We start from the raw sequence: 144,179 nt of genomic DNA on the forward strand, positions 1-144,179 counted from the left end.
TAAACTCACAGACTAACACTGTGCCTGGCATATAGCAGATGTTTAAGAAATACTTGATTGATTTAGGAGAAAAAAAGAATCTTTCCTAACTAAGAAAAATTGCTTTCTTGAGAAAGAAAATCTCCCAAATGGAATGCAACTTAAAGCTAAAGGAAAAGTTTCTCACTTAAGCCCTTCCAGTCCTTTTCTGGAAAAACAAAAACAAAAATAAAAACTGTCAAAGACCTGAGATTTTAAAATTATTTTAATAAACAGTACACAAGGCTTAGTCCATTGGGTGAAGAAAGCATCTTCCCTCCATCGATTCCTCACACACTTCTAAGAACTTAAGACAGTCTGTTAAGAGTTTATATTCTGAGAGAGTCACTGCTTAAGTCCAGCCTGGGGATTTTTACTGCCTTCACTTCAAAGGAAGCACACAACTCTGGATTCTTCACTAGCAAAGTGTGGATTCCTTTTCTCACTCAGACAGTGGCTTTCTGCTTCATTAACCCTTTCTTTGCTCCTTGATGGATCTTGGAATCCAGTTTCCCTGTAAAAAAGAATAAAGAAATCTCATTATTTTTAAACTATATTTGCAATGCAAATCCATTGGAGACCCACAGGTCTCCTAGTTACCCTGTTCCTGTCACATTCAATTATTTTGCTTCAGGAGTTAGACACTTACTTCCAAACTCCAGAATTCCATTATATTGGAATGAAGGAGCTAGAGGCAATGCATAGGACATGTACCAAAAAATAAATAAATAAATGAATAATCCAGTGGGTATATGCCAAAGGAGATAAGAGGTGAAGTCTCTCATTTCATAGCTACTAAAAAAGAGCCTATCACTTCTTGAGGGCGTCTTATGTGAGCACAACACACATATGTAATAAAGAAAAGACCCTTCACACAGTGAAACGACCATGGCTGAACCTGCTAACTGGCTAGGCGTGCTGCATGAATGTCCCCCACAGGGAGAGGAGCAGTTCTTCTCACCCCCAGAGCAGCCTCTGAGCTCAATAGGGGGAGTGACCTCAAACAGTAGAGCAGAAACCGCATGAATGCTCTAATGACAAAGGACCCCTATCACTGGCTAAGAAGGGCAGAGTTCACAGGCTCTGAGACTCTAAGTTTAAAATTCAGAAAACAAACCACCTTCTTGTCCCAGGTAACCCTAATGAAAAATATGTCACTGATGTAGCTAACCTCTGTCTTCCCAACAATTCTTGGGAAACAACTCTTAGGAAAAAACATAGGCTCTAATTCAGCATCACAAAGTCTTAGGGATCACCTTGTGATAAATATCTTAACAAGATTTCTGTCTTTCTGCCCTGAAAATAGTGTCTTGCTTTCTCTTATATAAAGTCATATCTAGTTAAATGATAAATTTTAATTTAATAAACAGGTTAAAAAAAAAAAAACTCAGTAGTATTTGACTAAAGGAGAAATCAAAGGAACTTCTTTGCAAAAGCTAAGAGGTGTATTAAAATCCCAGAGGCACACATATATGTTCATTACTCAACAAAACAATAGTCTATGTTAGGGGCTAAAAAGTGCACTGGATTAAAATCAGAAAAACTTTTAATCTATCTAGTTCTACTTCTGCCACTTAGTTATGTGACTTCATTTAACTTTTATACAGTTTCATCATCTGTTAAATAAGGATAATAGTATAGACTCCACATACTTGAAATGTTTGTTGTGAGATATGTGTGAATGTGAATTTGCAAAATATAAAATACAGTACAAACTTGAGATATTAAGTTTGATAGGAAAGTTGAGATATTAAGTTCCTACATACAATAAACTTCGCTATTTTAAGATGACTCTTCTAGATTCACTTTTTTTTTTCCCCCATCATCTTTTCTAAGACAGAACTAGGAACTAAGGAATTATTATATCCCAGGATATCCAGGCCAAAATCCAAAACATTAAAAAAAAAAAAACAACCCAGAAACTTAGTGTGGAGGGGAAGAAATGACACCAGGTACAAAATTTGTATTTTTTAAAACTCATATAAATAAGTAAAGAATAAGCAATTATCTTGATTACTGAGGATGCTGTTTTCCATGAGAGTCTGTCAAAAATTAAGTTTTCCTCAATTTGTAGATGGGGGAAAAAAAAAAGCAAAAGAAGGTATCTATGACCCAGCCAAAATTTGGAATTCAGTGGAGAGCTCTTCTGACAAAAATAACCAAAAACCTTGAATGCCTCTTTTAACCTGCTGAAGCCTGGGAATTTTACCCCTAGAGCTTAACCTCTAATTTTTTACCACATCAACATGGTTACATCATTTAACTGATTTTTAATGGAACTCCATATCTTAGTAGAACTGTCCTTAAAGCTTAGCTGCCTTTAAGCACTTACCCCAAAAGGCTATTACAAAGTTCCAAATACTAGTTTCAGTAAATTTCATACAGTTTATGAAAACCCAAAGTTGTGGACTAGTTTATTCACAGTAGAATTAAAGCACCAAAAAGGTGAAAAATTAGCAATTGTCAATAAAATCATTAGATTTGGTATTGGGTCATAAAAATGAAGGAAAGTTCTTAAAAGAGAAATTCTGGGGGCAGCTAAGTGGCACAGTGGATAGAGCACCAAATCTGAAATCAGGAGGACCTGAGTTCAAATATGACCTCAGACACTTAATACTTCTTAACTGTGTGACCCTGTTAACTCCAATTGCCTCAGGGAAAAAAAATTTAAAAAAAAAAGAGAAATTCTTAGAAAAATTTAAGGATTGGTAAATTGTGGAGGAAGTGAAGGATATAAATATGAATGAGTTTTTTTTGTTTCTGTTTTTTTTTTAATAATAACTTTATATTGACAGAATCCATGCCAGGGTAATTTTTTTTACAACATTATCCCTTGCACTCGCTTCTGTTCCGATTTTTCCCTCCCTCCCTCCACCCCCTCCCCTAGATGGCAAGCAGTCCTAGATGGCAAGTAATATATGTTAAATATGTTACAGTATATCCTAGATACAATATATGTGTGCAGAACTGAGCAGTTCTCTTGTTGCACAGGGAGAATTGGATTCAGAAGGTAAAAACAACTCGGAAAGAAAAACAAAAATGCAAATAGTTCACATTCATTTCCCAGTGTTCTTTCTTTGGGTGTAGCTGCTTCTGTCCATCTTTTATCAATTGAAACTGAGTCTTTGTCAAAGAAATCCACTTCCATCAGAATACATCCTCATACAGTATCGTTGTCGAAGTGTAAAGTGATCTCCTGGTTCTGCTCATTTCACTTAGCATCAGTTCATGTAAGTCTCTCCAAGCCTCTCTGTATTCATCCTGCTGGTCATTTCTTACAGAACAATAATATTCCATAACATTCATATACCACAATTTGCCCAGCCATTCTCCAATTAATGGGCATCCATTCAATTTCCAGTTTCTAGCCACTACAAACAGGGCTGCCACAAACATTAATTTAGCACATACAGGTCCCTTTCCCTTCTTTAGTATTTCTTTGGGATATAAGCCCAACAGAAATACTGCTGGATCAAAGGGTATGCACAGTTTGATAACTTTTTTTTTTAATTTTTATTTAATAATTACTTTATATTGACACTCGTTTCTGTTCCGATTTTTTTTTTCCCTCCCTCCCTCCACCCCCTCCCCTAGATGGCAAGCAGTCCTTTATATGTTGGATATGTTGCAGTATATCCTAGATACAATATATGTTTGCAGAACCAAACAGTTCTCTTGTTGCATAGGGAGAATTGGATTCAGAAGGTAAAAATAACCCGGGAAGAAAAACAAAAATGCAGATAGTTCACATTCGTTTCCCAGTGTTCTTTCTTTGGGTGTAGCTGCTTTTGTCCATCATTTATCAATTGAAACTCAGGTCTCTTTGTCAAAGAAATCCACTTCCATCAAAATATGTCCTCATACAATATCGTTGTCGAAGTGTATAATGATCTCCTGGTTCTGCTCATTTCACTTAGCATCAGTTCATGTAAGTCTCGCCAGTCCTCTCTGTATTCATCCTGCTGGTCATTTCTTACAGAATAATAATATTCCATAACATTCATATACCACAATTTGCCCAGCCATTCTCCAATTGATGGGCATCCATTCATTTTCCAGTTTCTAGCCACTACAAATAGGGCTGCTACAAACATTTTGGCACATACAGGTCCCTTTCCCTTCTTTAGTATTTCTTTGGGATATAAGCCCAATAGAAACACTGCTGGATCAAAGGGTATGCACAATTTGATAATTTTTGGGGCATAATTCCAGATTGCTCTCCAGAATGGTTGGATTCGTTCACAACTCCACCAACAGTGCATTAGTGTCCCATTTTTCCCGCATCCCCTCCAACATTCATCATTATTTTTTCCTGTCATCTTAGCCAATCTGACAGGTGTGTAGTGGTATCTCAGAGTTGTCTTAATTTGCATTTCTCTGATCAATAATGATTTGGAACACTCTTTCATATGAGTGGTAATAGTTTCAATTTCATCCTCTGAAAATTGTCTGTTCATATCCTTTGACCATTTATCAATTGGAGAATGGCTTGATTTCTTATAAATTTGAGTCAGTTTTCTATATATTTTAGAAATGAGGCCTTTATCAGAACCTTTAACTGTGAAGATGTTTTCCCAGTTTGTTGCTTCCCTTCTAATCTTGTTTGCATTAGTTTTGTTTGTACAAAGGCTTTTTAATTTGATGTAATCAAAATTTTCTATTTTGTGATCAGTAATGGTCTCTAGTTCATCTTTGGTCACAAATTTCTTTCTCCTCCACAAGTCTGAGAGATAAACTATTCTATGGTCCTCTGATTTATTTATAATCTCGTTCTTTATGCCTAGGTCATGGACCCATTTCGATCTTATCTTGGTATATGGTGTTAAGTGTGGGTCCATGCCTAATTTCTGCCATACTAATTTCCAGTTATCCCAGCAGTTTTTATCGAATAATGAATTCTTATCCCAAAAGTTAGGATCTTTGGGTTTGTCAAACACTAGATGGCTATAGTTGACTATTCTGTCTTGTGAACCTAACCTTTTCCACTGATCAACTAATCTATTTCTTAGCCAATACCAAATGGTTTTGGTGACTGCTGCTTTATAATATAATTTTAGATCAGGTACAGCTAGGCCACCATGAATGAGGTTCTTTATTAAAAAACCATTATGGATTCTCCTCTGTACTTGAAGATGACTTTATCACCAGCAGAAGATGAACTTGGAGATTTTTTTCTAATACCAGAAATCTTGATTCTTTGAAGCTTCAGATATTGATGTTATACTGGCTCAGCTGCAGTCCCTGGACACTTTATATTTCAGTATTGGATATAACTTTAATAGCTAAATGTAGAGCAGCAAATGGGGCAGATGTCTTTACTATCAATGAAAAGCAGTACCAAGTGCTCCCAACATGAGAACCACTAAGTAAATTAAATGTTTATAACTCAAAACATTTTCCTAGAGAAATAATGCTATAAAGAGGAGCTGCCTCTCACACCTATTAGATTGGCTAAGATGGCAGAAAAAAAATGATGCTATGGGAAAACTGGGATACTGATGCCCTGTTAGTGGAGTTGTGAACTAATCCAATCACACTGAAGAGTAATTTGGAACTTTGCCCAAAGGACTATGAAACTGTGTACACCCTTTGATCCAGCAATATCACTACTAGGTCTGTATCCCAAAGAGATCATAAAGGGAAAAGGACGCACATGTACAAAAATATTTATAGCAGTTCTTTTTGTGGTGGCAAGGAATTGGAAATTGAGGGGATGACTATCAGTTTGGGAATGATTGAACAAATTGTGGTATATTAATGTAATGAAATAAAGAAATTATGAGCAGGCATATATCAGAAAAGCCTGGAAAGATGTAAATGAACTGATGCTGAGTGAAGTGAGCATAACTAGAAAAACATTGTATACAGTCACAGCAACACTGTGTGATGATCAACTATGATAGACTTATCTCTTCTCAGCAATACAGTGGTCCAGACTTGTGATAGAAAATGCCATTCACATCTAGAAAAAGAACTATGGACACTGAATGCAGATCAAAGCGTATTATTTTCACTTTTTTTTTTTTTGGTGATTTTTGCTTTCACATAGTTTTTCCCTTTTGTTCTGATTCTTCTTTCACAACATAACTAATATGGGAATATGTTTTAACATTATTGTATATAAATCACCTATACCAGACTACTTTGTTGGGGTAGGGTGAAGGAAAGAAGAAAGAGAAAAATTTGGAACTGAAAATCTTACAAAAATAAATGTTGAAATGATATGATTCAGACTAGTTCCAATGATCTTGTGATGAAGAGAGCCATCTACACTTAGAAAGATAACAGTGAGGACTGAGTGTGGTTCACAACATAGCATTTTTCACTCTTTTTGTTGTTGTTTGCTTATATTTTATTTTCTTTCTCATTGTTTTCCCTCTTTGATCTGACTTTTTTTGTGCAGCAAGATAAGTGTATAAATATGTATGCATATATTGGATTTAACATATATTTTTACTATGTTTAACATATATTGGATTACTTGCTATCTAGGGGAGTAGGTGAGGGAAGGGGGAAAATTGGAATACAAGGTTTTGCAAAGGTCAATGTTGAAAAATTGTCCATGCATATGTTTTGAAAATAAAAAGCTTTAATAAAAAAATTTAAAAATGAATGTTGAAAACTATATGTTTTCATGTAATTTATATGTAATTTATATGTAATTGGAAAAAAAAAACTGCTATTAAGTGGGGGAAAAAAGAAAAGGTAGTAACCAAACTATGCTCAAAGGACTAGTGGTACTCAATGTAAAGTCTATAAAGTTTCCTTAAAAAATGTAAACTAATAATATTTTCTCTTTTAACATATATATCACATACCACATTTTTGAATAAGTCACAATTTCCTCTATTTCTCCCCCCCATTAACCTATATCCACCTGCTGGCCATTCCAAATTCTTCAACCTTAAGGGATCACCAACAGGGGGAAACAAAGAAGAAGCTGGTGGATAAAGTTTCCTTAAGAGGTATTCTCCTTCCCCACCTCTCACCAGTCCTGCTACTATATATTCAGAGGCTCATAACAAGGACTGGCATTGAGTTCAGTGAGGTTAAGAAGTGGAAATGGGCAGAGGATGGGAAATCTCAAAAAACAACGAGGTCTTAAGCAGGGAAGAGAAGGTATAGAAAACATCAAGCTTAAGCAGTGTAGAGAAAAGCAGCCCTTTTAGCCACCTCCTCCTTAGGTAGCTGTCTAGAAGGGCAGTTCCCTTGTAAGAGAAGTATATGAGTAGGAACTGTTTTTCTAAAGATCTTTAAGATACATGCCCTTTGAATGATAGTCTGAATTCTGTGAATTAATTCACTATTAATTAATTATATGAATTAATTCATTCACATACTCCAAACAGTTCATTTGGATTGAAACACACTTATGGCTCAGTTCTTGAATACAGTTTGTAATGATGAATACAGCTTAGTTAATTAACTGGTATAGCAGGAACCCCTGATTCATCAGAGCTACTTTCTAACCAAGTGAGAAAGCAGTAACATGGCAATGTTACTTGATGGCAATGATACCTGGAATTTATATAATGCTTTAAGTTTCACAAAGTATTTTATATATGTCATCTCAGTTGATCAATAAATTAGTGGGAAACCACTAGAAACCATTAGTGGGAAATCAGTGAATCACTCTATAACCTCATATAGGGTTTCTTGGCAATGGCACTTGAGGGATTTGCCATTTCCTTCTCAAACGGAGTAAGGCTAATAGATAATAGAGGTGGAGTGACTTGCCCAGAGTCACACAGCTAATAAGGCCAGATTTGAAGTCAGGTCTTCCTGAGTCCAGGTCTGGCCCTCTATTCACTGACTAATAAATTGAATTAAGAAGATCATCAGAGAAATTAACAGCCAAATCTTTATCATATATTGGGCTTATAGGTGAAATTTATGATGAAATGCAGAGGATGCTGAAGTGCTGAATCAAGAAGAAAAGGTTGAGAGCTGAAGAAGTTGAAAATATAAAGAATAAATTAACAAGAATGTGTTGTGTTTAGGGGAATGCAATCACAAAAGACAAAGAGATCCCCCAGAGTGGGAAAAGAGTAAGAACAAAGGCCCAAGAAATGGCCTCAAGAAAAACAGTGGAAGTGAAAAATGTGGTAAAGATATGATGCTTGAGTTCTGAAAGAGTAATTAAATTGGTTGTACAAGATCTTCATAAGTTAAAGTTAGAGAAAACACTGAAGAAAAAAAAGTAAATTATTGAAACTGCTAGAATTCTTAATGTTTTATGTAGGCAAATTTACTTGCTTCTACATGTTGGAAGAGTCATAAATATTAATGTCTCTAGGAAAAGTAAATTTTTGACACTAGAATGATCTTCTCTGTCAGATATGCCAAATAAGAAAAGCTACATTGCACTGAACTTAATATTAAGACACCTAGATAATAATAGGTATGATTTTATTAATTCACTAAGTAATCACCAAACAGCACTAGGATAGGACATGTTAAAACAGTCATAATGTAAAAGTTTAGCAATGAAATGATATTGGAACTTATACAGCAAAAACTGGAAAATGAGTAGATGCCCATCAACTGGGGAATGGCTGAACAAGTGGGTGGTATATGAAAGTAATGGAATATTATTGTTCTACAAAAAAATGATGAACAAGCTGTCTCTAGAAAGATCTGGAAAAATAAACTGATGCTGAGCAAAACAAGCAGAATCAAGAATATGTTGTACACAGTAACAAACAGCAAGAATGTACGATGATCGACTATGAAAGACTTGGTTGTTCTCAATGGGTCAGTGATCTAAAACAATCCCAATAAACTTTGGATAGAAAATGGCATCTGCATCCAGAAAAATAACATAGGAGGCTGAATGTAAATCAACACATGCTATATTCACTTCTTTTTTCTCTCTTTTTTTTATGTCTCCCATAGCTTTTCCATTTTGCTCTAATTTTTCTCTCCCAACATGATTCATAAAGCAATATATATTATAAATAAATAAATAAGTTTAAAGGGAAAAAAAAGAAAATATACTTACAGATTTTGTGTTTTCCTTTGATAGGAAACTTCAAGATCATTTCTTGGGGATTTGTGCAGATGAAAACAAATGGAGAATCAGATTCTTGACTGAGGTCTGGGTACTGAAAAATATAAAACATAAAAATCCAGGGCGTTGGGCTAGATGGGACAATATTTAAAGTGTTCTAAGATTCTCTTCAAGAAACTCAAAATGTTCCACACACCTTACCACACCAAATTCTGATAACATGCTTCAAGATAAGCAGGTGACAGGTAATAAATCATCTTTCCATTTCACAGATAGGCAAGCAAAGAAAAAGAAGAACACAAGCAAGACAAAAATGGGAATTGAACCTGAATCTCTGCCAATGTAATGCTATCCTTAGAGAGTATAAAGCCTTTCATACTTGAATTCCAATCTATCACAGGAAATGTACAAAACAATTTCAACAAAAAGACATTTGGCCTTCTCCCAGAAGACAAATCAGAATTTACTCTTGTGAAAAAATAAGCAATCCAAAGTTGGGAATCTTTGTTGTTATTCAGTCATTTTAGTCATATTCCCATTTTGGAATAATGGAGTGCTTTACTATTTCCTTCTCCAGCTCATTTTACAGATGAGAAAATAGAGGCAAACAGGGTTAAGTGACTTGTCCAGGATCACGTAGCTAGTAAGGGGCTGAGGCTGGATCAAGTCTTCCTGATTCCAAGTCCATTGCTCAGTTCACTGAACTACCTACCTGCCCTTGGGAATGGTTTCCAACTATGTATTTCAGAAACCTGAATATCCAAGATTCAGTAGACATAAAACACTGGAAAGATTTAAGAAAATGAAAACACTTTAAGGAAATTTTACTAAAAAAAAGTAAACTTAACAGAAAAAAGATAATTCATTCTAAAAAGTATGAACATGTAAAAATTTGTCACTTTGGATGTAATCAAATCTTGGTAAGGGCGAAAAGGTGAGCTGAAAAAAAAACCAGTGAAAACTACTTTACATCACCGATCAGAACTAGATCTGTGTACACAACCATGGTTCTTACTCTTTCTACTCTGCGAGTCACCGACACTATAATAAAACTACAATGATCACACAATCACATTTCAAGGCAACAGCTGGAGTCGAAACATTTCTCATTTCATGATTGCCCATCTATCCACATGTTCTTCTTGACAAACTCAACCAGTAAAACTTATAAGTATTTAGAGAAGACTCCATGAGCAAGAAAGCCAATCCTTTAGTTGCCACCATCAGGATTTCTATTTCTATAAATTAAAATTTGGTCATTTGAAATAAAATTCTACTTTTACTCACCTGCCAGAATGTTTCCACAGAAATGTCACTGAATTCATAGATAACCATATCTAGTACTGCCTCTTATTACTTCATTTATGCCTCACAGCAGCTTTGTAAGCTAGGTATTTCAGACCTTGTTATTTTCATTTTTAAAGATAAGAAAACTAAGACTTAGAGATCAATAATTATGCAGATAGTACTAAAGGGAAGATTTGAATCCAAGTTTTTCTTGACTCCAAATTCCACACTTTATGTACTATACCAGAAGAGTCAAACTCAAAGCCCACAATATTCCAGAAAGCAAACAAGATTAAAATGTAATTCAGAAGACATATTTAATAAAATAAAACATGTATTATAGATAATGTTAATCCATGTCTTAAGTTAACAAGCCGTCCATAAGAATCTGTTTCATCTCTGATACCACTACACTACCCCCCATGCTGTCTCTCTGAAAGCAGCATAAACTGCAAGTCAGAATTTTACAATCTTCTTTAGTTACTCTACTGCGAGTTATAGATAAGCAATGCACTGTAGAAGGTAGGAGGTGCTTTTGGTTACAGTGGGTTCTGCCCACATTTTATAGCTCTCAGCTCAGAATGCTGCAGATCTTGTTCTGATAAGACTACAGTTTTCATTTAGCACAGCCATATTACTGAATGGATCAGATGTTAAGCTGCGTGCAACTTGTTTATGTGCATGAAGCCCCTTTACCCTTACAGAGCTCAGGATGAAGAAGCTCTAACATGAACTAAGAAAAAGTGAACTCTGCATGAGGCTTGCTCTGAGAACCACTCTCAGCTGATTTGGCAAAATCATGAGCAGAGGTTCTCCCTGACATCTTTAAACTTAACACACCAGGAACTGAAATCCCAGCGGCTTGCAGCTTTCTCTCCTTCAATTATCCTGCCCTCTCTCCTCTGTGGCCTGGAGAGCATCAAGGCCAGGAACAGGACAGCCAGCATTTCACAGTTCTGCTGTTCCAAAACTCGGAGCCAGGCAGGACAAGAGGTTCAGGCTGAGTTAGTAGGAAGCTATGTAAATTATGTTCAGTGTTTGCCAAGGGAAATGGCTGGCTGCAAGGCCATTTCCTTCAGCAGCTTATGAAAGCTGTGAATCCTCTTACCTACTGGGAAGGGTAAAACTGTCCTTCTAAATCCTTCGGATATGCAAAGGCACTTTTAATATTCTGAGTACTTCCAAATATGGCTGTGGCTTTACAATTACCTACATTAAAGCCTGCTCAATCAAACCGAACAACAGAATTCAGCGTGGCAAGCTGAAGCCCAAAGAGTACGTATTAAGAATCAGAATCTTTTGAGACAACACTCATATATGAAAGAAGAGTCCATTCTATAGTATACTGCTTTCTTCAAAATAGATGTAAACCTTTGTCTCTTGAAAAGAAGTCAATATGAACCTATATTAGATGAGCTTAGAATATTGTCCCATTGTATACTAAAATAAGAGAATGACAAAAAATTTGCTAAATTGAGACTCTGGTATGAAATAATAAGAAAAATGGCATGATAAGAGATTTACTAGACATTTTTATGCCTTAAAGTGAAAATAAATATAGAACTCAACTTTCCCATTGCCCCCTTAAAGTAAGATGTATGTATATGTGTGTGTATGTGTGTGTGTGTGTGTGTGTGTGTGTGTGTGTGTGTGTATTTTTTTGGCCTGGCTCTACTGCATACCTCCATGAGGATTTAGAAGAGAAGAAATTAGGATGCAAAGTAATATCAGGGATAAAGAAAATAGGATATATATGCTGACAAGGTTACATGGATTATTCTTCATCATGAAATGCATTGAAGGAAAGTTATCGTGTCAGAATTTTATTAGTCTTTTAAAAAGAATACATTTTGTCTAACTGGGATCTATAGACAGGAAAAAAAATCAACCATAACACCAGGGAATAGAAGCGCCAAACTTCATGTTAACCTGTCAAGAGGCACACAAGAAGCTGCTCTTTGCTAGTGGAGTCATTAGATTGAAAAAAAAAAAAAAAAAAGCAAGATGTTTAGAGAACAGACAGCAGCACCTGTGTAGGAGGAATACAGAACACTATCTAATGTTATGGACCAAAACAGGTCCAGGAGCAACAGACTAAAGAAAGCAACAGGCTGTTTAAGTGAGAGAGGTTTAGGAATTAAACAACAAAAAACAACAAAGAAATTCAAGTAAAGGCACACTAAAAAGTTGCTCTTGCTTGCACTATGTTGTGACTCCTATCACCTGGTTCCCAACCTGATGACTGAGGAAAGGGGACCTTTTCTTCTTTCATGCCTCATAAGTTTCATAGATGTCTAACATAACAGGTAATTAAGTGCTAAACAGGCATTTTCTCCTCTTCTCCAGAGGAAGATTGCTCACCAGTCAGCTAAAAAATATTTCTTTTGCTGTATCCATAAGAAAGAAGAAATTCAGCAGTTTTGGCAACTGGTGCTGACTCATAGCCAAATTAGTATTTACACCAATTCTGGAAGCCTGGGAATTAGGTTAAGCCTCCTTGTACCACAGTAATCAATAATGCCAAGATACTATGGTGTGATCCATCAGAACTAATTCCCAAGTGCTCTGGAAGTATTTCCATTTATCAAAGGGATAAGAACATCTTAAAAAATTACTCAAAAGAAATGCCATATAAAGGATATGTATTTATTGGGAGTTTTCTTGACTTGAACTATATGATTAATAATCATACTATGAAATCTAGTTCACTAAAAGCCAACTTCAATAAGGCTAAGATGGTAAAATTCAAAAAGAGAATGAAGTCATTTTAATAAAGTGGCCACAAGCACAACAAAACTAAAAAAGAATAATCTCAACATGACTCTTTTCTATTTAATAATTCTCATTTCCATTATTCTTCAAAGAGCTCAGGACATTTGTGGCATACATAATATAATCAGGATTCAATATCCTCCCTGGAGGGCAAAATTGTCTTTTCCTTACTTCAGAGTAGGACCCTTTTCTTCAGGACAAAATGATTGTCATGTTATGACTAAACTATCAAGTGACTTGGATGGATAAAGATAAACTAAAGATAAGCTGGAGCAGAGCCCAGCAGCGACCTGGGTAAATCTCTTGCTCAAGATTATTCATAAGAGCTGCCAGTTCAATATGGCAACAAATATGTCACAAAGGAAAGCAATTTAGGAGCAAATAATCAATGTATATCTGCTGTTCATGGGCACAGTGGCCATTTTTGGAAGGAACCAAGGACTAAAGCAGACCATTCTGCTCTATCCTCCCTTACTCCCTATCTAATTAATCTCCTCTGAGTCCTTAACCTGTCAAAAGCAATCACATGTTATAGGAAGCATCAAGTACAGAAAATACATCTTGGTAACTTCCACAGAGCAGTGTCTATTTATCCTAGACACTTAGTTATAGTGGAAACCTGGACAAGTCACTTACCCCTGCTGCCTTAGTTTCCTCAACTGAAAAATGGGAATAATCATAGCAACCACCATCCAAGGTTGCTGAGATATTTGTAAAGTGTTTCGTTAGTACAACGTATAGTACAAAGCCAGAAGTAAATTGTTCTAATCAAGGACTCTATACTAAAATGTCCTTAATAATGGACATAAGAACTATCTGAAAATAAAAGCCCAAGGCTTTTCCCATTTTTAGATTAAGAAATATAAGATGGACAAGGCTCTTTTCAACAATAAGATCATCAGATCAATTCCAATGGTCTTGTGATAAAACGAGTTATCTGCACCCAAAGAGAGGATTATGGGAACTGAGTGTAGATCACAAAATAGTATTTTCACTCTTTTTGCTGCTGTTGTTTGCATTTTGTTTTCTTTCTCATTTTTTATTTTTTGATTTGATTTTTCTTGTGCAGCATTATAATTGTGGAAATACAGAAGAATTGCACATTGACTAGTTAGTTAGTAGTTAACACCTACAGTTAGTAGATGGAGCCTAAGGATTGTCCAGAGCTTTCTTTTCTCTTTCCACTGACTCTCTTGATGATTCTAATCAGCTCCATGGGTTCAATTGTGGAAACACAGAAGAATTGCACATGTTTATCATATATTGGATTACTTGCTATCTAGGAGAGGAGGTAGGGAGAAGGGAAAAATTTTAGACTACAAGGTTTTGCAAGGGTGAATTTTGAAAATTGTCCATCCATATGTTTTGAAAATAAAAAGCTTTAATAAATAAAAAAGAATTAAAGACTACAACAAAACAAAGAAATATCAGAACCTACTTCTTCTACCTCAAGTAGCTACAGATATAGAGCAGAGCTCAGAGAATTCATTAATCTCATTTTGTGTGTAAGTACAAGCAAATCTTCACCATTGGTTATTTATTATCAAGTAACATTTGTTAAGCACACTGAGGAGTCAAGGCACTGTGTAATTATCTACTTTCTCAGGAATCTTACAAAAATCTTGTGGATAGAACTGTTCATATAAAAACTACTAAAAGTTCTATCAATGGTAAGCAATAAATAAACACACAGAAGATTTCTTTTCTGAACCTATTTCACATTCATATCGTAAACCAAATCATGAGAGTAATTACATAATACACCTGGGTCATTGGTTCTCCTGTATAAAACAGTTCAATACCTGGCTCAGTCTCTTCCTCTCCACTTCAATTCTTGCTCTTATAGTAGGCAATATGAACCTGAACTAGGGAAGCCTCTCAAACCTTATCTTCAGTAAAACCTTTCAACAAAAGATTTTGTGTCATCCTTTACAAGAAAATAGAGACCATTCTCTATGAGCTCCTTCTTTCTACATCTCAAAACCTCTTGAAATCATCTACATTCTCCCCTCTATTACTCCACTTTATGAAGAAGAGGTGGCCTTTCTCAATGAAAAGACTAATCTCTCTATGTGTATCCTTGATCTTATATTCTCATATCCTCTGGCAAAATATCCTATAATCATTCACTGTCCTCTGATATTAAATTTCCCTTCAAGGGACTCCTTCCTTCCTAGCTGCCTACAAATATGGCTAGGTCTCCCCCATTCTTAAAATCCTTCACTTGACCCTGACATGTCCTCAAGCTATCATCCTTTTTTTTTTTTTTTTTAAATAGCTAAATTCTGAGAAAAAGCTAACTATTCTCATAGGCTCTATTTTCTCTTCTCTTACTTACTCCTCAATCCTTTGTGATCAGACTTCTGACCTTATCACTTTACTGAAACTTTTCCCTCCAGAGTTTCCAATTATTTTTTAATTGTTAAATGCAGTAGACTTCTCTCAATGCTCTTCCTTCTTTAACCTCTCTGCATTTTTTGACATTGATGGCTACTTTCTTCTGCATATTCTGTTCCTCCTTTCTTCTTAGTTTCTTTTGCTGGATCTCTTGAATACTGACTGGTAAGTTAATAGTTAACACCTAGTTAGTAATAGTTAGTAGGTGTAAGGATTGTCCAGAACTTTCTTTTCTCTTTTTACTGACTCTCTTGATGATCCTCATCAACTCCATGGGTTCAATGATCATACCTATGAAGATGACTCCCACATCTATATAGCCAGCCTAGTCTTTCTCCTGAACTCCAGTTAAACATTACTGACAGCCAACTGGGATATCTTGAATTGTATGTACCCATGGCATTTCAAATTTATATTCTAAAAGCAAATAGTTATCTTCCCTTCAGAAAAATTCAAATAGCAAAATAATATGAAAAACTAATAATATTTCATTCTCCTTAAGAAAAAAACAATAAAAAAAATCAGGCTCTTCTGATACTTAAAAAATGTAGATGGCTTATTCCTTAAGCCATATTCAAATGGACTTCTGATAAAAAGACTAAAGATAATTCTAAAGATAGGCAGATACTCTGATAAACGCTCATGCCTTCATGAGAATTCTGAAAATAACTTAATCTCAAAGAAATATGCTGGGATTTTAAGAAAATTGCATAGAGTACCAATGGTTTTCTATTACATTTAAGTTCCCAAAGAATTGTGAAAGATCCTCATACAATGAGGGCTTTGCTGACATACATTGTCTTTACCTCCTTTGGATTTCTAGGCCTAAATCCTAAGAAGTCTTTTCACAGTAGGAGACTAGGAGAAACATTTTCACATTTTTAGACAAAAAGAAATCTAGTACCTAATTTTGCTAGGTTAAAATATTGTTTCCTTTTTTAATTTCTTTTTCAGTCTCACACTAATATCCTGATTTTTAAAAAACTCTTTTTTTTATTATTATAGCTTTTTATTTGCAAGATATATGCATGGGTAATTTTTCATCACTGACTCTTGCAAAACCTGTTCCAACTTTTCCCCTCCTTCCCCCAACCCCTTCCCCCAAATGGTAGGTAGACCAATACATGCATGGAAAACTCACTTTTATAAAAACTTTTGACTCTAATTTTAGAAAGTTAAATTCTTTGAGCTTGAACACAATCACACAGAAAGGAATCCAAATAATAATCTTTTTCCTCACTGGACAACTGCCCTTCTACTGATATCACAGCAACAGCACAAAAGTATTTAGTACTAGAATCACCTTAGCATGGATTTGAAGTCTTGATTATTATGCTAGTCAGAAGAAAGAATGAACTAAGGTCAGCAGCAAACAAAAGGATGATGGCTTCAGTTCAGGAAAAAAAATCAGTGATACTTGAAATTTCAGATAGATCAGATTGGTCGATGACTGAATGTAGCAATAAAAATAGCACACAGAAATTTACACGTAGAAACAAAAGTCAAAAACCCAACTTTTTGTTTGAAAGCCTGTTAGGTCTAGACTATACCGTGTGAGGAAAAAGCTCTGCTCACAACCACAGCTGCTAATGGTTATGGATTTGGCAATCAAAATGTCTTTTGTTAAAAAAAAAAAAAGTTAACTGCCTTACTCTTGAGGTTACAAACCAAAGCCTTGATGCATTGTTACAGTCAACATCCTCCCTGCTGTTTTTGAGAGCTTACATCTGCTGTTGGCAGATAAAATGCTGGCAAACAGCATGGGTTTCTTCCAGGGGAATGCAAGAAAAGCTTTATTAGATAGCCATCCTTTCCCTTTCTCTCCACAGTTGAGCTCTTAAGGTCTCTCAGTTTCACTCCTACTCTTGTGAGGGTTGAGCACTTGCCACTGTTGAGAAACCCAGAGGGATTCCTTTTGGCATGGAATAACCATGCCAGCCACACTACCTATGGGGGATGAAAGGCATATATGTTCTCAGCCTGGGGAAAAACATTTTATACACACATTTTAAAAGCCACTTACCCAGTATAGCCACACTCGACTTTAAAACTTCCACTAATAAAACCTCTCCTTGGATTTCAGGAACTCAGATGATCATATTATACCAAAGAACAGTTAATATGTATGATATTTTAACTTATCTAGGAAAGGCCAAGGCCACAAGACAGGGAAATAAATAACAGTGCTGGGCTAAGGAAAGGGAAACTTAAGCAATAAAACAGAGACGAGAACTGACCAAAGTTATATAAAAGATTAAGTTTAAAACCCCTGCCTTGGTATTCATATTCTAATAAGAGAAAATGTTTACATAGTACTCTAAGGTTTGCAAATCACTTTACATAAATTATTTCATTTGATCCTTACAATAACTCAGTGAGGTAGTCTTTATAAGGATAATTAAATCCAGATAATAAGGAGGAAATGATAACAAATGAAAGAACCAAGGCACAGAGAGGGTAAGAGCTTTGCTCACATTCACAGAGCTGTGTGAGATAGAATTTGAATCCAGATATGTACCTAATATTAATCTGACTGTACCATGCTGCTTCCCAGAAATGTCTAAGACATCATACAATATGTGGACCTTTTAAGGCTGTAGGAAACAGCAAATTTATGAAATAAATTAGGAAGTGTTGCTTTCACAGTTACAAAAATAAAAGGGGTAGCATAACAGGCTTGGACTAGTCATCTTTCCTACCTGACACCCCTACTTTTTCAGAAGAGAGAAATAATACTACTCCCATACCTTAAGGAACATTACTCCAAACAGACCCAGGTTTGGCCATCTGGATGATCTTAGCAGTTCACAAGTCAGATCTTTAAAAATTAGTTAACATGAGGAAATCCAGAATAAGACTGTATAAGGTTCAGATATATATTCAAGTATTGTGCTCAATTACAAAGGAAAAAAGTGAAAAGGTTGACACTAGCGGAATTGGGTACTTCTGATGATGAAAAAAACTATAAGCTTCTGGCAATTTGGTATAACGCTAAAAATCAAGGGAATTCATAAAGTGAGTTGCCAATTTCTACAGCTGGGAACAGATGGGAGAATTGCTACAGATCCAGAGGTGACTCATACCAGGAAAGAAAATATTATAGAACCTAAAGATGATGAAAAGTGCTGACCTCATTGGACACTTCTGAGGAGCCAAGTGGTCTGTTATTATTGAATATTTCCATTATTCCAAAAGTACTTTATACTACTGAATGCAAGTCTTCCACCTCTTTCTTGCTAATTTAGGCTAGAAAAGAAAAAAGACAAAACAAAACTGGTAGATATGATCCTGTGCCTGTTACCTAAAGAGTAATTGGAGGGGAAGAAAGCATCAACTCCAAAAATATAAATCTACTAATTTTCTCTCTCACAGACACAAAAATAAGGTAGCGTCAGAAATCTGATGAGATTCTCTTGAAATGTAAATTAATTGGGATTGTATACTATTAAAATAATTCACACAAAGATGCTAGTGACTTTTCTCTATACTTGAGAGAATGAGAACAATTTAAAAAATTGAAAAAAAATTATAGAAAAGAAAATTGAAACAGGGATGGTGAATAGGGGAAGATATGAAGACAAGATTGTTTTTACTTCATAATTTTGCCTAGGTCTGGGTCCCAGTGTTTAATGGAAAGAATACAGACAAGATAGAGAATAAATAATTGGGTCTGTATATGTATACTGTAAACATGAATATAACACTGTTTACACACAAAAAGGGCACAGGAAATAGGATTAAAGAGATGTTATCATCAAACAAAAATAAGAGCAAGTAGACCTTAGAAGAAATGTTATTTGGAGCACATAAAGAAAATAGCTTTTATCTTTTAAAACTCTCTATAGACAGGAGAAACAGGGAAGAAATACAAAAAGGAAGATAATAAGATAAAAACAAAAAAAGACAAAAAAGCTGTAAAGGAAAAAAGTTCCACTGAGAATTATTCAGCTAAAGAACATTTCCTTTCTAGTAACAAACAAGCTATACAGCTATACAGAAAGCTAGACTGTTAGGAAAGCAATTAAAGCATGATCCAGGGATGAACTTCCCCACTTTGGATTTCTTCCAGAATGTCATGTTATAAACCCTGAGACATTAGATATTAAGACTTTATCCCAAAGGCCTTCAGCTCCCTCTGCTGTTCAAAACATTCTAAATTAATTAGGCCAAATTTAATAAAGACAAAAGACAAAATTAAAGTCAAGGTTGATCCTTAAAATATATTAGCCATAAGCATAAGTCTCTAGCTTGGACTGTTTGCCCCAAGAGCATCATAAATTACATTCTATTATCCAATTTAATCAGTTTGATAATCAGATCCTTCTTTTCAACAGAAAGAAAAATAATTGATGGGGAAGGAAAGAAAATTTTGTCACATTTGTTGCTAAGATTTTGGTAACAAGGTTTTAGTTTCTTTTCCTATTGTGGGAAAGCCAGAAACAGATTAATAATTTTCTTTTTTCCCCACAATGTAGAACTGCTGCATAACAATAATTATTTAAGTTTTCTCAGTTGTTGCTTTGTTTTTTTCATTCCCCAGCACTAACTTTGCATAAGCCTCTTCACATTTTCTAAATCCACTTAATATTATCTAGAATATAAGACTATGAGCAAGAAAAGAACTTAGATTACTTGTACTACTCACAACCATCCCTTCCATTTTCCTCTTCTCATTTTTCAGATGAAATAAAAATAAGCAGTGAAATATAAATGATTTGTCAAGGAAACAGGTAAGTAAAAGATTCAGGATCTAAACTAGGTTAATCTGACCTCAAATTTGGGTTCTTTCATTTTTCACTACACCAAATTGTGTTTTTACATTTCAATAATGAAGCATTTATTTGCAGGTTAATTCCATCAGTACATTTTAAAGGAAACAAACCAAACATCTTCCTACATAAGTATCATCCACTCACCTGTTCTTTAAATTGTTCCTGAGGCAAACAATCATTCAAATCCACACAACCGAGAAGACATCCTGATGGATAATCACTGGGAAATTCCAAATCTGAATCAAGAATATTTTTAAAAAATTATATAAATGTTTTCTCTGATAGTGCACTTTAGAAACCTGTTTTAAATTATAAGCAGATAACTTTTCTTTGGGCAGCAAAATGGCACTGTGGATAGAGTGCCAGATCTAGAGTGAGGAAGACGTCAATTCAAATCCGGCATCAGGCATTTATTGGCTTTATGATCCTAGACAAGTCACTTCACTGTTTTCCTCAGTTTCCTCATCTGCAAAATAAGCTGGAGAAGGAAATGACTAATCACTCTAATATCTGTTTACCATGAAAATTCAAAACCTGGTCATGAAGAGTCAGAACTAAAATGACCAAACAAGAAATTTTCTCATTGATATAAGGATAGTTAAGGAATTTGAAGAGGTGTTTATTTGACAATTCTTTTTTTTTTTTTTTCATTTTAAGAAAAATCTGATGAGTTCCTGATTTTATCTACCAAAAGATATATAGAGCTGATAATATTTTTCCTTTAAAAAAGGTTTTATTTATATCTTGTGATTTCATTTTACTTACATTTTCTAATATTTCCTCCCCTTTCCTCTCCCCAAAAAAGCTATCCCTTATGACAAAAAAACAAAAAAGAGAAAAAAAGTTTCAGTAAAACCAATCAACACAGAAAAAAACTAATATTATATTACACCCTTATAGTCTCCCACATCTCTACAAAGAAGCAGGGTAAGTGGCTTCTCACAAATCTTTGGGAGAGCCGTGGTCATTATAATTTCATAGCATATATTTCTTAATTGTTTCATTGTTGTTCTATTTTCATTGTTGTGGTCATTGTGCACACTGTTTTGCTGAATCTTCTTATGATACTTTGTATTAGTTCAGTTTCAAATCTTTGGTTTCCTCTTCTACAAAATGATGGGAGGTTGAATTTAATGGCTTCTAAGGTCACTTTCAGCTCTAAATGGATGGATCTGTTATTCTAATATAAATGTCTCAATATTTCTTTGTATTTCTTATATTCACTGCTTTCCTCTATCTACAATACAGTACTATTCCATTTCATACACACACCACAGATTCCTTAGCTATTCTTCAACTGTCCAATTCTTTATTGCTATAAAAAAAAAATACTACCATAAGTATATATTCTTATATATGGGGCCTTTCTGCTTATCATTGACCTTTCTGGAGTATATGACTAAGGCAGCAGAACACTGGGTCAAAGAATATAATCAATTTAGTCACTTTCTTAGCATAATCTCAAACTGCTTTTCAGAATAATTGGATCAATTTACAGCTCCACAAAGAGTACATTGGTATGTTTGTCTTTCCATATGAATATTTTTTCCTTATAATTCTAATGTCTCACATACTATTACTTTCACATTCCAGTAGTTCTAGACCTTGCTGACTCTCCACTGACAAAAAAAAATTAATAATTAACTTATTATAAAGATAAGAGTCCTCAGCCTCAAGCAAGTTATATTTCATTGTCCCTCAGTCTCATCTTTAGCATTTCAAATTTGCTCAATTTCACTGAACAGAGGTATCCAAATTTTTTTAGTAATGAGCTACATGATTAGAAATCCATTTGTGCACTCATGTTAAATTTTTTATTGATATCAATAGTAAAATACATAGTTGGTGAGCAAAGCAAAAAAAAATCAAAGTTTTAGCAATAACATAAAAGCAGTCCAAACATTTTTCAACTTTATTCATATAAAAGTTTATACCTAAAAAACAAAAAAAGAAAAGTCTTGGAAACATCTAGATGGCACACCAGCCCTGAAGTCAGGAGGACCTGAGTTCAAAATCCCTATTCAGACACTTAACACTAACAGCATGACCTTAGACAAGTCACTTGATCCCAAGTGCCTTGACCAAAAAATAAATACATGAGTGAACAAAAGTTTGCAGCTAATGCTAATTATTGACTAGTCTTGATCAACTCAATGATCAAATTTAATAGGTTAAACTACTTTTGAGCACTGCCAGGTGTACTGAGTCAAAGTACATGTAAATTTTGACTCTAGGCTTATTGATGGCTCTTTATAATATTGATTTTAACAATTCTGTGAAAGAAAATGTACTTTCTGAGACAAAGAAGCTCAAATATTGGACACAGAATTTGGACATAGAGTCAGACATTGCAGGTAGTTAAGAACTACTAATCTACTGATGAGTTCATGCTAGCTAAGTAGAAAAATATTCTCAGGCAGGCTGCATTTGCCCTGTGGATAACGTTGGGTATATAATTCTTAAGACAAGCACAGATTTGGCAATAAAGGCAGCTGCCATAGATATCAAGAGAAAAATTATTTTCCTGGCAAAAAGAAATCATAAAAAGCCAAACTACTACCTTTTAAAGGAAATATATGCTTATTATTGATTTTTGATGAGGCCTGAAGTATAGAAATATTATTACAGCATAATTTTAACTCTGCCTCAACTTAATCCTGAATGTCTTTCTACTTCTTCAACAATAAGGACGCCCAAAGAGATATTAAAAAAAGGAAAGGGACCTGTATGTGCCAAAATGTTTGTAGCAGCCCTGTTTGTAGTGGCTAGAAACTGGAAAATGAATGGATGCCCATCAATTGGAGAATGGCTGGGTAAATTGTGGTATATGAATGTTATGGAATATTATTGCTCTGTAAGGAATGACCAGCAGGATGAATACAGAGAGGCTTGGAGAGACCTACATGGACTGATGCTAAGTGAGATGAGCAGAACCAGGAGATCATTATACACTTCGACAACGATATTGTATGAGGATGTATTCTGATGGAAGTTGATTTCTATGACAAAGAGACCTAACTGAGTTTCAATGGATAAATGATGGACAGAAACAGCTACACCCAAAGAAGGAACACTGGGAAACGAATGTGAACTATTTGCATTTTTGATTTTCTTCCCGAGTTATTTTTACCTTCTGAATTCAATTTTCCCTGTGCAACAGGAGAACTGTTCGGATCTACAAATATGTATTGTATCTAGGATATACTGCAACGTATTTAACATATATAGGACTGCTTGCCATCTTGGGGGGGGGGAGGGATGGAGGGAGGGAGGGAGGGGAAAAATCGAAACATAAGTGAGTGCAAGGGATAATGTTGTAAAAAATTACCCTGGCATGGATTCTGTCAATACAAAGTTATTATTAAATAAAATAAAATTAAAATTAAAAAAAAAAAAAAACAATAAGGGTGGAATGGGAGCAGAATGGGCAGAGAATACTAATATTCCCATCAGACCTTCTACAAATAATGTAACTACTGATAATTTAAATAAGAAAACTTTTTCAAATACCCAATGAGTAGATACATTATAAAAGGATGGAATCATATCAATCATGACATTTTCACTAGAAATAAAACCAGAAGACAAAAGAAAGTTGCAATTATATGGAAAGATAGATTAGAGGTTCATCTTGGGAGAATCAAGTAGTCTTTTTTGTCTTTTTTGTGTATCCTAGAGCAACAAAAAGTATCATTTCCTGGGTTATTTAAGTGAGTGTTTTTTGATCTTCCTTGTTACTTTAGTAACTTTCTATGGTCAGAAACTTTTTCTGCTGCCTGCTCATTTTCCTAGCCTATTACTTGACATTTCACTCTTTGTTAAAGTAGGGCTATGTTTCCAGGGTGGAGGGTGTACTGTTCCAAGCTTCAGAAAGGTTGTGCAGCTGTCCTCTAAGATGCTTCTAGTGACCAGACCACAAGTCCTCTTTTCTGCCCTGGAGCTGTTAGCAGTGTCCCCACCCCACTGTAGCTGTAAGATCTAGTGTGCTGAAGCAGCAGGGTCCTGCTCTGCTGATGCTGGAACTGGTGCTGGGCTCCCATCCTGGCTCCATAGACCTTTTCTGCTGACCTTCAAGTTTTGGTGTCTCTGGGTTGTAAGGTCTAGAAACCGCCAGTACTGAAGCTGATTTAGAGGTCCCTAGTCCTGCTCTGCTGGCGTGGGGTGGGGGTAGGGGTCAAGGCTGAGGTGAGGGCTGGGACCAGGGATGCACTCTGGACTCACAGTCTGAAGTCACAGATCTTTGCTGCTTACTTTCTAAAGTTGCCTTCAGCCAGAAAATGTTCTACTCTGTCTTTCTGGGTATTCTAGTGCTCTAAAATTTGTTTGGAGTCATTTTTTAAAAAGAATTTAGAGTGGTTTGGGGGAGAGGTTGAGCCTTTACTCCACCATCTTGGCTCTACATCCTCTCCTGAGTCAATGAAATCATATGATAGTGCTCATGAGAAGAATCAGCAAGATGATCACCATGAAAATAAATGCAATTATCTGCATGAATGTCTGTTGCAAAGTATGAAGAGCAATTCTAAAATTATCAGTAAGCCCCTTCAAATTAAGTCAGTATAAATCTATCTTATACTCCATTACTTTAAAGCAAAGGTGCCTATAGTAGAAGGTAAAAAACATAGTCCAGGAGCAAAAAATAAAGGCAAAAGTTGACCTATAATTATGCTCATAGATTAGACAGAAGTCTCATTATGTTCTTTCAGAGGAAATGGGGCATAAGATGTAGTGAACATCAATTAATATAATTAAAAATGAAGTTAATTACATTTTAATGGAGAAGAAATGACTGGTTGGCATTTAGAAGAAATTTTCAAATCAGCTCTCTTGTGTACAAAAAGGCCATTGACTTATGAAAGTAAAGGCCAAAATAAATACCAGTTGAATAATACAAATAAGAAACTATGGCATGCAACTGACTTGTTTAAATAAGCTGCTACTGCCAAAAAAAGGGAACTAGATGAAAGAACAAATATCGACATAGGCTAGTACCCTTCCCAAAGGACATTTAATTGATTTAAATCAATCATCACAAGGCCAAAAAAGAACAGAAATGGCCTCAGCTAGCAAACCCTTCTGTCTCCCAGCAACCAGATCAATGTAGAATATGAACTCATGTGTAAACTCTTATAGAGAAAAATGATAGATTAAAAACTCATAAAACAGCATTATAGGGAAAAACAAGTTTTCAGAAAGCTTGGTGAGAGATTTGATTAATTATGTCCATCGAAAAGGCATTTAAGGTTGAAATTTGAAGGATAGCAGAAAGAAAAATAAACTTAAAAGAGTCTTATGGGCAAACATCAGAGTACCTGATATGTTAAATGAGGAAACAGAAATATCACTAAAGAAAAAAAAAAAAAAAGATGAGTAGAGTGATTGAAGGTTTGCCTATGAGGGGATGCAATTAGTCCTGAAAAAAATCATGGACCTGTAAAACAAAAAAAGATGTCTGAGAAAAAATAAATATCAATTCAAATGCTCACTTATTCATTATCTACAAAATTTTAATAAAAATAAGTCATATATGCATCAAGGGTATCATTGATAAAGGTAAAAAAAAGGAAAATGTTGTTATATTGTCAACTATATCTTTACAGTAACACTGTAAATATAAAAGATATAAAGGAACAAGATTCCACAATGCTTACTTTTTAGTGATAATATAGTTGCATTTGATTAAGCACAGCAATCTACTATTTAAAGGCTCCCATCTAAAAAAATAGAAGAGATCCAAAATATACTAATAACGATAGGTAACTTTTATATAGTGCTTAGAATGACAAGTGCTTTACAATTATGTCATTTGATCCTCACAACAATTCAGGAAAGATATTATTATTCCGATCTTACAGTTGGGAAAATAAGGCAAACAAGTTAAAATGATTTGCCCACATGGCATTTTAATTTTAACTAAGGTCTTCCTAATTCTAGGTCCAACATTCTATCCACCATATCACCTAGCTTTCCTTGTTATTTTTTGATATTTGTTTTTTGCTGGGGTTCAGTGACTTGCTCAGGGTCACCTAGTCTGAGGCCACATTTAAACTCAGGTCCTCTTGATCCTAGAACTGATGCTCTATCCACTGTGCAACTCAGCTGCTCCTATGTTAAAATGAAACAAAATGTAAAAAATGCCATCAAAGAAAAGATCAATCAGACACGAATTCCATCAGAATGAACAGTTCTTATTCTTAATTATCAAGAGAACTCAAAAGCTAACAGCACGCTGTGTGGATCTCTTTTGAAGAATGATATAATCAAGATTCATACAGGATGAGAGGGCATGAATAGATTGTTCCATATCTCACTTCAGAAGGTATGCACATTGATGAGTTCACAGAAATATGAAAATACTACAGTTCTTACCTCATTTTTCCCCCTATGATGACCATATTAAGTAAGAAGTATGAAGAAAAAAAGAGTTCAAGAGAATGGAAGGGCATTTTCCAGAACCCAAAGCTACATGTTTGGAAATCTTCACTTGCTTTCTACTACATATGCCAACCAACTCTACTTACGGAGGAAGATCTTCCTAATCCAAAGGATTGTAGAGTTCCCAACAAACATTTTCCTTTTACATTCAAATGTCAGGATTATCAGCTTTCTCACACACCAAAAAGATACTCATAGAGAACCAAGACTAACATTTCTTTCTTTTTTTCTAACATTTCAGGTTCCCAAAAGAAATACTTTAAAGTATGTTGTTTGATAGTCTAAGTTATAAAACAGTTGATCCTGATAGGCTGTAAAGAAAAAATTGTGTGCAGATAAACTTTCCTTCCATCCAGAAAGAACTGGAAACAAATAAGAGTACATTGAAAATAAAGTGAAACAGCTAACTCAATTTTAGCTAATAATATCCATCTTTATGACAATCACACAAAAGGAAGAAGTTACCTTTTCCAAGAAGAAGGCGATATGTATCCTGTAGTTCTGAGATTTCTTGAGAAGAAGGTCTTTTGGCAGCTGCAGCTATCCATAGTCTTCCTCTGTGAGATGTGTACCAGGTTCTGCCCTCCACTCTAAAAGGGATAAAATTTGAGCAGAAAGAAAACTAATTATCAGTTTTAGGAGGATTCCATAAGTCTTGAGTAAAGCTTATCTAGTTTGAGTAAGATTTGTTCAACTGGAAGCTTTTACAGTCTTGAATTAAGATAAAAATCTTGTCATACAAATCTCATCATAAGAAATAGCTTGTGAATACATTCTTATTCACAATTCACTTATGTTCTCATGGTTTCTCCTATCACCCATAAAAAAGATCTTGTTCTCAAGTAATCTTATTTCTCCATCCAGTCACAAATTAGAGTCTTCAAGATAACTTTAATCCCAACCGAAAAACTTCTCCTGTGAACAAAGACAGATCTTCTTCTTGCTTATTGCATCCTTCCTCTCTTTTGTGTTTTTCTGTCCTTTAAGGTTTTATATAGCCATATTTCCTAAAATATCTTTCTTCCTCCTCCCTCTCCCAGAGGGCCATTCCACATAACAATTCATATTTTTAAAGATTTTTTTTTACTTTTTTTTTTAATTTTAATATCTTTTTATTGATAGAACACATGCCAGGGTAATTTTTTACAGCATTATCCCTTGCATTCACTTCTGTTCCGATTTTTCCCTTCCCTCCCTCCACCCCTTCCCCCAGATGGCAAGCAGTCCTTTACATGTTGAATAGGTTACAGTATATCCTGGATACAATATATGTGTGCAGAACCGAACAGTTTTCTTGTTGCACAGGGAGAATTGAATTCAGAAGGTAGAAATAACCCGGGAAGAAAAACAAAAATGCAAGCAGTTTATATTCATTTCCCAGTGTTCTTTCTCTGGGTGTAGCTGCTTCTGTCCATCTTTGATCAATTAAGGCTCTCTTTATCGAAGAGATCCACTTCCATCAGAATACATCCTAAAACAGTATCGTTGTTGAGGTATTTAATGATCTCCTGGTCCTGCTCATTTCACTCAGCATCAGTTCGTGTAAGTCTCGCCAGTCCCCTCTGTATTCATCCTGCTGGTCATTCCTTACAGAACAATAATATTCCATAACATTCATATACCACAATTTACTCAACCATTCTCCAATTGATGGACATGCTTTCATTTTCCAGCTTCTAGCCACTACAAACAGGGCTGCCACAAACATTTTGGCACATACAGGTCCCTTTCCTTTCTTTAGTATGTCTTTGGGGTATAAGCCCAGTAGAAACACTACTGGATCAAAAGGTATGCACCGTTTGATAACTTTTTGAGCATAGTTCCAAATTGCTCTCCAAAATGGCTGGATGTGTTCACAATTCCACCAACAATATATCAGTGTCCCTGTTTTTCCATATCCTATCCAACATTCCGCATTATCTTTCCCTGTCATTCTAGCCAATCTGACAGGTGTGTCATATTTTTAAAGATTAAAAAAATGAAAAACAGGGGGAAAAAAACATAACCATAACTAATCAATACATCAAAAATGTATGAAAATATGTGCACTGTGCCATACTATTGACTCTTGAACCTCTGTAATGGAGTATGGTGAGAGTTGGGGTTCATATCTCTTATTTCAAGACAGGCTTTTTTTTTTTTTTTTTGCTAATGATTTTTTGTTTGATTACTTTTGTTGGCGTTCTTTCCATAAGACAATTTACACTACTGTAGTCATGATGTATAATGTTTTCTTGGCTCAGCTTACTTTGCTCTGCATCAGTTCATATAGATCTTTCCATGCTTATTTACATTTATCACACACATTTCTTTTAACACAAAAATATTTCATTACATTCGAGTACCAGTTTATTTAGCCATTTTCCAACTGATGAGCATCTACCTTGTTTTTAATTCTTTACTAACACAAGAAGTGTTGACATAAATATTTTGTTGTATATGGTGATTTACTTTTTACTCAGGGGCCTCTTGGGGAATAAGCCTACTACCAAAATCTCTAAATAAAAGTGGATGGATGTTTTATTTACATTGGTCCAAACTGCTTCCCAAAATGGTTGTAGTGATTCATCGTCCTACTGATAATGTACTAGAATGCATATCTTCCTAAGACACCTCCAATAGTGACCATTTTCATCTTTCATCACATTTGCCAATTTTCAGATTGTGAAATATAATCTCAGGGATTTTAATTTGTATTTCCCTTATTATTAGAGATTTGAAACATTCTTTTATGTGATTATTAACAATTTGCATTTTTTTTGAAAGCCATTTCTTCAAATCCTTTGACCACCTACCTTTTGGGGAAGAGCTTTTGTCCTTATATACTTACACATATATATCTGTGTGTGTGTATTTTAGATCCGAGCTCTTAAAACTATGGTTTATGACTCCATATAGGATATCATCAATGAACATGGGGGTCATGAAATTATGCTTTATTATCAGTAAATGTTTGATTTCTATACCTATTTTATTTATATAACTCAATATTTATATATCAATATACTAAGAAAAGAAAACTAAGAAAAATTTTTTGGTTGAAAAGGAGTAGAAAAACTTTAAGAAGCTGTGTTTTAGAAGACAAAATTTTACAAGAAAAATTTTTATCATTTTATTTAGATTTTTTTCTCATTTGCTCTTTTAAAATGTAACCATAAATATGTTTATTTTAGTGCTACAATTTTTGTGGACATTCAAAAAATGTTGATTAATATGAACATATTCTCCTTTTAGCAGAGAAAAAAGAATGTATTCGTTTCCTATTCCATTCATATTAAAACATTTTACTAGTATGAAGAAATCACAAGGATATGTTTCTCCTTCACTTTAATCAAATGGGATATAATATTTCTTTAAGTACTATCTAAACTATTATTTGATACTGTCATTTGAGATTAGGCTATGTATAATGTTTTTGGTTTTCTGTTGTTAATAAAGTTTCTTACCTAGAAAAAAGAACAACTAAGTTCATATGGAAAAACAAAAGGTCAAGAATTTCAAGGGAATTAATGAAAAAAAATCAAATGAAGGTGGCCTAGCTGTACCAGATCTAAAATTATATTATAAAGCAGCAGTTACTAAAACCTATTGGTTAAGAAATAGACTAGTTGATCAATGGAATAGGTTAGATTCAAAGGACAAAATCTAGTGTTTGACAAACCCAAACACCCCAGTTTTTGGGATAAGAATACATTATTTGACAAAAATTGCTGGGAAAATTGGAAATTAGTATGGCAGAAACTAGGCCTTGACCCACACTCAAAACCATCTGGTATTGGCTAAGAAATAGACTAGGTTGATCAATGGAATAGGTTAGGTTCAAAGGACAAAACAGCCAATAACTTTAATAATCTAATGTTTGACAAACCCAAAGACCCCAGTTTTGGGGGAACTCATTATTTGACAAAAATTGCTAGGAATTAGTATGGCAGAAACTAGGCAATGACCCACACTTAACACCGTACACCAAAATAAGGTCAAAATGGGCTCATGACCTAGGCATTAAGAATGAAATTATAAATGAATTGGAAGAACATAGGATAATTTACCTCTCAGACCTGTGGAAGAGGGAGGAATTTATGACCAAAGAAGAACTAGAGATCACTATTGACCACAAAATAGAAAATTTTGATTATATCAAATTGAAAAGTTTTTGTACAAACAAAACAAATGCACAAAATTAGAAGGGAAACAATAAACTAGGAAAACATTTTTACAGTCAAAAATTCTGATAAAGACCTCATTTCCAAAATATATAAAGAATTGACTCTAATTTATAAGAAATCAAGCCATTCTCCAATTGATAAATGGTCAAAGGATATGAACAGACAATTCTCAGACGAAGAAATTGGAACTATTTATAGACATATGAAAATATGCTCCAAATCATTATTAATCAGAGAAATGCAAATTAAGACAACTCTGAGATACCACTACACACCTGTCAGATTGGCTAGAATGACAGGGAAAGATAATGTGGAATGCTGGAAGGGATGTGGGAAAAGAGGGACACTGATACATTGTTGGTGGACTTGTGAACACATTCTGGAGAGTGATTTGGAATTATACTCAAAAAGTTATCAAACTGTGCATACCCTTTGATCCAGCAGTGTTACTTCTGGGCTTATATCCCAAAGAAATACTAAAGAAGGGAAAGGGACTTGTATGTGCCAAAATGTTTGTGGCAGCCCTGTTTGTAGTGGCTAGAAAGTGGAAATTGAATGGATGCCCATCAATTGGAGAATGGCTGGGTAAATTGTGGTATATGGATGTTATGGAATATTATTGTTCTGTAAGAAATGACCAGCAGGGGATAATTGGAAATTAGTATGGCAGAAACTAGGCATGGACCCACACTTAACACCATATACCAAGATAAGATCAAAATGTGTCTATGACCTAGGCATAAAGAACGAGATTATAAATAAATTAGAGGAACATAGAATAGTTTATCTCTCAGACTTGTGGAGGAGAAAGAAATTTGTGACCAAAGATGAACTAGAGACCATTACTGATCACAGAATAGAAAATTTCGATTACATCAAATTAAAAAGCCTTTGTACAAATAAAACTAATGCAAACAAGATTAGAAGAGAAGCAACAAACTGGGAAAACATTTTCACAGTTAAAGGTTCTGATAAAGGCCTCATTTCCAAAATATATAGAGAACTGACTCAAATTTATAAGAAATCAAGCCATTCTCCAATTGATAAATGGTCAAAGGATATGAACAGACAATTTTCAGAGAATGAGATTGAAACTATTACCACTCATATGAAAGAGTGTTCCAAATCATTATTGATCAGAGAAATGCAAATTAAGACAACTCTGAGATACCACTACACACCTGTCAGATTGGCTAAGATGACAGGAAAAAATAATGATGAATGTTGGAGGGGATGCGGGAAAACTGGGACACTAATGCATTGTTGGTGGAGTTGTGAACGAATCCAACCATTCTGGAGAGCAATCTGGAATTATGCCCAAAAAATTATCAAATTGTGCATACCCTTTGATCCAGCAGTGTTTCTATTGGGCTTATATCCCAAAGAAATACTAAAGAAGGGAAAGGGACCTGTATGTGCCAAAATGTTTGTAGCAGCCCTGTTTGTAGTGGCTAGAAACTGGAAAATGAATGGATGCCCATCAATTGGAGAATGGCTGGGTAAATTGTGGTATATGAATGTTATGGAATATTATTGTTCTGTAAGAAATGACCAGCAGGATGAATACAGAGAGGACTGGCGAGACTTACATGAACTGATGCTAAGTGAAATGAGCAGAACCAGGAGATCATTATACACTTCGACAACGATGTTGTATGAGGACATATTTTGATGGAAGTGGATTTCTTTGACAAAGAGACCTGAGTTTCAATTGATAAATGACGGACAAAAGCAGCTACACCCAAAGAAAGAACACTGGGAAACGAATGTAAACTATCTGCATTTTTGTTTTTCTTCCCGGGTTATTTATACCTTCTGAATCCAATTCTCCCTAAGCAACAAGAGAACCGTTCGGTTCTGCAAACATATATTATATCTAGGATATACTGCAACATATCCAACATATAAAGGACTGCTTGCCATCTAGGGGAGGGGGTGGAGGGAGGGAGGGGAAAAAAAAATCGGAACAGAAACGAGTGTCAATATAAAGTAATTATTAAATAAAAAATTTAAAAAAAAAAAAAAAAAAAAAGAAATGACCAGCAGGATGAATACAGAGAGGCTTGGAGAGACTTACATGAACTGATGCTAAGTGAAATGGGCAGAACCAGAAGATCATTATACACTTCAATAACGATATTGTATGAGGATGTATTCTGATGGAAGTGGATTTCTTTGACAAAGAGACCTAACTCAGTTTCAATTGATTAATGATGGACAAAAGCAGCTACATCCAAAGAAAGAACACTGGGAAATGAATGTGAACTATTTGCATTTTTGTTTTTCTTCCCGGGTTATTTTTACCTTCTGAATCCAATTCTCTCTGTGCCACAAGAGAACTGTTTGGTGCTGCAAACATATATTGTATCTAGGATATACTGCAACATATTTATTATATATAGGACTGCTTGCCATATAGGGGAGAGGGTAGAGGGAAGAAGGGGGAAAAATCGGAACAGAAACGAGTACAAGGGATAATGTTGTAAAAAAATTACCCTGGCATGGATTCTGTCAATAAAAAGTTATTATAAAATAAAAAAAATTGTTTATTAAAATTTTAATTTATAGAATAAAATAAGCATTTCAAAAAAAAATTTCTCTCTTGATTGAATTTTCAAGCTTGACTGAGCCTAAGTTCAATGACTACCAGTCATACTTTTTTCTAATAAATTTGACTTTTGATTTAAAAAAAAAAAGTTATCAAACTGTGCATACCCTTTGATCCAGCAGTGTTACTACTGGGCTTATACCCCAAAGAGATACTAAAGAAGGGAAAGGGACCTGGATGTGCCAAAATGTTTGTGGCAGCCCTGTTTGTAGTGGCTAGAAGCTAGAAAATGAATGGATGCCCATCAATTGGAGAATGGTTGAGTAAATTGTGGTATATGAACGTTATGGAATATTATTGTTCTGTAAGAAATGACCAGCAGGATGAATACAGAGAGGACTGGCGAGACTTACATGAACTGATGCTAAATGAAATGAGCAGAACCAGGAGATCATTACATACCTCAACAACGATACTGTTTGAGGATGTATTCTGATGGAAGTGAATCTCTTCGATAAAGAGAGCTAATTCAGTTTCAATTGATCAAGGATGGACAGAAGCAGCTACACCCAAAGAAAGAACACTGGGAAATGAATATAAACTGCTTGCATTTTTGTTTTTCTTCCCAGGTTATTTATACCTTCTGAATCCAATTCTCCCTGTGCAACAAGAGAACTGTTCAGTTCTGCACACATATATTGTATCTAGGGTATATTGTAACCTATTTACCATGTAAAGGACTGCTTGCCATCTGGGGGAAGGAGTGGAGGGAGGGAGGGAAAAAATCAGAACAGAAGTGAGTGCAAGGGATAATGCTATAAAAAATTACCCTGGCATGGGTTCTGTCAATAAAAAGTTATTTTAAAAAATAATAATAAATAATAAATAAATAAAATAAAGTTTCTTGGTTTCTGCTGTGAATACCAAATAAGATCAAAAGTTGTCTTTTCCAGGCCTGAAAGTTCTCAAGAACTATACTCCTCTCCACAAACATGACCAGAGTCAAATTTTATTTTTGTGGTATTAGTAATTGTGCCATTGGGTTCTGCTTGTTCTGTTCTTTTCAGTTGTAAAAAGTAGCTGAATTAGATCCAAAACAGAATGAAACGTAAACATTCTGCCTTCCTCAGCAAAGAACAAGCTGTTCCGTTATTTACACTGGGAAAGGAAGACACCCACGTTCCAGAGAATGAAATGTGTAAAACAGACTTCTGAGAGCCTCGTCAGTCTGGAAAACAGATGCAGACCTGCTAGTCCCTAGTACGATGCAAAGGAAAGATGAAATTTTTAGTCAAAGGCATCTCCAGATACCAGAAATCTACAGGACTGAGGTTAATCGTGACAGGCATTAACTTGGGAAGGAAATCATAACCATTATGTTTTACTCTTATCTTATGACCAATCAAACAAAAACTTATCACTCTCACTTTCTGGGAGAGTGCATTCTGCTGCAGCAGAATGGAAAAGGAAATATACTGAATTATGAATTGGGAACAAAGCTCCAGTACCAGTAATTAGCAGTGTCATCTGGTCTATGTAATTCCTTTTCTGCATCTCTGCTTTTTCAACTGTCAAATGAAGATAATAAAAACCTGCCTAAACAATTCCCAAGGGTCCTTGCAAGAATGGGATCCAGAGCATCACTAATGAAATATGACCAAAAGATAATTCCAATATTAGGGTAAAGAAAGTTATAACAAATATCAATTTTTCACAAGGTCTACTAGAAATCAGGTGAAAAAAGATAAAACAACAATATCAAGGGAAATCTGTAGGCAAGTCACCTAATCCAAGCCCAGTAAAATGAAGGCATTAAACTAGATGACCTTTTATGATCATTCCAGTTCTGAATTCTATGATCATAATGATCTTATCCTAAAATATCTCCCCCAAATCACAGGGTTTTGGTTTTTTTTAAGAAAAGATATTCCAGAGCTGAACATTTTTTCTTTTCATTAAAGCAAAAAATAGAAAAATGCACAAAATTGGGTCAATTTCCCAAGAGGAAAAAAAAAAACAACCTGAAAGCAGAAATGAAAAGAACAAGTGCATAGGGTACTGTATTATGTGCTATAAAAGCAAAGTCAATAAAAAATAAAATCGTTGATCAGTAGAACAGGTTAAGTTCACAAGATACAAGTCATTGACTATAGTAATCTAGTATTTGGCAAACCCAAACACTCCAGCTTTTGAGATAAGAACTCATTATTTGACAAAAATTGTTGGGAAAATTGGAAATCATTGGAAAAAATTGGGTCTGCATTGACCCACACCTAACACTCTATACCAAGAAAAGGTTGAAATGGGTTCACGATTTGGACATAGAGTGATATTATAAGCAAATTAGAAGAACAAAGGATATAGTCTATCTCTCAGATCTGTGGAGAAGGAAGGAATTTGTGGCCAAAGAAGAACTAGAGTACATTACTGAATATAAAATGGATAATATTGATTATATCAAATTAAAAAGATTTTGTACAAACAAAACCAATTCAGACGAGATTAGAAGGGAAGCAATAAACTGGGGGAAATTTTTACATTCAAGGGTTCCAATAAAGGCCTTATTTCTAAAATATATAGAGAACTGACATAAATTTATAAGAAGCCATTCTCCAATTGATAAATGGTCAAAGGATATGAACAGATAATTTTCAGATGAAGAAATTAAAACCATTTCTAGTAAGTTGAAAAGGTGTTCTAAATCACTACTGATCTGAGAAATGCAAATTAAGACAACTCTGAGGTACACACACCTCTCAGATTAGCTAAATGACAGAAAAAGATAATGAGAAATGTTGGAGATGATGTGGGAAAACTGGGACACTGATACATTGTTGGTGGAATTGTGAATACATCCAGCCATTCTGGAGAGCAATTTGGAACTATGCTCCAAGGGCTATCAAATTGTGCATACCCTTTGACTAGCAGTGTTTCTACTGAACTTATATTCTAAAAAGATCTTAAATGAGAGAAAGGGACCTGTATGTGCAAAAATGTTTGTGGCAGCCCTTTTCATAGTAACAAGAAATTAGAAACCGAATGGATGCCCATCAATTGAAGAATGGCTAGGTAAATTGTAGTATATGAATATTATTGTTCTCTGTAAGAAATGAGCAGCAGGATGACTTCAGAAAGGCCTGGAGAGACTTACATGAACTGATGCCGAGTGAAATGAGCAGAACCAAGAGATCATTATACACTTCAACAACAATACTATATGAGGATCAATTCTGATGGATGTGGCTCTCTTCAACAATGAGATGATTCAAACCAGTTCCAATTATTCAATAATGAAGAGAGCCATCTATACCCAGAGAGAGGAGTATGGGAACTGAGTGTGGATCACAACATAGCATTTTCACTCTTTTTTGTGGTTGTTTGCTTGCATTTTGTTTTCCTATTTTTTTTCCTTTTTGATCTGATTTTTCTTGTGCAGAATGATAATTGTGGAAATATGTATAGAAGAACTGCACATGTTTAACATATATTGGATTATATGCTGTCTAGGGGAGGGGATGAGGATAAAGGAGGGATAAAATTTGGAATACAAGGTTTTGCAAGGGTGAATGTTAAAAACTATGCATATGTTTTGAAAATAAAAAGCTTTTTTTAAAGAGATGCCTTTTATTCATTCATTTATTTATTATTTTTATTAAAGCTTTTTATATTCAAAACATATGCAAGGATAATTTTTCACCACTGACCCTTGCAAAAAAACACTTGTGTTCCAATATCCCATTCCCTCCCCTAGATGGCAAGCAATTTAACACAATATGTTAAATATGATGAAAATATATGTAAATCCAACATAGGCATACATATTTATACAATTATCTTGCTGAGTAAGAAAAATCAGATCAAAAAGGAAAAAAATAAGAAAAAAAATAAAATTCAGCATTATTTGACAAAAATTGCTGGGAAAATTGGAAATCAGTATGGCAGAAACTAGGCATTGACCCACACTTAACACCGTATACCAAGATAAGATCAAAATGGGTTCATGACCTAGGCATAAAGAATGAGATTATAAATAAGTTGTAAGAGCATAGGATAGTTTACCTCACAGACCTGTGGAAGAGGGAGGAATTTATGACCAAAGAAGAACTAGAGATCACTATTGACCACAAAATAGAAAATTTTGATTATATCAAATTGAAAAGTTTTTGTACAAACAAAACAAATGCAGACAAGATTAGAAGGGAAACAATAAACTGGGAAAACATTTTTACAATCAAAGGTTCTGATAAAGGCCTCATTTCCAAAATATATAGAGAATTGACTCTAATCTATAAGAAATCAAACCATTCTCTAATTGATAAATGGTCAAAGGATATGAACAGACGATTCTCAGACGAAGAAATTGAAACTATTTATAGCTATATGAAAATATGCTCCAAATCATTATTAATCAGAGAAATGCAAATTAAGACAACTCTGAGATACCACTACACACCTGTCAGATTGGCTAGAATGACAGGGAAAGATAATGTGGAATGTTGGAGGGGATGTGGGAAAACAGGGACACTGATACATTGTTGATGGAATTGTGAACACATCCACCCATTCTGGAGAGCAATTTGGAACTATGCTCAAAAAGTTATCAAAATGTGCATACTCTTTGATCCAGCAGTGTTTCTACTGGGCTTATACCCCAAAGAGATACTAAAGAAAGGAAAGGGACCTGTATGTGCCAAAATGTTTGTAGCAGCCCTGTTTGTAGTGGCTAGAAACTGGAAAATGAATGGATGCCCATCAATTGGAGAATGATTGAGTAAATTGTGGTATATGAATGTTATGGAATATTATTGCTCTGTAAGGAATGACCAGCAGGATGAATACAGAAAAGACTGGCGAGACTTACATGAACTGATGCTAAGTGAAATGAGCAGAACCAGGAGATCATTATATACCTCAATAACGATACTGTTTGAGGATGTATTTTGATGGAATTGGATCTCTTCGATAAAGAGAGAGCTTTAATTGATCAAAGATGAACAGAAGCAGCTACACCCAAAGAAAGAACACTGGGAAATGAATATAAACTGCTTGCATTTTTGTTTTTCTTCCCGGGTTATTTCTACCTTCTGAATTCAATTCTCCCTGTGCAACAAGAAAACTGTTCAGTTCTGCACATATATATTGTATCTAGGATATACTGTAACCTATTCAACATGTAAAGGACTGCTTGCCATCTGGGGGAGGGGGTGGAGGGAGGGAAGGGAAAAATCGGAACAGAAGTGAATGCAAGGGATAATGCTGTAAAAAATTACCCTGGCATGTGTTCTATCAATAAAAAGTTATAAAAATAATAATAATAATAAAATTCAATCAAACAACAACAAAAGAAGTAGAAATGCTATATTGTAATCCACACTCAGTTCCCACAGTCCTTCCTCTGTTTGTAGATGGCTCTTTTCATCACAAGATCATTGGAACTGGCCTGGATCATCTCATTGTTGAAAAGAACCACAACTATCAGAATTGATCATCATATAATCTTGTTGCCATGTACAATGATTTCCTAGTTCTTCTAATTTCACTCAGCATCAGTTCATGTAAGTCTCTCCAGGCCTCTCCGAAATCATCTTCCTGATCGTTTCTTATAGAACAATTATGTTCTATAACATTCATATACCATAACGTGTTCAGCCATTCTCCAACTGATGGGCATCCATTCAGTTTCCAGTTTTTTGCCACTACAGAAAGGATTGCCACACACAGAAAATAAAAAGCTTTAATAAAATAAATTTAAAAATCAAATAAAAAAGCAAAGCCAAGAAAAATAAGATTTTTATGCCAGGATAGAAAGCAGTTGTACTCCACATCCTTTCCTTGGCAGAATTTGCCTCTGTGGGTCTCAGTATTTCTGCCTGAAAAATGCCAAAAGTGGTGCCTAGAAATCACCTCATAGTATTTAATATAATCATTACAGGAATTGGAGCTCCTTCAAAAAATTATGTGACAAACACTACCGGGATTCATGAATGGTCTAACAGTAGAAAGTTAGCTCTCAACCAAGCTCAGCACCACAACTATTTACTCCTGGATATCATCTTACCTTTTAATGCCCCTGATAAGCAGAGAGGCCCAGGGCTGGTGCATGCTAAGGCACCAGCCATCATCAGAAATTTCCTGAAATTCTCGGTCCTGAATTCGAAGACGACTCCTCTCTGAGCTGAGCTCCAGATTAGAACCTGCTGAGAGAAGAGACTTCCTCTGTGGGGCTGAGTTTGTCTGGTCTACCCACTATTTAAAAAAAAAAAAAAAAAAGTGAAAGTGTAAGGTTTACTAGAGTAATCTAGTAGCTTTTAATGATCTTAATAAAAGGACAAAAAGTTAATAAAAAACTAGATACATACCATGGAAATTCCCAATAAAGTCTCAAATTTAATAAAAAAAGGGATCATACTGAGAACGGTTATCTAGAAATTTCTATCTATTCTTGCCTAATGATGGAAATGGACATATCCAATGAAAGTATAAGAGTCTGATATAAAAGTTTATCATTCCCTTTTCATTTTTAAGAGCAATATATTTTATGCAAATGTCTGTGTCAGTGACTATTATATGAATTAATGCAATCCTCTCAGAAAGCAATATGGCAGTACAAATCTGATTACACCTTTTGACCCAATGATGGCACAACTAGGAGAATGGATGAATAAACAGTGATATAATTAAGATGATATAATATTATATAATTAAAAAAGACAACTATTAATAAAATAGTCAAAATGCAAGGAAAATGCAAAGAATTCAGAAAGAGACAAATTTTAACAAAATAATTTTATAAAATTGTCCATAGTTTTAAGTTTATAGCTTTATGTATAATTTAAAATTTTTGGTTGTCTGAATGCTTACATTTGCTAGTGGTTATTAAGTTCAGAATTTTTAAAGTATCTCTCCAAAAATTCCTGCCTCACCTTTAAAGAATAATTGCACATCTATATGAAGATCAGGATTGTTAGAACCATTTTCATTTCCTATATATCAAAACAACAAAACTGTTGGATTCTGAGCAATTTCCCCAAAAAGCTAAACCATCTAAATAAAGATTCAATATTCTGGTCCACATGTCTCTCTTCCCATACAAAATAGTAGAGCCATACACTTACATTATAAGTGCTAAAACCAGAAAAAAACAGAGTAGTTTAATTATCTTGTCTCATAGATAACAAGTTACTTTAAAAAAAAAAAATCTCCCCATACACTGCCAGACATGTGCTGAGGCCAACAGTAAGTCTAAATAGAAAATAGATCTAGAATTGACTGATAAAGCAAAGGGAATTCAGTGTAAGTGAGTGCCTTCCTTCTCTACATCTTAGAATCTGAGATACTGAGAAGTTACATGATTAGCCCAAAGTGATGCAATCAATACCTATCAGTGGTAAGCCAGTATTTTTGATTTCCAGGCCAGCTCTCTATTGATCAAGCAGTCAATAAGTATTTGATATGCCCTTCCTATGTGCCAGGAATAGTGCTAGGCACAGGGGATGCAAGCCAAAAAATAAAACAATTGCTGCATTCAAGGAGTTAACATTCTAATGAAGGAAACATCAAGTACATATAAAAGTACATATAAAAATATATAACTCATAAATATAAAGTGAATACAAAAATATATAAAGATTTAAAGTACTTTTAAAGTAGGCCAAGCTAACATAATAAAAACGACAATTCTACCTAAATTAATCTACTTATTCATTGCCATTTAATCAAACTGCCAAGAAATTACTTTATACAGCTAGAAAAAACAATAAAAAATTCAAGAATTTCAAGGGAATTAATAAAGAAAATGCAAAGGAAGGTGACCTAGCTATATTACCTAAAATTATATTATAAAGCAGTAATCATCAAAAACATTTGATGATACTAGTTAAGAAACAGAGTAGTGGATCAGTGGAATAGGTTAGATTCACAAGACACAATAGTCAACAACTATAGTAATCTACTTTCTGATAAACCCAAAAGACTCCAGCTTCTGGTTTAAGAACTATCTGAAAAAAAATTACTGGGAAAACTGGAAAATAGTATGGCAGAAATAAGGCATTGACCAACATCTAACATCCTACACCAAGATAAGGTCCAAATGGCTTTATGATTAAAACATAAAGAGTGATATTATAAACAAATTAGGAAAATGAGGGATAGTCTAACTCTCAGATCTATGGAGAAGATTAGAATTTATGGCCAAAGAAGAATTAGAAAACGTTATGAAATGCAAAATGTATCGTTTTTACTACATTAAATCAAAAAGGTTTTGTACAAACAAAATCAATACAGTCAAAATTAGAAGGGAAGCAGAAAGTTAGGAAAAAAATGTTTATAGTCACTGTTTCTGATAAAGGCCTCATTTCTAAAATATATGGAGAACTGATTTAAATTTATAGGAAAACAAACCATTCCCCAAATGATAAATGGCCCAAAGATATGTACAAACAATTTTCAGATGAAGCCATTGAAGTCATTTCTAGTCATATGAAAAACTGCTCTAAATCACTTATTAATTAGAAAAATACAAATTAAAACAACTTTGAGGTACCACTTCACACCTCTCAGATTGGATAAGATGACAGGAAATGACAATGATGAATGTTGGAAGGGATGTAGGAAAACTAGGACACTAATATATTGTTGCTGGAGGTATAGAATAATCTAACCATTCTGTGTGAAATGATCCAACCATTCTGGAGAGCAATTTGGAACTATGTACATATAGCTATCAAACTGTGCAAACCCTTTGATCAATTTCTACTAGGCCTCATAAATACAGAGAAAAAGGACCCACATGTGCAAAAATGTTTGTAGCAGCCCTTTTTATAGTGGCAAGGAAATGGAAATTGAGTGAGATGCCTATCAACTGAGGAATGATTGAAGAAGTTATGGCATATGAATATAATGGAATATTATTGTTCTATGAGAAATGATGAGCAGGCTGATTTCAGAAAAGCCTGGAAACACTTACATGAATTGATGCTAAATGAAGTGAACAGAACCAAGAAAACAAAGTACACAGTAATAAGAATATGTGATGATGAACTATGATGGACTTGGCTTTTTTCAACAATGAGGTGATTCGAGGCAATTCCAATAAACTTGTGATAGAAAGTGCCATTCATTTTCACAGAGAGAGATACAGAATCTGAAGGTAGAACAAAGCATAATATTTTCACCTTTTTGTTGTTGTTATTTGTTTGGTTTTTTTTTTTTCCTTTCTCGTGTTTTTTCCCTTTTGAGCTTTTTTTTTTTTTTTTTTTTGCACAGCATGCTAAATATGGAAATATGTTTAGAAGAACTGCAAATGTTTAATCTATAATGGATTGCTTGCTGTTGCAAGGAGGAAGGAAAGGGGAAAAGAGAGAGGAAAATTTGAAAAACAAGATTTTACAAAGTAGAATATTGAAAACTACCTTTGCATGTATTTGGAAAAGTAAAATGCTATTAAATTTTTTAAAAAGAAAAGAAAATATTCATGCTGATGCTTATAACTTAAAAAAATATTTAGACAAAAGATGGTTTAGGAAAAAGGGCAGTTAGAGTAGCAGTTGGAGGAATTCAGGAAGAATTTCATACAGAAATATCAAAGGCATACAAAATGCAGTTATTCATATTTCTACTGAGAGAAATATATCCCACCTCTTCTCAGAGAAACTGAGATGATGATATAATAGAGATAGAGAACCACAAGACAAGCCCAGAGGAGGATGAACAAGAAAAGAAAGTCATATGCAAACAATGAGAGTAACGCACCTGACATCAAAAGTATAAGGAGACATTTGAGCCCAACCCTTGGTCATTAGAAGCCAAATAAAACGTGTACCCACCAAGGGTGCAGGCTGGAATAGGTGTGGATTCACTAGAACTCCCAAAGGCTCTTCAGATGATCCTTCTAATTTTGTTAGGGATTTACTCAAGGCTCCTGAGTTAATAGCCTGTATTGTCTCATCCAATCTGTAATAACAAACCAAAAGAATGAAGTAATTACTAACTGTATGTGCTATCCATAATTCTTCAATTCTATTCTCAGACTCTCCTACTAATTTAGTCATGAACTATCATTTATAACCTTTCAACAGTGAAATCTAAACTTCTAGGAACCATTTATCTTCTTTTCTTCCACTTTTCAACTAATATCTCCACAATCCCTAATTAAAATGTAATGTAAAAAAATGTTATGTAAAAATCTAGGCAGTTTTTTTTTTTTTTTAAAAAGGGCATTCCACAAATGTTCATTTGAATGTGTAGAAGGGTAATTATTCTCAAAAGTAAAATGAGTATCTGGATTCCAAAGAATATGCCACTCTAAACAAATTGGTTTATTTGTGCCAAGAATGCCTCATGTTTTTTCACTCAACTTCCCCTTCTGAGAAAAATCATCCCACTACTTCAGATATTTGCATCCAAAACTCATTGACTTCAAATCCCATTTTCTCTATGAAGACTTTCCAGATATTCTCAGCCCACAACTATTTCTCCTCTCTACTTATATTTCTAAAGTTATATTTATACTTTGTACTGTTAGATTCTATACTTATATCTATATCTACATATAGACATATGTAAGTCATACACACATATGTAGTCATCTATATAAATCTTTTATATATATGAAAATGATTGAAAAGTAATAACCAAATATTATATGTATATGTGCATTAATACATATACGCATATATACATTATATATATAAAGATGTGATTATAAAATAATGAAACATGCAGAAGAATGTGGCTTGTACAACTATTCTTATTGTTTTGTCATCAAATAACTTAGACTCTATCTTTCCAAATAGTCTATAGACTCTATCTTTCCAAATAGTCTATAAAAAGAAACCACATTCTTCTTTGTACTCTAGTAAGTGCTTAAAAACATGTTCTGACTGTCAAAAAGCTTTAGGCTATAATAAAATATGACTCATCAAGTTGCTCATTTCTCTCAGTCCTTTCTTTGAGCTACCCACTCACTTATTGTGGTACTCTGTTAAGGGGTTTTGCTCTTCTAGAATCTGCCTTCCTGCAAAGTCAATGGTAATCTTCTTAGAGAGGCGGGAAGCATGGCGTAGCTCTCGGAGTTCCTGCTCCTTCTTCTGCAGAGCTTCCCGCTCTACCTTGGATAACCATTGGTTGGAATCTGTGGCAAAGTAGTCGGATTCATCATCAATGACTTGGGTCCTTCGAACACTAAGGCAAGAGAGAGAGCATACATGGCATCAGGAGCATCTGTTATTAAAAATGAAATGATTTTCTAGTAACTGTGCAAAGGAACTCATTGATTACCATTACTCATAATACATTATGTGTGGTTGCCTAAAATTCTAAAACGAAAACAAAAGTCAGACCCTGTTTTAAGGTGTTGGTATCAGAAATTTCTGAAATTAGAAAGGATCTTATGGAACATTTACTCTAACCCTTACATTTTATGGATGAAAAAACTGAGATCTAAAGACATAAAGTGACTTGGCTGATGTCAGAGAATTAGCTACAGTAGAATTATGACTTAATTATATATACATGAACTTAGCAGAAATAATATCACTATAAAACTGGAAGCCTGAAAAATTTAACTCTTAAGGCAGTACTTCACAAACTGAGTATGTTATATTATAGGGGAAGGCCCATGTTATATTTTCTATTCTCCTTCTCAGATTTAAAATCTGGAAATGAATTTTCAGAAGTTGTCAGAAGAACACCTGTAATTCTAGAAAACCTTTGCCACTTAGTTCCTTTGATTTTAACTCATTCTCAATTTCTTAATTTCCCTTTAAAAATAAAAATTAAAGTCAACCAGGGCACCTTTCCAGTAAAGTTGCAAAGCTTCTTTGCACAGGAGAGTAGGACAGCAATATCAGTAGGAAGAAATTTTTCTTGGTCTCTACTTCTCAGAAAATACATACCTCATACACAGTCCTAAATTATACTGTCAATATATAGGGAATAGTGTTCACTCATTTTATAATAAAGATGTTTTTCTCAGGAATTTTTAATAGCTTTTTATTTTCAAAATATATGCAAAGATAATTTTCAACATTCACCCTTGCAAAACCTTGTGTTCCAAATTTTTTCTCCTTCCCTTCTCTCCACTCCCTCTCCTAGATGGCAAGTAATCCAATATGTTAAATATATACAATTCTTCTATGCATATTTCTATAATTATCATGTTGCACAAGAAAAATCAAATCAAAAAGGGGGAAAAATGAGAAAGAAAATAAAAATCAAGAAAACAACAACAAAAAAAGGTGAAAATACTATGTTATAATCCACACTCAGTCCCCATAATTCTCTTTCTGAATGCAAATGGTTCTATCACAAGTCTATTGGAAATGTCCTGAATCACCTCATTGTTGAAAAGAGCCACATTCAGGTTTTTGTTTTGGTTTGGTTTGGTTTTTTGAGACAACTGGGATTAAGTAACTTGCTCAGCCAGAAGTGCTAAGAAGTGTTGAGTGCAGAGACTAGATTTGAACTCAGGTCCTCCTGACTTTACAGCCAGTGATCTATCCATTACACCCATAATACTGCCCCTCTTTCACAAATATTTCTGACAAATGGCTTTGAATCTTCACATGGTCAATGCTGCATTACAAAAAAAATGGCAAGAGACAAGTAAGGCAGGTATGATCAGGAAGAGACCCAAGGAAGAATTTGTTCAGGGAATGGTTCAAGTGGTTCAAGAACAGATAGGTTCTAAGTGGGTTGACTGCCTGAAGGGGGTAGGATACATTGTGAAGAATTCTCTACTATCAACTACGTTTATTTTTTTTTTCCTAATACCAAAGTAGGAATTGACAAAATATCCCAAAGACAATGTGGTCTTTTTTTTAATGCTTATGTGAAGCTAGAATAAAGTACTGTTCTAGGTAGAGAGATATACTCTTTGATAAGAAGATAGAGTTAGAAAGGAATCTTAGTTTGCTTAATAAGAATGGATTAGAGTCAAGGATCATTAATGAAATGGTACTAAAATAGTACTTAATTCAGGAAAATTAGCTCAATGGACTATCTTAAGAACTTAGGTGATGATAATTTTTTATTTCTTTGTTTAATTTACATAATATGTTTTCCCCAATAACATTCAAAACTAGAAAATTCAAAAATCTGTCTCTAAGGAGAAATAATGAGAATTTTCAGTGGGCTAAATAACAGCATAGGAATCAAAAAGGCAATCTTTATATAATTTGATCTTTTTTATTTTGAATCAGAGACCAAGATTCCACACCAAGGCTTCACAGGGCATTACTTTTATTCAATATCCCACTTAAGGTCTCACAAAATTTAGTCATTCAGGGCTTCTGTGGAAGTTTAGATGGGAAACAATTTAGGAAGTTCTGTTTGTTTCACTAGGATGAAATGTAATAAACTCAAAATTATTAATATAATCTGCTTTCTTTCTAGAACTGATATTTGTGAATAATAAAAGACAAAAGTGCAGAAGAGTCTCCTTTATCTAGTTGAAGGCCTATGCTACACCAATGAGTCAGAAACAAAACATCAACCATCTATGCCATATATCAAACTCCATTCTCCATGAAAACTGTTTCATGATTTATAGCCGATCATTTGCCAAGCAATTTCTATGAGATGTCCACATCAAAGATAACTAGCATCAGTTTGCTTCTGTTTATTCACCACTATCAGCAGTTGCACCAAAATTATACCTGGTTCGGTCAAACTCCAGCAACTTGTCTTTATGCTTCACAGCCTTCTCTAGACCACCCTTAATCCGAGATTCCTGATGAGGAAGCAAATCCTTGTTGAACAAATCGACCTTACCAGAATTCTCTGTTCCTGTAAGGTAACAAGGCAGGCAATGGTGTCAATCATCAACACAAACTTAATGACAATCCTCCCAGTTCTCCCCAGAGTGGGACACCAAGAGATCCTGATCTCCTCTTAATCCCCAAATCAAGTTTTATGTAAATTTCTCTTAAAGGCATAAAGATCAAGAAGATATTAAACAGTTTAATAACATAAAAATGCAAAGTTTTACTGAGTTATCAGTTGAATAGCATATAATTATGTTAAAATTTTGTTAAATATTTTACTTTTGTTTTTTGAAAAGAATAAAAAATAACAAAAGAAAGAGGTACTAGTCAGTGTCAGAATATCATAAATATTCACTTCCCCAAAGAAGAGCATATGTTTCAATAAGGATAAAATCCAAAAAAGATATTTGCTCCAATGAAAACCAACTCTTTTCCTTCTCTTTATAGTTTAAGCTTACACAAATCCTCTAAAAGGATTTTTCATCTTTGAGAATGCCATTGTAATTTGGGTAGAAATAAATAGGCTAGAAAAGTATAAAGACAATATAGTGTGCTCATAGTGCTGGCTTTCCAAAGTAGCTGTTCAATAAAATATGTTGAATGAATGAGTACATGAACAACTTGTGAATCACAAAAATAGCTTAGTTCCATCCTGCACACCTGGATGCATCAAATGGACAATGATATAAGATTCATCCTTCACCAGAGCTATCATAAGATCACTGCAAACCTGCCATGAGCTTCTTCAGAAGCTTCTGGCTCTTGTTTGAATCACGTTGCAGAATGTCCTGTTCTTCTCGAGTACACACCTACAGCATAAGAACATGGTAACAAAAATTAACTATTTAATTAGCTTTTGCTATGTTCCTGATATACCAAACAACTAGCCTTTAATTACACAGAGGATGGTAATTAAAATATACATTCCACAATTTATACCTCCAAATGACTTTTGCCCCTTTAAAGTAGTAACGTTGGGAGACTATATGCTTATATCATTAATGTTTACACTGCTCAAAGCAACTTTTAAACTCCATTCTGAGAACTGTTTTTTACAGACAGTGTATGAACTATGAAAGAAAATAAATCTCACAGCCATATAGTCACACCTCATTTGAGATAAAAATAGTACTATCCAACTTGATCATCAAACTTACTCAACAGATTTAAGGGTGATTTTTAATTTTAAAGAAATGTTCTGAGCAAAGGCAATAATACTACAAGTAGGTTCTACCAAGATAGCTTATTTTAAGGAAACTTAACATCAATTTGTTTATATAAGCTTTGGTTTTTTTCTTTAAAACATGACTTTACCATATGCAACACATCTATACAAACTTTGAAAGCTTCTAAGTTTTAAAATTGGCTTTTAAATCAATCCTTCAAAGGAAGCGGAGGAGGTACTGACATTTTACCAGAAGAAACCAACAGAATAAACTAACAGGAATTAGTAATAAAAATTTTATTAATAAAAATTTATACAGTACTCTAAAATTTAGAAGGTACTTTATGTGTTATCTCATTTGAACCCTTCAACAGCTCTGTGATGTAAGTACTACAGAGTAGCATCCTCATTTTATATATTTCCTTTTATATATTCAGGGAGTTTAATAACTAGACCATGGTCACATAGGAAGCAGCAGAGGCAAGCGTCAGAGCAAGATACCTCCTAATTCTAAGTCCAGTTCTTTTTCTATTATACTGTTTAGGGAAAAAAAAAAAATCATGCTAGATTCTACCAATGAGGGAAAAAAAAACTAGATTCTTTGACTTCAGGCATCCTACTTTTAAAACTATCTGAACTGATCAAGCCAAATGAAAAGCTGGGTTGTTACAAAAATACTATAATTGTAATAAGAAAGGCTAAGAAAAGTTTAGTTAAAAAACAAAATTCTATGTTAAGCTTTTAAAAAGCTGCAAGGAATCAGGCAAATCTGCTTAATATTAGCCTGCTTCCTGAACTAGGAGATCCATAAGACTTATCAGTAAACAATACACTTCCTACAAGCTGCCTTCTCTGCACATAAAACCTCCTGCCAGAAGCCACAGGGTGTTCCTCTACAGAGAGAAGTCCATATAAGAAGAGTCTTAATAACATTTCAGAAAGAATTTTATTGGTAGACATTACATTTTTCCAATGAATGGCTGAATATAGGTTCATTCTCCAGGAAATAGGGGAAAATAGGAAGAAAGGAAAAGAAAGCTAACTTAACACATGTCCTCCTCAATAATGCCATATGCCACAGCTGCCACTAACCAGCAGGGATAGTAGATCAATAGGCATTGCCCTTTAGTTCCTTGTTAAAAGTCTTTGAAGAAAGCCATTAGTTCCACGTTCCTGAGGTCATTCTCCCAGAAAGAGCTGACAAACATTTCAAATCTGTACTAGTGAAATTCCCAAGAAGACAGTGGCTGTAGTACTCTTAAGACTACATCATTATGGCACCAGTGTAACTGCTACTTTAGAAAGAAAAATGGTTAATAATAGAACTGCAATAAACAATGCTCCAACTTCTATTGCTGTAAAGTTCTCCAACTGTAAAAGAATCTGATGCAGACTCTGATCATGAATGATCTCCTGCTTGAAAAGTTTATAACTGACCAGTATCAGCATTAGAATAAAAAGCTAGGGGAACTGGGCCAATCAAGTCTTTGTTATATTCTAAAACATTTTAGAATTGATTGGATAGAGAAGCAAAGAAGTGCACATAGAAAGAAGGGGGAAAAGAGACAGACTCTCTAGGTCAAATTAGCTATAAAAACATACATGTTACTCAAGGAAACAAGAGTTGAAAGGAAATACTTACCAGAGATCCACAGAATAAACAGGGTCCAGAACCTTCCTGTTCACAGACAATTCGCCCGCAGATCAGACAGTTGTTGATGAGTTTGTGCTTCTGAGCCAAACAATCACAAGGATGTCGTCCTGGAAGGAGGACAGCAAGCCTGTCCTGTCCCTCTGTTGTGTACAAGTTAACATACTTTGTCTTCTTCTTTGAGGAATTGGTGACCTCCTGTGCCTGATTTTCAAACAATAAAAAACAGCTTTTAATATCTAACCAAAGGCCATAATAGAAGTCAGGCTAAAAAAGAAACCTCTGTCCAGTACACTATTTTTGAACCCCACCTCCCATACATTTCTCAGAAACTGAAAGTTACTTTCTTCCAAATTCAAGAAGAAATAATTATCAAGTAGATAAGCTTTTTAAAACCACAGATTTGGGGAAGGATTAATTCTTACAGAAATTAGTTGATAAGTGCCCTTCATTGACACTGACATCAACAATAGGTTTATTGATGGATGGTAACCTGAGAGTCAAAGTTCTAAGCATTATCTCTTCATGCACAGAAGACTTAGATTCTCTTTAACTAGCTAAAGAGGTGATCATTGAAAATGAGTTCCTTTAAAAGCAGATGATATTCATGGATATGAGAGACAAGCATACAAATTAAAGATAATGATGAACTCTGAAACATCTCTTCAAATCTGTTACATAGAGCTCTGTGCAAGGCTCCACTATCATTATGCCATTATCCTTTTCATTTCTTTTCCTTTTAAGCCAGGAGTTTTGAAATCAAAATCTCAACTTTTAAGGGCCCTTAATGATAAAACCTAAATTCCTTCTGGCATTTGGGAATGTTATTACTTTGGAGACTCTAATGAGACGTGACACTTCCCACTTTGCAAAGTAGAAAGACAGGTTTGGGAAGATGGTTTCCTCCCTATTAAAACATTAGGTGTAAGACATCCTCCAGAAGACAATTGTATTTTCAAATAGGTAAGACTGAAAATAATGTTTTAAACAAATTAATAGTTACCCATATTCACAATATAAGGAGCAATATTTTACAAAGGACAGTAACATACATTAATAATATATTTACTTCTTAGGGATTTGCAAATGTCCTCCAAACACACTGAAAAGTAAGCTTATGTTTTCATATATATAGGCAAAAATCCATGTTTTTGCCTTCATAAAAAGATCAAGCAATTCAAGAAATATTTATAAGTAACTACTACATAGTGGTCATTGCATTACTACTAGGAACACAAAAACACAAAAACAAAAACAAAAAAAGGAAAGGAAAATTCCTGTCTGTAAGGAATTTATTTCATTTCCATATAATCAAATTCTGCTTTGAGGGGGGAGAAGACAGTTTTCTGTGAACTTCTGAATGGAGCAAGTACTCAATTATTTGTTAAACCAGTAAACAAAAGTGAAGCAAGTTGTTTTCATAGCTTGTCTCTATGGATTTTCATATTCCTTTATATGCACTTCATAGACCTGACAAAGAATCAAGCAGGCATAAATTCCCAGCAAAAAATACAGTTTTACTACCATTAGCATTTCTAAAAGCTATCAAATTATCTATATTCAAACACATTCTTAACCAAGAATCCTCATTACTACCTCCTAATAAGCTCTATCTAATTTCTTGTTTAGTTATTTTTGGCCTAATTTCTCTTCACATAAATTTAACCCAGGTTTGTTTGTTTTTTTCTACACTTACGTGAAGTACCATGTAATTATGAATTCTAAAACTAACAAATATGCCTATCTCTCATTAACATCTTTTCATATTTCCCAAAAGGTAACAAAAGTATATTTTATTAATTCATTATGAACTCTAAACAACAAAACCTATTTGAAACTATTTGTATTTTAAAAATCAATTTCAGGGTAAAATATCTTTAACAACTTATTATGGCATCATAGATTTGGAGATGGTAAGGACCTTAGAGGATATTTTGTCCAACCCTCTCATTTGACAGATGAAGAAATGGAAATCCAGTTAAATTAAAATGACTAGCCCAAGATCTTATTGGTGGCTTTCAGAGGAAGTACTTTAACCCAAGTTTTTTCATTTCCCTTATTTTCTTTATGCATTTACTCTGTATATATATTTACCCTTTTATACAATTATAGTTAATATAAACAAACACACATAGAGTTTTACTGTTTCTATTTCCTGCACTATTTAATATATGTTCTTTCCTATAGTACATTTTGAAAATGCAACTTGAAGATATAAAAGCTTTAAGGAATTTTAAATTTAGTCTAGAAGGAATGATTTCTAAAACTATGTGGTATCCCCAAGGCAATTCACTGTCCTTTTTTTCTTTCTTACATTGCTTTTAGACAAATTTGTCTACAGATTACAAAAATACAGACAAAGATAGAAATGTAGTGCTTTTTTTTTTTTTTTCCTGAGGCAGTTGGGGTTAAGTGACTTGCCCAGGATCACACAGCTAAGAAGTATCAAGTGCCTGAGACCATAGTTGAACTCAGGTCGTCTTGACTTCAGGGTTGGTGCTCTATCCACTGAGCCACCTAGCTGCCCCTAATGTAGTGCTTTCTTAAAAACACTATATGAAATCTATATTCTCTAGCCATCTAACTTTCACTTGAAGAGCTCGAGCTCATTTGTTCCCCAGGCAGTCCAAAGACTGCTTCTGTTAAGAAGGTTTTTTTAATATCAAGTCAAAATTTGCCTGTTTGAAACTTTTATGAATTGTTCCTAGTTCTGTACTCTTGGACTAATACAGTATAAATCTAACCAATTTCTTTAGGATAACCCTTTCAATTATGAAGGCAGGTATCATGTGTCCTACTGTATTCTCTTCTCCAGGATAAACATGCCTTATTCTTTTAAACTTACAGCATAGGAGTAACCCATTACCTTACCATATAAGTTGGTTACCCTCTTCAGGATAATAACTAGATTGTCAATGTTCTTCCTAAAATGTGACAACCAAAAACTAATACATACTCCAGCTATGCAGTGAGGACCATCAACTCTGTCCTTACATATGAACAACATGCCCCTTTAAAATAAGCCCAGCCTATATTAGATTTTTTGATTATCATATCACATTGTTTATTTATACTAAATAATCCATGAAAACCTCCTATGCATTTTTTAGACAAACTGTAATCTAGCCATACTTTCCCCAACTTGTTCTTGTGAAATTGATATTTTTAAAACTCAGTTGTAAGATTTCACATTTTTTGCTACTAAATTTCATCTTATTTATATTCAGATCAGCAATTCTATATTTTTTTGGATATCTATTTTGTAATCTACAAATTTATGATAGTGTATTAAGTTATTAAGTATATATCATCTTTGCTTTCATCCAGATAAATAACAAAAATATTGAACAACACATAGTAAGGTCAGATACCTGAAATTCTCAATTGGAGAACTCGTGTTAAAGTGACATCAAGCTATTAATGCTTGTGGTCCAGTCATTTAACAAATACCAAATTCTTTTATCTGATCATTTAACTCACATTTTTTTATCTTGTTCAGTGGTTTCACAAATGCTTTATTGAAATCTAGATAAACTATATCTAGAACATTCTCCTGACAGCCTAATGACCTTGTCAAAAAAAAAAAAGGAAATGAGGTTAGTTTGGAATGACTAAGTATCAATAAAGCCATGGTGAACCATAATAATTACTGCTTTTTTTAGATGTTCACAAGAGATGAAGAGATGCCTCTTCAGTGTGTACTGGTAAATGAATTTATTAGTAAATGGTAAATAAGTGATATCACTCAGCAGGTTAAGGCAAAATAGGAGAAAGTCAAACAAAAGGTTAGGGAATTACAATAAACTGAAAAATATGAATAGGTTGACATATATGAACCTTAGTTTTCATAGCTCATCTCTAATTAAATACCCATACCTTAATATCATGGTTGAGTCTAGTGTTCAGTGCTAATTTGGGGAGAAATAATAATAAATCATCATTTCAGAATAAAAAGAGACCCCAACTCACTAGTCTAATACCTCTTACTTTATAAATAAAAAACCTGGGGCCCAAAAAAGTTAAATGATTTTCTCAAGGTCACACAGCTAGCAACTTCTGAAAGGTAATTAATAACTAAATATATATTGAACATGTTCTCATAAATATTAATACTGTTTCCTTGAAAGCATTTAAAGTTCCTTTCCTTCAAGTCTCTCATCCATAAAATGATCTACTCTCAAATCTCTAAATCTGTGTTTCTACATGATGCCCATTTTAAGTATTTATTAAGTGCTTGCTTTGTGTCAGGCATTCTGCAAGGTGCTGGGGATATAAAGATAAAAGTAAAAGGATCTGTCCTAGAGCTAATAATGTAGTAATCATTTTAATCAGTACAATCAAGTAGCTTGCCCATAGAAAGTTCTATAATTTTGGGTAGTTTTCCGTCGTCTTACCCACCCCCCACTAATATATATGGACCTTTTTCATTGAACAAGTAACATTTTAGAATAGGGCTTCTTTTTTCTATCTCAAATTCTACTAGCCATTGCCTCTACTTCTCTCTACTGTAGAGCTCAGTGTAGATTTCTTACAATAAGTACTCACCTTGGCTAAATCAAGTGGTGTTTTGACTTCCTCTATGGTTGATTCAGGTTCAGCAAATGCAGGAACCTCCTGCTTGTTTCTCCCCTTGCGCCTGCCCTTCTTCAATTGGTCCCCAAGTCTCTGGCCATCTGAAATATCTATACAAACAATGCAAAAATTATTTAGCAACTTTTTATGGACAATGAAGAAGGGAGGCAATGAGGGTATAGTATAAAGAGCACTGAATTTGGGAACACTACAATTGAAGACTAGAGTACCTAAATCCAAATTCCAATGCTTCCCCTTACTACTCATGCAAGTCACTTAACTACTTCCTCACTTGCAAAAAGAGAGGGTTGAACTAGATAGCCTTTAAGGTCCCTTCCAGCTCTAAATCTATTATCCTATTATTCTAGAGTATAAGAGAAAATAATGCTCATCTATTTGGTTAAGGAAGTTAAAACAACCAAAAACCACTTTCTTTTTTGTTTCTTTCAAGACCTTCAACTCAGTACTAGACTTAAACAATTCATTTCATGATGTATATTTACTGGGGCAGGTAGGTGGTACAGTGGATAAAGTACCAGTCCCTGAGTCAGGAGAACCCAAGTTCAAATCCAACCTCAGACACTTAGTAGTTTACTAGCTGCACAAATTACATAACTCCAATTGTCTCCATTCCATCCTCATAAAAAAGATGTATAAATATATAGCAATACCAATTTACAAAATTCTCAAAGGAAATACTTCTAGTTATAGATTTATAATTAAAAAGTTTAGTAAAAATTTAACAGATACTATATAATAACAGCTTGCACTATTAATCACCATTCACATTTTTTACTTTGTAACTAAATGTTTGCTTCTACATGCCATTCACATTTCAAAGGATTAATCATTTAACCTTTACATAGGTGTACATGTTAGTTTTATCCTATATTTCATATATAATGTAATGCAAGGATAGCCATTTTTAGTGTTCTTTAAAAAGGGTTTAGGGTTGGTTTTTGTTTTGAGTTTTGGCTTTTTTTTTTTTTAAACATATTTCAAATGTGTCATTTATATAGGTCACTCTAAACATCAAAAGCACATGAAACATAGCTGTGTGATCTTGGGCAAGTCACTTAATCCCAATTGTCCCAGCCAAAAAAAAAAAAGTTCATGAAACAGAATTAGACTAAAATGTAGTTTTGGTGTTATTCTTTAGATAACCTTTTTAAAGCCTTTTTAAAGGCTTGATGGATGGAAATATAGAGGTAACAAGAATATTCTATCTATACTTAGGAAACCTGTTTCATAATTATGTTGTTTAATCTCAGTTTTCCTGCTCTACCACCCTTTTAACTCACCATCTCTTTTTCTGTATATCTGTAGAGGATCAGAAACTGAGTCTTGATAATTCTTCTGCCACTTGGTTATAAGATCTTCTATGAACTGTCCTTTTTTGCCCTCATTTCCCTGGAGAAGGTCTGTAACATATTCTCGTATCTCTTCAGGGTCTTCAATTGACATAACATACCTTAAAAATCAAAGAGAACAATCAACAAAACAAGAGTTTGTAGATTTTAAAATCCTGTGTTACTCTTATAAGAAATTCTTTAATAAACTTTCTACAGAAGGTCTATCAATATGCTGGAGTATATCTTTTAGGTCTCTTGGCATTACACAAACACTAGTAGAATACACAGACTATCCATTTTGTTATCTCTCACCCTTAGTTCATGCTTATCCAATCTCCTCTTCCATAAACATAAATATAAAATTTTTTGTTAAGATCTCTTAAACTGTTTTTTGCACAAAATTTATCAGTGGTCATATTCAGCATACACTTCTTTATTGCCAGATGCACAATTTGCAATTTTTATTCTTTGGAGATTTTGGTTAAGTTGTCCATGAATCATATAGCATAGAAAGGAGTAAAATGATGTTAAAAATATGGATTTTTATTTTAAGGAAAAGCTTGAGTTCATTGAATATGAATGTTGAAAATTATCTTGGCATATATTTGAAATCATTGAAAATATTGTGGAATTTCCCAAAAGCATTCCAGTCTACTCTCTTCCTCCAATCCAATTGTGGATCTCGCTATCTCCACTATCTGTCTAGGACATATATTCTAATATGCCATGTATCCAATTGTATCGCATGTCAGAATCTGGAAATTTGGCATTCTTCATCTACTCATATTTTTCCTCAATGACTTTTTTAGGCCAAATTCTTTTAAATAACCCCATTCAAGAGGTCTTGCAACACACTGGTCCTTGATTCAACTAATACATCATCTTCAAATGAAGACATTTAGCAGATGGCAACACCTATACCACCTCTTTCACTTGGGCTATGAGCTACTTCTAGTATATCAGCAAACACTTTTGTTGAGCCCCAAACTCCCTGTTTTATGTCATGTTTAATACTAATAAGCAGAAAAATGAACAAAAATCTCTATTGTCATGTCTATCAAGGAATCTTGTATAATTTTAACACAGATCTATGAGGTACTGCTAATATTATTATCCCCATTTTATAGATAAGGAAACTGAAGTTCACAGAGATTAAACTACTTGTTCAAGGTCATAAAGCTAATGAGTGGCAGATCTTCTGACTTCAAGTCTGGAATACTCCACTTTTGTTCACTCAACATATATGTATGTGTATATAAATATTTATATCTCTCTCTATATATATTTTAAAAATTAAAATCAAGGTTAGCATCTCACCAGGAAGCAGAAAGAAAACGATTTTGAAGAAAGATTACAGAAATTTTAAGATTGACATGGAATATCACAAAAATCAGACACTAACCCCCTGATATCATCCCCATCCTTCTGTAGAAATATGTATAGAAAAATTGCACATGTATAGCATATATTAGATTACTTGCTATCTAGAAGAGGGGTAGTTGGAAGAGAGGGAGAAAAGTTTGGAACAGGAGGTTTTGCAAGAGTGAATGTTGAAAATTATCTTGGCATATACTTGAAAATAAAAAGCTATTGTTAAAAAATAAATAAATATAAAATAAAGTAAGACGCCACTCCTTTAATACCACAATAGAATGGTAGTGAAATAGTGGAAAGAAGGCTGAACTCTGATCTGCCACTTTCTAGCAGGGTGACCTTGGACAAATCACTTCAGTTTATCTCAGTTATAAAATGGTGACAATAATATTTGCACCACCTACCTCATAGGATTGTTGTGAAGATGCCATAAAGGATGTAAAGCACTTTGTAACTGTAAAATGACACACAAATTCAAGCTATTATATTACATATCACTGAAGACAGCTGTCTACGCTGTTTCCCAGGTATCTCCTCCAGTATTTAAGACCAACTTGCTGTCCTTTAATCTTTCTTGCAACCTTTGCTAACTTTCTTTTCTAGCACTTCTAGTCTTTTTGCTCTTGATTTCCCGCAAGGAAGACAGAGAGCACCTGAGACCTTGAAGTCTTGTCCTTCCAAACACTCAAAATTGTTTCCCCTCTTCTAAGTTATGTAATCAGGTTTCAAAAGCCAAGCCTACCTCCCACCACACACGCACCCTCACAAATAGGGGAAATCCTAAAGGAAGAACTAAAGGGCTTCAAGACGGGTCACTAGCTAGATCCCCGCCCTCCTCGCTCGTAAAGGACCGGAGAAGGCGAGCTAGCCAGGCTCCCATTAGGACCAGCTGTCAGTAACAGCCACCCGGCAAGAGCGGGTTCTGGAGCCTGCGACCACTCTGCCTGGGACTAAAAACTTGGGGAGCGGAGATGGGGGAAGGGCCCGAGTGTGACACCGAGGGCCCAGCCCCGCTCCAGTCACCCCACGTCTCCCCATTCCCTCCCCCTTCCCCCCTCCGGGGCCACGTTCTCTTCTTCCCTCTCCGCCCACCACCCGGAGCCTCCTTCCCTCCTGCGCTCAGGACCCGCTCTCACTGCACGACATCTTCGTTGACATCCAGCCGGAAAGTGTCCCGCAGCTGGCGAATGCACCAGTCCACCAGCTGGGCCCCAGACGACGGGACGGCCGCCGCCGCCATCTTCCCCGCCCCACCACCAGCGCAGTGCCCGGTCGAGCCGCGTCCGTGGTCTGCTCCTCCGCGTCCTCCGGCAACAGGAACGCCACCCACCAAAGTTCCGCGGGCCACAAAGGTTCCGCCCAGCCTGTCCTGCAGGCTCTGAAAACACGCTGTCCCGCCGTCCTGCCCAACTGGGGACCCAAGAAAAAGGAGCGGGAGAAGGTAAAGCAACCAAGGTCGGGCCAAGAAGTCACCTGTCAGAGGGGAACGTTGTGCTTTGTCCCATGCCAGAGTCTGTACTCGAACGCTGCGGCCGCGAGGTCCAGAAGTCTGTTAGGGGCTTGTATTCTTATCAACAGTCTCTAGGCCCAAGCGAGGCACTTTGGGCAAGACTTCTCAGACACCCCTGTAAACTCGGTAAAATGAGGGCTGCTTCCAGCTCTGACATTACATGTTCCTGTTGTTCTGCCTCTTGGAAAAGAGCGGGGAAGAGGAAAAGCCAAACCAACAAACACTTTTCAATAAAATAACTCAATCCTAGAGAGATATTGCATCATAAAACCTTTCTAATGATTTATTTTTTCTTCCCCCAATAAAGCAGAATGTGTTATTCCTGTAAACTCCCAGAAAGCAGAGACTTTTAATATTGTACTTGTATGTCCAATGCATAGTGCAGTGGACTCTTACGGACTCTTAATCTGTCCTTATTTATTTATTTATTGTGTACTGACCTGTGATATTCCTATGTAGGAAATTCTATCAAAGCATATCAACAATCATTAAGTGCCTACTTGTACCAGATTAGAATTTGTGAATACAAAGACAAAAATGAAATCACTTGTACTTTCAAGGAGTTTATATTATTAATTCAGATAGCAAAATATGCAAGGGTTTTGTGAAGCTCAAATGAGATAATGGACATAAAGTAATTTGTAAACCTCAAAATTTTATATACCAGCCAAGTAGTATTAATAGTCTACAATCACTAGGCCTTGAGTTTAGTGATGATTTTATTCCCTCAGCTTTCTACAAGATTCCTTCTGAGTTCAAGGAATGCTTTAAAAATTATGCAGTATTTTTGTTTTTCTTTCCAGGTTATTTTTACCTTCTGAACCCAATTTTTCTTGTGCAAAAAGAGAACTTCAGTTCTGCACACATATATTGTATTTAGGCTATACTATAACATGTTTAACATGTATAAGACTGCCTGCCATCTAGGGGAGGGGGTAAAGGGAGGGAGGGGAAAAGTCGGAACAGGAAGTGAGTCAAGGGATAATGTTGTAAAAAATTACCCAGGCATGGATTCTGTCAATAAATATAATAAAAACAAATAAATATAAATTATGCAGGAGTAAATGTTTAATCAAGGGATAGCAAAGTAATGCTTTTAAATTTAATCCAATTGTTGCTAAGTGAAATGAGTAGAACCAGGAGAACACTGTACACAGCAATAAGATTATACAAGGATCAATTCTGATGGACATGGTTCTTTTCAACAGGTAGTTGATTTGAGGCAATTCCATAGACTGATGAAGGAAAGAGTCATCTATACTCAGAGAAAGGAATGTGGAAACTGAGTGTGATTCACAACATAGCATGCTCACTCTTTTTGTTGTTTGCTTGCATTTTGTTTTCTTTCTCATTTTTTTTCCTTTTGATCGGATTTTTCTTGTGCAGCATGATAATTATGGAAATATGTATAGAAGAATTGCATATGTTTAACATATATTACTTTCCAGTTAAGGGAGAGAGTGGGGAAAGGGGGAGAAATTTGGAACACAAAGTTTTGCAAAGGTCAATGTAGAAAAACTATCCATATGTTTTGTAAATGAAAAGCTTTAATTAAAAAAGAAAAAAGAAAAGAAACAAGGCATTTTCCAATTGATAAATGATCAAAGGATATGAACAGGCAATTTTCAGACAAAGTAATTAGTCATTTCTAGTCATATGAAAAAATGCTTTAAATAAATACACTATTGATTAGAGAAATGTAAATTAATACAACTCAGTAGTACCAGATGAAGAAATTAAAGTCATTTCTAGTCATATGAAAAACTGCTCTAAATCACTTATTAGAGAAATGCAAATTAAGATAACTTTGGGGTACTACTTCACACTTCTCAGATTGGCTAAAATGACAGGAAAAGATAATGATAAATGCTGAAGGGGATGTGGGAAAACTAGGGCACTAATATATTGTTGATGGAATTATGAAATGATCCAACCATTCTGGAGAGCAATTTGGAACTATGCCCAGAGGGCTATCAAACTGCATGCATCTTTAATCCAACAATGTCTTTATTAGATCTGTATACCAAAGAGATCATTAAAAAAGAGAGATCCATATGTGCAAACATATTTATAGGCAAGAAACTGGAGACTGAGTGGACATCTATCAATTGGAGAATGATTGAATAAATTATGGTATATGAATGGTATGGAATATTATTGTTCTATAAGAAACAATTGACTGGATGATTGCAGAAAGGCCTGGAGAGACTTACATAAACTGATATTAAGTGAAGAGAGCAAAACCAAGAGATGATTGTACACAGCAACAACAAAATCATGTGATGATCAACTGTGATGAACTTGGCTTTTTTCCACAATGAGGTGATTTAGACCAATTCCAATAGACTTGTGAGGGAGACAACCATATGCATTCAGAGAGAGGTCTATGGGGAAGAGGGAATGTGATCATTCAGAGAGAGGACTTGTGATGGAGAGAATTCTCTGCATCCAGAAAAAAAATTGTCAGAACTGAGAGTGGATCACAACATAGTATTTTCACCTTTTTGTTATTGTTGTTTGCTTGCATTTTGTTTCCTTTCTCATTTTTTTCTTTTTGATATGATTTTCCTTATGCAGAATGATAAATGTGGAAATATGTTTAGAAGACATACACATATTTAACCTATATTTTGGGTTACTTGCTGTCTAGAGAAAGGGGAAAGAAGGGAGGGAAGGAGAACAATTTGGAACACAGTGTTTTGCAAGGGTGAATGTTGAAAACTATTGTTGGATGTGTTTTGAAAAACAAAAAGCTATTATTTTTAAAAATTTAAAGAATTCATTTTTCCTAATTTTAATAGATTCAAAGAGAGAGGAATGTGCTGGGGAAAAGGGAAAGGGAGAAGTGGAATAGTACAAATTGTCTGCCATTAAAAAAAAAAAAAAGGAAAAAAAAAGCTTTTACAGTGGAGGGGAAGATGGGGAAAAGAGAAAGAGGGAATGAACTTTATTCTCTTTCCTTTTTTTTAATTAAAGTTTTTTTATTTTCAAAACATATGCATAGATAATTTCCAATAGTACCCTTTCAAAACCTTTTGTTCCAATTTTTCCCCTCCCTTGCCTCTACTCCTTTCCCCCAGACAGCAAGTAATCTAATATATGTTAAATATGTGCAATTCTTCTACATATATTTCCACAATCCTCATGCTGCATAAAAAAAGTCAGATCAAAAAGGAAAAAAATAAGAAAGAAAATAAAAAGCAAACAAATAACAACAAAAAAGGTAAAAATTCTATGCTGTGATCCACTCTCAGTTCTGACAATTTTTTTTCTGGATGCAGATGACTCTCTCCATCACAAGACCACTGGAATTGGCCTGAATTATCTCTATTGAAAAAAGCCACCTCCATCAGAATTGATCATTGTATAATCTTGTTGTTGATATATATATGATCTCCTAGTTCTACTCACCTCATTTAGCATCAGTTCATGTAAGTCTCTCCAGGCCTCTCTGAAATCATCCTGCTGGTCATTTCTTATAGAACAATAATATTCTATACCATTCATATATCATAATTTATTCAATCATTCTCCAATTGATAGATGTCCACTCAGTCTCCAGTTTCTTGCCACTACAAAAAGGGCTGCTACATTTTTTTTTTTTTTTTTTGGCACATACAAGTCCCTTTCCCTCCTTTATGATCTCTTTGGGACACAAGCCCAATAGAAACACTGCTGGATCAAAGAGCACGCACAATTTGATAGCCCTAGAGGCATAGTTCCATATTGTTCTCCAGAATGTTTGGATCAGAATGTGTGATGACCCCGTATTTAAAATCAGCCGGAGTCAGGAATTCAGGTTAAGGGGAAAATCTTCAATCTTTATTCTCAGTAGAGAGAATTCTCAGTAGAGGTGAAGAAGGATTGCAATAGCAATGTGGGCAGCTGTGACAGGAAGCCAGCTAGCAGAGGGGGATCAGAGGTGAAGAGCATTCGTGATAGCAATGCGAGCAGCTGTGACAAGACACCAGACAGCAGTCTCTCCTTCTGCTTCCCTTTTCATTCCCCTGCCTCCACCCACCAAAATCGTCATTTCCTATACAACACATCAGGACTTGCACAAAGAGTGGGCGGGGCCATTCTTTCTCCAAGCTTATATATTAATATAGTCCAATTACTATTTAGCCTCACGTGCTTGGGACCTCAGTGCATCAACTCGAGCCTCAGCCCATTACAAGAGTGAACCTTATTTTCATCAGAATTGTCTCAAAGAGGAAATAACATTCATATTCAATATGGTATAGAAATCTATCTTACCCTGCAGGAAAATAGGAGGGGAATGGCATATGGGAAAGGGGAAGGATGATAAAAAGAATTTTGAAGCAAGTTTCTCTTTTAAAAAAAGTTCATTTCTCAAACACAGAGGGAAATGAATCAAATTTATTAAAAAAAAAAAAAAAAAAAGTCATGCCCCAGTTGATAAATGATCAAGATATTATCTGTGCTCAAAAAGCCATAAATTCTTGCATATCATTGATCTAACAATAGCACAACTAGGCATGAATACCAAAAGAGACTCCCCCCCCCCCAAAAAAAAAAAAAGGAAAGTGACCTATGTGTACAAAACATGAGGGCTCTCTTCTGGGGTAAAAAAAAAAAATGGAAATTGAGGGGATGTCCATTAATTAGGGAATGACTCAATAAACTTTGGTATGTGTTTATGATAAAATATTGTTCTTCTATAGGAAATGATGAGCATGATGCTCTCAGGGGAAAAAAAAAAAAAAAAACAAGTTCTCCATGAATTCAACGTGAAATGTACTGTAGTACTGTATACAAAGTAATAGCAATGTTCTGAGATGTTATTCTCATTAGTACAATCATCCATCCACAACTACTCTGAAGAACTTTTGATAAAAAATCCTATCCATAACCAGAGAACTTGATTGTATATGAAAATAGATTGAAACATTCTCTTTCTATTCTCTCTCTTTTTTTAAACTTAATTTTTGTTGAAGGTTTTTATTTTCTTTAGAATGGAAGATCTATGTTTTCTTTCAGAACTTGATTTTTATAGAAATGTTTTGCATAATTTCACATGTGGTTTCTTAATTGTAGATGGGAATACCTAGAACTCAAAATTTTTTTAAAGAAATGTAAAAAAAAAACCTGTACTGGGGAAAATATTAATTAAATCAAATTTTTTTAAAATTTAAATTTAATAGATTCAAGAAAGTTATACAACACGATATAAAAGATATTATCTTTCATAGTAGGTATACAAATCCACTGTAATTTAATGCAATATTTATTAACCAATGACACAAAATGGAACCTTTTCTAACTCTTGCTAAAAATCTAAAGAAATAATGTCTACAAAATTTTTCTGATCAAGTAACCATGCCAAACAGACAATTCTGGTATCACCTGTTCTTTTAATGATACCTTGCTGGCTTACAGAAAAGCTTATATATTCACTAACTATGCCTTTAATAGTAATTTTAGAATTTTACCAGGAATCGAAATCAAGCTTTCTGACTTATAGTTAACCTATAATGAACTGAAATATATTCAGAGGAAATTGAGCTTATTAAACTTAGGAAACATTCCTGGATTGTCAATTACAATACATTTAAATTATGAGTTTTTAAATGTCCCTTCCTCTTTACTCCATTTTTCTTCAACCAAAATCGGTATCTTTCATCATTATTGTTTTGTTTTGTTTTGTTTTTTTAATTAGCAACTCTTTAGGCTCTTTACTCATCCCACATCCTTTATCCCTTTCCCTCCCTTCTCAGACCACCTTGTTTAAAAGATCTTTGGATAATTCTTCCTAGATATACTTGACTTTTAACATTTCTGTTAGATTTATAAATAAGGAAAAAAGCACACAGTGACAGGGATACTCCCTAACTTAATTTTTATCCCAAACTTAGTACTCACTTGAAAGCCTTCTTGAAGAATGATTTTTTTCGTATAACTAAAGTCTCAGGGGTATAATAATTGAAGGCATGAATGATGAATAATAAAATGGAATTCATGAATAATGAAATTATATTCTTTAATGTGTGATTAATTTTACATTTACCAGAGGCTTGGAATTAGAAGAAGCTCTAAAGAAATACTTTAAGCTTTAGGGTTTTTTTTTTTTTTTTTTTTTTTCAGATTCTAGGGATAGCCTTCCTAATTTTGTATCACAAAGAATTGTTAATTCCTTGATTGTGTTCAGTAGTCTAACTTTTACTATCCTAAAGACAATCTGTTAAAGATCCTCTGAATCCACATATCTTAAGGTCCTGGAAGAGCCTCTTAACTACTATTTGCTATTTAACTAGAATCGTCTTTCAGATGAGAAGGAAGGATTCATTTCTGCCCAAAGCCTTTAAACCTGCCAAAGTTTATGGTCTAGGACATCAACCTAGAGAACCAAGGGTCATTTTCACACCAAAATGAGATATCAAATGTTGAGTTAAGCAAGCAGAACCAGGAAAACATTGTACACAACCAACTGCAAGATTGTGTGATGAACAACTATTTAGCTCTTCTCAGCAATTCCAATACATGCAGAGAGAGAACTATGGAAATTGAATGCAGATTGAAGCTAACAATTTTTGTCTGTCTTCTTTTTTTTTTTTCTTATGGTTTTCCCACTTTGTTCTGATTTTTCTCTTGCAATATGACTCATATAGAAATATGTAAAAAGAAAAAGTACATGTATAACCTAAAAATAATTAAAATAATTTTAAGTGAGATATCACTTATATTAAATAGTATTTAAACTAAAAACTTCATAAAAATTATTCCAAGTGGGCAAAGATGAGTGGTAGTTATCAATAAAAAAAAAAGGTAGAGGGAAAGGTGTCCCTGCCTAAAAATTCCTGAGACAATAGTGTTAAAAGTTCCAGAGTAAGATTTTTGGATAAGGCTGATGAGAAAATGATAGGTGAACAGGGAATAATTTTTGACCTCACGTTAGTGAGGAGGAATGAAAGGTCCAGAAATTTCTCTGAATTTAAAGTCAGGGTACTTGAGTCCAAATTTTGAACTTACATCTTCTTGCCTTTGAGATTTTGGAGAAAAGTTCCTTCCCCTCTCTGGGCCTCAGTTTCCTCACGTTGAAAATAGAGAGATGACTCCTAAAATAAATACCTTCCAATTCCCAAACTCATTCAATTGTATTTAGTCACTTTCCCCAACTTTGTGGAGAGCCTAATTTCATTGAACAGCAATCTTTTTTTTTTTTTTAATCTAGCTCAATCATAAGAAATACCCTTCTTTCTTTTTTTCTTTCTTTTTTATTAATCAGTTTGGAGATTTAAAAAAACACTCAATTAAATTGGATTTGTGTAATCTATAAAACAAAATAAATGGGCCGTGCTCATTTTAGGGTGTTTTTAAAACTAAAGTAATTAGTTTTTTAAAATCTTGATTGAACTAAATTTGTGTAATCTTTAAATAAAAATAAATGTCTTGCACATCCGGCTTTTTTTTAAATTAAGAAAAAATAATGAAATTGTGAACTCATTCGAATTGGATATATGTAATTTGTAAATGTTATTTACAAATAATAAATTTAATTGTAATTTGTAATTTAATTATAATTGTTTAAATTTATAAAATATTTAAAAAATAAACTCACACTTCAGCTTTTTAATAACTTTTTAAAAATAACTTTCATCAAATTTTTCGTATGTATGTATGTATGTGTGTATGTGTGTATTTGAGTATGTATGTTACAGACAAAATTACGCGGCTCTTAGGAAAAGCCGCGCCCATCCAGAAGCAAGGACCAATTACAAGTCTCTCTGCTTTGATGGATGGTTCTATTCTTCATCCTGTCTTATTTCCCACATCGCTGGACGCTGTTGATTAGCTCATGAACCGGAGAATGAGCCAACGGGAAAGTGGGAGGTGTCGAGACCAGCCAGGGCGCGGGAAACCGGCTGGTTTAAATGGCGGAGCCGGGCGCGCGGGAGTCTAGTTTTCCAGCTGCGCAACTTTTGGCAATCTCTGAACTCCGTCCGCTGATTTTGTTCCTGTCCCCGTAGTTTCTCCATCCCCTCCAGCTTTGGTCATGGTGCGGACTAAGGCCGACTGCGTTCCAGGCTCCTACCGAAAAGGTAATTCCGCTGGCCTGGGCTGGCTGCAGGTTACTCGGGCTACTCCGTTGAGCCTGCGCGCCAAAAACCTGTCCCGGAGGCTGGAGGCCCAGAGTTTCCTCCTGCAGGACACTCTGCAGGGTCGGGTCCCCTTCTTCCTACCCCGTTCTTTCTCCTCCTCTTATGTCTTCTCCTTCTTCAACTTTGTCATCTCCTTGTTTCTCTGTCCCCTCAGTGGTAGCGGCTCGAGCACCCCGGAAGGCGCTGGGTCACTCCAGCCTTGCCAACGCCTCGCCTTCGCCCCCGTCCCGGAAAGGTAAGGACCTCCTCTGCTGTCCCCCGAAGGACTGCAGACTTGTGGGGATTGGGATTTAAGCCGGGGCAGGTTGGCCGAGCCAAGCTTGTGGCTTGGTGGCCAGAGCTCCCTTTTTTTGTTTGTTTATGTCAATAAGCATTGTTAATGATCCGAATTTTTAATTTTGTGGGGATTTTTATGGAAGTATTTTGTGGGGATAATAATTTTTAAATCCAGCCTATCTTTGCAAGTGAGATAACCTAATGGCTTTGCAAAACTCTGTCGCTAATGTTTTTGTCTGTATGGCGTTATAGAAACGCCATCTATTTAAGTTCACGATCTATTCCACTCCTGGAATGTGGTTTTTACTCATCTCAGATCTCAGTCAAGCCCCAGCTCAAATTCTCTTTTCTGCAGAAAACTTTTCTTGGTTCCCTTAATACTAGTACCTTCCCTCTGAGATTATCTCTAGTTTGATCCATTTATATGGTTTGCTTGCACAATTATTAGTTGTTTTATCTCTCCTATTAGATTGTAAACTTGTCAAAAGTGGAAATTGGTTTTTTGTTTAGTTTTGTTTTTGCTTTTCTCTGTATTCCTTGTTTCTAACTAGTGATTGGCGAAGTAGATGCTTAAATACTTGCTGACTTGACTTATAGTGATTTGTGTCCTTTGTTTTCGATTGACCAAGGTATGATCACATACCTTCAAATATGACATTCATATTTCACCTCCTGTCCATGAAGATAAAAAGGAAATGCTAACTGGTTTTTGCCTTCCTTGAGCAGGAAGTTGCACAGGGGAGGAAAGTATTTCAGGATCTTTCAGAAGGTGAAAAGAGGATAGAAAAGGAAACTAAAAGAATAACATTGACTTTAATATAAAAGGAAAAGTTGTTAATTATCCGAGTCTGGGAAAAAGATATTGAGTCAGTCTTTTTCAGATGGAGATCTGGTTGGAGATGTCCAGTAGGCAGTTGATGATGTGGAATCAGCAATTAAGGAAGGACCCCCTTTGGAAGAGAAAGAATAAAGAGACCCAAGAGCAATTCAGAGTGTAATCTTTGGAACTGATTTTTAAGTGAATGGAAGAATGAATGATTGAAAAACACTTAAATGTGTAGTATATACCAACTATTATGTCTTTACGCATTGGGGATATAAATAGACAGCTTAAATATAGCAAGACAGTTTCTGCTCTCAAGGAGCTTCATCCATATCTAATGAGAAGAGACAACATATAAATGAAAGTTTAGCTTCAGGGATGAAGACCAGAAATCTGAAGGACAGATGGCAATCCTGAGGGTTCTTAGGATCAGAGGATAATTGACTTGAACCATCAAGGTAATCTAGCCTCCTTTAACTGGAGGGTACTGAAGCCCCCGGGGAATATAAGTGAATTAGCCTTTGTTGTGGTCACATGGATTGAAATAGTCGGGATTTGAATCCACTTTTCTTTGACTCCAGGTCCTGTACTCTTCTACTAGACCAAGTAGCTTCCCAAACATCAAAATTGTTGAAACTTTTGATCATGGAAGCATTCTTGACTTTTCCTAAATTAACTCTTAAGCTGAAAAAATATATCACTATTATATAGATGCAAGGGAGCAACTAGTGGAAACATTTCTTTTTCTTTTCTTTTCTTTTTTTTTTTTTTTTGGTACCAATGGCAATTCCTGTGGTTTGCAGAATAATTAAGATCAGTGTCCTAAGTTTAGCTTAGGAAATGGGAAAATAGAATTTTGGAGCTGAAAGGGACTGGAAGAAACCTAAGACTTAATGACTTAAATTATTCAGCTATCTGTGGCTGAGCTGCAACTAAAATGTATTTATTTTATTATTCTTATTAACTTTATTTAGGGAAATGGAGTTCCTCAAAAACTGTTTAAGCCTTATTACTTTTTTTATTATCTCCACTTTTACTTTTTTTTATCGCAAATTAAATTTGTTTTTATAGAGTGGGTAAAGCTAAAATTTTTGAAAAAGTTGGAAGGGAATCCATATCTAGCTCTATTTCAAATGTCTCCTGATTCTAAAACCAGCATTTCTTCTACCATTACTCTTTGCTATCCAACTGTATGACTTTGCTAAATTTATTAGTTTAGTTCTTGTTAGAAATAAGATCTTTGCATTTGTTTTTAAATTAAATAACAAAAAATTGTTTTTTAAGTTTAAATTTAAATTAAATTAAAAAGTATTATTTGAATAACATTTCATAACTGAAATATTTTTCCATTCAATGACTAGCACTTTAAACTTAATTGACGCATTGAGTATTCATTTTTGCATGTCTTTTGTTCCAGGACATTTTAAATTGGGATTAATATTATTTCTCAAAGACTTTGAAAAATAGATGTTACTAAAAGTACTTTGGGATTTTTTAGGTAAGCAGGAAATTAAGTACATGTTTATGTAAAGGTGATATTCATAAGTCTAATGTATCATTTTTCTTTTCCAGTTGAAAGTAAGTATGCAGGTGGGAACCCAGTATGTGTACGTCCAACACCCACGTGGCAGAAAGGAATTGGAGAATTCTTTGGGATGTCATCTAGACACTCAGAAAAAGAGAATCAGATTCCTGATGAAGCAGAGGCAGGAAGTAGTGGCCTAGAAAAATCTAAAAGAAAGTAAGTTTTAATTTAATAAATAGGTTGAAAACATTTTAAGCATTTTAAAAATTTGCATTAAAGCTAATGAGATAAATTATTTGATCCCAAATATTTTCACTCACTTGCTTAAACTAATTCTAAAATGTAAATCTTAATAGTCTTAGAAACAACTCAAAATATATCATTGCAATTTGATTTGTCAACTATTAGCAAATTGCCCCCTTTTTTTAATCTTTTAAAGAAAATTGTTGTTTAGTCCTTTTTTGGTCATGTCTGACTCTTCATGACCCGATATGAGATTTTCTTGATAAAAATATTGGAACGCTTTGCCATTTCCTTTTCCAGCTCATTTTGTAAATGAGGAAACTGAGGTAAACAGAATCATATAGCTAGCAAATGTCTGTGGTCATATTGGAACTTGGGAAGATGAGATTCCCTGACTGCAGATCCAGCATTCCATCTATTGTCACAACTAGCTGCCTCTAAGAACTGGAGCCTAGCATTGTTTTGGTAATAGGGTTGTCTCAGATCTTACTATGATCCTATAAGTCTCAATGTGCATTATTTCCTTTGATCTTTAATTTCCATTTAGTACTTTTTAAGCTACTTTGAAAGAGATTTTGATTTTGTTGTTGTTCTGAACTTAACATCAAATAAGATGAGCATTTCACAAACTATAGACAGAGTAGAACAAGAAAGAAGGTTTTATGTGAAGCTGCAAATCTGAATTAAGAGCTCGCTTTTCTTTTAAAATATATAATATATTCAATATTTTATTTTTAAAGTTCTTCTACTTATCTATATTTTCTTCTGACCAGTTCTTTTCTATACATTTTCAAAAATGCTTCACTGACCCTTTTTCTTACTTTTAAAAAAATTCTTGATATCTCCATCTCTACTTTCAACTCTTTACTCCAAAATGAAAAAAATCTAAAACTTTCATATCAGACATACACTGTTAACCAAAACAAATCTCCACATGACAAGTCTAGAAACATGTTTCATTGAGTACTTTGAGGTAATCACGTTTTTGTCAGAAGATAAATAGCACATTCATCACTGTATTTTGGAATTGTATGTCATGGCATTGATTTAAACTTTCAAAGTCTTTCATTATTATTTTGTGTTTACAGTGTTATTCTCTGGGGTCTGCTTACTTTACTTTGCATCACTTCGTATAACTCTTCCTAGATTTGTCTAAGTTATTTAAAATTTATGAAGAAATAATTTTAAAATGCTATCTCATGAAACTGTAAACATTTTTTTGAATGAAAATAAAAGGTTTGGACAAAGAAATGCTACTTTTACATATGTTCTTTGCTTACTTACATCTTATGATTTATCTATCTCTACATATGAATTGGAGGTAGAGGTTATAATTTAGAAGAGTAATGGCATGATTTTTGACCTGTAGTTCCTAAATAAGTTTTTTGTTCTTTTCACTGTTCCAAGAAAAGCTAGAGGGTAAAGATAAATTGTGACCTAATAATTGGCTTAGGCCCAGACTGCTTATTTGTCATCCCATTGATCATTCCTTGCTTGCCATTATTGTCTTACAAATTTATGGGATTTATGGGACTGAATAAGATATTCTGGTTAACTTTTGTTCTAATGTCATCAATCCTTTTTTCTTCTATTATTTGTGACTTCTATCTTATTAGAAAAAGACATGTAGCTCAAAAGACAATATTCTTAATTATTGTAAAGCTAAAATATTTTATAGGCTTTCCATGGTCTGGAAAGATACCATTGTTACACTTAGTTGCCAAATCTTGTTAGTTGTATTTACATGAGCGGGCTTAGCCATCAGGATCAGCTCCCCACCCATGGATACCCTGTGATATTAAAAGTAACATACGTGACTCACTCTATTTTGTTTTTTAACCACCACTTAAGTGAAGCTAAATTTCAGTTGCTTATATGTAATCTGATAGTGGAGAAGTTACAAAATTATTCCCCTCCCAAGAGCACTTAATTTTAAAAATGTCCATAACGCTCCCTTTTTCTTTCTTTCCTCAGTGCCTCCTGATTGCCTTCCACTCCCCTTCAGTCAACCCTCACCCTCACCTCATTGTCTCCCAATCCCCTCTTCCAATAAGAAATCCGGTATCTTGAAACTTTCATCCCATTTTTCATCCCTCCAAACTAACTATTAACTGGGTCAAGGCTTAAGTTATGGGTTCTTGATTATTGAGAACCTTGAACCAGGTTTGTTTTACAAACAACATGCCCTACTAAATAAATTGTTTTTCTAGATGAAACTTGTTGTTATTGTTGTTGGTTTGGTTTATTTTTACTCTAACAACCCCCACCCCATGACAGTTAGTTTTATAATTTCTCTACTTTGAAAAAATTATAATAAACATGAAGTAGATTTGCTTGAGTCTGGTAATTAGTTTCCAGAACCCAGCCAAGCCATATCATCAACTTTATAGCTCTGCTTTTTGCAACTGGATTACTTTTGTTGTCTAACATATATTAGATAGACAATAATAAATTGCTAAAGTAGAAAGCTGCATATCACTCATGTACCAATATGCTTGGCTACATGTCCAATAAGAATATAGATGATAATAATGAATTATAGTAACTATTGAAGAGGAAATACTGAATGAAAAAAATTAAAACTTGACATTTTTGCCGGTTACTGAATATTTAGGTACCTGTCATTTTTTGTGCAGCTTTTGATGATGTAGTATTTATTTTTCCTTTCTGTCTAGCCACTAAAACCAACAGTGCAACAGTTGGCTTCATTTCCCTTTAGGGATAGCATTATAATTGTTATTTTTAAGTATTTGATTCTTGAGTAACTTCTAAAATTCTTTGTATTCTTTCCATAGATCTTGTCCTTTGCAACCTGATCCCACAGAAGATGGTGGATGTTCAGATGAAGAATAGAATATTCTCATTTACCTTCACTTTCATCAGAATTCTAGGATGTACATTTGTGTAAATATGTTTATTTACTGTGGTTAGGTCTAATTTTGTTGTACAGAAATTTAATTAAAAATACTAAAAAAATATGCTTAAATTCAGTCAGTAATAAGTAGTTCTGGATGGGAGACTATTAGATTATTATATGCATATATAAATAATTAGCATTGCCATCAATATTAAGCAGTATTCTTATTCTTAATGCTATAACTTTCTTGTATCAGAAAACTACGTGGTATTATATCTAATTTGTGACATTGGAGATTGGTTTGAGTCTTTGTGCCACTGCCTTTTTTTTTTTTTTTTTTTTGGCATCTTTTTTGAAAATAGTGCCATATTTTTATTCTTCATTTGCTTGAAAAGCAGTTAGACTTTGCACATTTAAAATTTTTCTTCCCAGTATTAACAAAACTGAAAGGATATACTTCTAGTGACAACTTTCTTCAAAAAGAGGTAAAATGCAATTTTGAAAGCATTTAGAGAGATATCCTCCAGTTAGGAAAAGGTTGTTTTTCTATTTGTCTTAAATATTTAATGAGTAGAAGCTCATAATGCATTTTTATGTGTTAAGTTTACTTTTAGGATAAAATATTCAATTTCTGGCAGTTCTTTTCATAGTGGCAAAAAATTGGAAATTGCAGGAACATCCATCAATTAGGGAATGAACAAGTTGTGGATTAGAATACTATTGTGCACTAAGAAATGATTTGTAGGAAGCTTTCTGAAAAAACCAGCAAAACTTGCATGAACTGTTGCAGAAGTGAAGTGAGCAGAACCAGAAGAACAGTGTATATAGTAATAGCAATACTGCATGATTGTCAACTATGAATGATTTAGATATTCTCAGCAATACAGTGATCTATTAGAATTCCAAAGGATCTACTATGAAAAATACATATGTACTTTCAGTGAAAGTACTAATGGAATCCAAGTGCACTTTGAAACATACTTTTTTTGTTCTGCATTTCCTTTTGTAACATGACTAATAGGGAAATATTTTGCATGATTGCACATGAATAATCTATATCACATTGTTTTCTGAAGGAGGGGAGAGGGAAGGAAGAGAATTTGGAATTCAAAATTTTAAATGAATGCTTTTTATTTTTTACATGTAATTGAGAAAAAAAATTAAGACAAAACATTTATATTAATCAAGAATTGTTATTTTAATAGCTTTACAGCTTACAAAATGCTTTCCTGACAGGTACTTTGTTGTAGATAGTGTGGAAGTAATAATACCAATTTCCATTTCCATACAGAATTTATCCTTAAAGCATTTCAATGTTGGTAGTATTAGTTGTTATGGGCCAGAACGCTGAACTTGAAACAAAAGATTCTTACAAGGTACTAAGTCAGTGGAATTAATAGAGACAATAGTTATCTAATTTATCATGGTTCATTATGATTGATTTAAATCTTAAGAGGAGATGTTATAGGCCAGAACTTGAAACAAAGCACTAAGTGAAATTGAGGAGGCAATGGTTAAATCTAGTTTAGCATTGATTTAATCCTGCAACAAATAATGGTTTCCTAGCGATATAATGATTGATGTATACTCAGTGTGGAGCATATAAACTAGAAGCTCTTAGGGCCAAAAAAGACAAGCGCACTAGAAGCTCTTGGATCCTGAGACAGATTCATTTCATTGTCCACCTTTGTTGTGACTGGAGGCTGAAGTACAAACCTTTGAATCTGGAGAGATTCAGAGAGCAAAGAAGGAGGCAGGAGCTCAAGCTCTTGAAATCAAGGAGAGAGGTAGTGCTCTGAGAAAGCTAACTGGGCCCCAGGAAAGGAGACAAGATTTTGAAGGAGACAATAAAGGATTTAGATTTTAACACCTGGCTGCACTTGTGGTAATTACTGAACTGAAATGAAAGCTGCTCCCAGAGACCCCAAGAAAACCTTAACAGAGAACATTACATTTTAGAGAGAACATTACAATTAGTATTCCCATTTTCTTTCTTTTTTTAAAATAGTATTTTATTTTTCCAAAAACATGTAAAAATAGTTTTCAACATTCATTTTTGTAAAATTTTGTGTTCCAAATTTTTCTCCCTCCCCAAGACAGCAAGCAATCTGATATAGGTTAAATATGTACAAGAAAAATCAGAACAAAAGGGGAAAAAGCCATGAAAAAGACAAAAAGATGAAAATACCATGTTTCAATCCACAATTTCCATAGTTCTCTCTCTCTCTGGATGTGGATGACTCTTTTCATCACAGGTCTATTGGCACTGCCTTCAATCACCGCATTATTGAAAAGAGCCAAGTATATCACAGTTGATCATCATCTTGTTACTGTGTACAGTGTTTTCTTGTTTCTACTCAATTCACTCAGCATCAGTTCATGAAGATCTTTCCAGGCTTTTCTGAAAAAAGCCTGCTCATCATTTCTTATAAAACAATTATGTTACATTGCATTCATACACCACAACTTATTCAGCCATTTCCTAACTGCTATCTCCATTTTCTGGATGGGAAAGCTGAAGCTCAGAATAGGAAAGTAATATGCTAAAACTTTAATGCTGGTCTTTTGATTTTAAGTCTTGAGCGCTTTTTCTCTTCTGCTTTGAGGAAAATTATTTGTCTTAAGTACTAAGTGACTGAACCTTAAAGGTGAGAGAAAGTATGCATTTATTGCTGATTTGTGATTTTCCTTACTTTCAGAGGCTCTTAATATTTTAAATAAACATCTCTTGGAATTTTCCTCCCACTTGTTTATAAGATTTTAAGCACTGATTCGAATTTTTATCAAAATTACTGTAATTCCACCAAGCAAAAAACATGTCCCTGCAGATAAACTGGGAAAACTAATCTCAAGGAAAAAAAATTATATGATGCTTGGCATATAATAGGCACTTAAGAAATGGTTGGTTGTTGATTTCATCAATGAATATTGGTATCCTGATTCTTAATTGGCAATTTTAAAAGTAATTAACATAGAAATATGTTGTTCTGTTGTCATGTTTCCTAAGCATAAAATTTGAGTCTACTTTTAGAATGAAAAGTAAAGACTCAACTAGATCAGAAAAGGCCTAGCCTTTGTGGGTATGGAAAGGATATGGGACTTCCCTGATATTTTTCATGAGGTAACTAGGGATATAATTGAAGGAGTAGATTGATAATACTGTCTCACTTTTGTAATCAAACTCACTGAGATATTAAATAAAAAATTAATTTTAATTTGAACATTTTTTGGTATGAATACACTTTGAAAAAAAAAACCTATTTTATAATATATAGCACTATCTGAGTGTTAGCCGGTGCTGTTCTGCTATCTATTCTACCTTTTTGCTTCTAGATAATTTTTGGTATGGGCTTTATAGAATTCTAAATTATTTTTTGTGTCCTTGTTCCCATTCAGGATGCAAAGGCTTTTTCTCTGCTTTCACAAAAAAAATTTCTAAAACTGGATCACCAGGACCATTTGTTTTCTAGAGACTAGAGTCTGAGCCCATGAATTTTTTAGACAAGTTTTGGATGGGACTCACTTGTTTTGCTACCTTTAGGAGTAAGATTTTAAAAGTCACTAATGAACTGTCTCATTCCATAATGAATTTTCAGTTGATATGGTCCAGAATTAGTCATTTATTTTATTTTTTTTTAATGTAATTTTATTTAATAATAACTTTGTATTGACAGAATCCATGCCAGGATAATTTTTACACAGCATTATCCCTTGCAATCACTTATGTTTTGTTTTTTCCCCTCCCTCCCTCCTCCCCCCCCCCCAAGATGGCAAGCAGTCCTATATATGTTAAATATGTAGCAGTATATCCTAGATACAATACATATTTGCAGAACTGAACAGTTCTCCCACTGCACAGGGAGAGTTGGATTCAGAAGGTAAAAATAACTCGGGAAGAAAATCAAAAATGCAAATAGTTCACATTCATTTCCCAGTATTCCTTCTTTGGGTGTAGCTGTTTCTGTCCATCATTTCTCCAATGAAACTCAGTTAAGTCTCTTTGTCAGAGAAATCCACTTCCATCAGAATACATCCTCATACAATATCGTTGTCGAAGTGTATAATGATCTCCTGGTTCTGCTCATCTCACTTAGCATCACTCCAAGCCTCTCTGTATTCATCCTTCTGGTCATTCCTTACAGAGCAATAATATTCCATAACATTCATATACCACAATTTACCCAGCCATTCTCCAATTGATGGGCATCCATTCATTTTCCAGTTTCTAGCCACTACAAACAGGGCTGCTACAAACATTTTGGCACATACCGGTCCCTTTCCCTTTTTTAGTATCTCTTTGGGGTATAAGCCCAATAGAAACACTGCTGGATCAAAGGGTATGCACATTTTGATAACTTTTTGGGCATAATTCCAGATTGCTCTCCAGAATGGCTGGATTCGTTCACAACTCCACCAACAATGCATCAGTGTCCCTGTTTTCCCGCATCCCCTCCAACATTCATCATTATTTTTTCCTGCCATCTTAGCCAATCTGACAGGTGTGTAGTGATATCTCAGAGTTGTCTTAATTTGCATTTCTCTGATCAATAGTGATTTGGAACACTCTTTCATGTGAGTGGTAATAGTTTCAATTTCTTCATCTGAAAATTGTCTGTTCATATCCTTTGACCATTTATCAATTGGAGAATGGCTTGATTTTTTATAAATTTGAGTCAGTTCTCTATATATTTTGGAAATGAGGCCTTTATCAGAACCTTTAATTGTAAAGATGTTTTCCCAGTTTGTTGCTTCCCTACTAATCTTGTTTGCATTCGTTCTGTTTGTACAAAGGCTTTTTAATTTGATATAATCAAAATTTTCTATTTTGTGATTGGTAATGGTCTCTAGTTCATCTTTGGTATTAGTCATTTATTTTTTTGGTTTCTTTTTGATAATTGTTATTTCTTTAGGGGTCACCTTATTGGAAAGAAATAGAAGTAATCCTAGGAGACTCATTTTGTTAGTCTTTTTTTTTTTTTTTTGGCTGAGGCAATTGGAGTTAAGTAACTTGCCCAGGGTCAATCAACCAGGAAGTGTTAAGTGTCTGAGGTTAGAACTGAACTCAGGTCCTCCTGACTTCAGGGCTGTGCTCTATCCACTGGGCCACCTAGCTGCCCCCATTCATCATTTTCTTTTTTCTTTTTTTTTTTTTTTAAATTTAAATTTTATTTTATTTAATAATAACTTTATATTGACAGAATCCATGCCAGGGTAATTTTTTACAACATTATCCCTTGCACTCACTTATGTTTCGATTTTTCCCCTCCCTCCCTCCACCTCCTCCCCTAGATGGCAAGCAGTCCTATATATGTTAGATATGTTGCAGTATATCCTAGATACAATACATATTTACAGAACCGAACAGTTCTCTTGTTGCACAGGGAGAATTGGATTCAGAAGGTAAAAATAACTCGGGAAGAAAATCAAAAATGCAAATAGTTCACATTCGTTTCCCATTGTTCCTTCTTTGGGTGTAGCTGTTTCTGTCTATCATTTATCCATTGAAACTCAGTTAGGTCTCTTTGTCATAGAAATCCACTTCCATCAGAATACATCCTCATACAATATCGTTGTCGAAGTATATAATGATCTCTTGGTTCTGCTCATCTCACTTAGCATCAGTTCATGTATCATTTCCTCTCTGTATTCATCCTGCTGGTCATTCCTTACAGAACAATAATATTCCATAACGTTCATATACCACAATTTACCCAGCCATTCTCCAATTGATGGGCATCCATTCAATTTCCAGTTTCTAGCCACTACAAACAAGGCTGCCACAAACATTTTGTCACATACAGGTCCCTTTCCCTTCTTTAGTATCTCTTTGGGATATAAGCCCAATAGAAACACTGCTGGATCAAAGGGTATGCACGTTTTGATAATTTTTTGGGCATAATTCCAGATTGTTCTCCAGAATGGTTGGGTTCGTTCACAACTCCACCAACAATGCATCAGTGTCCCAGTTTTCCCGCATCCCCTCCAACATTCATCATTATTTTTTCCTGTCATCTTAGCCAATCTGACAGGTGTGTAGTGGTATCTCAGAGTTGTCTTAATTTGCATTTCTATGATCAATAGTGCCCATTCATCATTTTCAAAGAGGAGTAGTGACATCATGGGTGATATCTTGACTTGTATATGAGCTGGATTTAAGTGAAACAGCTGTACAAAGTCTGCAGCCTTACTCCCTGAAGATGGCCCAGAGACAGCAGATGCCTGGGATCTTTAAGTGCTCCCTAGCAGCTGTCTCAGCCAGCTTCATGGAAGTTGAAAAAAGTTGTTCTCATCTGTCCATTCCACCAGAGGAAGACTTCCCATATTTGGGATAGATATCATCCTACCTCACCCTCAGCTTGGAGGGTACGGAGTGTTTGGGGGAACAAGCAGCTCTGGTGTAAGAGCCTGCTGAGCTCTTTGCAGGGTTGCTTCTCCACCTCTGGTGTTCATCTGCCCCCCAACTCTGACTTAGGACTCCCAGAAGTTTGATCATGTGCAAGCAGCCATACCCTAGTAAAACCTCTAAAAGGAGGATTTAAAGCTAAATCAGGTTGAGGAATTCAATGGTAATTGACTAACTATTGATAAGTTGATGACTATCAAGTGGCAAAAGACAGAACTAGCATACCAAAGCACATCCATCAGGATCATAAGACTTTTTAATAAATGCAAGTGATGAACAGGAACTAATTATAATATGTGAAATTGACAATCAGTGAACCCAGAATTTTATACTTAACAAAGCCTACTACATGCTATGTGAAAACATTTAAAATTTTGCTTTTAATAAAACTGACAATATTAAGAAATAATATATGGATTGTTTTTTGTCTAGGCAAGGGAGGAGATGGGAAGGGAAGGAGAAATTTGTAACACAAGGTTTTATAGGAGTCAATGTTGAAAACTTTTTCATTGGGATATATCCTTAGCTTAATCCAACCCAGTTAATCTCTGGAAAGTAACCAATCAAAGGCTTTTAAAATTCTGGGCCAGGTTGTATGGCTTTAATGCTTCCTGTAAAATCTTGAATTATCTCTAGCAAATTAATATGCCTAGTAATAATTTCTCTATTATCAGCAATATTATCTCTATTATCAGCAAATATTTACTAAAGGCCTACTGTAGTCATGTAGTGCCTACCACTGCTAGATATTTGATGAGATTTGAGTATTAAATAAAATATATTATGGTTCCTGTCCTAATGGAGTGGAAATGTACAAGGAAATAGTGAGCTGGTTGAATTAGAAAAACATAGAAAGGTTTGGACCTATGAAAGATGATATCTACCTCCAGAGAATAAGGAAAAATATGCCTAGTATAGTTTTACATATATATATATGTGTATGTGTGAGTATTTGTATATATGTGTATATGTATACACACACACACACACATATACATAATCATGTTTAATTGTAGCCTTCTTTGGGAGTGCTGAATAAGGTAAGAAATACACAGCAGAGAACAAAAGAAAATAAGAAAAAGCAAAGAAAACACAGGGTAGCTTTGAAAACAATGTGTAATATTTATATAGGTGTTCTTGAAATGAAAATCTATTGTTTTATATTGAGTACTCTTTTATGTTCTTTTGTGTACATAGAATTTTTTTCCTTCTTTTGTATTTAAATTTAAAATAAATAGAAAATTAAAATAAAATAAAAAAAAGAAACAAATACAGGCAAACTAACTTGATCCAGGATGGACAGAAGCAGCTACCCCCAAAGAAAGAACACTGGGAAATGAATGTAAACTGTTTGCATTTTTGTTTTTCTTCCCAGGTTATTTTTTGCCTTCTGAATCCAATTCTTCCTGTGCAACAATAAAACTGTTCGGTTCTGCACACATATATTGTATTTAGGCTATATGATGACATATTCAATATGTATAGGACTGCTTGCCATCTTGGGGAGGGGGTGAAGGGAGGGAGGGGAAAAGTCGGAACAGAAGTGAGTGCAAGGGATAATGTTGTAAAAAAAATTACCCAGGCATGGGTTCTGTCAATAAAAAGTTATAATAATAAAAAAAAAGAAAAAGAAAAGAAAGCCACTACCAACTGAAAAAGGAGATCTAGAAACTTAAGAAAATGACTCTTAGAAAAATAGGACTGGGCAAGGGGAAGCCTGTGAAGTTATAAGAGACCAAGAAATAATAAAATACAATGTAAAGTGTGGGGAAAAATAGAAGAGAATATGAGATATAAGAAAAACAACAGGTCTGGAGAATAAATCAAGAAGAGAAACGATAAGAATAATTGGACTGCCTGAAAGTTATTCTCAATGAAAGAATTTTGATACATCAATACAAGAATTACAGAAAATTGTCCTGAAGTATTAGAACAAGAGGGGAAACTAGAAATAGAAAAAGTGTACAGATCACCACTTGAAAGAGATGCTATTAGAAAAACCTACAAATTGTCAAATTCTAAAACCTCCAAATGAAGGAGAAAACTTTATGAACAACAAGGAAAGAACAATTTGAATACATCAGAGCCACAACTAGAATTACACAAGACGTAGCAGCAGCTACATTAAAAGACCACAGGTCTTGGAATACTGTACATAGAAACACAAAAGAACTAAGATTGGGACTTAAAATGCCATAACCAGCAAAGTTAAGCATAATCTTGAATTTAAAAAAATGGATATTCAACAAATTGAAAGACTTTCAAGAATTTGATGCAAAAAAACCTGAACTAATAGAAAATTCAACATATAATATCCAAGAAAAATATACCTCAAAGACTAATTTCAAAGGATTCAATAAAGACAAACTATTATACATGGAAATGTAAAACCATAAATCTTACTAGTAATTAGGTAGTTTCCAAAGAAGGATTGGGATAGAGATGAGTATGATGTGATTCTAAAAAGCAAAAATATGTAGCAAAAGATAAAAACAGTAATTATATGAATAATGTGTGAGAGCAAGAATTGACATAAAGGAATTAGATGGAGAAAAGAGGGCTGGTAGTTCTGGAATCCTACTCACATTAGGAAAGGGACAAAAAGGGAACAATACCTATATATATTTAGACGAGTATTGCATCCTCCAAAGTCTATAAAAAAAATAAGATGGGGAGGGAATAGGATAAGGGGAGTTTATATGACTGATAGAATACTCTTATGCTATAAAAATAGTGAAGGGGAATGTTTCAGAAAAACCTGGGAAGACAACAAAAAGTGAAAGTGAAAAGCAAAGTGAAGTGAACAGAATCATGAGAACATTGTACATACAGCTATTGGTGTGATCAACTGTGAAAGACTTAGCTACTCTCATCATTATAATGATCCAAGACAATTCTATAGGAGTCATGATGAAAAATACTATTTACCTTCAGAGAAAACTGACAAACTGAATGCACATTAAAGTATATTCTTTATCTTTCTTGCTTTGTTTTGTTTTGCAACATGACTAGTATGGAAATATATTTTGCATCATATTGGTTGCTTTTTCAATGGTGAGGAAGGAACTGGAGGAGAGAATTAGAAGCTCAAAATTTCTCCTCACAGACTTTCATTTCTGTAAAAATTTTCAATTCAAATTTTTTCTCTCTTTCTTTTTTCCCTCTCCCCTCCTGAAGACAGCAAGCAATCTGATACAGGTTATTGTTGTGGCGATTGAAAGTTCAAAGTATATGAGCCCTTTGATTTCAGAGGTGAGATGAAGGAGGCAGGAGACTCATAGAGTGTGAAAAGAGTTTATTATGCAGCACAGACTTATTATATACATTTTTGCAAGCATGATCAGCAATCCCCAATCATCATTCAGAGAAACAGCTCGTGGGTTTTGCATGTGCATGGTATCTGTCAAGGGGAGGAGAGCTCCTCCAGCTATTTCAGCAACTTGCTCACAGGAGAGAGACCCTGTCAAGGCATCCCAGAGCAACTATGCTGTGACCTTCAGGCCAATCCCTTTCCCAGTCATGCATCATTGTTCCTTGCTCAACAAGGGCATTTCTGTAACATGGCAGAAAACTTATTATACACCAAAGATCGAGGTGGCCTCTGTACTCCCTCTTGGCAGGGTCCCATACCCAAGTAGGTTATACATGTACAATCATTTAAAACATATTTCCATATTAGTCATGTTGTGAATTGCTCTCCATATTGGCTGTATCAGTTCAGAGCTCCAGTCCCTCTGATATTTATCATTTTCATTTCCTATAATCGTAACCGATCAGACAGGTGTGAAGTTGTAATTTGTATTTTTCTAATCAATAGTGATTTAGAGCAGTTTTTCATATGACTATAAGTGATTTTAATTTCTTCATCTGAAAATTGTTTGTTTATATCCTTTGACCATTTATTGGGGAATGACTTTTTTTTTTAAATTACAATCAATTCTTTTTATATTTTAGAACACTGCCCAAAAATTATTTCCCAGCTTTCTGCTTTCCTTCTAATCTTGTCCACATTACTTTTGTTTATGTGAAATTTTTTAAATATAATCAAAATTATCCATTTTGTATTTCATAATGTTCTTATTTGGTCATAAATCCCCCTCCTCCAAAGATCTGACAGACTAAACTATTCCTTGCTTTTCTAATTTGTTTATAGTATCACTCTTGATCTAAATCATAAATTTATTTTTACCTTATCTTGGTATAGGATATGAGATACTGGTCTATGTCTTGTTTCTATCATTTCTAGTTTCTATTTTCCCCCCAGGTTTTATTGAATAGGGAGTTTTTATCTCAGAAGTTAAGAGTCTTTGGGTTAGTCAAACAATAGATTACTAGAGTCTCTTGACTACTATATATTGTGTACCCAATTTATTCCATTGATCCATTACTCTATTTCTTAGCCAGTACTAAATGGTTTTGCTGACTGCTGCTTTATAAAATAATTTTAGGCCCGGTATAGTTAGGCAACTTTGCTTCGCATTTTCTCCCCATTAATTCCTTTCATATTTTTGGCCTTTTGTTATTCCAGATTAATTGTTATTTTTTTGTATTTATATAAAATATTTTTTGGCAGTTTGATTGGTATGACACTGAATAAGTATATTAATTTAGATAGAATGATACATGTGAATAGATATTAAAATATATCCATGAACAATTGATATTTTTCCAATTGTTTAGATCTCACTTTATGTGAAAAGTGTTTTGTAATTGTTTTGATATAGTTCTTAGATTTATCTTGACAGGTAAGACTCCCAGATATTTTATATTATTTTGTTATTTTAATTATTTTAAAAGGGATTTCTCTATCTCTTGCGGCTGGGCTTTGTTGGTGATATATAGAAATACCAATGACTTATGTGGATTTTATATTCTGCACTTTTGCTAAAGTTGTTGTTTCAAGTAGTGTTTTAGTTGATCCTTTAGGATTCTTAAAGTATTCCATCATATACCTTCATATAATCTGCAAAGAGTGATGTTTTATTTCCTCATTATTCAGTACAATTCTTCCTATTTTTCTTCTCTTCTTGCTAAAGATAACATTTCTAGTACGATATTGAATGATAGTGGTAAAATCAGGCATCTTTGGTTCACCTCTGATCTTATTGGGAATGCTTTTAGCTTATCCACATTATATTTAATGCATGCTGATGGTTTTAAATAGATGCTGCTTGTCATTTTGAGGAAAACTCCATTTATTCCCTGTCTCTCTCATGTTTTTAATTGAATGGATGCTGTATTTTCCAAAAGCTTTTTCTGCATCAATTGAGTTAATTTTATGATTTGTTAGGGTTTTTTTTTTTTTATTGATATGGTCAATTATCCTGATAGCTTTCCTGATATTGAACCAGCCCTACATTCCTGGTATGAATCCCACTTGATCATAATGTATTATGCTGATGAGAAATTTCTATCAACTCTGCTAATATTTTAAAATTTTTTGCATCAATATTCACTAGGAAAGTGATCTATAATTTTCTTTGTTTGTTTAGGCTCTTCCTGGTTTGGGTATCACAACAATATTTGTGTCGAAAAAGCTATTTGACAGGATTCTTTCTTTTCGTATTTTTCCAAAGAGTTCATATAGTATTGGAATTGTTCTTTAAATGTTTGGTAGAATTTACTTGTTACTACACACTTCTCATATTGACTAAGATGATAGGAAAAGATAATGAAAGGAAAAGATATGGGAGGGGATGTGGGAAAACTAGGACATTAATATGATGTGGAATTGTAATTGTGAACTGATTCAATCATACTGAAAAGCAATATGATGTTTTTTTGGTTGTTGTTTTGGTTTGGTTTTTTTCTGAGGCAATTAGGGTTAAGTGACTTGCCCAGGGTTACACAGCTAGGAAGTGTTAAGTGTCTGAGGCCTGATTTGAACTCCAGTCTTCCTGATTTCAAGGCTGGTGTTCTATCCACTGTGCCACCTAGCTGCCCCCTGAAGATCAACATGGAACTATGCCCAAAAGGCTATCAAACTGTGCATATCTTTGGATCCAGCAGTATTTCTACTGGGCCTGTGTCCCAAAGAGATCATAAAAAAGGGAAAAGGATGTAGAGGACCTCTGGGTGAGGTATAAGACCCTTCAGCACAGAGGGAACCTGCTTACAATGTCTGGTTTGGTTCCCTATTTCCCTTTGGTCCCCATTTCCCCTTGTGGTGTCTCACTCTTTCTAAGAAGTCAAGGAGGGGACTTCCAGCCAAGATGGCGGAGAAGAGGCACATAGCTGTGTAAGGTCCGCGTTTTCTCTCACTATCCATTTCATTAAAAGCCTCTGAATTAATGTTTGACTGGAAAAAAAAAAACCCACAAATAGTTACCAAGAGAAGAATCCTTGAAACTTGCCAAGAAAGGTCTGTTTTTGCTCGAGGGTGGGGACGATTTTAGATCGGGCGCAGGCTGAGGGCAGGCAGGCAGCAGCAGCGAGAGCACGGGAGCAGACTGGAGAAGGGGTGGGGTGTGATCGCAGCAGTCTCTGTGGGGAGAGCTTTGCTACAGGATTGGAAACTTTGCTCTGGCAGCAAGCCAGCAGCCCAGCAGAGAAGCTAAAAACACAGGGGTGGGGTGGGTGGTGGGGGAAGAGTGGGGGAAGGGGGTGGGTGAAGAATATAACCCCAAACAGCTGGAGTCTCTCGGGAACTGGCCACCCCTCCCCCACAGTGTTTCAGCACGCCTCAGAGAGCAGGAGCATCACAGAACTGTTAGTGCCTCGCTGCTGCCCCCACAGTCTGTAGAGGAAGCTCGGTAACACCACCCAGCCTCTCCCCCCCAAAAAAACAGACTCCATTTAGGGTTTTTTCTTTTTTTTCTTTGCTAGTTTGTCTTTGATTCTTTGACAAAATGAGCAAAAAATTGAAGAGGATTTTAACCCTTGACAGCTTCTATATAGATAGAGAGCAGACTCTAAACCCTGAGAAGACTAAAAACAGACTATCTCCAGGTGAATCCCCAAAGGAGGAGATCATCTGTTCCTCAGCATAGATGAACCTCATAGAAGAAATTAAAAAGGCTCTCACAAGGGAGCTAGAAGAAAAATGGGAAAAGGAGAGGGAGGCTTGGCAAGAGAGGCTAGAGAAGTCATCCCACTCATTTAAAGAGAGAGTGGATAAAGAAATAAAATCCTTGAAAAATAGGATTAGTGAACTGGAAACAGAAAATAGCTCTCTAAAAAACAAAATTGGCGAAATGGAAAAAAATTCCATAAAACAAAAGAACTCAATTGGACAATTAGAAAAAGATTTTTTTAAAGTGAGTGAAGAAAATACTTCACTGAAAATCAGATTTGAACAAATGGAATTGAATGACTCGAGGAGACAAGAAGAATCAGTCAAGCAAATCCAAAAAAATCAAACAATGGAAAAGAATGTGAAATACTTTCTGGGGAAAACAACAGACCTGGAAAATAGATTCAGGAGAGACAATCTGAGAATCATTGGACTCCCAGAAAAGCATGGTGAAAAAAAGAGCCTGGACACTATTTTCCAGGAAATTATCAAAGAGAACTGCCCAGAAGTCATAGAAACAGAGGGCAAAATAGACATTGAAAGAATTCATCAGTCCCCTACTGAAAGGGATCCTAAAATCAAAACACCAAGAAATATAGTGCCAAATGCCAGAATCCTCAGACGAAGGAAAAAATACTGCAAGCAGCTAGAAAAATCCAATTCAAGTATCGAGGAGCCACAATAAGGATCACCCAGGATCTAGCAGCATCCACATTAAAGGATCGAAGGGCCTGGAATATGATATTCCGAAAGACTAAGGAACTTGGTATGCAACCAAAAATAACTTACCCAGCTAGAATGAGCATCTTTTTCCAGGGAAGAAGATGGACATCCAATGAATTAAACAAATTTCCCTTATTTTTGATGAAAAAGCCAGAACTTAACAAAAAGTTTGATCTACAAATATAGAACTCAAGAGAAAGTAAAAAGGTAAAGATTAATCTTGGGAACTATATTTCTGCTATAAAGATGTATAAAGAATACATGTATACCTTGTTCTAGAAACTAGATGTGGAAAGGACATTGTGCCAGAAAAAGGGTAAAGTGGGGGTACTACATCTCATGAAGCGGCAAAGGAAACCTATTATATCTGAGAGAAAGAATGGAGGGGGATGAATATAGTGGGTATCTTACTGCCTTCAGAATTGGCTTTAAGAGAAAAATTTTAGACATATTCAATTTATGGTGAAACTTCTCCCACCTCATTGAAAAGTGAGAAGGGAAAAGTGAAAAGGGAAGGAATAAGCTAAGTGGAAGGGTATACGGAAACGGGGAGGGAAAGGGGTAAGATAGGGGGAGGAACTCTAAGGCCAGGGGAGGTATATTAAAAAGGGAGGGCTGTGAGAAGCAAGTGGTGCTCACAAGCTTTTTTTTTTTTTTAATTTAAATTTTATTTTATTTAATAATAACTTTGTATTGACAGAATCCATGCCAGGATAATTTTTTTTTTACAATATTATCCCTTGCACTCGCTTATGTTTCGTTTTTTTCCCCTCCCTCCTTCCACACCCCCCCCCAAGATGGCAAGCAGTCCTATATATGTTAAATATGTAGCAGTATATCCTAGATACAATACATATTTGCAGAACCGAACAGTTCTCCCGCTGCACAGGGAGAATTGGATTCAGAAGGTAAAAATAACTCGGGAAGAAAATCAAAAATGCAAATAGTTCACATTCATTTCCCAGTGTTCCTTCTTTGGGTGTAGCTGTTTCTGTCCATCATTTATCCATTGAAACTCAGTTAGGTCTCTTTGTCATAGAAATCGACTTCCATCAGAATACATCCTCATACAATATCGTTGTCGAAGTGTATAATGATCTCCTGGTTCTGCTCATCTCACTTAGCATCAGTCCATGTAGGTCTCTCCAAGCCTCTCTGTATTCATCCTTCTGGTCATTCCTTACAGAGCAATAATATTCCATAACATTCATATACCACAATTTACCCAGCCATTCTCCAATTGATGGGCATCCATTCATTTTCCAGTTTCTAGCCACTACAAACAGGGCTGCTACAAACATTTTAGCACATACAGGTCCCTTTCCCTTTTTTAGTATCTCTTTGGGGTATAAGCCCAATAGAAACACTGCTGGATCAAAGGGTATGCACAGTTTGATAACTTTTTGGGCATAATTCCAGATTGCTCTCCAGAATGGCTGGATTCGTTCACAACTCCACCAACAATGCATCAGTGTCCCTGTTTTCCCGCATCCCCTCCAACATTCATCATTATTTTTTCCTGTCATCTTAGCCAATCTGACAGGTGTGTAGTGATATCTCAGAGTTGTCTTAATTTGCATTTCTCTGATCAATAGTGATTTGGAACACTCTTTCATGTGAGTGGTAATAGTTTCAATTTCTTCATCTGAAAATTGTCTGTTTATATCCTTTGACCATTTATCAATTGGAGAATGGCTTGATTTTTTATAAATTTGAGTCAGTTCTCTATATATTTTGGAAATGAGGCCTTTATCAGAACCTTTAATTGTAAAGATGTTTTCCCAGTTTGTTGCTTCCCTACTAATCTTGTTTGCATTCGTTCTGTTTGTACAAAGGCTTTTTAATTTGATATAATCAAAATTTTCTATTTTGTGATTGGTAATGGTCTCTAGTTCATCTTTGGTCACAAATTTCTTTCTCCTCCACAAGTCTGAGAGATAAACTATCCTATGTTCCTCTAATTTATTTATAATCACGTTCTTTATGCCTAGGTCATAGACCCATTTTGATCTTATCTTGGTATGTGGTGTTAAGTGAGGGTCCTTGCCTAATTTCTGCCATACTAATTTCCAGTTATCCCAGCAGTTTTTATCAAATAATGAAATCTTATCCCAAAATTTAGAAACTTTGGGTTTGTCAAACACTAGATTGCTATAGTTGAATATTCTGTCTTGTGACCCTAACCTTTTCCACTGATCAACTAATCTATTTCTTAGCCAATACCAAATGGTTTTGGTGGGTGCTCACAAGCTTAATACTGGGAAGGGGGGTAAGGGTGAAAGAAGGGAGAAAAGCATAAACAGGGGTTAACAAGATGGCAAGTAATACAGAATTCATCATTTTGACCATATATGTGAACGGGGTAAATTCCCCCATAAAGAGGAAGCTGTTAGCAGAATGGATTAAAAGCCAGAATCCTACAATATGTTGTTTACAGGAAACACACCTGAAGCAGGGAGATACATGCAGGTTAAAGGTAAAAGGTTGGAGCAAAATCTACTATGCTTCAGGTGAAGTCAAAAAAGCAGGAGTAGCCATCCTGATCCCAGATCAAGCTAAAGCAAAAATTGATCTAATTAAAAGAGATAAGGAAGGAAACTATATCTTGCTAAAGGGTACTACAGACATGAAACAATATCAGTATTAAACATATATGCACCAAGTGGCATAGCATCTAACTTCCTAAAGGAGAAGTTAAGAGAGTTGTGAGAAGAAATAGACAGCAAAACTATAATAATGGGAAATCTCAACCTTGCACTCTCAGATTTAGATAAATAAAACCACAAAATAAATAAGAAGTCAAAAAGGTAAATAGAATACTAGAAAAATTAGATATGATAGATCTCTGGAGAAAATGTAATGGAGACAGAAAGGAGTACACTTTCTTTTCAGCAGTTCATGGAACCTATACAAAAATTGACCATATATTAGGACATAAAAACCTCAAACTCAAATGCAGTAAGACAGAAATAGTAAATGCATCCTTTTCAGACCATGATGCAATGAAAATTACATTCAACAAAAAGCCAGGGGAAAGTAGACCAAAAAATAATTGGAAACTAAATAATCTCATACTAAAGAATGATTGGGTGAAACAGCAAATCATAGACATAATTAATAACTTCACCCAAGAAAACGATAATAATGAGACATCATACCAAAATGTATGGGATGCAGCCAAAGCGGTAATAAGGGGAAATTTCATATCTCTAGAGGCCTATTTGTATAAAATAGAGAAAGAGAAGGTCAATGAATTGGGCTTGCAACTAAAAATGCTAGAAAAGAAACAAATTTTAAAACTCCAGTCAAACACTAAACTTGAAATTCTAAAAATAAAAGGAGAGATCAATAAAATTGAAAGTAAAAAAACTATTGAATTAATTAATAAAACTAAGAGTTGGTTCTATGAAAAAACAAACAAAATAGACAAACCCTTAGTAAATCTGATTTAAAAAAGGAAAGAGGAAAATCAAATTGTTAGTCTTAAAAATGAAAAGGGAGAACTCGCCACTAATGAAGAGGAAATTAGAGCAATAATTAGGAGTTACTTTGCCCAACTTTATGCCAATAAATTCTACAACTTAAATGAAATAGAAGAATACCTCCAAAAATATAGCTTGTCCAAACTAACAGAGGAAGAAGTAAATATCCTAAACAGTCCCATCTCAGAAAAAGAAATAGAACAAACTATCAACCAACTCCCTAAGAAAAAAATCCCCAGGACCAGATGGATTTATATGTGAATTCTATCAAACATTTAAAGAACAATTAACTCCAATGCTAAATAAACTATTTGAAAAAATAGGGATTGAAGAAGTCCTACCAAACTCCTTTTATGACACAGACATGGTACTGGTACCTAAACCAGGTAGGTTGAAAACAGAGAAAGAAAATTATAGACCAATCTCCCTAATGAATATTGATGCTAAAATCTTAAATAAAATATTAGCAAAAAGATTACAGAAAATCATCCCCAGGATAATACACTATGACCAAGTAGGATTTATACCAGGAATGCAGGGCTGGTTCAATATTAGGAAAACTATTAGCATAATTGACTATATCGATAACCAACCAAACAAAAACCATATGATCATCTCAATAGATGCAGAAAAAGCATTTGATAAAATCCAACATCCATTCCTAATAAAAAACACTTGAGAGCATAGGAATAAATGGACTTTTCCTTAAAATAGTCAGGAGCATATATTTTAAACCTTCAGTAAGCATCATATGCAATGGGGGAAAACTGGAACCTTTCCCAGTAAGATCTAGAGTGAAGCAAGGTTGCCCACTATCACCATTATTATTCAATATGTATTAGAAACACTAGCCTCTGCAATAAGAGTCGAGAAAGAGATTAAAGGAATTAGAGTAGGCAATGAGGAAAGCAAACTATCACTCTTTGCAGATGATATGATGGTATACCTAGAGAACCCCAGAGATTCTACTAAAAAGCTATTAGAAATAATTCATAATTTTAGCAAAGTAGCAGGATACAAAATAAATCCCCATAAATCCTCAGCATTTTTATACATCACCAACAAAATCCAACAGCAAGAGATACAAAGAGAAATTCCATTCAGAATAACTGTTGATACCATAAAATATTTGGGAACCTATCTACCAAAGGAAAGTCAGGAATTATATGAGCAAAATTACAAAAAAGTTTCCACACAAATAATGTCAGACTTAAATAATTGGAAAAATATTAAGTGCTCTTGGATAGGCCGAGCAAATATAATAAAGATGACATTACTCCCTAAACTAATCTATTTATTTAGTGCTATACCAATCAGACTTCCAAGAAAATATTTTAATGATCTAGAAAAAAATAACACAAAATTCATATGGAACAATAATCAACTGAGAATCTCAAGGGAATTTGTTATGAGTTCAAATGTTGGAGTTCTTGTTTTTCTCACAGCCGGTTTAGCTTAGAGCCCTCCGAATGTCTCCAAATCCAAGGGTTTTGTCCTTTAGCCTCCAACCAGCACAGAGATGGAATGAATCTCTTGTCTCCTTCACTTGGGGCTCAGCTAGCTTTCTGGTGAGTCTTTCAGACCAGCTTGGTCTCAGTGGGGAAGTGCAGGAGCCCAGCCACCAACTACAGTGGTGTGAGATGAAGATGAATCTGGTTGTCCACTGAACTCTCCACTCGTAGCTTTATCCTCTGAAAACTCTTCGTCTGCCACCAGCCAGCCAAGTGGAATATATTCTGCCTTGCCTCGGAAGGAGGGCTTCTGGCGTAATTCCGCTGAAATCCGTCAAAGTGCTCTCTGTCTGCACCAGAGTCGCTCCTCTCGAGTCCAGCTGAACTCTCCTCTGCGACCAGCCAGCCAAGAGGAAAATGTATTCTGGAATAGATCTCTCATCACTGGCCTTATATCTGAGTCTTCTGAGAGAATGGGATTATGGGTTTTCTCCCATAGTGCTCTCTGGCCCAAAGAGCTTCAAGGGAGGTGTGAACTCACAAAGGTACAAAGTTTACTTTGTGAATCTGGCAAACTTGTGAACTCCAATGAGTAAAAGTGTGAACACAAGCCTTGTATTAATTAGTTCTACTTAGTACCTTGTTTCAGGTTCTGCCCAAAACATCTTCTTGTAAGATTAGATCAACTCTAATTAGTTAGCAGTTTGTAAGGAATTAATGAAAAAAAAAAAATCAAATGAAGGTGGCCTAGCTGTACTTGATCTAAAATTATATTATAAAGCAGTAGTCACCAAAACCATTTGGTATTGGTTAAGAAATAGATTAGTTGATCAGTGGAAAAGGATAGGTTCACAAGACACAATAGTTAACTATAGCAATCTAGTGTTTGACAAACCCAAAGATCCTAACTTTTGGGATAAGAATTCATTATTTGATAAAAACTTCTGGGATAACTGGAAATTAGTATGGCAGAAATTAGGCATGGACCCACACTTAACACCATATACCAAGATAAGATCAAAATGGGTCCATGACCTAGGCATAAAGAACGTGATTATAAATAAATTAGAGGAACATAGGATAGTTTATCTCTCAGACTTGTGGAGGAGAAAGAAATTTGTGACCAAAGATGAACTAGAGACCATTACTGATCACAAAATAGAAAATTTTGATTATATCAAATTAAAAAGCCTTTGTACAAACAAAACTAATGCAAACAAGATTAGAAGGGAAGCAACAAACTGGGAAAACATCTTCACAGTTAAAGGTTCTGATAAAGGCCTCATTTCTAAAATATATAGAGAACTGACTCTAATTTATAAGAAATCAAGCCATTTTCCAATTGATAAATGGTCAAAGGATATGAACAGACAATTTTCAGATGATGAAATTGAAACTATTACCACTCATATGAAAGAGTGTTCCAAATCATTATTGATCAGAGAAATACAAATTAAGACAACTCTGAGATACCACTACACACCTGTCAGATTGGCTAAGATGACAGGAAAAAATAATGATGAATGTTGGAGGGGATGCGGGAAAACTGGGACACTGAAGCATTGTTGGTGGAGTTGTGAATGAATCCAACCATTCTGGAGAGCAATCTGGAATTATGCCCAAAAAGTTATCAAACTGTGCATACCCTTTGATCCAGCAGTGCTACTACTGGGCTTATACCCCAAAGAGATACTAAAGAAGGGAAAGGGACCTGTATGTGCCAAAATGTTTGTGGCAGCCCTGTTTGTAGTGGCTAGAAACTGGAAATTGAATGGATGCCCATCAGTTGGAGAATGGCTGGGTAAATTGTGGTATATGAATGTTATGGACTATTATTGTTCTGTAAGGAATGACCAGCAGGATGAATACAGAGAGGTTTGGGAAGACATACATGAATTGATGCTAAGTGAAATGAGCAGAACCAGAAAGCACACTACAAAACAACCCATATGTATAAAAATATTTGTAGTAGTTCTTTTTGTAGTGGCAAGGAGCTGGAAACTGAGTGGATGCCCATCACTTGGAGATTGGCTGAATAAATCATGGTATATGAATATTGTGGAATATTGTTCTATAAGAAATGATAAGCAGGATGATTTCATAAAAACCTGGAGAGACTTACACAAATTGATGCTAAATAAAGTGAGTAGAACGAAGAGAACATTGCATATAGCAACAAGAAGATTATGCAATGATCAATTCTAATGAACATGGCTTTTTTCACCAATGAGGTGATTCAGGCCAGTTCCAATGGTCTTGTGAAGGAGGGAGCCATATGCACCCAGAGAGAGGACTGTAGGGACTGAGTGTGGATCACAACATAGTAATTTCACTTTTTTTTGGTTATTGCTTGCATTTTCTTTTTTTCTTTTTCCTTTTTGATCTGATTTTTCTTGTGCAATTATGGAAATATGTATAGAATAATTGTACATGTTTAGCATCCATTGGATTACTTGCCATCTAGGGAGGAGTGAGGAGACACAGTTGGAATACAAGGTTTTGCAAGGGTGAATGTTGAAAACTAGCTCTGCTGTTTTGAAAATAAAAAGCTTTTTTAAAAAAATAATAATTCACTTGTAAATCCACCTGGCCCTACAGATTTTTTTCTGAGGGAGTTCATTGATGTATGTTCTCATTATCATCATTCTCTTGGATGGAATTATTGTTTGTTTTGTTGTTTGACTCACCCATTCTTTAGGAGTAATTATTTAGATTCCAATTAATTATTGATCTATTTCATTTTTTCTCATAGATCTTTGTAATATCATTTTTTATTGTATCTGATCAGAAAAAGATACATTTAACATTTCTGCTTTTTTTTTTTTTCATGTGAGGTTTTTATACCCTAACATATGGTCAATTTTTGTGTAGGTGCAATGTACTGCTGAGAAAATATATTCCTTAATATCTTTATTCATTTTCTCCAAAAAATCCATCATCCCTAACTTTTCTAAAATTCTATTCATTTTGTGATTAGATTTATCTAGTTCTGAGAGGGGGTGATTGAGATCCCCCGAGTAGAGTTTTGTTTTCTATTTCTTCCTGTAATTCACTTAACTTCTCTAAGAATTGGATGCTATACCACTTGGTACATATAAGTTCAGCATTGATCTTACTTTACTCATTCACTTTTGCAAGATGTAGTTTCCTTATCTCTTTTAATTAGATCTATTTTTGCTTTTGCTTTGAGAACAGGATTGCTACCCCTACTTTTTCAGCTGATACATACCATGTTTCCCCGATAATAAGACCTATCCTGGAAATAAGCCCTCTTTACTGTGTAAGAGTCCTCTAAAATAAGCCCTCCCTCGAAAATAATCCCTATTGAGATTGCTACTGTAGTGAAGGTGATCCCCTGCGCTACACGCTACATTACGGTACCCTCTGTATGCACCATCCCTCCCTGCACGCCATGCTCAGAGCTGCATCCAATCAGAGCTGCAGCAGTGAGCGTGTCATCCTGTTCTTCCCCAGTGATTTGCTTGCTGGCGCCATTGAGAGCAGTGCCGTGGAGGAGAGCTGAGGCAGGACAACATAAAAACCCGGTATGTAAGTGGGAGTGAGGGGGCATGATGGAGGATAAAAGAATAACTCAGCCAGCACTCACAGCGCTAAAGAAATGAAGAAATTCCTTGCAGAGAGAAGAATAGATCAAGTAATGATTCCTGCAGGAATGACTGCCTATCTCCACACCCTTGATATTGCAATAAACAAGCCATTCAAGGACCATTTGTGCATGGAAGTCAATGACTACATTGAAAATAGAATGGAAAGAAATCAGCGTGGAAATGTTGTGAAGCCCTGTCTGCAAGAAGTCATGACTTGGGTGAAGAAGTCATGGGATAAAATTACTGACAGCTGTATCGCCAAGGCACTACGAGCAGATTACCTGGACAAGACATGTTCATTTAAAGAGAGCTATATTGCTGGACATGACAGATTGGGTCCACTTCTTCTGAAGGAAATAGAGGCACAAGACATCCAGGACAGAATTCAGGGTATGGACACTTACGACGATGTTGTTGAAGATCCCATGATCATTATTGAATAAAGGTACTTTTTTTTGTTCACATTTACCTGTTTAATAAAATTGCTGTCAATGTTCATTAAAATAAACCCTCCCTTGAAAATAAGCCCTCTGGGGTTTTTCTGTCCAAAAAGAATAAGACAGTGTCTTATTATTGGGGAAACACGGTAATACATTCTGCTCTAGCTTTTACCTTTATTTTCTGTATCTCTCTACTTCAAGTATGTTTTTTGTAAACATATCGTTGGATTCTAGCTTTTAATCCATGCAGCTATCTACTTCCATTTTCTGGATGAATTAATTTCATTCACATTCATGGTTATAATTGTTGTGTATTTTTCTCCATATTATTTTCCCTGGTTATACTTTGTCTTTTCTTTCATCCTTTTTTTCTTCACCAGTGTTTTACTTCTTACTCCCACCTCTTTCAAATTTCCCTCCCTTCTATCAGCACCTCCCTCCTTCCTACTTCCCCATAGGATAAGATAAATTTCTATACCCAACTAAGAGTGTATGTTATTCCTTCATTGAGCCAAATCTAATGAAATTAAAGTTCACTCTTTCCCTTTATGGTAAAAGGTTTTATATACTTCATGTGCTATAATTTGCCTCTTTTTACTTCCTCTTTCCTCTTTTCCCAGTATAATCCTTTTCCTGTCCATTAAATTCTCTTTTCATATCACACCAAAGTCAAATTATATCCACACTCTAACTGCCACAATATATAGTTCTCAAGAATTAAAAGTATTGTTCTCCTGTGTAGGGATTTAAATTATTTAATCTTCAAATAATGTTATTTTTCCTTTCCTGTTTATCATTTTATGTTTCTCTCGAGCTTTGTATTTGAAGATTAAATTTTCTTTTAGTTCTGATCTTTTTATCAGAAACATTTGAAAATCCCCAATATCACTGAATATTCATCTTTTCCCCTGAAAGATTATGTTCAATTTTGTTGTGTGGTTGATTCTTGGTTACAATCCAAACTCTCTTGCCTTCTAAACATCACATTTTAGGCCCTTTGATCCTTTTAATGTGGAAGCTATTAAATGCTAGGTAATCCTGTCTGTGGTTCCTTGATATTTGAATTATTTCTATTTGCAGTGTTTTCTCTTTGACCTGTTAATTCTGAAATTTAGCTACAATATTCCTTGGAGTTTTCATTTTGGGATCTCATTCAGGGGGTTAATAGTAGATTCTTGCAATGACTATTTTGCTCTCTATTTTTAAAGATATAAGGGCAGTTTTCCTTCATGATTTCTTGAAAGATACTGTCCAGATCTTTTTTTGATTATGGCTTTCAAGTAGTCCAATAATTTTAAAAAATCTCTCTGGGATATATTTTTCAAGTCAGTTTTTCCAATGAAGTATTTTATATTTTATTCTATTCTTCACTAAAAATTTTTGTTTAATTTTAGATGTCCAATAATTAGCTTCTACTTGACCAATTCTAATATTTAACGAATTATTTTCTTCAGTTAGCTTTTGTACCTTCTTTTCAATTTGGTCAATTCTGCTTTTAAAGGAAATTTTTTCTTCATTGAATTTTTTTTCCATTTTGCCAATTCTATTTTTTTAAAGAGTTGTTTTCTTTAATCAATGTTTGTGCTGTTCCAAATTGCTTACTTTTTTCATAATCTCTTGCTCAATTCATATTTCCTTAGTTTTTTTTCTACTTCTCTTGATTTTTAAAATCCTTTTTGAGTTCTTCCAAGGGAACTTTTTGAGCTTGACACCAGTTTGAGTCTTCACATATAAGCATTTTACCACTGTTGTTGTCTTTTGAGTTTGTCTTCTAATCTTCCCTGTTGCCAAAGTAGCTTTCAATGGTCATGTTTTTTGTTTGTTTTGATAATTTTTTTTAAAGGCGAGTTCTGTTTCTTGGACACAGGGACACTGTCTCAAGCTTCTTTTGCTCAGGGACAGGGACCTTGTAGCTGACTTTCTGCATTGGGGCTAGAGATGCTGCGAGATTACGTATTACTCTGGGTTGGCCTTGACTAGTTGGCCTATGGTGCCAGGGTTCCAGAGTTCACAATTTTCTTTCTAGCCTGACCTGGAGTCCTTATAGCTGGCCTGCTGTGCTATTGACCTGCTGAGCCAAGACTGAAGAGCCTCAGCTGCTAAAAGCCTCCTGCTAGATTGCCTGCATTGTAGCTATGGTGGACCATATTTCCCTATTATCGAAGTGAAAAAAACCTTTCCTGAAGTCATTTTAAGTTATCTTAAGTTGGAAGTTTGTTTCATTTCATCTTTTTGTGGGTTCTGTCACTCTAGAATCTGTTTAGAGACTTTATTTACCCATTGTTTCTGAGGGAAATTGGGGAAAGCTCAGACAACTTCCTGGCTTCTGTTATTTTGGCTCCATTCTGCAGCTCAAAAATTTTAAAAATGAATATTAAATAAAAATGTTTTAAAATAGAATTGGGAAATAATTACAAAATAAATTTTAAAAATACAATAACATTACATTTGAAAACTAAATTTATCTATGACCCTAGGATTGTTATGTGTATTTTAATAGCCCTGTTTCTCTTTAACATTCTTGGACTGTACCCCATTTCATATATTATCTTTAGTAGGTGAATAAATTGTAAAACCTAAGCAAATTGTAAAGGTCACATAATCAGGCTTTTCTAAATTTCTATGCGCTCCACTCTAAGGGATGGATAGTTCTTTTGAAATGTAACATGTACAACTATTTAAAGCTGAGGATAGAGGTTTAATTCCAAGAGTTGAACCTTGGAATTTCAACATCTGACACTTTCACAAGAAAAACCTTCAACTCTGCTTTAAAGGATTCAACCTCAAATATCTTCCAAAATGGTTTTGATGGATGTGGCTATTTTCAACAAGGAAAAAATTCAGGTCAGTTCCAATGGTCTTGTGATGAAGAGAGCCATCTGCACCTAGAGAGAGGACCTTGGGAACTGAGTGTAGATCACAACATAGTAATTTCAGTCTTTTTGGTGTTCACTTGCATTTTTTTTTCTTTCTCATTTTTTCCCTTTTTGATCTGATTTTTCTTGTGCAGCATAATTGTCTTAACATGTATAGAAACATTGCATACGTTTGACATAAATTGGATTACTTGATGTCTGAGGGAGAGAATGGGGGAAAGGAAGGAAAAAATTTGGAACACAAGGTTTTGCAAAAGTGAATGTTGAAAATTATCTATGCATGTTTTGAAAATAAAAAGCTTTAATAAAAAATAATGCTTTTATTGACACAGAAAGACTTGCCATAGCCTCTTGAAAATGTCTAGTTGTCTTGTCCTATGATTAGGAAAGGAGTATGACAATGATGTTAATTGTCATCTTATTTTTTTGACTCATATGCAGAGTACTTCATGTGAAATGCCATGCTGGACAAATCAAAAGCTGGAATTAAAATTATGATTAAGATTAACAATATTATATATGCAGATGACAATATCACTTGGATGGCAGTAAATTAAGAAAAATTAAGCAGCTTCAGTGAAGAAGGAGTTTAAAAGTCTAGCCAACGTTAAAAAAAAAACAAAAACTAAGATCCTGGCAATTGGTCCTTTTACTTGCTGTCAAATAAAGAGAAGAAATGAAAGCAGTTTCATATTTTTGAGCTCAAAGGTCACTGTAGACAGTGACTGTAGTCATGAAATTAAAAGACACTTGTTCTTTAGAAGAAAAGTTATGACAAATATGAACAGTATACTAAAAAAACCTGAGATATCACCTTGTCGACAAAGATAGGCTTTTTTTTTAGTAGTAATGTATATCTATGAGAGTCGGATTACATTAGGAAAGTTGAGCACCCCAGAATCAACACTCTCAAATTGTGGCACTGGAGAAAACTTTTGAGAGATCCCAGACTAAGGGATCAAGTTAGTCAATAATTTAATTAACTCAGACTACTTTTTGGAAGGACAAATACAGATGCTCACATACTTTGGCCACATAATTAGAAGACACTATTCATTCCTGATGTTGGGTAAGGGTGAGGGCAAAAGGAGCAGGGAATGGCAAGAGACTACATGGATAGTGTCATGGAAACAAACAAAACAAACACACAAAAGCTTGGACAGCGTAGGATAGAAGGTCCTTCTTGCTATGGTTATAGGGTAAGGAAGAGTTGATTTCCTTTTGAGAAGAAAAACCCTTTTGAGAGACAAAGTATTCTTTAAACCACTTCCTCTCTATAGCTATACCCTTCTCTACAGAAATCTATACTGTCTCCAGGATTCATAATGCTAGGTTCACTGTAATGCTTTGTGGCCTGTTTTTTTTTTTTTTTTCCATTTCTTCTCTTTGCATGATTCTTCACTCCCCTGTTCATTTCCTTTGCTCCTTCTATGAGTTGTAGTCACTTTTTGCTATCACTGTTAAGCAGTCCTCCTTTGTTGTTTCTTGCCATTCACCTCTGTTACATATGCTGTCAGTCTTTCAGCAGCTGTATTGTAGAAGGGTTACACTGGATTCTTAGCTGCAGGAATTACAACTTCTTTCTTGGCTCAGGGAAATCAAGTATCTATGGTTTATTTAAGGTTTTTCCTCTTTTATACTTGGGTTCTATAATCCTTACATTCCACAATATTAGACAAAATCCTTTCAACTAGCAGTGGGAATAAATGTCTTGCTCTCGGACCATTCAAAAATGTTGAGTTCTAATTTGTATCACTTTATGACCTATTTGTAGCCATTTTCTTTCTTCCTCCTTAGGTTCCTGGTGATGGTCTTTTCACTCATGTCAATCCCTTATTCTGAATATTTGGAGATTCATAAAACTACTACAAGTTTCCTTCCCTGTAGTATCCCTTCTATGACAGCTGGTTTAAATTTACACAGATTATCACCAAACTCTTTCTTGGGAGCTTTCCAAAACACTTCCAGATTTTATTCCCAATTTAGATTTAGTAAAAAGGGCAAACCCCACCTACATGAAAAAAAAAAGCTGTAAGGGAGAAAAGAATTAGAAGACTTTATGAAAGAATATTTTCACTTATTAGAATATTTTAATAATATTTAATAATTTTTAAAATTTTAATAAAAACAACTTGATGTTTTAATATTGGATTCTGGGGGGACAGTAAGGGTGGGATATTGCTTCTCCCTATTACCTAGAGTGAAACTTCTTACAAACCTATCTCACTGCTGATTGTCACATGGAAACTTCAACCTTTTTGTTTCTGACTGGGATCAGTTTAGCCTTCCTTAGACCTAGTATTACCTTAACTCCCAAATCTTACTTTATTGTGGACAGAATTCGTGTTGACACCATTATGCTTTAGCCCAATTGCAATTCAGAGTTCTTGAATTCAAGGATCTACCTGCCAGGTATTTTCTAATAGTAGGGACTTGTAGGCATGGGTTACCATGCTAAGGTTAAGCAGAATTTGACCATAGGATCATAATTCCAGAGTTGAAAGGGATTTGGCTTCGCCTCTCATTTTACAGATGAAGAAACTGAGACGTAAGTCACACAAATAGCAAGCATTAGAAATAGTTTTTGAACTTGGCTTTTGATTCCAAAAATAATGTTAAAATTATGTTCAAGAATTATTGGTTTAAATGAAGTACCCAGTTTGATAATATATACACACATATACATGTATACTCAAACACACACATATACATATAGAGCACTATGCTAAAAAATGGGAAGATATCTCTACTGGATTGTAAGTTCCATGCAGGCTGTTGGTCCTGTCTTGTCTAGATTTTCTATTTCGCTCCAGTACTTCAGTAAGAATTTGGATTTTATGGTAGTTGTAGGAGAATATGATTGGAGAGAAACTATGAAGAGAGAAAAGACAAGGCTTGGCAGTTGATTGAAAATGAAGGAAAATAGAAAATCGGAGATGACTCAGTGCTTCTAGCTGGAAAACTGGGAAGATTCTACTATTAATAGATATTATAGAGATGTTCAAAGAAAGATCAGGTTTTGTGGAGAAGATGATGTTTTACATTCTGGATATCTTTCCTGTGATTGAAATTTTTTTTTCCATTTTAGGCTTAACTGTACTTATTTTTTTGACCTAAGCAATTCTCAACTAAAAAATGCAATATACCAATGCAAGTCAGTAACTTCTTTGGATCATATCAGATCCAAACATAGAACAGTAAGAAATGACTTGGCTTAGGCCAAACAACAAATATGTATCAGAGGTGGAGTTTGAATGCTGATCTTCCTGGCTTCGAGCCACCTGGATACAAGGTTCCTCCTTTTTCATTTGAGTTATATTCATCAAACATATGTTCTTCTCCTGTTTCAATTTCTTTGCACTGACTGTCTCACATACCTGGAAAGTACTCCTTCTCTACCTCTGCCTTAGAGCCCCTTCCTCTAAGACATAATTTAGGCATCATCTTCTAAGACTTCCATTTTGGTAACCTACTGCTAGTGCCCTCCCTTAGCTTTAGCTACGTTGTTTATATTTGTATTTATTAACTTTATATTTATTGAGTCTATAAATATATAAAAATAAACACATACATTTGTTGTCATAGAATATAAACTCTTTGTAGACAGGGATTTTTTTTTAAGATTTTGTACTTGTATCTGCAGCAACTAGGACATAGTTAATTAAATGCTTAATAATAAATACTTTCTGAGTGATTGATTGTGCTGACAATTGAGACAGTTGAGCCAAAGCTTTTTTTTGAAACTGTTGGCACTGAAAAAAAACCCTCCATTATGTTATGCAGTATTCATTTGTCACTTTCAGCGAGGTACCTTTAGTACAAATAAAAAAAGCACAAAATCAATCATGAGCAAAAGTCCTAGTGTTACTTTTTATATGGAATATTTACAGGAGTGTCAGGGAAAATAGTGTTAAGTATAAATGTTAGCACTGACAGTTCTTAAGTTCTTTCCTAAAGATTTCACTTATTTGGCACCAACTTTCAGTTATTTTGTATCTTCCTGTATTCTTATAGTCTTTAGTGAGTCAGTTTAATGACTCATGGGTACAATAAGACAATAATCTTGCTGGGGTTTCTTTTAAATTACCCAGAATTCATATAAACTTTTTTCCTTCTATCCCAAGATGAAAAACAAAATGGTAGGATGACTGAGCCCTGTTTGAAACTTTTTGAAAGATTAACATGACTAAACAAAAAATAGTACCTCATGATGCAAATATTCTTACTGGCAGAGAATGCAAAACAAATTCAGGAAATAATATGAAGATGAAACACTACTTTGTGTGGACTTTTACTATAGACTGCAAGTCAGAGATTTGGATATGCATTGGTAAGGGTATAGTAGGATGAGTGAAAAGGTGAGAGAGGATTTTCTAATACTTCACTCTTCTTTCCAAAAATAGTTTCATTTTAAATAGAATCTCTTCTAAAAGACCTTTAATATTTCAAATTTTCCTACTTGAATATTTTCAATTCTCCTACTTGAATTAACAATCATTTAATAAGTGCTTAGTAGATACTAGGTTCTGCTCTAGGTTTTGCAAAATTGCCCAAATTAAAACATTTTATTTTGGAAACTGTATATACACATACATATATGACATACATATATGTTCACACATATATACAAATATGATTTATACACAAACCATGTTTGTAAAATATATTGTTTACATATCTGTGTATATATAGACATATACAATACATATATGTATATAGTTAATATATATAAACTGAGTTTTATGTACACATATATTCACACGACATAGATATGCATACATTATACATATAAATCTGTAGATGTATCTTTGTTTTTACATACACATAACTTGTTTTTGACCGCATCTGACTTTTCATTTGTTTACTGAACTGATAAGAAAACTTCTTTCACCAATTCAGATACAAAGTATCTGAGGTAAATACAAGCTACTTATGGAGAAGATACTAGCAGTTGAACTTTGAAGGAAACTAGAATTATAAGCAGTAAAGGTGAGGAAGGGGTGCATGGGTAGCAAACTCTGCAAAGTAATATAAGAGCAAGTAGTGTCCTTTATCTACACTTTGCTTTCACTATCACACCAGGGTAGGTGTATTGGAATTTCAGGGATGGAAATTCTCTTATTACCTTAAGCTTGAGTATGCTCCTTAAACTTGTACCCATTCCCTCTTTCAGAGTTGTAAAAATACCTGTTTATCCATTCCTTTCTCGTTTCTTTGCCTTATCTTCTAATATTTGCTCCAAAACCTTAGCAAAGAAATGTTATGATACTTTCTGACCAGAAGAAGATAAAGACTCAAATAAAAACCATTTTTTTCAATGTCTGGAATTGTAAAAGGGGAGGATGTAAATGAGGATCTCAAAGCATAGAAAGGAAATATTTTTTTTTTGTCTATTATTTTTCGAGCGGTTGAAATACAGCGGAACACCCACCAGAGGGAGATGCTCGCTATACCGCGTGGACTCTTCGAGAGCTGAGGGCTGCCGTGGAGAGGAGCAGCACCGGGTCTGGGATGGGTCCAGGCGGGCACGGAAGAGCTGGGGAGAATCAGAGACTGAGGGTGCAGTTGGAATGGGGGTAGGTGAAGGGATAAAGAAGGTCGAGATGATTCGATCTATAGATGAGAGCGTGCGCGCGTATGATTCGATCCTCATGTGCGTTCGCAGCTGAGGCGAAGAGAGTAAGGGGCTGTCATTGTAAAGAGGAGGAGGTAGTAGACCGAGAAGGACCCTTAGTTGAGCTACTCAGAGAGGAAAGACTGGGGGTAGGGGGGGTGAAGTTTTCGAAGGTACTTCCGCTTAGCAACCCCACGCGGTTGCTAGGGAAGACTGGCGCGGTGATCACCCGGAAGTAGTTCTGCGCAATCCTGCTCGCCTTCTCCCGTTCTTGCCCTATCGGAGCTCAGTGAGCAGGTCTGGCTTCGGGACGAGGGCGGGGCCGTCTCTAGTGGTTCCGGTTCGCTTCCTGCCGCCCCTCTGCTCCCCGCCTCCCCTTCCCCCCTCCCCTCCCGCACCCCTCCACCCTCCCGCTCCTGGGAAAGAGAGAAGGAGCCGCGGCCGGTGGGGAGAGGATCCGCTCGGCGCCTGCGGGAGGGGACCGCGCCTGTCGCACCTGGAGTCTAAAGCACGGCCAGATCCAGGTACCCACTGCGGTTCTCGTGGGGCCCGAGGGTCTGGCGAGCGGAGCGGACGTCCCCAGGGTCGGGCCGGAGGCGGCAGGGCTCCTGGGGCGGGTGGGGCAGAGGCCGGCCCGGCGGGAGGGTTGAGTTGGCGCGGGGGCGCCGGGCACGGCCAGGGATCGGGGTTGGGGCTGGAGGCCTCCTTGGATGAGCGGGAAGGTAGTCGTAAGGAGGCCCCGGGCTCTAAGCTGAGCGGCCTTTCTCTCCTTGGCCCAGGCTTGTCACCTGGACCGCTCCTCCGCGGGAAGCATCCTCCCCCGGGGCCAGGACTGGGTTTGGGGACCCCGGCGGCGCTGTCACCCCGGCCGGGCCGCGACTGCAGCTGCGGGCAAACATCAGGCTCCCTCCAGGGTGGGCGGGGGAGGTCGCCGGGGGTGGGCATCGGAGAGGGCTCTGCACGGTGGGGCCAGGCGGGGAGCCGCCCTTGGCACCGCCGGCGGGGAAGAGCCGGCCCCCTTCTCCAGCCCCCACCTCGCCATGGCCATCACGTCCTCTGCGTCCTGGGACTCCCGAGTGGGCACTCCAGGGCAGAGACGTGTGGGGCCAGGGGAACTTATCCTGAAGGATTCTTCCAGTGTTCAGAAACTGTTGCCAGTTAAAGTGTCTCAGTGGCACACTCTGCCCTGGCTCTAATAGCTCCCTGGCTGGCTCCCAGCCTTCTGAACCTGGTTGTCCTTTGATCCGCCGTAAGTTATTTTAGGGAAATGCCATTCTGGAAAGCTCCGAAGTAGCCGGTATTGCGCTTAAATTCATCAAGCTTATAATGGAGTAATATTCATGTGTATATATGAAGTAGCAAAGATGTGGTGATAGTGGAGGAGCAGGAGGGTTAGGGGGCTTTGCAAGATATAGAGGTCTAGGCCAGACTTGTTCAGGCAAGCCTTCACCAGCCACTTCTCTTGCCAGAAAACCTGCCTGCCCTAGTTTAGATGGAGCAGAAAGATCCTCGTCATTTGTGTTCTAATCAGTGACTGAACAGCTAGGTACTATGGTGATAGGTGTCTCAGAATAGATGAGATGTGAGAATTCACAACTCTTAGGATTTTGTGCCACTGAATCTTCTTAATCTTTTAAGACTGTATGATAGAAACGACCTCATTATCAGAGATAGTTGAGTGATGAAGGGGTTTTGGAGATACAGTTAAGAGATGGAGGAAACCTGGAGGTTAGTTAATAAGAGGAATACTGAATCAAAATAATGTTCCAAAGAATGTGTGTACAACATGGTGAGTGGCTGCCAGATTTTGATCATTCATTTTAAATAGCACAGATTTGAATTGTTAGTAGCTCCATAAAACTGATTAGCATTAAGTAAATAGTATGTGTTTACATACATATTAAAAAAATACAATTTTTCTCGAATTTTTTTTATGTGTATTTATAGTAGGAATTAAGTCATATATTGCATAAATCTTAAGATTTAATATTGTATTTGATGATAATACATTTTTAAACTTCAAATTTTCAAAAGTTACCTCTAATTTAATTACCAGAATTCTTCTGTTAGAATCAGGATTTTACTTGTAAAAGTTGATTACAGGTTGCAAAATTGCTTTGAGTTCTTGCAAGTGTTTTACTGTAAAAACAAAATGAAATAGAGTTGTTGTTGTTGTTGTTTTTTACTTATTTGTTAACATGAGGAAACAAATACTGCCTTTATGTTTTCTTTTGCATTTTGAATGAATTTATTCTCAGCGATTTAGGAAAAAGTAGGGCTTTTTGGCCAAAGTTATTGGCTGGCTCTTGGATACAATTGGTAATGATTTTATAACTCAGATAATTTGTTCTTCTTGTTGAGATTAAATGAACCAACAAATGATTTGGTTGAATGACAGACTATAAGAAAGTTGATTTCTGTTTTTTTATTGTATGTAGAGTTGTTCAGTACTTAAATGTTGTGTTTTGAAGAACACAGAAGAAAATCTCAATTCTCCAGTATTCTTCAAATGATAGTTGAAGGTATTAGCCCCTCTGTTTAAGAGAGAATTTCAAGTATATTTTTTATGCCTCTGAAGATTTAAAAGGGGCTTGAAGGATACTTTGCTGTCTAGGTGGTATACTAAGTGTCAGAAATAAAGGAAGTGCTTGTAAATACAGTTCCTGAACCAATTACTTGTTTCTACCGTTGTGCACATCAGAAGTATTATGTAAATGATGTAACAGTAGCATCATTGCATACCAAAGTAAATTATTTCCATCACTGTTGTCATGTTTGGTAAGGCCATTTTTATGTGGTCTGTTGGAAGTGACTACAATTTTTTAACCTTTTAAAATTAATGTTATCTTGCACCAGAATTTCTTCTAAAGCATACTTTGAAAAAAAATCATTAATTTTTTTTATCTTTTCAAGAGCTTTATGATAGTGTTTTAGAAGCATTTTGCAAGTTGATGTCACCTTTTTTTTCTTATTTTTTTTTAATCTTATGAATATAATTTGTATAGGAGGAAGGGTAGTAGATGTTACAGCAAATACTTATGTTATCTAAAATGGTTTGTGGTCATTAGAGAAAGAGATATGGTTTTTAAAGAAAATCTTTATTTTTGATTATAAACTTCCATTTCACCAAAAAATATCCTGGTATTCATTGGTCATTCTGAGGAAATTTCATTGTCAAATGAAAAAATTGAATAGCTGACATTTAATGATTTTCCCAAAAGTAAAAAAAAATCTTGCCTCAGCACAGCTGAAAAAGAATTTAAAAATTTTTGGAAGGTGCATTTAGTTTTTGAAACATTTTGTTATACTACAAAGACTTTCCAGTAACCCCTCCCCCCAAAAAAACTCATCCAACTCTAAATAAACAAAACAAAATCTCAAACCTCATTTAAACTAGACCATTCCAAACAGTTGGAAAATAGTGGCTGTAGCTGGTGGAGTATGTAACTTTAAGCACCTATAATCCTTCAACTCTTTGTAGACAGGAAGGAAGTAGGTTCTAATATCAGTCATCTGAAACCAACATTGGTTGCTGATTTTCTTCTGAATTCTGTTGTACTTTAATGTTGTCTTCATTTATAGCATTATAGTTGATTGTAGTTTAGCAATGTTTTGCCTTGTCAGGGACTTCATGTTTCCCTGATTTATTAATATTTGTCATTTTCTATAGCATAATGATATTTCATTAAATTCAAATGCCACAATTTATTCAGCTATTTGCTGGTCATTAAACAGTTTGTTTCCAGTTTTTTACTACTTCAATAAATACTTCTATGAATATTTTGGTGTGTATGAAAGTTTTGTTTTTTCCACCAATCTCTATAAGACATTTTAATTTAAGAAAGAAATAAATTATGCAATCATAATCTGGGTACTTCTAGTACCATTGGTAGTTGGTGGAAAAATGTTTGAAATTTCCTGTGTAGTTTGTTTTGTTTTTGGACACAAAATGGAGGGTTTTTTTTCCTCTTTATCTTGCTTTTCTTTTTTTTTAATAGTATTTTATTTTTCCAAATATATGTGGATAGTTTTCAACATTCACCTTAGCAAAACCTTGTGTTCCAAATTTTTCTCCCTTTCTCCCTCCCTCTCCCCTCTCTAAGACTAATCTGAAAATGTCCAGTTCTTTTAAACATATGTCCTTATTCATCATGCTGCTTTTGCTTTTCTTTTTAAGGATATTGCTTTTTTGAATCAAAGATTTCTTCTCTATTTAAAATACAATTATTATACAGAGATATGAAGTTTATGTCTTAAATTTTAGAATCCTTGATCATGGTAGAAAAGCTTTGATCTTAAATGTGAGAAAATCAGTTTTCTTAAAAGAAATTTTAAGATTTTCCAATATGGTAGGGAAAAAAATGAACAAACTTATATTTGCTATTTTTTTGCCTACTATGATATTCTTGAAAAATTCAGGGAGGGAAATGAATGTTTCAAATATAAACATTTTGTGGTATGCATATTATTTCTTAGAAAACTAAATTTAATTTTGACATTATTGGGATTATGTTCAAACTGGACTTGGAAAAAATGAGATGCCACCTGTTTCATGGTTCCCCTCCCCCCCAATCTCCTTAGTTTTTGGCTTTGAATTGACCAGTTTACTTGTGTTTGAACCGTGAAATCCCAAGTCAAATATTATGTAATGTCAGTTATATCAGGTGACACAACAGAAGTAATGCATTTCTAAATTGAGTTGGTCAATATCTTTCACCTCCAGAAAGGATAGAAAACCTGTTAAACGTTATTGTTAAATTCTTTTAAGCTATTTGTATATTAGGCATCTTTCCTATTTGATTTTCTGTTTTCTTAGTAAACCACTATTTTCACTTGCTCTATTATACTTGTTTATAGGGGTCTCTGAGAAATTGATGTATACGTTATAATAAATATTCCATAATTTGGATTTCTATTTTAAATCAGAGGTAAAACTTAGACAATTAATTGTTAATGTAATTGTAGTCCAAAACTTAAAAAAAATTATTATTGATGTGTGTTGTTCTGTAAATATGCTTACCACTGGTAATCTGTCTTGGATATATTTACGCGCTAAATAAAGCATTCCTAGTGCAATTTTAGCTTTCTTCACTAGGGGTGCCAGTATGTGTGGTGATTTTCTTCTTTTTAATATAATAGTTCTCTCTGCGAGAGAAGGTTTCTGGGGGAGGTTTTCTGGAGGCAGCCGTAGTATCAGTTCAGATCAATAATTATCCCAAATGCAGCCAGCTGGTAAAAATACAATTGTTTATTTCTCCTTCCAAGTCTTGTCTCTTTCCTTGGGCCCGGATAGCTAGATTCTTAGAGGCCTATCTTTCTGCTCGATTCTGAGAGCTCCTGCAGCTTTGTCCTTTGCCTCTGCTCCCTTCAGCCTCTAGCCAGCACAAAGATGAATTTGTCTCTCTTGCCTTCCGAAGTAATTCTCTCCTGGCTTTAACTCAACTCCGACTTGTGGCTTCTTCTGACTTGACGCTCCCCTCTCCATGTAATTTGGCTGAATTCTTCCCACTGGGCCTCTGCTTTCTTCTTATATACCAGAGAGAGAGATTATGGGTTTTCTCCCATAGTGCTCTCTGGCCCTAAGAGCTTCAAGGGAAGTATGAATTTACAAAGTTACACAGTTAACTTTGTGAATCTCCCGTACTTGTGAATTCCAATGAGTAAAGGTGTAAACACAAGCATTGTATCAATTAGTTCTACTTAGTACCTTGTTTCAGGTTCTGGCCCAAAACATCAACTCTAATGAGTTAACAGTTTGTAAGGATTCCAACAAGTATGGAAAATTTCTTAAAATCTATCAACCTTAGAAACAGATGATTAATTTTCAGACACTCTAAGAAAGACAATCATTGAATTATTGGTTGTATATTATTTTTCTTCCCTCCCTTCTCCAAGTATCTTTTAATGACTGCTGTTAAGCAGGATCTGTGAAAACTTCTTGGTTTTGGGTGTATGTGTTAGGCAGAGAGCTGAGAAGTTGTGAGTATGGAGGGTGAAACCAAGCTCAGAGGTGCTGCAAGACCAGAGGAAAGCAGTGTTTGGAAGTGGAATTTAGACCAAAACAAGGATCACAACAGAATCCAAGAGGATTCTCCAAAGACAAGGCCCTAGAGTGATTTCAGCAGATTGGTTTTGAGACTAAAGTGCTTGAAACAGTTCCTTCAGTTTACCATGTCCAGTTTTTCTTCCATGAATGTGGGTGCATTTATAGCTTCACTTTGACACTATTGGAGTCTCTTTAGCAGGAAAGCTCTCACTTGTCATTGTTTTAAAAAATGTTCTATTAATCTCACTGTTATTTTAAACATTATATGTACAAACCCTCCTTATAGAAATCTCTTTAATACTAACACATTGACCCTATGTGACAGCATGTGCTTCACTCAGCTCTGTGTGTGCTGTAGTAGGGTAGGGGGTGGGGTGCCTCATAATTGGTCCTCTGTAGTCAAGATTGTTTTTCATGGCAACACTAACTAGCTATACAGTTCACAGCTACAGTTGTAGTTTACTTCTGGAAACCAACCCTATACTTCTGGGAAATAATGAAATAAAAAGTAGAAATGGCTGTTGTAGAAACAAAGAGAAAATGTCGAGGTCTGAAGAGAGTCGGCCATCCAGACAGAACAAATCAACACATCAGAATTTTAGAACTGGAAGGAAATTTTAGCTGTTGTCTAATCCAAACCCATCTTTTTACAAATGAAGAAATCCAAGCCTAGAAAGGTTGTGATATTTTGCTCAAGGTCACACAGCTAGTGACTGCCATGTGGAACTTGAACTTAAGTGTTCTTCAGCACTCTTTCTTTGACACCATATCTGCCTCTTAGCAAATGACCTTGGAAAGAAAATTAAATGGAATGGATAGCATTGTCACTATCCCATTTCAGAATGGATGGGACAAGAGGAAGGTACAAATCACTCTTCAGGAGCATGTTCAGCCTCATAGCAAGAGACTGCAGGCTGGAGGGTAGGAGTTCTTTTTTTTCCAGCCTGTTCAGTCACAGAATCCCAGCTTTTTCTCTTTAAAGACTCTTAGATTTAGAATTGGAAAGGATCTTAGAAGTAAATGAGGTCCTACTTTTATGCCTTCTTTCACAGATGTGGAAACTGAAGACCTTTGAGTTGGTGACTTGCCTAGAGTCACACGTAAGTGGCATGCTTCCACTCCTGGTCCTAGAACTTTAAATCTATTGTGCTTTGCACTATATCCACTTTGCTTCCATATCTGCTGTCTGAATCTCAGCTCCAAACCCATCTTCTGCAGAACATTCCTCCTGGTTCCTTCAATCTCTAATTACTATTTTTTTTCAGATTACTCACCTTCTATTGTGAATATATCTTGTATGTACTTATTCATGTCTTCCCCCATTGGATTGTACCTATCTTGAGGGAAAGGACATGGTTTTTTTGTCTTTTTTTTTTTAATCCCCAGAAGCAAGCCCAGTGTCTGCACATAGTCTTTAATTTATTCTTGTTGATTGAATGGATCTTTATGAGTAATGAATATTTTGCTTCTCTTAAGTGCTAGATTAATCTTTCTTGCCAGTTTGAGTTTTGTGGTGATTAATAGATTTTTTAAAAGAATATGAATAGTTCTATCCTCAAATGTCTCCATTGAAGTAAATTTGATTTCACATTTATTCTTTTATTGTAGCTCATAATCCCTTAACCTAGATATACAACATTTGAGGAGATTAGGGACTATTAATTATATTCTTATCTTTCTGCTCTTTTACCCTATTTTGACTCTACTTATAATTTCATTTGTTTCGGGGACTCTATTAGAAAACCGGCTTTATCAATATACACTAAAACTTGTGCATCTAGTAGTCTGAAGCTTGAGAAAGTTGTTGGGAGCACCTTTAAAGAACAACGAAGTCACATTGATCTAGACTGTATGGCTAGAATGTCAGAACCTATTATCTTTCTGGCTTCCAGGGTAGTTATCTACTGATTGTGCCAGTTTTTCTTCTATTATTGAGTTGTAATGAATTGTTGGAGTTCAAATGGATCTGAATCGGTCCCTGTTCGGGCACCAAAATGTGGTGAGCTTTTTCTTCTCAAAACACAGCCAGGTGATAAAAGTTCAGATCTTTTATTATCTCCAATATAGCCTGGTTAGCTTAGAGGCCTATCTCTCTGCTTGGTTCCAAGAGCTCTCTCCAAATGTCTTTAAATCCAAAGGTCTGGTCCTTCAGCCTCTGCCTCTGCTTTTCTTCAGCCTCCAGCCAGCTCCAGTCTTCATGTCATTCCGGTGAAATCTCGACTTGTAGCGTCTTCCTCTGAAGAACTTCTTTGACTGGCCCATTGAAGCTCTATTTATGCTCAAGAGAGGGATTGTGGGTTTTCTCCCATAGTGCTCTCTGGCCCAAAGAGCTTCAAGGGAGGTGTGAACTCATTGAACTCCAATGAGTAAAGGTGTGAACACAAGCCTTGTATTAATTAGTTCTACTTAGTACCTTGTTTCAGGTTCTGCCCAAAACATCTTCTTGTAAGATTAGATCAACTCTAATTAGTTAGCAGTTAGTAAGGATTCCAACATCTCCCCCTTTCTTTTGTTTTAAAACATAGGGGGTTTCTGAGGGGGTACACATAAATCCATCAATATGGGTCAGAACTTTGTAACAGATATACATGGTATACATAAATCCATCAATATGGGAGGCATTATACATAATTTACATAAGCATATAGCAATATAACACAGGCTAGTAGTAATGTAACAACATGAATCAACCTGAAGATTTACACATGTCCATAAGTCCTAGAAATAGTCCATAAGCAATCCATTGTCCATTAGTTCATGTGCCAGGAATCTAATAATTCCTGTAAGCTCTGAAGTACTGCAAAAGGTCTCATCAACAATTTTTCATCTCAGGGAACCCAATGATTCTTGCTGGTTTTTCAAGAACTAAAACAGTTTCATCTTGTGTCAGGAAATCCAATGATTCCTGAAGATTTTAAAAGTCTTTTTAACAGTCTCCTTGTCAGCCATTTGATTCTTTCTCCATCTGTGGAAATATAAGCAGATCCTCTTCCCCAAGCAGTTAATCTAATTTCCTTATATTTACCAAATTTGGGATTTCTCCTCATCATCTGGTAATTACATTGGAGCTGTTTGCACTGGATATTGCCTTGTTGTCTTAAAAGGCCTGTATTCTTCCCAACTGTAATCCTGATTGCTTTTCTGTTGGTTGATGACATCAGAGTTCTGAATTTCTAAAGTCTCTCTGGGTGTAACCTCAGCTGTCATTTGTCCTGTTTGATGTCCCACCTGTCCTTTGATTGATACTTTAGAGCTGGGCCCTGCCTCTCATTCCTCTGGGTCAATATACATTTAGAGGCCCAGTGAAAGCCTTGGTTACATTTTGGACATGGGGTTTGGGGTTTTCTCTCACCCTGTCTTCTCACTCTATCTCCATATCTACAATGAGCTCTCAAATGTCCAATTTTTCCACACTGAAAACATCGACGAGTTTCTCTAGAATTCCTCTGCCAAGAAGGACCTTGTCTTTCCATGTTCATCATAGTCTGGGCATAATAAGCATTTGTGCCCACTGTGGCACAGCATCTTATGATTTCTTCTAAAGGAGCATTTTTGTCTAGCCCCCATATAATTCTTTTGCAAACCTCATTGGCATTTTCCTTAGCCAAATGTCTAGTCATTATTTCTGTTGCTGCATTATTTCCATCTTTCTGTCCAGGGAGAGAATTCCAAGCTTTTATTGCAGCCTTAGAAATTTACTCATATACTGTTATGGGATAATAAATCTGTTCTGAACTCTCTGCATACTGACCTTCACCAGCTAGTTGGTCAAAAGTGATTTGTACAACAGCTCCTGTTTGCCTATTGTGTTGGGCTTGAATCCTACATAATTCATGAAACTCTGAAAGCCACAATAAATTTTGTCCCGGTTCAAGACATGTTTTAGCGATGGATTTCCAGTCATTCGGGGTTAAGATTTCACAAGACAAATTATCTAGTAACATCTTCACATAAGATGATGTAGCCCCATAAAGAGTGCAACCCTTTTTCAAATCTTTAATTTTTTCCAAATTAAAAGGAGTGTATCTTCTCCTTTTTTGACCTGAGGAGTTGAGCTCTTCAATCACAGGATATGCATTTATAAAATCAGATATATCTTCTCCTTCATTTTTTGCTTTAATTAATGCTTTTTCTAATCTTGTCAAATTCTGCTTTACAGGAGAAGCTGACTGTGTTTCTGTCTCTCTCCCTCCCCCTTGTTCCACCCATGAAGGGTTAATTGCAGGGGGAGGGTCATGAGATGTGGAATCACCTAATTCCTCCTGCTGTGAAGTATCATACTCAGAATTGTAATTAACTCCATTCTCATCTGATTCGTCCTCCTTTTCACCTAGTAAAGTTGGCACTTCTTCCTCCTGTACTTTCCTTTTCATCATTCTATCACTTAAATAACTTCTTATAGCCAATTGTATTACATTATATGTATTAATTATTGAGTTAGGCCCATTTTTATCATAGAATTGACAAAGATCCTCTCCAACCAATTTCCATTCATTTAGATCTAATTCCTTATCAAGAGAGAAACAAGGGCATATGTCCTTTACAGTTTGTAAAAGTTCAGTGATTTGCTGTAAACTTATAATTAAACCTTGGCTTTCCATAACTTTGACAATGCTCTCTAAACATTTTCCTTGAACAGAAACAGGCTGTTTTCTAAATATCTGTCCCATCTTAGCTGAAATTCTACTTTAACTCTTCTAACAAAATTTCTTTGTTGCACTCACCCTAATTTCTGGGTTGAAGAGTCTTTTCCACTGGAACAGGATCAGAGGCTTTTCCACTTGAATCAGGATCATAGCTTTTCCACTGAAATCCACTGAGGGGTCTGTTAGCCCCACGTTCAGGGCGCCAAAATGTTGGAGTTCAAATGGATCTGAATCGGTCCCTGTTCGGGCGCCAAAATGTGGTGAGCTTTTTCTTCTCAAAACACAGCCAGGTGATAAAAGTTCAGATCTTTTATTATCTCCAATATAGCCTGGTTAGCTTAGAGGCCTATCTCTCTGCTTGGTTCCAAGAGCTCTCTCCAAATGTCTTTAAATCCAAAGGTCTGGTCCTTCAGCCTCTGCCTCTGCTTTTCTTCAGCCTCCAGCCAGCTCCAGTCTTCATGTCATTCCGGTGAAATCTCGACTTGTAGCGTTTTCCTCTGAAGAACTTCTTTGACTGGCCCATTGAAGCTCTATTTATGCTCAAGAGAGGGATTGTGGGTTTTCTCCCATAGTGCTCTCTGGCCCAAAGAGCTTCAAGGGAGGTGTGAACTCATTGAACTCCAATGAGTAAAGGTGTGAACACAAGCCTTGTATTAATTAGTTCTACTTAGTACCTTGTTTCAGGTTCTGCCCAAAACATCTTCTTGTAAGATTAGATCAACTCTAATTAGTTAGCAGTTAGTAAGGATTCCAACAATGAATGGTATTCAATTTGTTTATCAGATTGAATAAATATTGTTGAGTGAATTTCTTTTCTTTTGATGGTAATATATACTTTCTTTATACTTGAGTACACATAAAAATGATCAGGATTGATTATATGGATAAATTATAAGATTACTTACCAAATCTCATTTTAGTGCCATCTTTAGTCAAATTGTTTATTTATTTATTATTATTTTTCAATGAAAGCTTTTTATTTTCAAAATATATACATGGATAATTTTTGACATTCATCCCTACAAAACCTTGGGTTCTAATTTTTTCTTCTCCCCGAGTCGTTTAGAACCAGAACTGCTGTCAAGTAGCTACTCTCACCAAGTTAAGTTTTATATTTCCTTTTTTGTATGTGAGGCAATTAGGGTTAAGTGATTTTCCTAGGGTCACAGCTAGTAAATATTAAGGGTCTAAATTCGGATTTGAACTCTGCTCCTCCTAACTTTAGGGACAGTACTTTATTCACTGCTCCATCTAACTGCCCCCTTTACCTTATTTCCTAGACCTTACCTTCTTGTACTTGAAAAGAGAGCTAAACTTTTGTAATGGAGACCTTGATTTGAGTCCTATCTAGACACCTTGGTATGATTTTTCCAAAAATTTAATTTTTATTTAAAGTTTTTTTATTAGTATTTTATTTTTTCAAATATATGTAAAGATAGTTTTCACCAATCATTTCTGTAAGATTTTTACTATTTTTTTCCCCTCCCCAAGATAGCAAGCAGTACGATATAGGTTAAAATATGTACAATCCTTTTAAACGTTTCCGTTTTTGTCATATTGTACAAGAAAAATAAAACCAAAAGGGGAAAACCATGAGAAAGAAAAAGCAAACAAATAAAAGAAAACATAGGTGAAAATAGCATGCTTTAATCCACATTCCATCTCTAGTTCGATCTCTGGATGCGGATGGCATTTTCCATCTGAAGTCTATTAGAATTGTCTTGGATCACTGTATTGCTGAAAAGAGCTAAGTTCATCACAGTTGATCATCACATAATCTTGTTGCTGCAATGTTGTACAACATTGTTGTACAATGTTTTCCTGGTTCTGCTCACTTCACTTAGTAACAGTTCATGTTAACCCTTTCCAGTTTTATTTGAAATGAAGCCTGCTCATCATTTCTTGTAGAACAAATATTTCATTACATTCATATCCCATAATTTATTCAGCCATTGCCCAATGGATGGGTGTCCACTCAATTTCCATTTCCTTGCCACCACAAAATGAGCTGCTACAAAGACTTTTGCACATCACAAGACCATTGGAAATGGCCTGAATCACTCATTGTTGAAAAGAGCTACATCAGTTATAATTGATCATCATATCATCTTGCTGTTACTGTGTTACAAGTTCAGGGAGCTTAAATTCTGGGATAATACCTCCTGTAATAATGCCTACTTCATATTATTGTTTTATGTCTAAAATAAGATAATTTTATAAAGTTATTTGTAAACCTTAAATTACTATTAAAATTCTAGTTATTTATCATAAATTAAATTAGAAAAATCTACAACTTTAACAATGATAACAGCAGTAGTTTATCTTGTGTTGATGGAACCTGCCAGAGTTTAAAATTCTATTTTGCAACCATAGAAATCCAGAATCACCTTGACACTGTGACATGGCATCAAAGTTGAATTTTTGTAGTTTATCACATGAGTTTTATCTTCATGAAAATGCATTTTTATATATTTTTCCAGAGCTGACTTTTTTTGGTATTTGATGACATGAAGAACAATAGGTCATTTTAATGTGGTGATACTGTCATACAGCCAGAATATATTATTATTTAGAAACCTAAAGTATACATTAATTAGATATGCATCCTTTAAATTCAAGACTTGAAGGAGCTATCGCCATCTTTTGAAAAAACAAATTATAGAAATCTTCAGAAGTTTAACTGCTTTCATTTTGTTTCTTTTGATTATGTTAAATGTTTTGAAACAATCTTTAGTGAATTTGTCCTCTATTATTTCATTGAAAATTACTAAATTCCTAGGTAGTACTGATCATTTTTATTTTTCTTCACAATATGGTGAAATGAATTAGTATTTTAATTTTCACTTTGTGTTGTGGTTAATTGAATTTCCTAGGATACCGAAGCTTATAAGTTAGTCCCCAAGCTATAGGAAAAACAAAAGGAGAGTGAGTGTGGTTCCTGAGTTAGTTTTTAGTTAGGGAAATCAGTCTAGAAGTTCTCATTTTAGTCAAGCAGAGAATTTGTTGAAGGCCAGTGAAGGATCTGAGCATTGTATTAAAAGAATGTGTATGGCTAAATTAACTGACATTAAAAAGGCTAGTCTGACTAGAACCAATCTAGAACTAGATTGGATAGATCATGGGAAGTAAGGTTATATAGATAGAATCATACTATAGAGAACCTTGAAAGTCAGACATGAAGTGATATGATACCATATAAAATAGGGAGCTAATAAAATTTTTTGAGCGAAAGAGTAGATAAATGTCTGAAAATGCTTTGAAAACTTTATAACAATACTGCTACTAGGACTATATTCCAAATAGATCAAAGGAAAAGACCTTTATTTATATCAGCTTTTTTTTTTTCTTCAATGGCAAGTAATTGGAAACTGGAGAAGGATGCTCTTTAGTTATGGAATGGCTTGAATAAGTTATAATATATGAATATGATAAAATGCTGTTGTTCTATAAGAAGTAAAAAACAAGACATGGTTTCAGAGAAACCTGGGTAGATATGTGGATTGATCAAAGTGAAGTGAGCAGAACCAGGAGAATATACAATAACGACAATATTGTAAAGATAATAATTGTGAAAGGCTTAGTAACAGATGAACACAACAACCCATCACAATTCCAAAGGACTTATGATGAAACATGCTATCCATGTTCACATAGAGCACTGATACTCAGTGCAGATAAAGCATATTTTTTTCTTTCATACTTTTTTTTGGGGGAGTGGGATGGGATGATGATAGTAGGAGGACAGTTTATACAAAAATTTGCCTTGCATGACTTTGTATACTTCTACAAGGTTTTGTTTTTCTTGCCTTCTCATTGCATGAAAAAGGAGATAAAGATAAGGAGAGATTTGGAATTGAATAAAAAAGAATTTTCAAAAACTATGCTTAAAAAATTTAAAAATTATATAGTGCCATATAAAATATTAATTGAAATTAAGAAGATTTATTAGTGTGAAACGATGAGATCACAGACTAACTTGGTACAAGGAACACAGAATGAAAGGCCAAATTTGAAGGACAAATGGATCATATTGGGAAATAGAATGGGCATGAAGTGTGAAGGAAAGATGAGTGAAAGATGACAAGGAATTTTTGAGTCTTGGTGATAGGAAGATAGTGGTGTCATTGACAAATTTGTTTCAAATTATATTTTATATAATATTGGGAAAGAGTATGATAAGTATCAGTTAATCATTTTCAGACATTTCAGACTCTGTGCCCCCATTTGGAGTTTTCTTGGCAGAGATACTGGAGTGGTTAGCTATTTACTTCTTCTTAGATGAGGCACTGAGACCCATAAGATAAATGACTTGTCCAGTGTTATAGTTAAGAGTCTGAGGCCATATTTGAATTCAGGATAAATCTTCCAGACTTTAGGCCTGCCATTCCATCCATCTACTATATCACATAGCTGCCATCAGTCAAGCAGTAGGAAATTAAAAAAATATTTCCCTCTAATTACATGAAAAGCAATTTGTTACATTTGTTTTTTAAATTTTTGAGTTCCAAAATTTCCCTCTCCATCCTTCCTTCTTTCATAAAGCAAGCAATTTGATATAGATTATACATGTTCAGTCATGTAAAATATTTCCATATTAGCTATGTTACAAAAGAAAAGAGACCAAGAAAAAAGAAAAAAAATTTTTTTAAAAAGTATGTTTTGATCGGCATTCACATTCCACTGGTTCTTTGGAGTTGGGATAGTATTTTTCATCATGAATCCTTTAGACTCATTATTGCCTTGGATCATTAGATTATTGATTCTAGCTAAGTCATTCACAATTGATTATCATGCAGTATTGCTATTACTATGTACTGTGTTCTCTTGATTCTGCTCATTTTAGTTTGCATCAGTTTATGTAAATCTTCTCAGATTTTTCTGAAAGCATTCTGCTTGTGATTTCTTACACGTATAAGTATTTTATCACACTCATATGCCACAACTTGTTTATCCATTCTCCAGTTGATGGACATTCCTGCAATTTCTAGTTAGTTGCCATCATAAAAAGAGCTATTATAAATGTTTTTGAACATTAGTTCTTTTTTCCTTTTTCTCTTTGGGATATAGGCCTAGTACTGGTATTGCTGGGTCAGAGGGTATGTACAGTTTGATAGCGTTTTGGGCATAGTTCCAAATTGTTTTTCAGAATGGTTGGATCAGTTCACAACTCCACCCACAGAACATTAGTGTCCCATTTTCCCCACATCCTTTCCAACATTTATTTGACTTTTTTTATCATTTTAGTCAATCTGGTAGATGTGAAGTATCTATTTAATTTGCATTTCTCATTAGTGATTTAGAGCACTTTTTCCATATAACTATAGATAGTTTTGATTTTTTTTCTTCTGAAAACTCATCAATTGAGGAATGACCCATATTCTTATAAATTTGGCTCACTTCTTTATATATTTGTGAAATGAACCCTTTATCAGAGAAATTTGATGTCAGATATTTTCAATAGGATGCTTTTTAAGGGCTTTTATATGTACCAGGAGGAAACAAACAAAAGTGAAATTAGTTCTTACCCTCAAAGAGCTTATCTTCTTTTAAAAGAAACTATGTACACATATGATTAAAAATAAAATACATGAAAAGCAGTTACGAGGTAATTTTTTTAGTGTGACAGGGGAGACACTAGAAGCTGGGACTATCAGAAAAAGTCTTAAATAGAAGGTGCCATCTGAATTGAGTTTTGAAAAGGAACTCCAGGATTCTTAGGGCAAGGTAAGGAGTAAATACAATTCAGGAATGATGAGATTCTCATTAAATTCTGCTCCATAACTTGGCTTACTATTACTTAACTTTTCCCCATCCAGGGGTCGCTTCCTAGTCTTCTTCCCTCATCTTTTACTTCCCCATCCACCTATCCCTCCCCCCTTATTTCATTATAGATTTTGGAGGGTGTGCATTTATGTTTATGGTATATATATAGTGTTGCCTATTGAACCCATTCCAGATGTGAGTAGATTTTCAGAATTACGTGCTCTCCTTTCTTGTCTAATGCCTTTGTGTCTATTCTTCCTCCTCACCTAATTGGTATAATATGATTGTTTATTTTTTTTTTTTTTTACCTTTACTCTGCCAATCTTTCTTTTTGGCTTAACCTATTTTTTATGTAAATCTTAAACATAAACAATAAACATTTCCCATATATTAAAAAAAAAACTAGTTTGTCTATATTTAAACAGTTTGTCTATGTTGATTTCCTTAAAATTGTTCTTTGATATTGGCTCTTATGTGTTAAATTTCTGTTAAGTTCGGATTTGGTTGACAGAAAGTTCTGAAAATCTGCAAATTCATTGAATGTCTGTTTTTTCTCCTGGAAAATGATAATAATTTTGCTAGATACGACATTTTTGGCTGCAGGCCTATTTCTTTTGCTTGTCTATAGATGTGATTTCAGAACTGCAGTTTTTTATTGATGCTGCTGGTAAATCTTGTACAATTTGAATTAGAGTTCCAGCATATTTGAATTTTTTTTCCTTATTTCTTGCAAAATTTTCTCTTTGATCTTTTGAAATTTGGCAATAATATTTCTATGTGCTTTCCACAAAGGATCTCTTTGAGGTGGTGATTGATGCATTTTTTTCTATTTCTACTTAACTTTCATGTTCTATCAACTCCAGGACAATTTTCTAGCATTATTTCATGCATTATGGTGTCAAGGCACAACTTTTTGGTTACAACTTTCTGGAGTCCAATTCTTATATTTTCTCATCTTGATCTGTTCTTCAGATCTGTTATTTTTCTTATGAAGTGTTTCACATTCTGTTCTATTTTTTCATTCTTTCTTGGACTCCCATAGCTTCACTGGCTTCCCCTTGCCCAATTGTAAGTTATTTTCATCTTTCAGACTCTGTACCTCCTTTTCTAATTGGTTAACTTTTTTTTCATAATCACTTTTTTGGGATGGTTTTAATTTTTTTCTTTTTTTTTTTTTTCTTCTCAGTGTCTCTCATTTGATTTTTTTTTTTTTTTTTTTTTTTGAGTTCTGTAAATTCTCTGTGGGCAGGGAGCCATTTCATGTTACTCTTTGGGGTAGAAGTTTTTTTTTTTTTTTAAACTAAAGTGTTCTCTGAAGATAAACCTGGTTCATCCCTTTTCCCATAGTATGTTTCCATGGTTGGGTTCTTTCTTGTTTGCCAGTTCTTTTTTTTTTTTTTTTTTTTAAATAAGAGGTATTAGTGTAAGCACCTCTAATCCTGGGGTGAGGATATGGTACCTGAAGGTTCTTTTCAGCTCTCCACTCTGACCAGGAACCCTAAACCAAAAGTCCCCCTCCTGCAAGTGCCCACATCCAGCAGTATCCCTGCTCACTGCATCTGAACTTACCAGCTGCTGATTGCTGTGTTCCCAGTCAGCCAAGGTTCACTCTGGCTTCCCGAAATCAACCCCCAACTTGACAAATAGTTAGGAAGGTGAAAGTCTCTCTGGTTCCTTCTGAGAATCCTACCACATCTACTTAGCCCCAAGGATTTCCACTTGAGGTTTCTGAGGAGCTAGCAGGGAGGTATTTGCAGTTCAAATAGGTTAATCCCAGTGGGGACCTTTCTTCAGATGTTTGTGGGTAGTGTCTGGAAGACCCCTGTTCTGCCCCTAGTCGTCTTGATTTTTCACCAGTCTATATCAACCCTGAAGCACAAATTTATTCCATTTGTAGGGGAAATTGGGAGAGATTGAAACTTAGCCATCTACTCTGCTGTCTTCCCAGAATCCTTCCCCAGGGATGAGCTTCTCCAGAGGGATAATAATACTGTTGTCAGAAATTGAGAAATTAGGAAGAAGAGTGGATTTTGGTGGAGAAAGATAATGTAGTTTCTGGGCAGCTAGGTAGCACAGTGGATAGAGCACCAGCCTTGAAGTCAAGAAGACTTGAGTTCAAATCTGGTCTCAGCCACTGAATACTTCCTAGCTGGGTGACCCTGGGCAAGTCACTTAACCCCAATTACCTCAGCAATCACTTAACCCCAATTACCTCAGCAATCACATAACCCCAATTACCTCAGCAAAATTAAAAAAAAAAAAAGATGTTTCTTTTGGAGATGTTCAGTTTGGGAGTTATCTGCTTAGATGTGACAGCTGAATCTATAGGAGCCAATTAGATAACAGAGAAGAGGATCTAGGACAAATAGAGCCTTGGGATATATCTATAGATAGGGGTCAAAACATGAAGAATCATCTCACAAAAGATGTAGCGAAAGAGGAAAACTGCAACAGCAGTGAAATAGAAAGCCCAAAGAAGAGAGAAGAGTATCCAGGAAGTGAGAAGTTAGATAAAATTTGTAATAAACTGATATCCATGTGAAATTAAATTTTTTTGAATGTTTTTTCTCAATTATATGTAAAAACAATTTTTAACATTTGTTTTCTAAAAATCAAATTTGAGATCTCTCCCTCCTTTTCCCCTTCTCCAAGAAGGCAAGCATTTTGATATAGGCTATGACATATGGAGATTTTTCTGCAGAGTCTGTGTATCATTGAAGCATCACTTAGAGATAAGGTCCTCCAAATATTATTTTTCATTAAAGCAGTTACATGTCACAGTGGATAGAACATTGGGCCTAGAAAAAGGAAAACTAGAGTTAAAAATCTGTCCTTGAGCACTTACTAGCTATGTGATCCTGGGCAAGATAATCACTTTTTGCTTCAGTTTCCTCATCTATAAAATGGGGATAATAATCATACTTACCCTCCTAAGTTGTTGTGAGGATCAAATGAGATTGTTATTTTCAAAATGTTTAGCATGGTGCCTAGTACAGAGTAAGTCTTTTAAGCTTAATGAAAAACCTTAACTACAATATCACATTTGATTTGCTCCTTCAACAGATCCTGTGAAGGGCGGCACTGTTATTATCCCGATTTTACAGATGAGGAAGCTTAGGTTAAGAGAAATTAAAGTCACTTGCCCTGGGTCACAAAGCTAGTAAATACCTAATTTGTGATTCAAATCTTCAAGCATCTTCACTATGCCATCTTATTGCCTATACTTAGATAGTAAAGATACAGAAAAAAATGGCCCTTTCATGGGATACTCTTGTTATTTATTTATTATTCCTCATGCTTGACATGTGATTGACTAAATCTTCTATTCCTTTTCTTTGAAGTTCCTCATCTGTTATTTGTTTTAGCCTGCATATCTTCAACATATACTTGTCCATTGCTTTTCTTGTCTTATATACTCTTAAAAACAACACTGAGAGAATACTCTTGTTAAGTTTGAGGTATAATAGTGTCACTGGGGCAGCTAGGTGATGCAGTGGATAGAGCACCAGCTTTGAAGTCAGGAGGACCTGAGTTCAAATCTGGCCTCAGACACTTAACATTTCCTAGCTGTGTGACCCTGGGCAAGTCACTTAACCCCAATTGCCTCAGCAAAAAAAAAAAAAAAAAAATTAGTGACACTAAAAAATGGGTCTTTTTTTTTTTTTTTTTTGCTGTGAAAAGTTTGGAGACATTATAAGTACTTTGCAATTTCCTTAAGAAAATTAACTTTCTACTTGTTTATTTATGAACCCAATTCCTAACTGTACATGTTGATGGAAGAACTTTATACTCTTTCCATCTAATTTCCTATCATAATTTGGACAATAAATATTCTTCATCTACTTCATATTTTCTGAGTGGATGAAGAGGTTAAACTTTTTTTCACCATCTTTGAGTGTCTTCTGGAGGTTATTTAGTGTTCTGAGGATTGATGCAACAAACTTGAAATAATCTCCAAACAGGCATCTGGAAACTCCCGCCATTTAGAAACCATGCTTTATTTATTTATTTATTCATTCATTCATTCATTCATTCATTCATTTATTTATTTGACTGATCTAGAGCACTTCCATCACAGTAGTGAGCATCTTTAGCAAATACATATATATATTTTTGTTATATGTCCCTTTTGGTGTTTAGGTTAAAAGGATCATTGAACATTTTCTGTTTTTTTTTTATTTAAATTTTTTTCAATTAGCAAAAATCAATCATCTCATTCTAATTAAAATGAATTAAAAACAAAACCTCTATTACAAACATGTATAGTCAAGCAAAACAAATGTTAACATTGATTATAACCAACAACAACAAAAAGGCTTATTCTGTTTATCTTTTTATAAGAAAGTAATATTAGAATTACTTCCTCTGCTATTCATGTTTGCATATCTGGCCAGACCCCATTTGCCGTGTACAAATTTCTCTGTCATCTTATGCTGACCTTGGCTGGAAAAATGACTTATTGTAATTTTTCTTAGATATCCTGAAGACAATATGGCAATGTGTTTTCTAGATTTTTTTGGAGGTTTTTTGTTTTTAATTTTTGTTTTTTTGTACCCTGGAATTTTGGGGTAGTGTGGGGAGGATGAAGATTGCTATTCTTCCGGTTACTCTCCATCTTGATTCTATCACTATTATTTCTCATTTTAAACATTTCAAGAAATATAGAATGATTTGGACATATCAATGAGAGATGTCATGGTAGAAGAAAACATCTAAGGAAAAATTTGCTTTTTTCATAATAATGTTTTTCTTTCTGTCCTTTAGCCATTTTTATGATGACAAAGATATCATTTTTGAGAGCTTAACTATTCTTTACATAAACTCTTAGTCAAAGATATCCTTCATGTATATGGAAATGATTCATAAAACAAATTTCAAATAGATTAAGTAAGTAGGCATATAGGTCAGTTCTTTTTTTTCTACGCATGACTTTTTTTTTTTTCCCTCCACACAAAAGAAATTCTTAAAATTCAAAACACTTATAAGCAGAGATTGGAAAAAAATCCAAAACATTTTTCAGTGAGCCATCCCATTTTTTTACTCTTTTGGGTGTTTGATATTTAAAATAAAAAATGTGACTAGAGTAGTCATTTCACCTTCCTTTTGGTTCTTGTTTAAACAACTCCCTCAAAATGTTTTTCCCCCTAGAGCCAGCAGATTTTTGTTGTTTTTCCCTTGGGATTCATCCTTGTATTGGTGATCATTTTCCTTTAACAAGTGTTGGGGTAGCTGTGGGGAGAATTTCTTGAAGTACTTTCCTATAGTTCCAGATTGAGTAACTCTACAATTCAATTCTAGGGGATTCTGTGGGAATAGGTTGGCATTTGTTCATGTTTTCTTCCTTGTTTTTAAAAAGAAGTCCAAGATATATAAACACTCTTGTCCTAACCTTTGACATTTTTTCCTCCTTCAAAACCTTCTCATTTCCCATTGCCCTCATAATTTTTTGCTTCTAGCATAGAGATTCTTTATATGTGCATAGTTAGTCAAGCTCTTTTTCTGTTTTTGTCCTAATTTTTAATGTCATCTTTATCTCCTCTCAGCACATAGACTGTGGTGTAGGTTAGGAGTGTGAATGTGATGGCTTTGCTATGAAAGAGTTGGGCAGTAGTGGAAAGAGCAGTGATGGACTTGGGAGTCATCAAGATCTGTAGCTGTGTAATTCTGGCCAAGTCAGCTTTGGTTTTCCTCTTTTTTCCAAAATGATGATATACCGTATATACTCGAGTATAAGCCGACCCGAATATAAGCCGAGGCCCCTAATTTTAACCAAAAAATCTGGGAAAACTTATTATATCAGTAGGTTTAGGTAGCGCACTGGTGCCGGCAGAGGAGGAGAGCAGGTGCCGGTATATGTATGTAGAGCGATTGCCAGCATTAGTATACAGTCCGGTTACCGACTGTGATACTACAGGAACAGCCGCATCACCATAGCAATGGCCGGCCCTGTAGTATCACAGTCGGCACTTGCACTGTATACTACACAGTAGGGGGACATTCAAAGGGATATTTACATATGTTTTATCTAGTGACTTGAGTATAAGCCGAGGAGGGGATTTTCTGCCCAAAAATTGGGCAAAAAATTTGGCTTATACTTGAGTATATACTGTAGTTGCAGCGACTTTAGATGTTGTAATAATCAAATATGTGATATATGTAAAGCACTTTGCAGACCCTAAATTGCCAAATATTAAATATTAACTATATCATCATCCTTGAGGGCAAAAACAATTATTTATAAAAATATTTGCAGATATTTACTGTTTTTGTTTTTTGTTTGTTACCCTTCACTTTAACCCTTATATAATCTAGAGATGACTTTGATTAGTTTGCGCGCTGATTTTATGTCTCCCAGTTTAACTCTTTTCTCCAGATTTTATATTGTCATCATCATGAAGCCAGTCCATTAGCATTTATATCATAGATAGGTATCAGAGACAGACAATGAACTTACCTAGGATTGAACTGTAGGAAGAGAACAGACTGGATTATATTTGAACATTTTCATGTTCCTAGAGACAAAACTCAGTATTTTACCATAAGTAGTGTTTCTGTGATGCTCAATAAGTAAATCATAGAACAGCACAATCTCTTAAAAATTAAAATTAGAATTGGTTTAGTGAACAATGGAGAAAATTAGTATAGGTATAAGTAAGTTGTGGAATATTGCCAGCGAAGACTTATATTTAAGAAGTGGCATAAAGTATGATAATAAGGTAATTTTGATAAGATAAAGGAAATGGTAGTGAAAACAAGGGGAAAGTTGTAGGCCTAGTGCTGTACTAGTACTTAGCTCTGCAATGTTTGCAAGACTTTCAAAATGCTGAGCAGATCATTTATGAAAAGTTGATAATTGAACAGAAGTAGGTATGAATGGACTGCAATTTATATCTTTGAAAAGTATGCTCTAATGAGATGACATAACCATTGAAATATATACTTATAAACAAGAATTCCATCTTAGCAGTTTCATATATTTTTAGTATGTCATCTTTTGTTTAATTTGATAGTTTCTTTTGTCATCTCTTTGTGGGTATAGACCATGTATTTTAACAGAAGGCATTGTGATACAGTATAATGAGAATTGAACTAAGAATTAGAAGACCTCAAATTCAGATTCCTCCATCTAGAACTATGTTACCCTAGGCAAGTCATCTTTTTAAGGTCATAGTTACTGCATTAATAAAATAAATGTTCTTGAACTATCTTCACAAGGTTGTTGTGAAGATTAACATTTGGCCAGGTATATTTAGCATTTTGTAATCATGGAGTATTGTAAATATTAATTATTTAACAAATGTTAATTATTTAACCACTATTGGTTTCAATTATTAATGACTGAATTATGAGGAATAAAATGTAGGGGCTGGTATTAATATAGGATAGATGCATATTAAATTTATAATCTATCAAGAAAGAATAAAAAAGTAAATAAATAACTACTTTTAGTAGTATTTAAGAAGGAAATAGAAGGGTGGAGCCAAGATGGCGGAGAGGACATAATCTTCTTTCTGTGCTCTCCTGCTACCCTCAAACTATTTATGAAATTCAGCCTCTGAATTAGTGCTGGATTGTTAGAACCTACGAATATTGGGAGTGCAACACATTACTAAGAGAAGATAATCTTGAAAATCACTAGAAAAGGTCTGTTTTGGTCTGGTGCCAGCATGGAAGGAGGCCAGGCCAGGCCCAGGCCTAGGCCCAGGCAGACAGAGCATGGAGGCCAGGACATGTGGAGCAGAGAGTGGTGGTGAGGGGTGTGCTGCAGGCAGGGTAGGTTGTGGTCTCCATGGACAGAGAATCTGCAGGGAGGACTCTCACAGTGTTGGCTACTCTGCTCTGGTTGCAAACCTGTAGATCAGCAGAGAAGTCATAAAACTTCCCACATAAACACAGAGGGTAAAGAGTGTACCCCAAAGCACCAGAGTCTCAGGACCTGGCCACACCCACTCAACATGATTCCAGCACAGTCACTGATCCCAGTGTAGCTGCTGCCTTTCTGCTGCCACTTTGCTGCTACTTCCTGGTGCCTGTTGATGAAGCTTGGAAAGCCCTCATTGCCCCAAAAGTAGAACCCAATTTTTTTAAACGAATAAAAAGACAAAGCGAGTTCTAACTATAGATAGTTTCTATAGTGAAAGAGAACAGATTTTAAAAACTGAAGAGATGCAAAGCAGATTGTCTCTAGATGAAGCCCCAAAGGGACATATAACTTGATCCCCATCATGCAAGATTCTCCTAGAAGAAATTAAAAAGGATCTTAAAAGAGAGCTTAGAAGAAAAATGAGGAAAGGAAAGGAAAATTCTGCAAGAGAGTATGGAAAAGGAATATAATTCATTAAAAGAAAGATTTGTTAAAGTGGGAAAAGAAAACAACTCCCTGAAATGTGGAATGCAAAAGGTAAAGAACTCCCAGGAAAACAATTTATGAATTGGAAAAGGTAAAGAATTCCCAGGAAAACGGATTTTGTGAATTGGAAAAAGAAAATAACTCCTTACAAAAAATTGATGAAATGGAAAAAAATTCCATAGAAAAAAACCAACGCATTTAAAAACTCAATTGGACAGATACAAAAAGAAGTAAAAAAAGTAAATTAAGAATATAATTCACTAAAAATCAGAACTGAACAAATGGAAATTAATGACTCAAGGAGACATCAAGAATCAGTCAAGCAAAACCAAAAAAATGAAAAAATAGGGAAAAAAATTAAATATCTAGTGGGGAAAACAACAGACCTGGAAAATAGATCTAGGAGAGATGATCTAAGGATTATTGGACTCCCTGAAAATCATGATGAAAAAAAGAGCCTAGACACTATTTTTCAGGAAATCATCAAAGAGAACTGCTCAGATGTCATAGAATCAGAAGATAAAATAGCCATTGAAAGAATTAATCGAAAACCTCCTGAAAGAGACTCCAAAATTAAAACTCCAAGAAATATTATGGATAAATTTCAGAGCTATTGGACCAAGGAAAAAATATTATAAACATCCAGAAAAAAAAATTTAAATACTGAGAAACCACACTAAGGATTTCTCAGGACCTGGCAGCTTCCACTTTAAAGGATCAAAGGACCTAGAATCTGATATTCCGAAAGGCTAAGGAACTTGAAAATGCAGCCAAGAATAAATTATCCAGCTAAATTGAGCATTTTCTTTTAGGGAAAAAGATAGACATTCAATGAAACAGGTAAATTCCATTTATTTCTGATGAAAAAACCAGAGCGAAACAAAAAATTTGAACTCCAAATATAGGACTCAAGAGAAGCATAAAAAGATAAAAAGAACTCTTGAGGACTGTATTTCTTTTATGGGTACACACAGAGGGTATATGTATAATTTGATTTTACTGTTATAACATAAAAAAGGAACTATAGGTGGAAAGGAGATTATACCAGAAAAAAGGGAAAAGTGGAAGTAAAAAGAGGGAAACTACATCTCACAAAGAGGCAAAGGAAAGAAGGGAGGAGGATGAACATTGTGTGAATCTTACTCTCATCAGATTTGGCCCAAAGACAAAATATTAGACATATTTGGTTTACAGAGAAACTTCTCCCATCTTATTGAAAAGTGGGAGGGGAAAAGCAAAAAGGGAAGGGTTAGGCTAAATAGAAGAGAATACAGAAATAGTAGGGGAAAGGTTTAAGAAAGGGGGAGGGCCTCTAAGGGGGAAGGAGAGATTCTAAAGAGGGAAGGCTACATGAGGCAAGTGATGCCTATAAGTTTAATACTGGGGAGAGGGAGAGGTAAGGGGAAAAGGAAAGAGAAAAGCATAATATGGGGATAATAACATGTCAGGAAATGCAGAATTAGTAGTTTTAACCATAAATGTGAATGCGGTGAACTCTCCCATAAAGCGGAGGTAGATAGCAGACTGGATTAAAAGCCAGAATCCTACAATATGTTGTTTACAGGAAACACATTTAAAGCAGGGTGATACATACTGAGTAAAGGTAAAAGGTTGAAGCAGAATCTACTATGCTTCAAGTGAAGTCAAAAAAAGCAGAAGTAGTCATCCTGACCTCAGATCACACAAAAGCAAAAATTGATCTAATTAAAAGAGATAAGGAAGGAAACTATATTTTGCTAAAGGATACTGTAGATAATGAAGGAATATCAATACTAAACATATATGCACCAAGTGGTATAGCATCTAAATTCCTAAAGGAGAAGTTAAGAGAGCTGCAAGAAGAAATAGATAGCAAAACTATAATAGTGGGAGATCTCAACCTTGCACTCTTAGAAATCAAACCACAAAATAAATAAGAAGTTAAACAGGGAAATGGAATACTAGAAAAGTTAGGTATGATAGATCTTTGGAGAAAACTGAATGGGGACAGAAAAGAATACACTTTATTCTTTGCAGTCCATGGAACCTATACAAAAATTGACCATATATTAGTACATAAAGACCTCAAATTCAAATGCAGAAAAGCAGAAATAGTAAATGCATCCTTTTCAGATCATGATGCAATAAAAACTACATTCAATAAAAAGCCAGGGGAAAATAGACCAAGAAGTAATTGGGAACAAAATAATTTCATCCTAAAGAATGAATGGGTGAAAGAGCAAATCACAGACACAATAATTTCAATCAAGAGAATGACAATAATGAGACACATACCAAAACATGTGGGATGCAACCAAAGTGGTAATAAGGGGAAATTTTATATCTCTAGAGGCTTACTTGCATAAAATAGAGAAAAATAAGATCAGTGAATCAGGCTTGCAACTAAAAAAATTAGAAAAAAAGAGCAAATTTAAAACCCCCAATCAAACACTTGAAATTCTAAAAATAAAAGGAGAGATTAATAAAATTGAAAGTAAAAAAAAAAAACTATTGAATTAATAAAACTAAGAGTTGGTTTTATGAAAAAACTAACAAAATAGATAAATCTTTGGTAAACTTGATTAGAAAAAGGAAAGAGGAAAATCAAATTGTTAGTCTTAAAAATGAAAAAAAAAAACTTTCTACTAATGAAGAGGAAATTAGAGCAATAATTAGGAGTTACTTTGCCCAACTTTATGTCAATAAATTTGATAACTAAGTGAAATGGATGAATATCTTTTTTTGTTTTGTTTTGTTTTGTTTTTATTATAGCTTTTTATTTACAAGATCTATGCATAGGTAATTTTTCAGCATTGACAGTTGCAAATCCTTTTGTTCCAACGTTTTCCCTCCTTCTCCCCACCCCTTCTCCCAGATGGCGGGTTAACCAATACATGTTAAATATGTTAGAGTATAAGTTAAATCTCAATAGATGCAGAAAAAGCATTTGATAAAATCCAATACCTATTCCTATTAAAAACATTAGAGAGCATAGGAATAAATGGACTTTTCCTTAAAATAGGCAGTAGCATCTATTTAAAAACATCAGTAAGCTTCATGTATAATGGGGATAAACTGGAACCATTCCCAATAATATCAGGAGTGAAACAAGGTTGCCCACTATCACCATTACTATTCAATATTGTATTAGAAATGTTAGAGCTTTGACAATAAGCGATGAAAAAGAGATTAAAGGAATTAGAGTAGGTAATGAGGAAACCAAATTATCACTCTTTGCAGATGATATGAAAGTATACTTAAGAGAATCCCAGAGAATGTACTAAAAAGCTATTAGAAATAATCCACAACTTTAACAAGTTTTAGGATACAAAATAAATCCACATAAATATCATCAGCATTTGTATACATCACTAACAAAAATCCAACAGCAAGAGATACAAAGAGAAATTCCATTTAAAATAACTGTTGATAGTACAAAATATTTGGGAACCTATCTGCCAAGGGCAAGTCAGGAACTATGTGAGCCAAACTACAAAACACTTTCCACACAAAGTCAGATCTAAATAATTGGAAATATATTAAGTGCTCTTGGATAGGTTGAGCGAATATAATAAAGATGACAATGACAATACAATTAAATAATTTTATTTATTTAGTGCTATACCAATTAAACTCCCAAGAAAACTATTTTACTGACCTAGAAAAATAACAAAATTCATCTGGAAGAACAAAAGGTCAAGAATTTCAAGGGAACTAATGAAAAAAAAAATCAAATGAAGATGGCCTAGCTGTACCAGATCTAAAAGTATATTATAAACCAGCAGTCATCAAAACTATTTGATACTAGCTAAGAAATAAACTAATTGATCAGTGGAATATAATTTAGGTTCACAAGATAAAATAGTCAGTAACTATAGCAATCTAGTGTTTGACAAACCCAAGACCTCAGCTTTTGGGAGAAGAATTCACTATTTGACAAAAACTGCTGGGAAAATTGGAAACTAGTATGACAGAAATTAGTCATTGGCCCACACTTAACACTGTACACCAAGTTAAGATAAAAATGGGTTCATGATTTAGACATAAAGAATGAGATTATAAATTTACCTCTCAGACCTGTGGAGAAGGAAGGAATTTGTGACTAAAGAACTAGAGATCATTATTGATCACAAAATAGAAACTTTTGATTATATTAAGTTAAAAATTTTTTTGTACACACAACACTAATGCGAACAAGATTAGAAGGGAAGCGATAAATTGGGAAAACATTTTTACATTCAAAGGTTCTGATAAAGGCCTCATTTCCAAAATATGTAGAGAACTGATTCAAATTTATAAGAAATCAAACCATTCTCCAATTGATAAATGGTCAAAGAATATAAACAGACAATTTTAAGATGAAAAAATTGAAACTATTTCTAGTTATATGAAAAGGTGCTCCAAGTCATTATTGATCAGAGAAATGCAAATTAAGACAATTCTGAGATACTACTACACACCTCTCAGATTGGCTAAGATGACTGGAAAAGATAATGACGAATGTTGAAGGGCATGTGGGATACTGATACATTGTTGGTGGAATTGTGAACCATTCTGGAGAGCAATTTGGAATTTGGCCCAAAAAGTTATCAAACTATGCATACCCTTTGATCCAGCAATGTTACTTTTGGGCTTATATCTGAAAGAGATGTTAAAGAAGGGAAAGCCACCTGTTATGTGCAAAAATGTTTGTGGTAGCCCTTTTTGTAATGGTAAGAAACTGGAAACTGAGTGGATACCCATCAATTAGAGCCTGGATGCATAAATTATGGTCTGTGAATGTTATGGAATATTAATATTCTGTAAAAAATGACCAGCAGGAAGATTTCAGAAAGGCCTGGAGAGACTTACATGAACTGATGCTGAGTGAAATGAGCAGGACCAGCAGATCATTATATGCTTCAACAATAATGCTATATGATGATCAATTCTGATTGACGTGGCTCTCTTCAACAGTGAAATGATTCAAACTAGTTCTAATTGTTCAATAATGAAGAGATTCAGTTATACCCAGAGAAAGAACACTGGGAAATGTTGTGGACTACAACATAGAATTTCCATTCTTTCTGTTATTGTTTGCTTGCATTTTTCTTTTCCTTCTCAGGTTTTTTTTTTTTTTTTTTTTTTTTTTGCCTTCTTTCTAGATCTCATTTTTCTTGTGCAGCAAGATAACTATATAAATATGTATACATATATTGTATTTAATGTATACTTTAAAATATTAAATATGTATGGGACTACTATCTGGGGAGGGGGTGGGGAGAAGTAGGTGAAAAGTTAGAACAGAAGGTTTTGCAAGGATCATTGTTGAAAAATAAATTACCCATGCATATGTTTTGTAAATAAAAAGCTATAATAATAATTTTTTTAAAAAAGAAATCATCTAATCTAATCCAGAAAAAAAAAAGTAGAATGTGTTACTTCACTAGGATCTTTATGGAAAGATTGGTTGCAAAGTCTACTCCAGTCAGATGTGATTTGAACCGTGGTTCCTTTCAATGCTGAAGTTCTATGATTCCAATAAATTCATATATTGAATCAATAGGAGAAATGAAAAAAAAAAAAAAGGAGGAAGAAATAGAGCGCAAAGTGCAAACCATAAGTCAGTATTGAGGTGTGGTTATTAGTCATACAAAAAGTAAACCTTGACTTTTCAGTGTTGCTTGTTCACATACACATCAGATTTTTCCCCACAGCTATTTGTAACAATACAAACATGTTTCAATCCACTAATTCTTTTTTCTTCCTTTCTTGTTTAGTTATACCTTGTTAAGACTGTGTAATTTCAGGATTTTTAATAAGTCTGAACTGAAGTTTTCCTTTATGTTTACTGTGGGGAAAATGGTTTCCTAAATAGTGTGTTAAAAGGATTTCAGGGGATATGTTTAACCTCCCTTAGAAAACTTTTCTATCCCTCTAAAAGTATCTCAATTTACATAATAGATACTTGTTAAGCTCATTATATTTTATAAGATATTAACCACCTTTATTTGATATGATGCTTGTTAGGCAGTAAATTGAAATAATTTGTATTTCATATTAATAGGATTTGCAATCAGAAGAAACCTTAGCGATCATATAGTCATCTGTACTGGTTCCTTCATTTTGTAGGAAACTGAAGGTGTAAGGGGGGGTGTGAAGAAATGAAAAGTTGAAGTAGGGTTTGAACCCAATTTCTCTGACTCCCAAGCCAGCGTTTTTTCTCCCTTCCTATATCATTGTTCCTAATAATACAACATATTATCTTTAAAAAAAAACTAAACCAGGCTGGCTTTCTCCATCTTGTTCTAATTAGTGAGATTTTATTGTCATTTTAAAGAATCAGTGTATTGATTTTTGAGGGTAGGCTCATCCCCAAATCATTTACAGCTTACCAGGAACATAACTACTCTGTCTCTTAATTTTAGTCCTAAACATGACTTGGTCCATTCTTAAAAGGCATAAAGTGTTTGAGCTGGAAGAAATTTTTGAAATCAGTTAGTCCAATTTTCTCATTTTGCAGATGAGAACACTGGTTCTGCTACTTAGTATTTGGATGATTTTGGGCAAGTCTTTAATTTCTTTATTCTGAAAAGAAAAGATTGGGTTTAGAGGATTTTAAAGGATATTTCCACTTCTAATTATTTTCTGAGACTCAGAGAAGTCAGGTAAATTGTCTAAGGTTATATACAATTATTGGTACAGCTAGGGCTAGAATCCAGCTTTCCTCCCTTTTTTTCCCAGGACTCATCATACATTATTTGCAAAAATAGTCCTCCTTGTGAAATGATCTAACCATTTAGGAGAGCAATCTGGAACTATGTCCAAAGCGCTATACAGTTGCATACTCTTTGACCCAGAAGTGCTATTATTGAGTCAGTATCACAAGGAAATCATAAAGGAGGGAAATGGACCCATATGTGCAAAAATGTTTGTAGAAGTTCTTTTTGTGGTAGCGAAACAATTGGAAAATGAGTGCTGAACAAGTTGTTGTATATGAAGATATTGGAATATTATTGGTTTTTTTTTTTTTTTTAATGATGAACAAGCTGATTGTAGAAAGGCCTGGAAAGATTTACATGAATTGAAGCTGAACAAAACAAGCAGTACCAGGAATTTATTGTATATAGTAACAGCAAGAACATGCGATGATCAACTATGAACGGCTTGGTTCTTAGTGGTTCAGTGATTCAAAGCAATCCCAATAGACTTTGGACAGAAAATACCATATGCATCCAGAAAAAGAGCTAAGGTGACTGAATGTAAATCAACACATGCTAATAGATTCACTTTTTTTTTTTCTGGTTTTTTTGTCTCTCCCATGTTTTTCCTCCTTTGCCCTGATTTTTCTTTCCCAACATGTTTCATAAAACAATGTGTGTTAAAAATAAATAAAAATTAAATTAAAACAAAACAAAATCCTCTTCCCTAGCTCTTACTCCTCTAATCCTTATAGATACAAGCAAAGATAATCAATAAATAACTGCACTTGTAGTATGTGTAACATGGTCAGAACCAGGGCATAAGCAAAAAAGGTCTCTTTAGTAGTCAAAAAGATGTGGGGTGTAGTGGAAAAAGCATAGAACTAGAAACCTTGAAGATGCTTTAGTCAGCTCTATGGAACTAGCTGTAAGAACAAATAACTTCCTATCTCTGGGCCTTAGTTTCCTTATCTATTAAAAAAAAAAAAGAGGTTTGGGCCTCTTTTGGTTATGAGTAAAGTGTCCTGAATACATACTTGCAGTTTAAAAAAGGACTTCTCTTGGTATTTTTTAATACCATTCTCAATTCTAATGACCTTTCCATTTTCCCTCCCAAGAGTCCCATTATAGGTATTTTTGTTAATATGAAGTATTTCCCTTGGTCTTGGGGGGTGGGGAGGAGGAGGTGTAATTGGTAGCAATGTCATTGAGTCACTTCTAACAAGGGAATGATGATGTTTTCTTACCTACCACATATTAGAAATAGCAGATTGAGAAAGAGTGGAAAAGCTTTGCTAGAGTTAGGCATGATAAAACTTCTGAAAGTCTGGCCTCCAATAAAGAGACTACCTGTTTAAGAAAAAAAAAAGTTACAAAACAAATATTGTAGTCCAAGACCATTCAGTATAGGAATAAATTTTCATGTATAGATCACATTTTAAAAGTTTCAGCCCTCATTCTCAAGTTGTAAACTATGAGCTGTATGTAATTCTTTCTCTGGAGCTTCCAGTGAAAGGCTAAAGGGCTTTTAGCATAGAAGAGCACAGAACTCAGGCCTCCGGAGTTTTCCTCCTGTCCCAATGCAATGGTTTAAGCATGTGAGAAATAGAGTGCATGAGCTGGCTTGAAGGGGGTCTCTGACTTTGAAAGATTTTGCTTTTTGAAGTGAGAGGTGTCTAGCATCCTTTTAAGAAGTGGGACAGGGCAGTTTTCCCTAATCTGTGATGAGATTCAGTGACAAGGCAGCAAGTATCATCATCTTGGCTGTAGCCCTCATATTCCAAATCCTGCTTCTGTCTCTGATCAGCATTTTTATTGTGATAGACATTCTATAAACTACAGTGATTTTTCATTACCCACCATCCTTTAGATTCTTACTCCTTCAGATAACTATTACATTGTTTGATTTATTATGTTTCTGTTTTGTTTTTTTCTCTTCCCTCTTTTAATGCTGCCTTTATCAGACCTCTTGAATAGCAGAGATTGTTTGATCATTTACAACCCTAAAGTCTTATTTTAATATAATAAACTATCTTTATGAACACAATTGTCAAACTCTTCTTTATAGCCCAAATGAGATTAAGATATAGTTGAGAAATGTCTAACAAAAATACAGATACATAACGTTGATTTGTGATTTCCTAAGTCAATATGTAGCCAAAATTTCTACTTGACTTTGCTACTGCTACTCTGGAACACCTTAAGGACTTGAACATCAAGTCGTGGATTATTGTAGAAATAATATACTGATATTCCAATCCCGCTCTTCCCCCCCATTCAGTTAGATTAATTTTTCCTTAAAAAATGGTAAGTGAATTAATAAGAGAAATGCACATTGGGACAACTCTGAGGTAGCACTTCATAACTTTCAGATTGACTAAAATGACGGGAGAAAATAATGAAAAATGTTGGAAAGGATGTGGGAAAACTGGGACACTAATATAGTGTTGTTGGGGTTGTGAAATGAATCAACCATTCTGGAGACCAATTTGGAACTATGCCCAAAGGTCTACGAAACTGTGCATACCTATGATCCAGTAGTGTCTCTAATGGGTTTGTATCCCAAAGAGATCATGAAAGAGGAAAAAGGATCCATATATGCAAAAATATTTATAACAGCTTTTTTTGTAATGACGAGCAACTGGAAATTGAATGGATGCCCACCAGTTGGGAAATGGCTGAGTAAGTTATGGCATATGAGTGCAAAATAATATTATTGTTTTAAAGCAATGATAAGCTAGCCAATTTCAGAAAAGCCTAGGAAGATTTACACGAACTCATGCTAACTGAAGTGAGCAGAACCAAGAGATCATTGTAGACAATAATAACAAGATTATGTGATGATCAACTGTGATAGATTTGGCTCTTTTCAACAGTGATGTTATTCAAGAAGATTCCAATAGACATGAGATGGAAAGAGCCATTTGCATCCAGAGAGAAAACTATGGAGACTGAATGTTGATCAAAGCATAGTATTTCAAATATTTGTTGTTGTTGTTTGTTTACTTGGTTTTTTCTTTCATATTTTTCTCCCATTGTATCTGATTTTTATTGTGCAGTATAATGAATATGGAAATATATTTAAATGAATTGTACTTGTTTAACCTATGTTGCTTGCTGCATTGGGGAGGGAGGAAGGGGGAGGAGAGGGAGAAAAATTTGGAACACAAGGTTTTGCAAAGGTGAATGTCGAAAACTATCTTTGCATGTATTTGAAAAAGCAAAATACTATTAAAAATAAAGTTTTTTAAAAAAAGGTAATCAGTGAGACATTTCTTGATCCATTTTGATTCTCATGAAATCTGCTCTTAGTCCTTTGGCCTCTATTACTATCATCAAGGCTGTCTAGCCAACTCTCCACCTTGAATTACCCCCACCATTCACTGCCATTCTTCCTATTTATATGCTAATGAATGAAGCTAGAGAGAATTATGAAAATGTATGCTACCTTGGTTCAACACATATTTATGTTATTTTTTTTTCAATCTTTTCCTATCCACTGGCTATTTCCCTTGGTCTTACAACCAAATCTGTCCTGTTTTCACAAAATCCAATATTACATTGCTAATAGCCATTACCGATATCCTCAGCCTCATGTGGATACATACTTGGAAGAAATCTCTCCACTTCCTTTCCCCTTAAGCTCTTTTTAGTCTGGCTTCAGCCCACATCATTCAGCTGAAAATGGTTTCTCCAGAGTCACCAGTTGTAATGGGCTGAGGTTCAGGTTGATGCACTGAGGTCCCAAGCATATGAGGCTAAATAGTAATTGGACCATACTCTATTAATATATATGCTTGGAGAAAGAATGGCCCCCACCCACTCTTTGTGCAAGTCCTGATGTGTTATATAGGAAATGGCGATTTTGGTGGGTGGAGGCGGGGGGGTGGAGAAGGAAGCAGAAAAAGAGACTGCTGGCTGGCTTCTTGACACAGCTGCTCACATTGCTATCGCGACACCCCCCTCCCCCTCCTTCACCTCCGATTCCCCTTCACCTTGATCCTTCTTCACCTCCACTAAGAATAAAGATTATGATTTCCCCCTAACCGAATTCCTGACTCTGGCTGATTTTAAAATACGCAGTTATCATAACCAGTGCTCTCTTTATTTCTCCAATATGCTAGCTCATCCTTCTCTACCTTTCTGCAGGCTCTGATGCCATTGCTCACTCTGTACTGCTTGTACTTTCTAGGTTTTTAGAATATAACTCTCTCCTGGTTTTCTGGTCCTCAGTCTCCTTTGCTGAATCTTCATGTCATACCTGCTAATCTTGTGTGTCCCCACGACTCTGTCCTGGACCTTTTTCTTTTCCCTCTATACCATTTCACTTGGCAATCTCCTCAAGCTCCTAAGGATTTAATGATCATCTCTGCTGATGATCACATCTGTTTGTTCTATCTTAACCTTTCTCCTGACCTAGTTTTTTTTTTTAAATCAATGAATATTAATTACTTCCTATATACTAAGTACTGTGCTTAGTAATGGGGTAATGAAGATGGTTTCTGCCCTACCGGAGCTTAAATTTACTGGAGCAAAGTGGGGGGGAAGAGAGGGAGAGGCAGAATACATACACAAATGACTAAATGTAAAATAGCACTAACAGTTGAGGGCATCCAGACAAGTGAGAGCCTTTAGAGAGAACTAGAGATAAGAGTGAAAGTGTTATGGGCCAAAATGCTAAGTCATTGGAATTGATAGAGACAGTACTTATGTATGTCGTTCATACCTTTGGGAGAGTTCATAGGGGCAGCTAGGTGGTGCAATGGATAGAGTGCTAGCTCTGAAGTCAGTAGGACCTGAGAGTTCACACATTGGTTCACACATTAGAGTTCACACGTTTAAGAGAGTATATATAAGGAGGAGCGCCTACAAGCCCACTAGAGACTCCAGGAGATTCACAAGTCAGAAGCCCACAATCCCACTCTTGGAGGCAAGACAGATTCATTCCATTTTCCACCTTTGTGCTGGCTGGAGGCTTTGGATTCAGAGAGAGTGAGAGGCTGAAGCTGGAAGAGACAAAGGACTAGCAACAGGAGCTTTTGGAACCAAGGAGAAAGGCCTCTAAGAAAGCTAACTGTGCTATTTTGAAGGAGACAATAAAGGATTGAACTTTACAGTCTGAACTCCTGGCTGCATTTGAGGTGATTATTACTCTGAACTGAAACTAAGGCTGCCTCCAGAAGCCCCCTGAGAAATCTGCTCCCAGAGAATATTATATTTTTAGAGAAGAGAACAATACATGAAAGCCCTGCCCTTCACTTCAGGAGGATGGACTAGTCACTTAATGCAGAGGTTTTAATCCCGTTGGAGCTTCAATACGTTGGAGCTGTAAATTGGCTGTGATAGTACTTTTAGTACCTGTTTAACAGAAGTTTCATTAGGGGTGTAGCAGGAAATGAGCATAATTGGATATATGAGAGAATTGAGAAGAAAGAGTAAGAAATCATCTTAGGGAATGGAGCATGACCCATTAGTTTGATAGTGGCACCATTAGCAAAGTCAGACATCAAAAAGAGAAACTGCCTTAGAGGCAAAAGTGGCAAGTACAGTTTTCTGACCTCTAGTTTTGCATCTCCAACAACTTATTGGACAACTCAAAAATGTATGTCCTATAGATATTTACTTATTTATTTATTTATTTATTTTTTTAAATTTTTTATTTAATAATTACATTATATTGACACTCATTTCTGTTCCGATTTTTTTTTTCCCTCCCTCCCTCCACCCCCTCCCCTAGATGGCAAGCAGTCCTTTATATGTTGGATATGTTGCAGTATATCCTAGATACAATATATGTTTGCAGAACCGAACAGTTCTCTTGTTGCGTAGGGAGAATTGGATTCAGAAGGTATAAATAATCCGGGAAGAAAAACAAAAATGCAGATAGATCACATTCGTTTCCCAGTGTTCTTTCTTTGGGTGTAGCTGCTTTTGTCCGTCATTTATCAATTGAAACTCAGGTCTCTTTGTCAAAGAAATCCACTTCCATCAAAATATGTCCTCATACAATATCGTTGTCGAAGTGTATAATGATCTCCTGGTTCTGCTCATTTCACTTAGCATCAGTTCATGTAGGTCTCTCCAAGCCTCTCTGTATTCATCCTGCTGGTCATTTCTTACAGAACAATAATATTCCATAACATTCATATACCACAATTTACCCAGCCATTCTCCAATTGATGGGCATCCATTCATTTCCAGTTTCTAGCCACTACAAACAGGGCTGCTACAAACATTTTGGCACATACAGGTCCCTTTCCCTTCTTTAGTATTTCTTTGGGATATAAGCCCAATAGAAACACTGCTGGATCAAAGGATATGCACATTTTGATAATTTTTTGGGCATAATTCCAGATTGCTCTCCAGAATGGTTGGATTCGTTCACAACTCCACCAACAATGCATTAGTGTCCCAGTTTTCCCGCATCCCCTCCAACATTCATCATTATTTTTTCCTGTCATCTTAGCCAATCTGACAGGTGTGTAGTGGTATCTCAGAGTTGTCTTAATTTGCATTTCTCTGATCAATAATGATTTGGAACACTCTTTCATATGAGTGGTAATAGTTTCAATCTCATCCTCTGAAAATTGTCTGTTCATATCCTTTGACCATTTATCAATTGGAGAATGGCTTGATTTCTTATAAATTTGAGTCAGTTCTCTATATATTTTGGAAATGAGGCCTTTATCAGAACCTTTAACTGTGAAAATGTTTTCCCAGTTTGTTGCTTCCCTTCTAATCTTGTTTGCATTAGTTTTATTTGTACAAAGGCTTTTTAATTTGATGTAATCGAAATTTTCTATTCTGTGATCAGTAATGGTCTCTAGTTCATCTTTGGTCACAAATTTCTTTCTCCTCCACAAGTCTGAGAGATAAATTATTCTATGTTCCTCTAATTTATTTATAATCTCGTTCTTTATGCCTAGGTCATAGACCCATTTTGATCTTATCTTGGTATATGGTGTTAAGTGTGGGTCCATGCCTAATTTCTGCCATACTAATTTCCAATTATCCCAGCAGTTTTTATCAAATAATGAATTCTTTTCCCAGAAGTTAGGGGCTTTGGGTTTGTCAAACACTAGATTGCTATAATTGACTATTCTGTCTTGTGAGCCTAGCCTTTTCCACTGATCCACTAATCTATTTCTTAGCCAATACCAAATGGTTTTGGTGACTGCTGCTTTATAATATAATTTTAGATCAGGTACAGCTAGGCCACCTTCATTTGATTTTTTTTTCATTAATTCCCTTGAGATTCTCGACTTTTTATTGTTCCATATGAATTTTGTTGTTATTTTTTCTAGATCAATAAAATATTTTCTTGGAAGTCTGATTGGTATAGCACTAAATAAATAGATTAGTTTAGGGAGTATTGTCATCTTTATTATGTTCGCTCGGCCGATCCAAGAGCACTTAATATTTTTCCAATTATTTAAGTCTGACTTTATTTGTGTGGAGACTTTTTTATAATTTTGCTCATATAATTCCTGACTTTCCTTTGGTAGATAGATTCCCAAATATTTTATGGTATCAACAGTTATTCTGAATGGAATTTCTCTTTGTATCTCTTGCTGTTGGGTTTTGTTGGTGATGTATAAAAATGCTGAGGATTTATGGGGATTTATTTTGTAGCCAGCTACTTTGCTAAAATTATGAATTATTTCCAATAGCTTTTTGGTAGAATCTCTGGGGTTCTCTAGGTATACCATCATATCATCTGCAAAGAGTGATAGTTTGGTTTCCTCATTGCCTACTCTAATTCCTTTTATATCTTTCTCGACTCTTATTGCCGAGGCTAGTGTTTCTAATACGATATTAAATAATAATGGTGATAGTGGGCAACCTTGCTTCACTCCAGATCTTACTGGGAAAGGTTCCAGTTTTTCCCCATTGCATATGATGCTTACTGATGGTTTTAAATATATGCTCCTGACTATTTTAAGGAAAAGTCCATTTATTCCTATGCTCTCAAGTGTTTTTATTAGGAATGGATGTTGGATTTTATCAAATGCTTTTTCTGCATCTATTGAGATGATCATGTGGTTTTTGTTTGTTTGGTTATTGATATAGTCAATTATGCTAATAGTTTTCCTAATATTGAACCAGCCCTGCATTCCTGGTATAAATCCTACTTGGTCATAGTGTATTATCCTGGTGACAATTTTCTGTAATCTTTTTGCTAATATTTTATTTAAGATTTTAGCATCAATATTCATTAGGGAGATTGGTCTATAATTTTCTTTCTCTGTTTTCAGCCTACCTGGTTTAGGTATCAGTACCATATCTGTGTCATAAAAGGAGTTTGGTAGGACTCCTTCAATCCCTATTTTTTCAAATAGTTTATATAACATTGGAGTTAATTGTTCTTTAAATGTTTGGTAGAATTCACATGTAAATCCATCTGGTCCTGGGGATTTTTTCTTAGGGAGTTGATTGATAGTTTGTTCTATTTCTTTTTCTGAGATGGGAC

At 35.0% G+C, this 144,179-nt stretch overlaps 3 protein-coding genes across 11 annotated transcripts in view; 2 read left to right on the forward strand and 1 right to left on the reverse strand.

Annotated features, from left to right (window-relative positions):
* Positions 1 to 226: 226 nt before the first annotated feature.
* Positions 227 to 59,635, reverse strand: TRIP4 (thyroid hormone receptor interactor 4). 6 transcript variants are annotated; one of them, XM_051980874.1, is made up of 14 exons: positions 58,419 to 58,510; positions 57,687 to 57,736; positions 55,858 to 56,027; positions 54,530 to 54,666; positions 49,976 to 50,188; positions 47,899 to 47,977; positions 47,061 to 47,190; positions 44,371 to 44,586; positions 43,230 to 43,356; positions 39,464 to 39,651; positions 27,157 to 27,281; positions 20,401 to 20,492; positions 9,020 to 9,122; positions 227 to 532 (listed from the first exon to the last, which is right to left on the reverse strand). In XM_051980874.1, the coding sequence occupies exons 2-14, from the start codon at positions 57,689 to 57,691 to the stop codon at positions 465 to 467; spliced, it is 1,653 nt and encodes a 550-aa protein (XP_051836834.1). In that variant the 5' UTR covers positions 57,692 to 57,736; positions 58,419 to 58,510; the 3' UTR covers positions 227 to 464. The 6 variants fall into 6 exon arrangements, 4 of the variants coding, with proteins under 4 accessions (XP_051836834.1, XP_051836831.1, XP_051836832.1 ...); XM_051980871.1 differs by lacking the exon at positions 57,687 to 57,736 and having other exon boundaries at positions 58,419 to 59,098; XM_051980872.1 differs by lacking the exon at positions 57,687 to 57,736 and having other exon boundaries at positions 58,409 to 58,443.
* A 7,020-nt stretch (positions 59,636 to 66,655) lies between these two features.
* PCLAF (PCNA clamp associated factor) lies at positions 66,656 to 75,857 on the forward strand. Its single transcript, XM_051980886.1, has 4 exons — positions 66,656 to 66,852; positions 67,067 to 67,147; positions 69,584 to 69,752; positions 72,575 to 75,857. The coding sequence occupies exons 1-4, from the start codon at positions 66,807 to 66,809 to the stop codon at positions 72,630 to 72,632; spliced, it is 354 nt and encodes a 117-aa protein (XP_051836846.1). The 5' UTR covers positions 66,656 to 66,806; the 3' UTR covers positions 72,633 to 75,857.
* A 28,178-nt stretch (positions 75,858 to 104,035) lies between these two features.
* The window catches only part of CSNK1G1 (casein kinase 1 gamma 1), a 253,246-nt gene continuing 213,102 nt past the window's right edge, over positions 104,036 to 144,179 (forward strand). Inside the window, exon 1 of one of the 4 annotated variants that reach the window (XM_051980879.1) lies at positions 104,036 to 104,769. The gene's annotated coding sequence lies outside the window, so the exon portion shown is untranslated. The remainder of the gene's footprint in view (positions 104,770 to 144,179) is intronic. The other 3 variants (XM_051980876.1, XM_051980880.1, XM_051980878.1) reach the window with 3 other exon arrangements.

Source organism: Antechinus flavipes, chromosome 2 (genome assembly GCF_016432865.1).
Source record: "Antechinus flavipes isolate AdamAnt ecotype Samford, QLD, Australia chromosome 2, AdamAnt_v2, whole genome shotgun sequence".
Taxonomy (NCBI): Eukaryota; Metazoa; Chordata; class Mammalia; order Dasyuromorphia; family Dasyuridae; genus Antechinus; species Antechinus flavipes.

Bases quoted from the DNA above. Each gene is read 5' to 3' on its own strand.
- PCLAF (XM_051980886.1), top strand. From the start codon at position 66,807: ATGGTGCGGACTAAGGCCGACTGCGTTCCAGGCTCCTACCGAAAAG. The intron at 66,853-67,066 runs GTAATTCCGCTG...CTGTCCCCTCAG, and splicing joins TCCAGGCTCCTACCGAAAAG to TGGTAGCGGCTCGAGCACCC. The intron at 69,753-72,574 runs GTAAGTTTTAAT...TTCTTTCCATAG, and splicing joins CTAGAAAAATCTAAAAGAAA to ATCTTGTCCTTTGCAACCTG.
- TRIP4 (XM_051980871.1), bottom strand. From the start codon at position 58,522: ATGGCGGCGGCGGCCGTCCCGTCGTCTGGGGCCCAGCTGGTGGACTGG. The intron at 47,191-47,898 runs GTTTGCAGTGAT...GTTACCTTACAG, and splicing joins TCTGAAGAAGCTCATGGCAG to GAACAGAGAATTCTGGTAAG. The intron at 9,123-20,400 runs GTGAGTGGATGA...TATATTTTTCAG, and splicing joins AGGAACAATTTAAAGAACAG to TACCCAGACCTCAGTCAAGA.